Source organism: Manis javanica, chromosome 1, assembly GCF_040802235.1.
Source record: "Manis javanica isolate MJ-LG chromosome 1, MJ_LKY, whole genome shotgun sequence".
NCBI lineage: Eukaryota > Metazoa > Chordata > Mammalia > Pholidota > Manidae > Manis > Manis javanica.
The window spans coordinates 52,522,119-52,666,297 of NC_133156.1; the positions used below are offsets into that span (position 1 = coordinate 52,522,119).

General features: G+C 46.3%; 2 protein-coding genes and 1 non-coding gene across 3 annotated transcripts; 1 reads left to right on the forward strand and 2 right to left on the reverse strand.

The window, feature by feature from the left end:
• Window positions 1–7,647: 7,647 nt before the first annotated feature.
• SH3PXD2B (SH3 and PX domains 2B) lies at window positions 7,648–105,604 on the reverse strand. The gene is made up of 13 exons (XM_036995105.2): window positions 105,362–105,604; window positions 75,649–75,729; window positions 62,618–62,693; window positions 56,478–56,554; window positions 48,220–48,311; window positions 40,639–40,664; window positions 33,452–33,586; window positions 29,755–29,859; window positions 25,459–25,576; window positions 23,021–23,247; window positions 21,764–21,813; window positions 20,776–20,901; window positions 7,648–14,146 (listed from the first exon to the last, which is right to left on the reverse strand). The coding sequence occupies exons 1-13, from the start codon at window positions 105,434–105,436 to the stop codon at window positions 12,635–12,637; spliced, it is 2,700 nt and encodes an 899-aa protein (XP_036851000.1). The 5' UTR covers window positions 105,437–105,604; the 3' UTR covers window positions 7,648–12,634.
• On the reverse strand, window positions 75,407–75,514 carry LOC118967819 (U6 spliceosomal RNA). The gene has a single exon (XR_005055049.2). It is a non-coding gene; the product is annotated as a U6 spliceosomal RNA (small nuclear RNA).
• On the forward strand, window positions 100,733–101,136 carry LOC118967791 (large ribosomal subunit protein eL43-like). The gene has a single exon (XM_036995116.2). It carries the CDS (start codon window positions 100,748–100,750, stop codon window positions 101,066–101,068), a length of 321 nt encoding a protein of 106 aa, XP_036851011.1. The 5' UTR covers window positions 100,733–100,747; the 3' UTR covers window positions 101,069–101,136.
• Window positions 105,605–144,179: the final 38,575 nt, after the last annotated feature.

Here is a 144,179-nt window from a genome sequence, read left to right on the forward strand (position 1 = left end):
AATATATAAAAATATCCAATTACTATGTTGTATACCTGAAACTAATATAATGTATGTTGATTAAATCTCAATTTAAAAAACTGTGGTCCATAAATTAACAATAAACATACAGTGAAGGTGTAGCCACCATGGAAAACAGTATGTCAATTCCTCAAAAAATTAAACATAGAATTACAATCCAGCAATTCCACTTCTGGGATATATACACAAAAGAACTGAAAGCAGGGACTTGAATAAATATTTGTACACTCATGTACAAAGCAGAATTATTCACAACAGCTGAAAGATGTAAGCAATCCATGTATCCATGGGTGGATGAATAAATAAACAAAATATGGTATAAATATGCAGTGGAATATTATTTAGCCTCTAAAAGGAAGGAAATTCTGACACATGCTACAAAATGCATGAACCTTGAGGACGTTATGTTGAGTGAAACAAGCCAGCCACAAAAACACAAATACTTATGATTGCAAGAATATGAGATACCTGGAAGAATCAAACTCAGAGACAAAGTAGAGTGCTGGTTACCAGGGGCTGGGGAGAGGGGGCAATGAGGAGTTATTTAATGAGAACCGAGTTTCAGTAAGGAAAGAAAAAAACTCCTGGAGCTGGATGGTGGTGATGGTCGCACAACATTGTGAGTGTACTCAATGTCCCTGAGCTGTACACTTAAAAGTGGTTGAAATGGTATATTTTGTTTTGTGTATTTTCCCATAGTTAAGAAAAAAAGCACAGTGGAGCTAGTTTAGCAAATCCATGTCACAGCAGTAAGGATGTGGTCTGGTTCTCAGATTTCCTCCAAGGACACACCCAGTAGCTGCTGTGTACTTCCTAGGGTGCACAAGTGCTGTATCAGACGTTCTGATCCTTCTAAGAAGGACTTCCACAGGGCTCTCCAAGTGATGCTTCCAAGTTATATACCTCAGATGTATGCGTTATGGAGCACAAACGCAATGTAATACAGTGAAATTCTGAATAATGATTAAATTCCAGGGTCTACTGCAGCGTTTTCCAAACTATGTTCTGTGGGATGTTCTTAAATGTAAATGACAAAGAGAATTCTGTTATCAGATATTTGGGAAACACAGGATCAAACCAGAGTAAATTATTTCTGTACTGCAGGATTCTAAAGTCTTTAATGTGCTAGTGTGTGACAGATCTCCAAAGAGGGAGGCTTGAAGGATACTTATACAAGTGTTTGCCAAATGGATTTGACCACACAAAGCTTTCTCATGATCATGTGAGGGACTCATGTTCCATAGAGGCACTTAGGAAAACTTCCATTTAGAGAAAAGTAATGAAATAGAAGATGAGTGTACACTAGGCCGGGGGTTGGCAAATTACAACCCTTAGGCCTAATCCATCCGCTGCCTTTTTTTTTCCCAAAGAGCTAAGAATGCTTTTTACATGTTCGAATGGTTACATTTTAAATAGTTGCATAAGTCCTTGCATAACATTCTGGTTTTGCCTCTTGGCTCCCAAAGCCCCAGATATTTACTATCTGGCTCTTCAAGTAAAAGCTTGCCAACTCCTGTACTAGGCACTGAAGACTGTTAATTCTTTTTATTCTTCATAACCATTATGATTTGCTATCAGAAGTACCTACTGTGTGCTTGGCATACATTATTTTCATTAACTTTCACAACTGTGAGAAAGGCATTACTGTCCCCATTTTACAGATGAGGACACTAAGTATCAGAGGTACTGTATCAAAGTGTATGTATCAGATCCAGAACTCATACGTAGGTCTGTTTAACCTCAAAGCCCATAACTGTTCCTTTGTCACTGGTTTACAAAGTGGGGTCCATACATCCCAGGTGGTGGATAAGATTAGTTATTGGAGTATAATTATATTAGAAAAACTCCAGTTTTCCACCTGTGTCTTTCTTTCCTGTGTGTCTCCTTTACTACTCAACAGAATATTTCACTTCCGACACTTCTGAAAAGTGTGTTTTTTTCCCCCACACCAAGCTATTCTCTGCAACACCAACTGGATGTCCTATAATTCAATTCAATTCTAACACTATCTACCTAGAGACAGTATCAGATCCCATGGGTTAAGGTCTCAGTCCCACAAGACTGCCCCCCCACTTTAGAGGCCGATCACAAATAGTAGGTCCCCAACTACAACTTCTGTCTGATCTGGTTACAAATTGAAGGTTCTCATGACCCCTCTTCAGGTTAATTTGCTATAGTGCCTCATAGAACTCAGGGAAACAGTTACATACGTTCATCATTTATTAAAGGATTTGGTAAAGGATACAAATGAATGGCCAGCCAGATGAAGAGATACATAGGCTAAGGGTCTACACTGGGAAGGTCCAAAGTATAGGAGCTTCTGACCCCATGGAGTTGGGGTGTTATCATCTTCCTTGTACATGGCTGAGTTCACCAACCAGGAAGGTCCCTGAGCCCCATCCTACTGGGATTTTCATGGAGGCTTCATCACGTAGGCATGATAATTTTCAGCTCTTCTCCCATCTTAAGAGAATGAGGGGGTGGGGCTGAAAAGCCCAAGTTTCTAATCATGGCTTGGTCCCAGGGACCAGGCCCCAACCAGGATCCCTCCAAGAACTCAGGGCTGCTTCATTAGGAAAACAGACTCTCCTATGATGTGGAAAAAACAAGGGGTTCAGAAGTCTTGTGTCAGGAACTGGAGTCAAAAACCAAACATTAGAACAAAAGATTCTCTTAAGAAATTGCCAGGAACTGGGGACAGAGGCAGATATGTATTTTCTATGATCTCACAGTAGTGAAAAATTACATCTTTTAATTGTATGTTTTTAGCATATCCTTCAGACACTTTTAATTTTGTATATATACTGCATTATTATAATATGCAATACATTGCAATACATTAGCTAAAATTAGCCTAATCAGTAGCCAACGGCAGTTTTTAAGGAGCCTGATAAATAGCTTCCCCTCTCTCCTCATTGGAGTTCAGAACTGACAGAGACAGAGGGATCTGGGAATTGGAGAATAAATGTCAGCTTTCTTCCTGACAGGGTGGGGGGAAAATCTGGCTTAGGCGAGGTGTGTGGCAGTCATGGGTTCCCTAAGCCTGAATCCCACAATTAGATGTGCTCACTGACTCAGTCACAGGCATTCCTGAAAAGCACAGGATTCCTTTTGTGGAAGCTTCTTTTACCACCAAGCCTCTCACTGTCAGCGGCTAAGCTGAAGGTGTACTCCCTGAGGACATCTGACCTCAAACAGGAGAGAGGAAGGGGCTAGCTGTGCACGACTGGCTCCTGCTCCCCAAGACACCAATCACCTAGATAGTTCCTTCCCTCTTCCCCCTCAGGCAGAGAGAAGGTCAAGTGGTACTCTGTTGGAGCTCCTTTCATGTGGAAGGGAACCCCAAGCATGGGGTGCAAGCATGTTCTACCTAAAATATTATACATGACTCTTTTTAGTAATACATGTATTCTTATATATTTATATACTGCATTTATGCCAAAAATTTTTATTGATGGTACATAATTAAAGGTGTTTGAAGACCACTTTTCTATACTATTCTGCACAAGTGTATGGCCAAGTTCCACGCAGTTGAAAGGGAACCAGAGAACACAGTTTATTGTAGGATCTGGACCTCCTGGATCTTAAGAGGAGGTGAACTTGGGCTTTAACTTGAATTTGAATGCTCTCAACACTGCCAATAATTTACAGATCTCTAAAGGAACACTTGCTTATAAGGTAGAAAACAAACAGAAATTGCATTCCTGGCAGGTCAGAGATCGCACTTCTGAATAGTTTCCTGCAGTTGTAATCTCACTATGGGGAAATCCATTCAGACTGTTTCAAGTTAGACCAGTAGAAATAGGAAACCTTAAAGTTTGCGAGCAGCTTTCTGTTCAAGAAAGTATTTTGTTCTCAGGATGCTGTGAATGCTAGCACTGAAGATTGAGTTGCAGTGAGGGGTGGAGTTATAGTTGGAATTAGGGTGAGGATCAGCTAAGGGTTGCTCTTTAGGTAGAATTCAAAGTAGACTTGAAATGTGAAAGTTAATGTTTTCCAGAATTATGTGAAACACTTCTGCTAGACACTCTGTGAATGGGTTCATGGTCAAGTACATTTGAGGAACACAGTATAAATAAATCCTTTCTTAGACATTTACGCTGAATATTATTATATAAGAGACTTCAAGAAGTCCTGCAATAAAGAAACTGATTTTGTTCAATCCAGCATTTCTCAAATTAATATGTCCACAGAACACAGAGTATCTATTTGCATTTGTTCAGGAAAACAGTGTGAAAAACACCGAATGGAAGGGTTATAGATTTGGGAGCTGTGATAGTCTGTCAAGGTAAGAGCTCTAGAGTTAGATATACAAGTTCACCCTCTTACCAGCTATGACCATGGTTAAACTTAATCTCTCAGACTATTAATTTCCATACATAAAATGGGTATAATAATTCCTACCTAGAAGAATTGTAGTTAATGTTGAGATAATATCTATAAGGTACCTAACCAATAGCGGATACTCAACAGAAGTTGGACCTTTTCCCCTAATTACAGAGTTAGATCTTCTTTGAAGAGTATTTTTAAAAATTTATTGAAGTATAATTGACATATAATATCCTATTAGTTTCAGGCATACATCATAGTGATATTTCTATACATTATGGACTGTATCCCCATGGTAAGTCTAGTTACCATCTGTTACCATACAAAGGTATTACAATATTATTGATTATATTCCCCATGCTGTGCATTACATCCCCATGATTTGTTTGTTAACTGGAAGTTTGTACCTCTTAATCCCCTTCATCTATTTCTCCCCCTGAACCCCTCCCTGCTGTAGCAACCAAGTTTGTTTCTTATGAATCTGTTTGTTTTGTTTTGTTTTTAGATCCCACATAGAATTGAAATAAGGCATTATTTGTCTTTCTCTGACTTACGTCACTTATCACAATACTCTTTAGGTTCATCCATGTTGTCACAAATGGCAAGACTTCATTCTTCTTTATGGCTGAGTAATACTTCATTGTATATTTAGATTACATCATCTTTGTCCATTCATATATCAATGGAATTCAACAGATGGACTATTGGGAGACTTCAATATGGTAGGCTTCCATACCTTGGCTATCATAAATAACTGTAAAGCAATGAACATGAGGATGCATATGTCTCTTTAGATTGGTATTTTCTTTGGATAAATACCCAGAAGTGGAATTGCTGGATCATATGGTATTTATATTTTTAATTTTTTGAGGACCCTTCATACTGTTTTCCATAGTGGCTGCACCATTTTACGTTCCTACCGACAGTGTACAAGGGTTCCCTTTTCTCTACATTTTCACAACCACTTACTTCTTGTTTTTTCGTAGTAGCTAATCTGACAGATGTAAGGTGATATCGTGGTTTTGTTTTGCATTTCCCTGATGATTAGTGATGTTGAGCACCTTTTCATGTACCTATTGGCCATCTTCATGTCTTCTTTGGAAAAATGTCTGTTCAAGTCCTCTGCCCACTTTTAAATCAGGTTTTTTAAAATATTAAATTATACAAGTTCTTTATACATTTTTAATATTAAACCTTTATTGGATGTATGATTTGCAAACATCTTCTGCCAAAATCTTTTCATTTTGTTGATGGCTTCCTTTGCTGTGCAAAAGCTTTTTACTTGGATGTAATCCTATTTGCTTATTTTAGCTTTTCCCACCCTTGGCTGTGTAGACTGGTTCAAAAAAGTATTGCTATGACTGATGCTGACAACCTTACTGTTTTCTTCTAGTTTTATGGTTTCAGGTCTTACATTCAAGGCTTTAATTTTGAATTAATTTTTGTATACATGTAAGAGTGGTCCAGTTTTCCCAAGACTATTCATTGAAGAGACTTTCTTTTCCCCATTGCAGTCTTGCCTGTTTTGTCATAGATTGACCATATATGCCCCCTTTTTTTGCACTCTCTATTCTACTCCATTGATCTATGTCTGTTTTCATGCCAGTACCATACTGTTTTGATAATTATTGCTTTGTAGTATAGTTTGAAATAATGAGTGTGATATCTCGTTTTTTTCTTCTTAAGGTTGCTTTGGCTATTCAGGTGGAAGTATTTCTTGAATAAGATCTTGAATTCAGGAAATAATTACATCAGGATGAGTTTAGGATAAAGGAGACAGCTTTAGGACCAGACATGCCACACCCTAGTTATGTGAGACCTTGGTCTGATGCCTTCACCTTTCTGAAATGTATACAGTACCTTCATATGTAAAATGCAGATATCCAACTCATGCAGCACTTTGAAGATGAAGTATATGTAGAATGCCCCACAGGCCTGGAACCCAGTCAATGCTCAGAAAAATAATGGTGACATTAATAGTAATATGAGGCACCATTTCTGAAAACCTAGACTATGTCAGCCGGGATGGCTCAGTTTGGCCGTTTCTTCAAAGTGGAATATGCAGACCATTGTCTCACAATGTTCATTTAAAGGGTGCAGATTGCTGTTGATTCTTCCAGGGGATGCAGCCCCGATATGTGTACTTTGACTAGCTCCTGGCTAAATCTTATGGCCAATTAAACTTGAGACCCATTCATTAGGAGGCACGGGTTGCAAGGTGATGATGAATCACACCTGGACCAGATGGACACTGAACTAGAGAAGGGATGGGCATTCAACACCCTGGACTTGGAGCAGCGGCCTCATGATGTGAGTCTTGGGTGCACACATTCCCCACAACCCCTTAGAAGTGGAGGAGTGTTTGCAGTTGTGTACTGGATCATGTTTGGCACTGCATTCTGAAACAGTGTTAAGGGAATGGTGAGTGTGCCGATTCCAAGTGAGACCTGAAGGCAGGCAATGGGGTAAATGCCCTGAGAGAGTAGGTCAGGTTTGGATCCTGACCACAGTTCCCTTCTCCCTTCCCTTCCCATTCCATCCTGTCCCAGAGACTCGTGCCCCTGCACACCTGCCCCAGGAAGCCCATGTCATTACCAGGCGTGTTCTTATGACTATGCACTGTTGGTTTGGAAGATCTGGAGAAAACACTGCCAAGGGGAGCCTGTAACACAATTACTCCTTATACAGGGAGGGAGTAATATAGGAATGACCAAGGTCTGCCAGGTCATGCATTCTCTGAAATATTTCCTCCAAGGGAGGAACCTCTTTGAAGTTCTGTTCAGGGACTCTGCTGGTTGTGTTCTTCTTTCTCTAGGAAGGTGAGATGGTGGGATCATTTGTCTAAAGATTCACTTGGGATCAAAGCTGTTCCACATCAGGGGTTGCTTTTGCCTCGTCTCTGTCTTTGGGAAAGTAATAAAACAGCAGATGATGCCCTCCACCACCTGGAGCAGATGGCTTGGGCAGCCATGGCTGCACTCCTAACCTCCACCACACTCCTGCCCATTGGTTGGCAACACCAGCGAGAAGTCTGACTCCCTGGACATGAACTCTGCCATCTCTAGGCACAAAGCTGAGAATATGTGGGAGATACCCAGTGACTACAAGGAAGTTTCCCTTAGTTTCTGGGCAATGTAGTTCAAAGAATCAAGGTGACTGGGCCCAGAGAGAGTAGTCATCCCTATTTCTGGGCAATACCCAAAAGCAGCTCACATAGGCTTCTGATCTTGTCTAAGATGTCAGGGCACAAACTATGCATCCTTTCTTTAGCCAAATAAAATCCATAGACGCTGCATATTCACAATGAAGCTTGAAACCAGTCAAGCATTTTTTTTTATTAAAAAAAAGTCTAATGGTAAAGTGTATAATCTATACATGCTACAGCTAATTGTTCATCCCTCTCCCCCTCACATATATAGCCTCGTGTAACTTTTTGTTAAAAGGAAACAAAAACACCACCAGAATTTGTCAGTTTGCCTAGAGGGTATGAGGGGTGCTGAGATATCCAGGATCTCCAGCGTCATCCTATGAGCAGACATGAGGTGATGGGGCAACGTGGTCAGCCCCACTATTCCTGAAGGGATGCAAGAAATGGCCTAGTTACTTGGTGGTGCCCTGAAATAGGAAACGTGGGTGGTAACTAAGGTGACCGTAATTTATCAACACCCCTGAAAGAGTGAAAGGGGTGCTATCAACACTTATGTGGGCACAAAGGCGAAGACAGGCATAGGCTGGGATAAGATATGGACACACCATAGTTGTGATAGAGTGGCTTATTGCTGTAACAGGCCTGGTGAGGGCATCCCCTTTTGAACATTTACAGAAGACCTGAAAGTGAAGGCTACAGGCTGTGGCACTGGGTTTGGCCTCTGCAAGCACAACAGAAGTTGAGTCTCTTGTCCTGATTGGAGCTAAGAAGGCCGACTTTGGAGTAGAGGACAGGAACATGAAGGAAGATGTAGTGTGGAAGCATGATGAAAGGCTCCGTAACTCGGCAGGGTAGCACCAGAAACCAGACAATACCCCACGGAGCTGGACAGTCAAGTCTGTGGGTAGGACAATACGCCACGGAGTTGGACAGTCAAGTCTGTGGGTAGGGTCCTCAGTAGGTAGTCAATGAGCAGGCAGACTGCAGAGCCTCCTGGTATCAACTCTGCAACTGTCTGGGACTGTCACAGGCAGTGGTCTGTCTAGATGTCAGAGCCAAGTTAGGAGCAATTCCTTCATTTGAGGAAGGGAGTCCTGCACTCTCAGGCCTCCATGTGAGCCACTTTCCCATTCATTCAGGCCACAAAGCTTGACATCAGGTCACCTTTGGTCTGTGGGATGGTATGGCTGTTTGTGGCAAAAGCCCAGAAGGGCGGGCCTGGCCAGGCAGGGTAGAGGGCGGGTAGGGACAAGACTGCCACACCAGGCTCAGGCTGTTCTGTGCCTCCCATCACAATCCAAAGAGGAGGGCAAGACCTCCCAGGGAGCAGCCTGACCTACCACCTAGAGACTCAGGCACAATGCAAGGGAGTGAGCAAAGCCACGAAAGTTCTTGCTGTTGAGTTGCCAGATATTTGAGGGCAGGAGCAATTTCCTCTTTATTCCACTTAGTGCTGGTACTTGGTACAGGTTGAATAAATATGAGACTGTCCATTCCTCGGCCTAAGGTGCTTCCATAATTTGGGGAGGTTTGGTACCTGCCCTTTAATGTGGCAACTTTGTTTACCTATGTTCCACCTGGTACAGAGATACCCAGTGGGCTCAGAAATGTTTTTATGGCCAAAAACTTTCCCTAAGAAATTGATTACATGGGAGGTTCTGTGGTGGAGGCTTAAAATGACTACTGGAAGCCTGCCATGGGCTTCAGTAATTCCTCAGTAGGGTTTGGCATCAAAAGAGGTTTGAGCTGGAGCCCAGCTCTCCCCAAGTCCATCTGGGACAATGACACAAATCCACAAAATGGCAAAGAGATTTTGAGTGAAAAATCTGAGCAAAGGCTATTTCATCAAGCGGTGATCCTAAAACTCAGACTTTCCAAAGATCTGGTGGTGCCACAAGCTGTAGACCTGCCCTAGGATGTAAAATAAAATGGTCATTCCAAGGAAACTAGCAGGGGTGAGGAAAGGAAAAAACCCACTGCTGCCTGCCTTTGGGGCTGGCACTGAGTCTGTGACTTACTGACATGTGTGCTCATGGGCTAAGGGGAGTAGTGGCCTAAATTAAGAGGGAGGGTCACTTGCTCCTTGGAAGCACCACACACATTTCTCTGGTGATGACAGAGGAAAAAGTCTTGGGCACCAGGGAGGAAAAAATACCCTGGATTCAAGTCTCAGCCTGGTTACTATTTGGATGAAGCTGGGCATGTAACTTCATCCTCTAACCTCAATTTTCTCAAGACCGATCAGATCTGGTGCTGTGTACCTCACAGGGTTGTCACAAGGAGTAAGTAAAACAAGGGAGTAAGCACCGGTGACCTGCCCGGAGCTTGGAAGGGGAGTTAAAACTATGGCCTGGATACTTTCCATGGCCGTACCTCCAGGAGAATTCTGCATATGCTCCATGGATTGCTCACAGGATAGGGGCCATGGTCCTGGATGGACCTAAGTCCCCAGGCAAGGACAGCTAGGGAGAGCCGCTAGCCGTCAAGACCTCCCACTTCCAGTTGCCTGGAGAGGTGCCCAGCACTGTGGGAAAAGGAGCTGAAGAGGAGTCCTCAGGCTAGGGAGGTGTCCTGAGAAAGACCCGTGAACAGAGAGGAATGTGGCTTTAGTACCTTCAGTTCACATTGAAATAAGAGTACAGAGACAAACTCTTTCATCGGCAGGAAAGCTTTCTGTCCAGAGAAAGGTGGAGCCAGTCCATCAGCACCCGGCTGACCCCGGTGAGGGTGGGGAACAAGGCCAAAGACAAACTTCTTCAGTTGAATCAGTAAAGAAAAATAAAAGCTCTTAGAACCAGCCACGGAGTTGCTCGCACCCTGGTCTACTCAGCACCTAGCACATGGTAGGCACTCACAAAATCCTTGAAAAGGTCAATGAAAGCAGAAAGCAAATCAGAAAAAAAAACTAATAGTTTTATCCTTTGAAATGTAGTTGAATCCTGCATAACAGTTTCACAAAAGCTGTTTAAGCCAAAGTGGATCAAAAACTCAGGAAAACATGCTCCGGGTTCCCCTCCCTAGGGAGGGAATCTTGAATAGGTGGGTGGCTCTCTCCCAGCCTGCCTTCTTCCCCTGCCACCTCTGCCCCCGGGTTCTGGGCACAGGGCCAAGGGCAAGCAGGTGCCGCAAGAAGCACCTCAGGGCCCTGCCCCAAGATGCTCACAGACCCGAGAACCTGTATTTAAAGGTGCTGCTGTGGATCAGAGGAAAGCTCCTTCTTAGAAGCATCCAGAGTTCATGAGGCAGTGGGGGGAAGGGAAAGCAGAAGAGGGCTGTTTGCACATAAATCTTTGGCACCACAGGTGGACAGTGAGCATCCCCAGGAAAGCCGGCCTTGTGGTTCCAAAGCACTGCAGCAGATGAACACCCAGAATCAGAGACCTCGGGCAGGGCAGGGCTACTTCCTCTTCTCCTGCAGGGTAGGGGCTCTGCCCTCTCACTCCTTGGTTGCTGACAGCAGTCTGGTCCATGGGCAAGAACTCTGGACTGGGCCTGGGTCCCGATTCTAGTTCTGTCACGTAGCTGTGCCTCTATGTGCCTCAGTGAACCACACGTCAGATGGCTGGATGGGGCTGCCCTGATTCCACTCAGAGAGAGAAGAGAGGGACAGGGCATGGGAAAAAAAGGAAACTGCTCTGTGAATGCCAGAGAGAAGCAGGAAGCAGCAGCAGAGAGGACAGCAGGAGTCTGCCTGGCCCTTGAGTCCCTGTCTCCTCATGTGGCTACTGCCCACTATGCTCGCTTTGGTGGAGATCCAGTTGCTGGTCCTGGAGCCACCAGGGCTCCTTGAGGCAGGCACGTGAGACCACCTCAGCTCCCTTAGCACCACAGCTCTATTCTGCACAGGGGGCACCAGCATAAGAGCAGGAAACTGCTCTGTGGCAGCCACCAGGGCCCTGAGCATGCCTGCCATGGGGGAGCAGCAGGCGAGGGCCCAGGCAGCTTTCAGCATGTGCTACAGTGGCTTGGAAGGTGGTGGGTGTGGGAGCAGCCACCAACATCCCCTCACCAACCGCAAGGAAGCCACTTGGCCACCTGCTCCGAGCCCCCAGCTGGCTTCTCCCTTTCCCCTGCCTGGTTTGCCTCTTACAGGGACAAGGCACAGGCACCGTGGTCAGGCCAGCATACATTCAAATCCTCTTCTTCCTCTTCCTAGCCAGGGTGCCCCTGGGCACAGAGGCCAAGTTTCCTCACCTATAAAATGGGTATATTACAACAGAGGGTTGTTGTAAGGGTTAAAAATGTGAATGTAAAGTGCCAAGTACAGTGCTTGGCACCTATGAGCTACTCAGTAAAGGGGCACTTTACTTGTGAACAGCCCATTTACTCAAACATACCGAGATTCTTGCTCTAGGTAGACAAAAGCGACATGGTCCAAGGTCGGGGAGGGGTTGTTGTTGGTGGTAGATTCTTATTCAAAAGGCCCAGGGATGGACCAGAGCCTAGAGAAGGATGGTGAAGCATGCTGGGGGCTGGAACCACCCCTTCAGGACCAGTCAGGGTCCCAAGACAGAGGATGGGAGGCAGGATGGCTGAGTAGATCTCCAGGCCCACCCCTGGGGCTGCTGCATCTGGTTGAACCTGAGGGGACCACAGGCCTGAGCCCTTGAAGAGGACATTTCCCTGGTATTGGCAATGGAGCCAACTTCCATAGGGTGAAGCTCTTTCTGGTACCAGGCATTTTGGAAACTGAGTGAATAAGTCACTGGGGTTTTAGAGACACGGAAAACTTGGAACAAGCCATTGAGGATTGGGGCAGGGTGCCAGGGAGGGCCGCCCCTTACTATGTCTCATCCTAGTAATGAGAGACTCTTTCTACAGCTTCTCCAGATGATGGTTCCGGTCTTGGAGGCCTTGGAGAGTCATGGTCCCTCTGCTGGGTGGGAAGAGAAGTTGAGTGGCAATGCCACTGGCCTTAAGGCAGGGATGCTGACACGGAAAGAAGGGGGGTAGCCTCTGGGCCTCCAGGGGGTGCTGTGATGGGAAGATGGCTCTCTCTGTGGAGGGGGTTAGAAACCACAGTCCTCCAGTCTTCCTTCCTTTGAAGTTGTGTAGAGGATGATAAATTAATAGGCATATTAAATATGGGTAAAGCCAGCAGGGATGCGTGAGACCTCCAGGCAGGGAGAGAGGAGACTACGGCTTCTTTCTGAGATAATTGGAAGGAATCCACCCTTCCCAGGAGGGGGCCCCACTCAGGACCTGGCAGAACCACCAGCCACTGCTGTTTTTTTCCCTGACCTCGAACACTGTACCCTCCTGGAAGCTGCTGGTGTCTTTGTCTCCTTCAAAGTCGGCCACAGCCACATACAAAGAGTCCTTCGGGCCATTGGCATTGGGGAAGGGGGCTGCGGCCGCTTTCTCCCTGTTTTCTACCATCTTGCCCACCATCCGTGGCCCACCTTTGCCTTGCATGTCATCTTGGCCTCCTGAGGAGCTGGAGAGAAAAGGTCTGGCTTTTGGAGGAACCAGCAGGGCCCGGCCTGGGGCAGGAGCTGCCTTACTTTCACAGGCCTCCTGCTGTGGCCCTCTGACTTCCGGGAGGGGCCTGGAGGAGGTCTTCTTGGGTGGGGGTGGTCTCCGGGGCAGGACTACGGGTCTCTGCTGGGGAGCCTCTTGGACAGGGATGGGAGCATTCTTAGGCACAGGATCTGCGGTCTTGGCTGGCTTTGGAGGGGCTCTGCAGGATGTCTCCTTTGGATTGAGCCCATCCTGTTTGCCCGTTTTGTCCTGGGCGCGGCCAGGCCCCTCACCTGGGGGGAAGCTGCGGCTGAAGACCATGTCCTGGCTCTCTCCATCCAACGAGGCTTTTTCTTGGGACTTAGCAGGCCTGAGCTTGCTCCTGAGGTTGCAGATGTCCACTTGGTCTTCGCCTTGAGGTGGCTCTGTCCTGGGAGAAGGGGCTGGTTTTGGCCTGACCTGAGGTTTGGACTTCAAGAAGGGATTCTGGGGAATAGCTTCAGGCTTCTCCTCTGGGGGGTCGGGTTTGGACTTGGAGATGGGTCGGAGGTTGGGCTTCTTTACTTCCTTGGCCAGTACCTTGTGGCCACACTCCAGCCCCATTTCATTTTTCAGCTGGAACAACTTGCTTTTGTCAGGTTTGGGCTCTGGTCTCCTGTTGTCCCGGGCCGGGGGTGTGTGTTTGGCTGGGATCATCGGCAAAATCATGCCAGGAGGCTTCGGCGAGGAGCCCCGGAGCTGCTCCATCCTCTGGCGCTCCCTCTCCTGCAGCTCTCCTTCCGACTTGATGATGGATTCTTTCCGGGGAGGGAGGCTGGGCTTCTCCTCCAGTTGGGGGTCCGAGATCTCCTCATAGCCTGTGCATGAGGACATGTCTAAGGACGCCTTCCTCAGGCCCTCCTTACCACCCTTCCAGTCTTTGGACCACGGCATCCCAGAGTCCATGGCACCATGTGGTGCATCGGGCAGGGGTCGGGAGGGGCCAATGGCTTCACTGCCTGTGTTGTTCTCCATTGCTGCCACATCCCCCAGCCGGAGCTGGGTCACCTCGTTGGGCAAGGGAGCCAGAAAGTTTGGTCTTGAGGCATTGCTGGTCTTCTTATACTTGTCAATGAAGGTTGCTGGCGCCCATCCTTCCTTATCTTCAATCTGAATGTACCACCAGCCACTCAGGTTCTTCTCGATCACCTGGAAGGGAAGACAAAGGAAAGCACTCAGCAGGTCTGCTCTCAGGGCCAGCAGACCAGAATAGTCTGGGAGAACGCACCTGCACCTGGAGCTCTAAAAGCAGGGTCCTGCACCCAGCAGGTTCCCAGACAATGTCAATACTGGGCTATCTATGGGGACTTCCCTGTGTATCAGGGACATCTTATGTGAGGGTAGGTTCTTGCCTAATTTTGGATTCCCCCAAAAGCCGGCCCTGATACATGGACTTGGGTACAGGTGGTTGATTTGAGAGGAGATTTCAGGAAGTACAAGTGAGGAAACAGGGAAAGAGAAAACCAGTTATGAGCAGGTTATTGCTCTGAGTTACTGGGGATTAATCTGCCAGGGATCCTCTGAGACCATGCAGAATCAGACTCATCCCAACTGGGTGGAGACACTTAACCTCCAACTCCTAGTCCCTCCCCTACAAGACATGAACTCCCCTGCCTTTCTCGGTGGTGCCCTCAGGCAGGTGTAGGAGGTGGGAAACTTCCAGCTGCAGGGACCTGTGTGCAGCTGCAGGCCAACTCAGGTGGGCTGGGATGCATGGCAGGAACACCAGCAGTGTCTACCAGAAGTCTCGAGTTCAAGGCACAACCCATATATAACCAAAAACTAGCCTTCATCACTGCTCCTTTGGTTGAGCACCAGATGAAGCAGTTGGCTGGAGTTTCCAGGTTATGCTGTATGAAAAATGTGTATCCTTAAACACTAATGATTGAGGGGAAATCACTGCTGATGGAGATAAAACAAACTTTCATCTCATCTCCTTCTGCTGGGATACACACCTACTGGATGGAACAATAGGTGGAATCACCCATATTAGTGAAGACCTTATGTTTTCTGTGTCTCTTTTGTTCAGTATTGTGTGGTTGAATTCACAAACATTGAAGGAGCACCAACTGCATGTATTGGGCTGAACTGTGTCCCCTGCAAATTCATATACTGAAGCCCTAACCCAACCCCACAGACCTCACAATGTGACTGCATTTGGAGATAGGGCCTTTTAAGAGATAATTTAGTTAAAATGGGGTCATTAGGGTAGGCCCTAATCTAATATGACTGGTGTCCTCATAGGGAGATTAGGACCCAGAGAACATACAGAAAGAAGGATGACCATGTGTGAACACAGTGACAAGGCAGCTGTCTGCAAGCCAAGGAAAGAGGCTTCAGGAGAAACCAAACCTGAGGCAGTCTGATCTTGGACTTCTGGCCTCCAAAACTGTAAGAAAACTAACTTCTGTTGTTTAAATCCAGTCTCTGGTATTTTATGAGGGCAACTGTAGCAAACTAATACACTGTAATTTCCTGGTAGGCTCTGCATAGGGGCAGGATCTGATTAATGCTTACAAGCACCCTGTGAGATGGGGATTATCACACCATTTGACACATGCAGAAATGAACCTCTGGTGAAGCTGAGGAACCCACAGAGCATCACATAGAAAGTCAGTGATGGAGGTGGGAGTCAAGTCAGGTTGGTGGGCTTCAGAGCTGAGGCTTTACCACTACCAGACCCTGCCTGGAAAGGGGACCCTGCTTGGAAAGGTATGAATGTACTAGGGGCAAAGAAGGTCATGGGCATGGTTCTGCTATTGCACTCTGCTACCTAGCTCAGAGAGGAATGGAGGCTACAGACCCAGTGGCAGGGCTCTGGGGTCTGCAGTCCCAGTTTCTACTTCTGGCCTTTTACTGCCTGAATGGCCCTGCAAGCCACATGTCTGAGATTCCCACCACAAAATGGGAGTGATGGTAAGAACAATAATACCCACTTGCAGGATTTCTAAGATGACCACATAAGCTAATGCATACAACACTTGTTAAATGCTGAAAGATAAACGTTACTTATTATTAAATTATAGTAATAAAATAGATAAGAATAAAATAATAGAAAAAAGGAATGAAACAGAACTGTTTCTTTTGAGAAGATAAACAAAATAGACAAACCCCTAGCCAGACTTACCAAGAAAAAAAGTGGACACAAATACACCAAATCAGAAATGAAAAAAGAGTAGTTACAACCAATACCACAGAAATACACAGAATTATTAGAGAATTCTAGGAAAAAATACACACCAATAAATTGGACAACCTAGAAGAAATGGACAAATTCCTAGAAAAATACAATCTTCCAAGATCGATCCAGGAAGAAGCAGAAAATCTGAACAGATCAATTACCAGTAACAAAATTGAATTGGTAATAAAAAAACTCACAATAAAAAAAAGTCTTGGACCAGATAGCTTCACAGCTGAATTCTACCAAACATTTAAGGAAGAGCTAATACCTATCTTCCTTAAAGTATTCCAAAAAGTTGAAAAGGAGGGAATACTTCCAAACTCATTCTATGGGGCCAGCATCACTCTAATACCAAAACCAGACAAGGATACTACCAAGAGGAAAATTATCGACCAATATCCCTGATGAACATATGCAAAAATCCTCAACAAAATATTAGCAAATCAAATTAAAAAATACATCAAAAGGATCATCCATCATGACCAAGTGGGACTTACTCCAGGGACACAAGGATGGTACAATATTTGTAAATCAATCATTGTGATACACCATATTAACAAAAAGGGTGAAAACCATATGATAATTTCAACACATGCTGAAAAAGCATTTGACAAAATTCAACATCCATTCATGATAAAAACTCTCAACAAAATAGGTATAGAGGGAATGTACCTCAACATAATAAAGGCCATATACAACATGGCAAAAAGCTGAAAGCTTTTTTTCCTCTAAGATCAGGAACAAGACAAGGATGCTTACTCTTACTATTTTTATTCAACATAGTACTGGAAGTCCCAGCCATAGCAATCAGACAAGATAAAGAGATAAAAGGCACCCAAATTGGTAAGGAAGAAGTTAAACTGTCACTATTTACAGATGACATATTATACATAGAAAACCCTAAAGACTCCACCAGAAAACTATTAGAACTAATAATGGATTCAGCAAAGTTGCAGGATACAAAATTAATACACAGAAATATGTTGCATTCCTATATACTAAAAACGAACTAGCAGAAAGGGAAATCCAGAAAAAATTCCATTTACAATTGTATCAAAAAGAATAAAATACCTGGGAATAAACCTAACCAAGGACATGAAAGACCTATACTCTGCAAACTATAAGACACTTATGCGAGAAGTTAAATAAGACACTAATAAATTGAAATCTATCCTATGCTCATGGATATGGAGAATTAATATTGTCCAAATGGCCATCCTACCCAAAGCAATTTACAGATTCAGTGCAAACCCTATCAAAACACCAATGGCATTAAAGGTCCTGAATAGTCAAAGCAATCCTGAGAAAGAACAACAAAGCTAGGGTTATGCTCCAGGGCTTCCAGCTATACCAAAAAGCTGCAGTAATCAAAACAGGATGGTTTTGATTTAAGAACAGACCCATAAATCAGTGGAACGAATAAAGAGCCCAGATAAAAACTCACACATATATGGTAAATTAATATATGATAAAGGAGCCATGAATACACAATGGGGAAAAGATAGTCTCTTAAATATCTGGTGTTGGGAAACTGTACACCATGTGCAAGAGAAGGAAACTGGATCACTGTCTAACCCCATACACAAAAGTAAATTCGAAATGCATCAAAGACCTGAATGTAAGACATAAAACCACTAAACTCTTAGAAGAAAACATAGGCAAAAGTCTCTCGAACCTAAGTATGAGCAATATTTTCCTGCACACCTCTCCTCAGGTAAGGAAAGTGAAATAAAAAATCAACAAGTGGGATTACATCAAACTAAAAAACTTCTGTACAGCAAAGGGTACCTTCAGCAAAACAAAAAGGCACCCTACAGTATGGGAGAACATATTTGTAATTGAATTATCTGCTAACTTGTTAATATCCAAAATTAAATTAAGAAGTCATATGACTCAACACTAAAAAACAAATAACCCAATTAAAAAACGGATAGAGGACCTGAATAGACATTTTTCCAAAAAAGACATTCAGATGACCAATAGGCACATGAAAAGATGCTCCACATCACTAATCATCAGGTAAATGCAAATTAAAACCATAATGAGATATCACCTCACACCAGCTAGAATGCCCACAATCCAAAGTCAAGAAATAACAAGTGTTGGCAAGGATATGGAGAAAGGGGAACCCTCCTATGCTGTTGGTGGGAATGTAAATTGGTATAGCCACTGTGGAAAGCAATATGAAGGTGCCTCAAAAAACTAAAAATAGAAATACTGTATGACCCAGTAATCCTGCTTATAGGAATTTACCTGAAGAAAACAAAATCCTTGATTCAAAAAGATATATGTGCCTATATGTTTACTGCTGCATTATTTACAATAGCTAAGATATGGAAGCAGCCAAAACGTCCATCAGTAGATAAATAAAGAAGAGGTGGTACATATACACAATGGAATATTATTCTGCCATAAAAAAGAAAAAAATCCTTCCATTTGCAACAACATGGATGGACCCAGAGGGTATCATGTTAAGTGAAATAAGCCAGGTGGAGAAAGACAAATACCATACTATTTCCCTTATTTGCAGAATCTGAAAACAAAACAAAATAAATAAAATGGCAGTAGATTCATAGATACTGAGAAGTGGCTGGTACTTACCATGGGGAAGGGGCTGGGGTGGGTGCGTAGGGAGGGTGACGGGGGATAAAGGGGCACAAACATTGTCAGTCATAATATGTTGGTCACAGGGACAGTAGTACCGCATGGAGAATATAGCCAATGATTCTGTAACATCTTCCTATGCTGACAGACAGTAACTGCAATGGAGGGTGTAAGGATTCAATACAATGGGTAACTGTCGAACCACTGTGTTGTATCCTTGAAACTAATATAAGATTGTATATTAGCTATACTTCAAGAAAAAAAAGGAAGAATGGTTTTCAACTTGTAACTAAGTGACTAGATCTTAATTGTTCCCAACACTAGAAGAAATCATTAAAAAAAAAAAAGTATTTTACAGCCTTAGGGGGATTTCTTCTTTCCCCTTAGTTTCTCCATGTGGCTTGGGACATGCATGTTATAAAAATTAAGTCTGAGAGACTTCAGTTTAGGCTCTTTAAACACCCCTACAGACAGTCATCCTTTGATGGGCTGAAGGACACTTGGCTGGACAAGTTTCTGTAGAGGTTTGGGCAGAACCAACAGTGGTGAGGCCTAGGACACACCTTCAGGAAGCCACCTTCTGCCAACTTCACTGGGCAGCTGCCCTGGGTGCGAGAGGAAGAGGGAGAGAGGCAGCAGTGTCAGAGTTGGAGGGAAAACAGTGGGTACTTTGTAGGCCCTCAGAGAGTGATTACAGACCCTCCGGACGTGCCACACTTAAGCACTGACTCAATAATCACTCATCCACTCCTTATCTCTTTCAATCACCCAGAGGTTCATTCATAAAGGAATGGTTTATTAAGTATCTATTGTGGACCAGCCCCAATGCCAGGGTTATAGTCAAGAATGAAGAAAACATTCCTTGGCCTTCTGAGTTTTATGTAGGAGGCTAGTGGGGAGACAGATTTTTATTGATTCAACATTATTTATTGTAAACCTACCATGTGCCAGGTACTGTGCTCGCTGTGGGGATACAGAAGAGAAAAACATACAGTCTTTGTCCTCCTGAGGTTCTCAGATGTCAGGCAGATAAATAACAATGGGCCATCAACACCCTTGGTTCAAATCTGGAAACAGACTTGGGCTCACATCCTGGCTCTGCCAGCTTTTAGCTATATGACTTTGGACAGCACCTTTTTTCTGAGTCAGAGCCTTCTCCTGTGAAAAATGGGGAGTGTAATAGTCCTGCCTCATAAGAGCAAATGATTAAGTGAAATACTGCATGTAAATGCTTAGTACAGTGCCTGGCACATAACTGCCTTTCCCATTTCTTATAGGCTTTCCTGGAAACATGGGAAACACCTTCAAGCTTTAACCCCATGAAGAATGAGAAGAGAAATGAAAGGAAAGGGATTTATGCTGGCCTTTAGGCAGGACACAGAGCAGACAAGCAAAGGGGTGAGAAGAAACAGAGAGGGGAGAAGGGAAGAAGGAGGTGATAAAAACAGATTACAAGCCAGTCACAAAGGCTCACATATGGTATGATTCCTCTTATGTGCAATGTCCAAAACAGGCAAATCTAGAGAGACAGAAAGTAGATTAGTGGTTGCCTAGAGCTGGGGGTGCGGGCACTGCAAGGGACTGAGGGGAAATGGGGAGTGACAGCTAATGTGTGCAGGGTTCCTTTCTTGGGTGATGAAAATGCCCTCACATTGACTGTGGTAATGGTTGCACCACCCTGCAGATATACCAGAAATCATTGAACTTTATACTTAAACCCATGAATTGCATGGTATGTGAATTACTTCTCAATAAAGCTGTTACAAAAAAATACAATAAGAGGACAGTGACTGTAATGGGGTTTGTGGGGGGGACTTGGTGAAGGGGGGAGCCTAGTAAACATAATGTTCTTCACGTAATTGTAGATTAATGATACCAAAAAAAAAATACAATAAAGAAAGAATACAGAAGCAGGAGGTGAGAGGAGAGAAGCAGGAGGTGGTGCCTAGGATCAAGCATCACAAGCAGGCAAAGGGACACCAGGTCCACTCACCTCGACCTTCAGACCTGCCTGGAAGCTGATGCCATCAGGGATGGTTGTCTGGAATTCGGCAATGGTGTAATACTCTTCCTCCACTTGAGGTGGAATGGGAGGCTTGGGCAGGTTGAGACCTCGAGGCTGGTACAATTAAACAAAGTGCTAAGTCCACTGTAAGTTCATTACTGTGGTACTGAGAGGGGAGGCGCTAGGGGACTGGGCACACGATCACCCATGAGAGGGAACAGTGGACTTATTTGGATTCTTAGGGACAGAACAAAGAGGACTGCCCAGATTGTCACCTGCTAGATGGGTCTGTTACTTGCCCTTCAGCTTCAAAGTAATGAGAAGAAACATGGGACTTTTGTCTATGATCATGAAAATTTGAAGCAAGACGATATTCTCTGAATTTAAGAGGCAGCGGTTTGTGGAAAGAACACAAGTTTGTAGGTAAGACCCACCTGCATTGCAAGCACTTATTATGTGTGTGACTTGGGGGAAATTACCTCCTCTTCTGGAGCCTGTTTCCTCTCCAGTAGACTAGGGAGAGTAGGACAGGGAGGCACCCAGCACACTGCATGGCACCCAACAGGTGCTCGATAAATGGCAGAGGAAGGAAGGCTCCTTTTTCAAAGTATTGGTTAGAAAAGGACATAAAGAATTAAAAATGGAGGATGAAAGTAAAATATCAGAATGGCACAAGCGGCATTTGTGCCTCATCCCAGTTTTGGTTTCCAATGACCTTATCTGAGAAGAGTGGTCTAAGGTAAAGCGAAGTGGGCTCAGAAGAAGGGAGCACATCCCAAGGCCTAACTGTCCCAAAGCCATGAGCAAACTATTTCACCTCCTTAGGCTTCAGTCTTTGCACCTGTTCATGGGACTAGCACTCATTCACAAGGCTGCTGTGTGGACAGGGAAGACGTCATCTTTGGAAAGGGCAAGGTGGGTGTGAGGGGCCAGTCTCAGGTCAGGGGCTGACTCCCAGTAGCAAGGGTCCACTTACTATGGTCATGTCCCGGCGAGGAGGGGGTCTCTGTCTCATCTTGGGTGATCCTACAAAGAGATGAGATTTTAGTTCACACACACGTGGAATTTCAGAGATAAGACTCCTCAGGTGGACCAGGAAAGATCTATTCTCCCCTGCAGAAGATTAGGTGTGATGGTCCAAACAGGTATTCGTGAGCTGCTCCTGCCTTTCTGGCAAGAAGAGCCAGGCTGGGAAGGGGCTGCTCAGACCTGGCTCAGGACTACCGACATGTGTCCTGGAGCAATGGAAAGCTCTCCTCGAAGGGCTCCAGCATAACACAGGGTTATTTGACTCTTTGAGCCACAAGACCCTCATCTGTGGAAGGGGGATAATACCTGCCTTCCAAGGACAGTGGTGGAGATACAAGTAAATAAGCCTCTTGGCATGTGGCAGAGGCACCCAGTACACGATGATGCTCCTGGCTTTGTGTTTTAGAGCAAACCCAAATTAACAAGTACAGAACCAAGCAAACTGGGGCTGATGACTTCAGGGGTTTTACTGTGGAGTTGGGCTGCCCTTGCTCTGGGTCTCAGGGTCAGGAAGAGGATGACTTTGCAGTGGCCCAAGGCTCCTGGTTAAAGGCAGAACATCAAGGAAGTCACCCCTTGTGTTGTCAGAGCTGGTTCAGCACAGGTCCTCACAGAGGTGTAGTTCAGCAGTTGGGGTGTGGAGGAGACTGCTCATTATCTTAAATACCCTTTCCCCTGTCTTCTACTGCAATAAATAGCAACAGAGTTTTTAGCCAGATGCTCAGCTGCCTACATAGACTACATTTCCCAGATGCCCTTGCAGTTAGGTATTGCCATGTGACTAAGATCTGGACAATGGGACGTGAGAGAGAGGAGACTGTGTAGCATCCAAGTTGAGTCCTCTAGTTCTCCCTGCCTCCTTCATTGGCTAGACATCCTAGTGGGAAGCCATCCTGGACCAGGTGGATGAGGACAACACCAGATAGAGGCAGCCTAACATGACTGCATGGAGTTGCCATGGCAGCTCTGGACATACACCTGGACTTCTTTCACCGGGTATGTATGTGTTTGGCAGGGGAGGGGTCTTTGCCTGAGCAGCTGAACTTATATCCTAACAAACACAAGGGGTTTCAGATTTTCATTTGCTCGTCTGAATGTTAACAGCTGTTGTGAGGATGAGGGACAATATGTGAGGAGCTCTGAGCACAGACCCTGATGCACAGTAGGTGCTCAGCTGCCCGGAGCTGGGGTGGGCATCACTCACGCTGCTTGATGTCGCTGTCGGGTGCTGGGCGGCCTTCAAACCGGCGGTCCCTCTGGTTGTTGAGCAGCTCCTTCTCCCTGCCCACCGAGTTCTGCTGCCGGGAAACTCCATCCAGGTCAAGGATGCCCGCATGGGCGGATGAGCCAGGGCCCAGCTTTGGGGGTAAGGGATCCCCACTGCTCTTCTTTAGGTAGGAGGCTGGGGCCCAGCCCTCTTTGCCCTGGTACCTGGGGAAGAGGAAGGATGCTCACCAGGCTGCTTGGTCAGGCCCCTGGGAAGAAGCCGGGCTCCTATTGTGCATCACACTTCGGCTCCAGATGGTGGGAACCACGGCCCAAAGGCTGGCACACCACTCCCTGCCTCCTGGTGGAGACTGATCCCTTGTCTCATCCCACCACCCCACGTGGCTCATGGTCTCTCAAATGCGCATTAGCTCCCCCAGCCCCCACCACAGCCTCTGTTCCTGGAAACCCTCTGCCTGGAAAGTTACTTTCCGTTCTCCTTTTTGATCCTCTTTCCCAGAACTGTTTAATACCATTTCCTCTCTCAAACCTTTCCTGACCCACACAGAAAACAAAGCCCTCCCTCCGTGGCACCCCCACTGTCTCCCCACACACAACACAGGCCCTAATCCCACTTCCAACCACAACGACACTTGGCTGTGGTGGTTCTGTTTCCCCAGTTTGGACTCACCCTCCTGGGGGCAGAGACCAGGGTTATTCAACTTTGTGTGTCAAGGGCCTTGGTGCCCATGAAGTGGATGAAAAAAGAAAAGGGCAAGTGGACAAACTGTCGAAGGGCCACCTGACAGCTTATGAGAGTCAAATGTACTCATCTCTTCCAAACTCCACAATTAGTGACATCCCATTGGTAGTTTGAAATTGGCCATGGTGGGAGTATTTACACTGAAACTGGCAAACATCACAACTCAAGAGCATTTTGTTCTTGGGGAGCTGGTTGTTAAACATTTACCAGCATCCTACTGGTCTAGACTGCAACCAGCTGTCCATACCTTTGGGGAAGTTGAATAGAACCTAACTGGATATGATAAGTGGCAGGGCCAAATCTCTTGACAAGAATCACTTTAAGAATGAAACAGCATTGTTTCAATGAAATAAAAAAAGTCTTTTATAACTGGTAATAAATTTATAGGGAGATAGAAATCTGCAGAATTTGATATCTTTTATTCTTAAAATTCCCCCTAGGCGGGGATAAATCTTATCCTAACTAGAAAATGTGAGGCTCCATACAATCCATGTATGAGGCAGTTCATCATTTGGGCGCACAAAGCCATAATCAGAGAGACAACATATGCAGTGGTAAGTGAAGGACCTCTGGGGTGAGAATGGTATGGGTTCAAATCCTGGCTCTGTCACTTTCTAGCTTCAGTCAAACCTTCAGATGACTGCAGCCCTCCCTGACATCCTGCTGCAACCTCATGAGGAACCCGAAGTCCATTTAAGGAATCCCCAAATTGCAGTGCTACTAAGTTTTGGGATGATTTGTTATGCAGCAAAATAACAAGTATAGTCAAGGTATGTTGGATATCATTGTCACTACTGCTGTTTAAAACTTCAGCTTTGAAGTCCCCTCCCTCAGAAAGCTTTCCTGACCCCTGGGCCGAGGAGCCCCACTTCTGTGCTCCAAAGTCCCCCATGCATCACCACCCTGCCCTGTAACTGTTTATGAACCTGGCTTCAGGGCCTGTTGGTGTGAGCTATAGCCTTTCTCCAGAGGAGATTCTTACTGTGTGTTTGTTGAATGAATGAATGAAGTGCCACACACTCAGCCCCATGTGAGTAGCCCCAGTTCTCTACCTCACATCACAGTGCAGACCTCAGGCTTCCTCTCTTGTTCTAATTTCTTAGTCACAAGCCTGCCTCCTAGGGTAACCAAGAAGGGAGTTCCCAGGGCTTCCATTACTAAAACTGGAGAAGCCAGAGGCAGACCTGGATGAACTGGCTGCTCACCTCCTTATGCGGTTCTGATTTCATCACATAGGTGAAAGAGCTATCTTTGAAAGCTGGTCTCCTGCTTTTACTACTTGGGCTCTGAGAGACGAGGGCAAATTACCAGCTCCAGGATGACTTATGGTCCATGTGGCATTATGCATCATATCGGTTTCAGGGTAGGACTGGAGTGGGAAATCACTCACACAGGGCCACTCTGCATCTGGCTGCTCGTTATGAGAAACATCTGGAGGTAGAGACTAGTCTTGCTCAATGGAGTTATGGCTGTCTGCGGTTTGGAAAGGGTTTTGCTTATTATTTATTTTTAGAGAAGGATATGGGTAGGGATGGAGGCCTAACAGCCCAGAGAAGTGCCTTTTTATGGCTCACTGAAACCATAGCCCAACTACCTGCAGTCACTGTGCAATCACAAACCTCTGTGCAGCCGGAGACCACATGACCTGAAACCCACCCAGCGGCACTGGGTACCTGATCTTCCACCAGCCTTCCAGGTTCTTCTGGATGACCTCTACCACGGCCCCTCTCTCCAGGTTCATTTCATCTTGATCATGAGCTGTATATGGGTAAATGACTGTGTACTTTTCCTCTGCGTGGAAAAAAGGAGGCTGGAATAAGTCAAAGACACTGAAAGTCTTGGGATGCTAATGGCCAAGGATGTGATTCATGAGATGCCCTTGCCCACTTGAGGGAAAGATTTCCTCCAGAGTTTTCTGCCCTCCCCGGCTCTCCTCTCTTAGCCCTGGATGACCCTGCACAAGCAGCAATAAGACAAAGGACAAAGGTCAGGTCCCAGCCCCTCTGAAATCCCTCAGCATCATACATTCACCATCACCATCCTCAAATCTCAACTTCAAGGTTACCGTCCTTGATTTTGCTTTATGCAATGTTCTGAGCTATGGCATCAAGCTTATTTTTTCTCCATACCAGGAATTAGCCTCTAACACACCATATAATTTACTTATTTATTGTGTTTCATATCTTTTTGGTCTGTTAGAGTATGAATGTCACAGAGACAGGGATTTGTGTCTCTCTAGTTCTTTCTGTGTCTCCAGCACTGTGCATGGTGCTAGGAATATTAAGTGACTGTTTAGTAAATTAGTCAACTTTTAGTAAATGAGGACACCCCAAAGGTCTGGCAGGAGTCAACCTGCTCACAGGGTTAAATCATCTATGGCTCCTCTGCAGTTCTTGCACATAGAATGGTCAGAGATGAGCTGGATTTGAAAGCAGACAGTTTCAGGCCAAAATCACTGCTGAGGAGACAGCTAGCAATGTTCATTACCTAGCTGGTAACTGATCCTCATTTTTCATTAATTATTGTCAAGCCCCTGGATCCAACCATGCCTGAATTTTTTTGCATTTATTTTTTATATTTTATCTGTTTATTTTGAGATATAACTGACATATAACATTGTATTAGTTTTAGGTTTATAAAAATGACTTGATATATATATACATACATATACATGAATTACATATATATATTAATAATGAATATATATGTTTATATGTATACATTTATGTATTTATCAATGATTGGGTAATTCAGTTTTCATTAATGTGACTGGGGTGCCTTCTGCCCCACTCTTTGTGGTTCCCAGCTCCCACCCCACAAAGTTATGGGGCTATCCTTCTGGTCCCACCCTCTTCCCAGAGAGCTGCCTGCAGCTGTGTGCCTCCCAAAGAGCCCCCAGAGGCCCAGCCTCTACTGGTAGCATTGCTCACTGTCACACTCTGGCAGGGCCCCCCAGAGAACAAGGGATAGCTCCCAGGCCCAAAGCTGTCAGCAATGACTGCTGAGACAGAGAATGGGTGAGTGTCCCGGCAGAGCCTGGGGAGGAGAGGAGAGGGCTTTCCTGTTTAGATTATATTCCAGCCCCCAGGGAGTGACCAAGCCAGCTGTGGGCTGGTGTGCACGCCTAGTGTGTTGGAGCTGACTTTTTTCTCTTTGGGTAAACACCGCAGGCCTGCCCAGCTGGTGCAGAGGGAGGCAGAAAACACACATTTATGTATTTATTGATCTAGCCCACTGACCTGCTCAGTGGGGGCTGAGCTGCTTCAAGAGCACACTTCCTGTGTACAGCAGAGCCAGTTGGGTGAGGTGTGGGTGCTGTCAGGGGTTCAGGGGATAGATAATTCAGCCCCATGGATGCACAGCAGTTGTTTGGCTGAGTGGGAAGGGGTGCTGCCTGGGTCCTAGACTAAGTGTAATCAGTCCTACAGGCCCTGGACTCCTGGGGCCCACACCCTTCAGCTGAATCACACAGGGAGATTCTCCAGCACCCAGCAGCTCCCTAGGCTGCATGGGGACACTCAGTGATCCCTAATGAAGCTTAAGATGTGAGACCTTGTAGACTGCTTGGTGGGTCCTTGCTCACACTGCCTGTTTAGCATCCAGCTGCCCTTTCTCTGGGGGCACTACCAGCCTCCATCTACATGGTTTGGGCACGGCTGACCTCAGCAGTGCCTGGAGGGAGAGGGGAGTGTGCAGTACCCTGGCCTGGCCACAGTGCTGAGCCCCTGGCTGACATGACTGGGTCAGGACTGGCATATGGCCCTAGGGAGTTAGATGGAACTAATCCTGGTATGTGTGTTGAAGGAGAAGCACTTCCTTCGGTGGGTGTCCCTGAAGAGTGCAGGAACTGCTGTCATCACAAGAGAATGGTGCCAGCAAGACAGAAACAAAGCAGAGGTCGGGAGAGCGAGTCCCAGGTCCTGACTATAGTTTCAAACCCCTAGATCCAGCCATGCTTGAAGTTAGCCCTACTCTGAACTTCTCAGTTATATGAGCCAATACACTTTCCTTTTTGCTTAAGCCAGTTTGCTGTGGGTGTTTTCCCTTGCAACTTGTCTGATGAAAGGAACAGGTCATGGGCTCAGCATTATAGAGGCCCTCAGGCATCATTTTTTAACCTGGAAAACTTTAGAGCCCCTGGCCAAGTAATACCCCAGGCTCCCTCCTCCCAAACCTGCATGCCAACACATAGACAGTACAGACAAGGTTACTGTTTCTCACATGCACAGGCATGGGAAGTCCCAGGGCAGGAAGGCACATGCAGATGCTCCAAACACTGAATTGGGGAAGAAAGCTCCGAGGTAGGCACCTTGACGCCAGCTGATGGCATACAAGTCCCCCAGAGTCCGGCGGCGGCCCACGGGCCGGGGCAAAGACCAGTACCTCCATGAGACTGGATGGGGCAGCATGTAGAGGTGAAGGGCAGAAGGCAGAGGTGAGAAGGAAGCAATTCCAGTGTCTGGAGGCAAAATGGGTACCAAGTGCATATTCCCATTTAGGAGCAATTATTTCTGAGTCTATGCCAAGCCCCAGGTGTCTTAGAAAGACCAAGTTCCTGCGTATTAACCTTGAACTTGAGTGAAACGGCATCCAGTAGACACAATTCTATCGCTATCACAATTATAAAGATGCCTTAGACAAGCCCTTGTGGCAGGAGGAAGAAAAATGTACAAACCCTTAGGAAAATGTGGTCTCTCTCCCATCTAGCTGTGTGACATGGGGCAAGTGTTTCTATCTTTCTGGGCCTGTTTTATCATCCATAAAATGGGGATAATAATCAGTCCCTCACAGAGGCATGCCCACAGTGGTCATCATTAACTGTCTAAGGGAGCTATAGGTTCCACACAGAATTCTACAACCCCTGAGTTGATCGTTTAGTATGCCTATGTTAGCCCAGCCCCCAGGGCCTGCTGGACCCCACAACACAGAGAAAACCAACAGGTGTTCTCCTGTGAGGGCTGCCGGCTGCAATAAAACTAAGTGCAAAACCACAGTCACTTTTTCTGCTAACCTTTAAGCATAGAAATATCCCCTTTCTTCTCACCGTCTTTTCTGATAAATATATACTTAAAGTGGCTTTGTGCTTTCTCAAACTTGTCAATTGAAAGCCCCAAATATTCAACCCTAGGTAAGGTAAGGCTATAAAATTAACCATTCCTAGGTATTTGTTGTGTTAGGTTCTTTGCCAAGTGCTTTTCATGTGGGATCTCATTTCATTTTTTAAAAATCCCACAATGTAGACATCATCATTTCCATTTTCCAGAGGAGGAAGCTGAGGCACAGAACAGCTATGCCATTGCGCCCAGACCGCTCACCCGTGAGCAGTACAGGTGAGACTCAAATTCAAGTGTGTCTGACTCTAAAACCCTTCTGTTTATTAGCAGAGATGAACTCATACTCTAGTTTTAGGAATGCTTCTCAGAAAGGGAGTTGCTTGGGCCTTAGTATTTCTGGCATCACAGGAACCACCCTCTAGGACACCTGTAGGGAAAATTCTCCAGGAAACAAGCATGTGTGGCTAAGTGGAGAGGATCAGCCCTACACCTGACACCCAGTCAGGGCCACTACACCAACAGAGAAAGCAGAGATCTTTACAGATGGCTTCGGATGTCTTACAAGTGAGCCGGATGAAGCCCCAGCATCTTGGCCATCAGAAAATTTAAGGGAGGGACAGTGAGGTGTTAACAGCAAACAGGCAGGGGTCCTCCTGGGGTCCCCTGTTGGTGTTAGGGCCCCAGCTCTGGCCAGGTTTGCCTGGGCTGGCTCCCAAGGGCCCCCTACGAAGTGATGGGATTGTTGTCAGTCCCAACCCCAGGCCTGGCTTCTGTCCCCGGGCCAGAGAGTCTGAGCCAGTGAGCCTCGGAGACTCACAGCAGAGACTGAGGGAAGGGCCTGTGGGAGGAGGACCCCATACAGGCGACAGCAGCACAGGTCTCCCCAGCAAGCCTGAGGCTCAAGCTCCTTCCTACCTTCTTCAGGCTGTAGAGAAAACTCATCCTGTACACCATCCTGCCCTTCGAGGCAGGTCGCAGGGACCCAGCCTTGCTCTTCAGCAGTGCTGACGAACCACCAACCTGGGAAAGTGAGCAGTGCAGACTGATGTTAGCTGGGTCAGGAGTGAGGCCTGGGGGTCAGAATACAGTGATATATTCAGCCACTAGATGAGGCAATGCTCAGAGTATGGCTGCAAAGTCACCATTTTATTGGTGGAACACAACTACCTATGTGAGCTGATGGCTAACTGCTGAAGACGGGCCAACAAGAAACCCGGGACAGATTTCATCCTGAATGATGAGAGCAAAGTACGGAGCTTCCTTCACTGAGGTATGCAGGGCACTAATCATTTGACTTGCACTGTCTGATATAATCTTCATGTAGTCACCCCCATTGTACAATGAGGAAACTGAGGCTCCAAGAGATGAACAGACTTGTCCAAGTTCACACAGCCTATGGCACAGCTTCAATGTGCACTCAGGGCTGTCTGATGCTGAAGCCACTGCCCTAATAACTTGGCTGAGACACTGACTTTGCATTGGTTCATGCCAGGGTAAAGCTGGCTGCGGATGTAACTGCTCGAGAGGCCTCTCACACTCAGACTCAGATTCAGGCCTTGCCCCTGGAGAGCAAGGTCCCGCGTGGGGCCTGGGGCAGGCAGAATAATGACTCACCAAAGATGTCCATGCCCTAATCCTTGTAACCTGTGAATATGTTAGGTTACATGGGCAAAGAGGCACTACAACTGTAGACAGGATTAAGGATGCAAATCAGCTGAGCTTCAAATGGCACTTGTCCTGGATTACCTGGGCAGGCCCGGGGCAATCCAAGGGAGGCAGAAGAAGAGAGGTGGCTATGAGAGACAGGCACAGACAGGCACAACAGTGCTGACTTTAAGGACAGAGGAAGGCGCCAAGAGCCAAGGGAGGCAGGCGGCTTCTTCAAACTGGAAAAGGCAAAGGAGCAGATCCTCTCCAGAACCTGCAGAAGGCTACACAGTCCTGCCAATGCTTTGATTTGAGCCCAGTGGGACTTATTTTGGATTTCTGACCCACAGGACTGTGCAATATAAAATTGTGTTGTGTCAAGCCACTAGGTTTTTAACACAATAGGAAATTAACACAGGGCACACTACTCTGCACAATATAAATGGAAAAACAGGATCTGCTCCCCAAGATCACTCACCTCCAAGCCCTGGAGACCCCAAGGAGAAGAGAAGGACTGAGCAAGCATCCTGGGCTTAGAGGGAGGCCTTTGCTTTTGAGCTCCCTGAAGTGGAAGCCACCTTCTACTTTAATCAACGGGATATTCCTTTCAAAATACATGTTTTGGTGGCTGGGAACTGTGTGTGTGTCTGTGTTGTGTGTGTGTGTGTGTGTGTGTGTGTGTGTGTGTGTGGTTGATAAGCCTATGGAAAACCAGAAATTAGAAAATACGTTGTATGCCTTCCTAAGACTTCATACTTGTAGGTATTTGTGTGGAGGATAAGGGAACTGTCCCAACAGCAATGACTTACCAGACCATCTCAGCACTTCACATCTACTACTGATGGGCTGGATCCTCACAACAGCCTTATGGACTGGGTACTCTTACCCTCTTACCACTCCACTTTACAGATTAGGAAGCCGAGGCTAAAAGAGGGGCAGTGACTTGACCAAGGTCACAAAGAAAGTGGCAGGGCCAGGATTCAGGCCCAGGGCTGTCCAGCTTCACAGACTCAGCTCTCAGCCATCTGCACTAATGCCTTGTGCATTGCTAGAGGGAGAGTAAATAGGTATGGGCACGGTTTGGAAGCAGATAATTTGCCAGTCTCACAAAATTTAAAATATATGTACCTTATGGTCTAGTTATCCCACTTTTCAGTATCCAACCTAAAGAAACACTTACTGATGTGCACCCAAATATCCTAGAGAAAAATATGGCTTATTCGGGTCAAAGAGTACGCAGGTGTTAAAAGAAGAGCTAAGTGTTGAGTGAAAAAAGCATGTTGTAGATCAAACTGTATAAAATGATACCACTGGGGTAAAAAAACTACAAAACTACACACAGAATATGTGTATGCATGTGTGTATCTGTGACTATATATGTACACATATATATGCACATACACACATGTACACTCCATGTACCTACTCATACACATATGCACACACATATACACATGGACATAGATGTGTATGTGTACATAATTATCAAGGATTCATACCAAACTGACAAAAGGGCTATCAGGAGTTTGGAAAGGGAACTAGGGTTGAAGCTAGTGGGAAAAAAAGATTTCATTCATGTTTTAAGAAGAACATAATCATATATTACTTGGGTAAGTAAAATATAATTATAAAAAAATGTTGCCAGTTTGTGGGCCTCTTGAAGATTTGACCACCTTCCCCCTTTTTTCCTGCTGCCCTCTGGACATACCATGCCTGTCTATAACTCCCCATCCTGTGTACATAATTCCTATTCTTCTCTTGGCAATGCATTCTTCCAGACCCCACTCTAGTGGGTGGCCCAGGGGAGCAGGCACTCCCTTCTTTAGACCCCATGGAATGGCCTAGCCATGCCCATAATCTGCATATGCTCATTCTCAGGAATTAAAGCCACATGGCCTTGGGGCCAGCCAGAATTGTTTTGGAAGTCCAGCTCAGCAACCGGTTGTGAGATCTAGGGTGAGTGACTGACTGAGTCACTTGGGGTCTTGGTTTCTTCAGCTGTGAAGCAGGGGTACCAACGGCTGCATTGAGCAATTAAGGAGTTTTGGTTGGCTAATGCTGACCTTATGACTAATGGTAACATGATTCATGCTGGTGGAAGCATAGCCTTTCCCCTATTTTTGGACCCTAACTAGCCATTGGGGTAGCATAGAGATTGGCCTGCTAATGATATTATAAGCGAGTGTCATATTTTAGCCACAACAAAGTGAGAGGGCTCAGGTCACCTAATCCTGGAGAGGATCTACTCATCCCGTGCTTCCTGTTCTTTGCCTTCAATGGTGCCAATGGCTGCACTGTGGCTAAGGAAGGCAAAAGGGAGGGAAACCCACATTTTTGAGCACCTATTGTGTGCCAGGCACAGGGTTAGATGCATTTTGTGTAGCATCTCACTTAATCCTTACAACAGCTCCTCGGAGCAGCTTTCTGTACCTTGCAGATGAGGGAACTGAAGGCCAGAGATGAAGCAATCTGGACTGCTGTGAAATGCAGAGTTTCGACAGAAACCCAGGCTGGGTGTCTCGATCAAACCACATCCTGTCCAGACTTGGCCAGTCTATGTGACCAGTGTTCCCTGTGATGGCAGGAGGACTAGGGGACAGGTGGTGTGTCCATCCCACCAGAGCCCACAGCTGATGGAGCGTCATGAAGACTCTTAAGAGTAATGAGAGACAAATCAACAAAGCAACTCTACAGTGGAATGCTGGACTCTGCCTCCAAGAGCTTTTAAACCAGAAGGAATGCTCACAAAACATGAACCTCAGTGACCCAACAGGATTCTTGTGAGATGCGGCCAAGAGGGACGTCTGACCACTGTGATCCAATAGGGGTAGCTCTTTAAGAGGCAGTCAGCCAGATCTAGGAACTGATCAGCCCATATTGGCTATTGTGGTTTCTGTTTCCAGGGTCTCCTGTCCTAGGGTTTGTGACAGTGTACGGCAGGGAGGAGGTGGTCTAGGTCCCCTACCTGACTCGTTCTTCTCAATGATGTCCACCACTTGCCCCACGCTGAGGCTGATCTCCGAACTCTCCTGCTTTTGGTAGTCTGCCACCACCACATACTGGTCCAGGACCATGGGGTCCACCGAGGTCAGGTCACCTCCTGTGGATACAAAATCCTATTAGATATCACATCTGGTCACCACCCACATGTGAAGGAGCAGCAGCCAGGGGAGTAGGGACATTCCAAATTGAGAAAGAAACTGTTAGAAGACTTGACTCAAATCTGTCCTTCCTTCATTTGTTCACTCAACTACAAAATTTACCAAATGACTGTTCTATGTAGGCACTGTGCTAGGAACTGGGGATTCAGAGTTGGTTAAGATATGGTACCTTCCCTGAAGAAGCTGATAGCCCAATGAAGTTTATTCATTCATTCACATCACATCCATCATCTACCTACCTAACCAAACATCCATTCATCAACCATTCATCCATCCAGCAATCCATCCATCCAAAATCACTGATCTATTAATTCATCAAGTCACCATTGATACTGGAGACACTCTATTAGGTGCTAGGGGTACTAAAGTGAAAGTAACAGATATGACTCCCAGCCTCAAGTAACTTAATCTAGCTGGGGAGACAGACACATAAAATGAGTATATATAATCACTAAGTATACAGGCTAATATGAGTATTAGTTTTTGACAGATGTGTTGCTGGAAAAAACCAGGATGCCAGGCAAAGAATGAATGAGAAAGGGGATCCTGTATTAAGTGGGTGGTCAGCAAGACTTCCCTAGGAGTGACATAAAGCAGAGACCTGAGATGAGGAGTCATGAGAATGGAGAAAGCACAGTGCAGGCAGACTCTGAGATGGGAAAACACCTAGAGCTTCCTAGGCCTGGAAGGAAGCCAGGGTGGCTGAAACGCAGTGGGTGAGGAGAGAGCAATCCTGCAAGAGGTTGCACAGGTAGACAGGGGACACAGCAGGTAGGGCCTTGCTGGGCCAGCAGAAGAAGTTTGGATGTTTCTTAACCCTGAAGTAGAATGCCATTGAAGGGCTTTAAGAAGGGAATGACAAGTGAAGATTAATGTCTTTAAAGGATAGTTCTGGCTGATACATGAAGAATGGATTAGAGGCTGGCAAGAAAGCAGGAGACCAGATGGAGGTCATGGAGTCATGAGACAAGAGATGACAGTGGCTTTGGACCGGGCATGGCAGAGGGAAGAGAAGAGAGCACACAGACGCTTCAGGATCGGCTGGTTCCACAGGATGCAGTGGGGATGGTGCCCTGCAGTTGTGCGGCCCTGGTTAAGTACTAAGACATACAGGCATACCTCATTTTATTGTGCTTTGCTTTATAGATATTGCAATTTTTACCAATGGAAGGTTTGCAAACCCTGTGTTGAGCAAGTCTATCAGTACCATTTTTCCACCAGCATTTCTCATTTTGTGTCTCTGTGTCACATTTTGGTAATTCTTGCAATATTTCAAATTTCTCATTATTAATTATACTTGTTATGGTGATCTGGAATCAGGGATTATGACCTGCTGAAAGCTCAGATGGTCATCATTTTTTAGCAATAATGGATTTTTAAAGATATGCACATTGCCTTTTTCAACACAAATGCTGTTACACATTTAATAGACTAGAGTATAGCATAAACATAACTTTAATATGCACTGGGAAATCAAAAAATTCATTTGGCTCACTTTATTGTGGTATTTGTTTTATTACAGTGGTTTGGAACCAAACCCACAATATCCTCAAGGTATTTCTGTATCTGATAAATAAATGAAAAGGTATCACAGAATGTGGGTGATACAAAGGGACATCTGAGTCCAGAGACCCCAAGAGAAGGTGACAGAATTTTTGTAACAGCAGGCTGAATGTGGTGGGAGGGCAGCCTGAAATTTGTGGCCACAGGGCCCTGATTTTCTGGAGGTCTTGATTCAAAACATTCCCTTCTGTTTCCATAACGGAAATCTCCAGGAAACCCCCACATCTCCACACACACCCAGAAGTGGAGTAGTGTCAGAGAGCCAGCTCAAACTGAGTCGATCTTGTATATATCTTCCCAACCCTGCAGGGTGGTCTCTTGTTGGTAGCTTGAAATTGGCCATGGTGGGAGTATTTACACCATGGATATTGGCTAATGCTACAAAGCAGGGCTTTACATCAGAGAGCTGGTTGTGAAGTATTTACCAGCACATCATTGTACTCCAGTTTCTGGCATTCAGAACAGCACAAGGGCACTTTGTTAGAACACGTGCTCTGAATTTCTGATGTGGGAAACCAAAAAACATGGTATTGTATTTGGGTGAAGGGTCACTGCTACTTGGCTCTGTGGTATTTCTGGCCATTCACTCTTCCCAGGTGAGGGCAATGGAGGGCCCCAGGGCAGTCTTGCCACTTGTACCCTGGGTGAAGAAAGCATGAGAACAGAGAAGGAGAGGGTACGAAAGAGACAGAAGAGGGAGGATGAAGGTTCAGAAGGTTGGGAGGGAAGTTGCCCCACATGAATGCCTATTAGCGGCTACAGAAACTGAGTCAATACAACGACCATGGAAGGTAGGTACTGCCATCCCCATTTTCCAGACAAGAAAAAAGAGGTTCAGAGATATCAAGTGACTTTTCTTGGATCCCACAGCTGGTTGGTGACAAAGCCTGACTTGAACCAGGTCCACCTTGCTCAAAGGCTCTCCAGGGTGGTGGGGCTTGGCAGTGGGTGAGTGAGGGAAGAAAAGATGATAGGGAAGGAAGGGGGTCTGAGGCCTGCTTGCTTTCTTTTCCCAAAATGCCCCATGACCACCCCAGGGGCACAGTCTTATTCTTTTGTGTGTCTCAGAGCTATCTCCATTACTGCCAGCCCTCTCTTCCTCCATCACCCCCCCTAACACCAAGCACCAAGCCACAAGGCTGACTTCCTCCAAGTCTCAAGTGTGGGGTCCAAGTCCAAGGCAGTTCCTGTGAATGAGTGATGCACACTGGCTGGCAGGAGGCTCTTGGCTACTTGTCCTGGTCCCTGCAAGCTGGGGACACTTTCCCCAGTGAATGCAAAAGGTAGAAACCAGACTCTAGTTTTTGCCCTAGGATACAGCCTGCCTTAGGGCTCAGAGAACCCCAGGAATGCAGCTACCTTCTGGTTTGGACCTCAGCTGGGGTGTACACAGGTAACTGTACTTCCCTGCATCTCAACTGGACAGAGAGGACTGGAGAGAGGAGAAAAGCACAGGCTCCACAGCCAGGCCGGAACCCAGGTCACTCCTGCTGCCCAGGTTAATGTTCAAAGAGATAGGCCCAGATCTTCCAGGCAGGTGGTCAGCAGGCACTTGTGTCAGGGAGTGGCTGTGGGGACTTCCACAGAGTCACAGGTCTGCTGCAGACAGACCTTCTTTCTGGCACTCCATCACCCCACTTCACCCACAACCTCACTGAGCCACATCCTCTGCACTAGTGACTGAGAGGCTTCTCTGGGACCAGGGGAGGCAGGAAGACACCTGTAACTGGTCTCTATCTGCCCCTACAGTCTATCCTTCCTTCTGCAGCCAGAATGCTAAAAAGTGCTAATATAATCATGCTGTTCACTGCTAGGCATCTACTACAACTTCCAGTGCCCTCAGATTCTCCACAATCTGGACTCTGCTTGCTTTTACAGCCTTGTCTTATTCCTTGACCTTCACTCAGCTTTAGATGATTTCCTACCTCAAGGAAAAATTCAAATGCTTTTCTTCACAGTACCTGTAACACTTTGTTTTGTTTGCACATCTGTCTTTTCCACCAGACTGAGACTACTTCCCACATCTCATTTACCTTTGCTTTTTCTTGGAACCTGAAGCACTGCTAGGCACACAATAGATGCTTAATAAACATGGAATGAATAACTGTGTCTTAGCACAGAAGCTCAATGGACGTTTGTCGAGTGAATGAACAAGGATGAATGGAGACTTCTAGAAATGTTTTCTGTGTTGTGTGGCTCCAGGCCTCTAGGGAGCACACAGTGCTGACAGTTACCAATAGGCACCTATCCATCTTATGGCCAACTACTCTTTCTTGTCTACAAATGGAGACAGAGGTTTTGGTTAAGTCAGGGTCCAGTTAAGTCAGGTTACTCTGTTCAAAATGTTAATTGTTGCACCCAGTTTAACAACTGATAGTGGCACAGCTGTACCACATATAATTTTCAGGACTCTGATTAATAGGCTGATTCATTAATTTCTGCACCAACTCTCCTAGCCAGGTTGCCAGTGGGATTTGGGTAATGATGAGCAGTGACAGAATCAGGCCTTCATGAACTCACTAAGAAAGAGACACAAAGCCAGGAAATGAGGAGGGCAGGAAGCAAGGTTTAGGACTCTGGGCTGGCATGAGCAGATCAGGTACTGGCACCTCCTCCACGACTTGCTCAGAAGTTGGGTCTGAATCTTACAGCTCTTTCTTCTTCTATGACCGTCGCTTTTAGACTGTAGTTCCCTGCCATTAAATGATTCAGAAGAGGGTGCATGGGATGTTTTCAGTACCAGTTCTTTCAGAGCAGGCTGCCTTCATTTTACCCAAAACACTCAACTAATCAAAACCTGGTTTGTTTTATTTATTCTACCAGGATTCTCAAACGAGGCTTCAGACCATTTAGGCGTTGGGCAGAGACACCTACTGGTGGACTGTGATATTGCAGCCAAGCTCTATAATGCATAGTAATTGCGGTACCTATTAGTTGATGCAGGTAGCCAAGTTCTGGGGGCTGCAAATGTGAAATCAAAGTATTCCTAGGTAAGGAATGTCATTTTGTGGTCTAGAGGGAAGTAAGAGTGAAGGAAAAAGTCAACAGAAAGGAGGAGATTCAACATTGGAAGGGTGACTTTAACCTTAAGTGCTATGAAATTATCTCAAGAGGTATAGTGCCTTATTTACCACAAAATTTTCTAGTTGTCAACCATATGAGGACACAGCAAGAAGGCAAGCGGCCTGCAAGCCAGGAAGAGCGCTTTCACCAGAACCCAGACATACTGGCACCCTGACCCCGGACTTCCAGACTCCAGAATTGTGAGAAAATAAGTTTCTATTGTTTAAGCCACTCTGTCTACATTATTTTGTTATGGCAGCCCAAGCAGATTAATACAATGAGTAATGGTAAAGTGAGATTTTCTTTCCAGAAATTCTCTGTACTGCCAGTCTTGCTGAAAGAGCCAGTAAATGAGAGGATACTTCAATAAGTAAAGGTAGAGAGATCAGGAAGAAAGATGCTCCTTAAATATTCAGATGACCCTTTATATTTTGATGGGAGAATTTTTTTCCACAGGGTGAGCAGAATTTGATGCCACAGTAGCCAAAGTCTGCAGAAGCCAGCCAGCCAGCCATGACCAGGAAATTCTGGAGATAGATAAGCTTTGGCTAGTCAACCTTAATTCCCTTTCATATTCAACCAAGAGGGTTGGTTCTAACAGAAAGGAAGTGTTCAAAGGTCAGATAAGAAATAAGCCTTATCCCAGCATGGGCTCTTGGCCTAAAGAAGAAAGATGCTATTTCCCATCCAGTTGAACTATAAATAAATCCATCCCCCACCATTGCAGGTGAATGATGTAATAGTCGGCACCACAAATTAGAGCTTCTTCTCTTTTCCAGACCATTCCCCTCAACAAGCCTGTTCTGACCAGACACTTCTGCTTTCACAAGCCAGGGCTTCTCTTTCCTCTCTCCCTTCCACTCATTCCCTCCAGGAAAGTCTCTGCACACTCTGTGATCAGCCCAAGAGTGGCTGCTCCTCTTCTCCTCTCTGCTCTTTTCTAAGGAACCTATCATTATCTTCAGGGCTCAAGGACTATTTGCAGCATTAGCAGGATGCCATGGCTCTGGCCAGTACCTATTAAACCAGAAAGTAGAGCTGTAAATAGACAGGCTGGGAAAAGGCCAGAGTTCCTTCCAGATGCCATACGTACTGGCAAAGGGATCCAGTTTCTCCCCACTCTTCCTTGCAAGAATGGGCTTGGGGCCTGACTGGAGGCCATATATCCAGAGGGCAGCAAAGGGACCAAAGCTGTTGAATGTGGACTGGCTACTGATGATGGACAGGGGACTGTGTGCTCTGAATTAACAGTAGCAGTATAAAAACAGCAGCAAACACTTCACTTTCAATATGCTGGGCACTGTTCTGAGTGCTTTATGCCTATTATTACAAATCCTATGATAATCCTATAAGGTAGATTACTATTATTATCCCCATTTTACAGCTGAAGAAACTGAAGCCCATGAGAAAAGGTGTTCTTTTTCAATTCTGGGATCTTTGCTTAGACCGCCTCTCCCACATCCGTATCAACTGCTCTCACACTTCCTGGAGTCCTAGTTAAATACAAGAACTTAGAATTCTGGAAGCTCTGCAGACCACAGTGGCTCCAGGTGTGGTAAGGGCTAGGGACATGGCACATCTGCGGGATGATCTTAGGTCGCAGTCAGAAAGAGCTGGGCTGCTGTGAATCTAAATTCTCACAGGCCTGTGAGAACTCAATCATTCCTCTGTGCATTGCCAGATCCCCACCTTTTCTTCTTCCATGATTGCTCTTGATACAAGAGTTGTGCTGTCTAGGGAATGGAAAGAGTATTAGGAAGGAAGAGAACTGACTTTGGAGACTGGAAGTGAGGACGGGAGCTGCGAGAAATAGCAGTTGTGAATGCCCAGAACAGTGGCTTAACTGAAGCAAGTACGGAGGCTGGACCTGGTGCTGAGAATGGCGAATGGATCGGGCCCAGATCTACAGCACACTAGCGCGCTCCTGTGTGCTGTCCCCTCAGCCCCAGATGCCCTTTGCTGTGTGGAAAGCTCCTACCTGTGCCTCATAACCCAGGGTCTCTCCTTTGTGACTCCTCCCAACACCTGAGAAGAATGCTCTCATCTCTGAGTGACCACATTCCTTTGTCCAGAGCAGAACAAAGGTATTTAACCCCTACAGCAGGATTAGGAGATGTCTGTCTCTCTTGCTCCTCTGAGGCATTCTTAAAGAAAGGTACTGGGTCTCATTCACTTTGTAATTTTTTGATATAGGATGTAACAACCTCCAATCCTTTTTTTGGGAAACATCAATCACACATCCATCCATCTACCCATCCACCTGGCTGCATCCCCAGTGTAGTATCCAGGGCCTGGTACATCATAGGTGCTCAGCAGGGACATGTGGAACATTGAATGAATAGGAGAAAACGAAAAATATTCTTACCAGATTTCTTTTTCCCAACATGCTCCCTGTACAGGAAAAAAATGGGGATGGGGAAGAGTAATGAGTCAGCACTATTATATATTGACTGGAGTTATTCTATTAGGAAACTGAGCTTCTTCATCCCATAACATCTCTAGCGAATGAATTAAACACAAGCCAGACCCAGGGGTTGAGACTCTTTAAAAAAGAAAGAGTTCCTCTTAATTTTCTTCCTTTGCCTGATGAATTCTCTGGTGCTCTGGGGACCAGCATTTCTATTTGTAGAGTAGGAGGCTCTGGGGTACAGGTGAAGCGGGGGAGGAGGCCTGCAGTCTGAAAATAAGGGTTTGGCCCCCACACTGGGCAGAGCCTGTTGCCCACCTTATCAGGTGCTGTAGAAGCCCTGCCCCACTTCTTAGGGGTCCCCTGAGCCCTATACATGGAGCAATAAGCTCTTGTAAGAAGTAAGCGGAACACACTAAAACTGGGTAGAAGTCTGGAGAGCAGAGAACACAGCATGTCTCCCGCATGGTGACACAGAGAACACTGCTACAGGCTAGATTTCATCCAGAATAATGAGTAATGACTCCCTTCCATTTGTCAACCATGTCAGATATACATACAACTGCATTACAAATACAATATTAAAAATCAGAGTTGACAAAGTACTTTAAAGTAAATTAACCCATTAGTAAAAGCGTTTCCAATGTTATAAGGAGAAAAGGGAAGGACACAATGGTTGTTATGGCAACAGTCACATTAGCTACTAATCACTAAATGCTACTACACCGTGCCAGGACCCTGCCACGTACTTTTATTTCACTCATTTAATACTCAAAACAACCTTAGGAAATAGGTACTCTTTTCATGCCATTTTACAGATGAGGAAAATGAGGCAGAGGTGTTAAGCCATGTGCCCAAGGTCACAGAGCTAGCAAGTAGCTAGGGTTGGAACCCAGGTCCATCTAATTTTTAAAAATTGAAATACAAGTCACATACCATGAAATTCATCCTCTAAAGTACAGAATTCACTGGTTTTTAGTATATTCAAAAGATTGTGCAACCATCACCACTGTTTAATTCCAGGAAATTTTCATTACTCTAAAAAAGAAACCTGGTAGGTATTAGCAGTCACCCTCCATTCTCACTCCTCCCAGCTCGCAGCAAACACTAAGTTGCTTGCCGTCTCTAAGGTTTGGTCTATTCTGGACATTTTATATGAATGGCAGCATGCAACAGGTGGCTTTTTGTGACTGGTTTTTTTGATGCAAAATGTTGTCAAGGGTCATGCGTGTCATAGCAGTATGTCGTTCCTTTTTATGGCTGAATAATATCCCATTGGGCGGAAAAACCACACTTCGTCCTGTCCATCAGCTGAGGGGCATTTGGGTTGTCTCCACTCTGGCTACTATGAATAATGCTTCTATCAACATTTGTACACAAGTTTTGTGTGGACATATATTTTTATTTCTCTTGGTTATATGCATAGGGATGGAACTGCTGGGTCACGTGGGAACTCCAGGACTAGCTTTTTGAGGAACTGCCAGGCTGTACCACTTTACATTCCACCAGCAGTGAATACAGGTTCCAATTTCTCTGTATGCTCATGACACTTGTTGCTATCTGTCTTTTTAATTCCAGCCACTCTATTGGGTGTAAAACGGTATTGCCCTGTGGTTTTGGCTTGCATTTCCTGTGGCTAATGATGTTGAGCATCTTTTCATATGCTCTTTGGCCATTTGTGTTTCTTCTTGGAGAAATGTCCATTCAGTGTTTGATTTTAAATTTGAGTTTTCAACCACTGTATAATAATGCTTTCAGGAACCTGGGAGGAGTGTGAGGGAGCTAAGCCAACCCCTGGAGCCTGGGGCTGCTCCTGTATGTCTGGAGGAGTAGCAGGGCCTGGCCCCAGTGCTGGGCTGGTCAATGATGTCCTCTGGCCAGGCGCTACCTCGGTGGGGTTAAACTTCATTGCCCCTCTGCAAAGGAGGGTAGGGCAACAGGGGAACATTCTAGCTCACAGGTACTGGCACTCACTGCGTACAAGGTGCCAGTCAGAGTGCTGTTCCTGGCCTGACCCATGAAATCCTTTCAACAATGTTAGTCCATTTCACAGATGGAGACACTGAGGCCCAGAGAGGTGAGGCACCTGGAGCCCAGGAAGCCTGGCTGGGGCCCACTCTCCTGACCGCACCCTGGACTGTCCTGTGGGTGATGTTCCCTCATAGCTGCAGGCTCCAAGACACACCGATAACAGTCCCCCAAGGCTGCCTTTGGGTAAGGCCCCATCTCCCAGAGCTGCCCTCCAGGCCTGCAACCTGAGCCGCAGTCTGGGCTACTCGGAGTCCCAGGCTGCTACTCTCGCACACACCCCTGCCACTGTCCCACTGTCCCTGCCTGAGCAGGGCTCTCGGGTTCAAGCAGCAGCAGCATGTGAGGGCTCAAGCAGGCATATTACCTTCTCTCTGTATGCGACATGCTTGGGGTGGTCCCAAGCTGTCCTATGCATGGAGCAAAAACTTTCCTCTAACAGCACCAGTTGAAGCCCATATTCTCTCACTAAAAGCTGCTGGGGAAGACCCCCAATTTTCACCTCAAGCCTTAACTTGGGTATGAGCTTCAGGATCCTGACCAAGGCTCTGACCCCACTGAGCAGTCACCCCACTGCCATTCACCACTCTCTACAAACCACCAAGGCCTCAGTGCCTGCTGTTTGCCTAGAGCCACCCCTTGGGCCCTTGGCAAACTTCCCACCTTCTTTCCCCTTCAAAGCCTGGCTTAGAGGCAGGGAGGCATCACTAGGTAAGCACCAGCCATGCGCCAGACGATATCCTTTATGGGCAGGATGGTGCTTAATTCTCACAACCAAAATGTGAGCAAAGTTAGCCAGGCCCACTTCACTGATGAGGAAATATGCTCAGAGAAGTCAAACCCTTGTCCAACGTCACACAGCAGACAAGGGACAGAGAGACTGAAACCTCTCCCTCCTTCCAGAAAGCCACTTGGAACTAGATACACATGCTTTAACAGGATGCTGGTTAGCTTCCCTCAGCTGTTGCTTTGTGCCTTCTTTGGTAAAATCTAGGCTGTGTTTTGTATTTTTAATGGATGTTCTATGTGTGTGTGTGTGGAGGGGGGCATGCATACACACATACACACATGTATCCACATGTTTATCCAGCCTTTCCCATGAGCGTAGAGGTCTCCTGAGGAAAGGAGCTTTTTCTCTTGTATTCTTCCTGAAGGAAGGCAAATGCTCATTAAACACCATAGGTGTGGTCTTTTCTGTTTTTTTTAAATGAACAGAGCAATAAGATTTCTTCCAGCTGGTCAAAAGGCTCCAAATTTTAAAAATTGTAGATTCTCACAGCCATATATCAGAATGGATTCTAACTGACTAAATGAGCAAATTTTTAAAGGAAAGAATCCGTTAACCATAAATTAACTAAAAAAAAGTTAAGGCAAATATCTTGTGTCTGAATAGTGACTGCCCTTCTTAGCCAGAAAGCAATGGAAAAAGTCACAACTGAAAGTCACCAGATTTGACTTCACAAAAACATAAAACTAATGTACATAATAAAATCCAGAAACAAATAGAAATGCATAATAAAAGGGATGAATGTTTACCACAAACATGGCAAAGGATAATCTTAATATCTGAAATCAATAATAGAAACAATAAAACTGAAAGGACTAAGGGATTTTTCCCTTCCAACTGTGATTATTCTAGAGTCAAGAGCCTCTGGCTCTAACTTTAATGCTAAGTCAGCTTGACTGTTTTCTAGCTCACAGAATGCCCACCAGCCCTCAAGCTACCTGAGGACAGGAACTTGGCATGTTTTTCTTAGGCTTTCAGTGTGGGTGACGGTTGTGGAAATGTTTGGGGAATGAGCTGACTGTCTTTGCTGGTCTTTGCTGAGACACTCAGGAGAAACACTATCTGGAAAGCCTGCAAGGAAAGACTCTGGTCTTCCCATATGAGACAAGCATCTCCGTGCGGTACCCACCCCTTCCAGGGACTTACAACTGATCCAGTAGATCAGTTAACCTCTCCATTACCATCTCCTAAAAGATGGCAAAATCCAAGCATCCTGACCTGATGGCCAAGGAGCTGTGAAAACTGGCTGTGTACTTATCATCCACCAGGCATTGTGCTAAATGCTTTCCACATTATAGATCCAAACCTCACCCCACCCCTGCAGAGTAGGTATTACTATTGCACTTATGAGGTGAGGAAATGGACTCTCCTTAAAAGTATCAGAATAAAACTACCTCTGGGAACCTGAGGAAGAGGTCTATTCTTTGAATGATCAACTGTAATACTTGGGGTGCGGGCTCACCACAATTTCAGCCCCAAACTCAGAAAACTCACCGTTGACCATGTCCTAATTTTCCCATCCATCCATTATTTCATTTCAGCTTCCCACTAAGCCCAGAATACGGACAGAGCAGGTGACGTGATCTCATTCCACAGATAAAACAGCTGAAGCAGAAAGGGAGGCCCAGGTGGAATAGCTGGCTGCCTAGTCAGCAGCTGTAAGCCTCCTGTGGGCATGGACTGTGTCTGTCGTGTCCATCCCTAAGTCCATGCCTGGCACTCAGCAGGTCCTCAATGCCTGTGTGCCGAACGGATGACAATGCTGGCATTCCTGTCTGGTTGCAGCACTGGGTCTAGAACTCACAGTCCTGTGCTGCTTCTATAAGCTCAAGCCAGCCAGCCAGCGGAGAAGTCCTGCCGTGGCCGCTGGAGAGCACGACAATGCCACCACACAGTCTCCCTGACATCCTGGCTCCTTGAGGGACATCCGGCTCCAGATCCCTGAATGTCCCTCCTTCCTGCATGAAGATGCCCAGATTCTTCTCGAGCACTGTGGGCGGCCCCTGGCTTGGCTCTCCCAACTGTATTGATAAGCTGACCTGATGCTTGCTCAGAGGCTGGGGACGCCTTCAGCCACTCTCAACTCACAGGAGGCCAAAGACATCCTAGCATTAACACTGAGAAGGAGCACACAGGCCACAACTCTTAACCTCAGGTCCATGAATGGGATTTGGCACAACTGAGAACCTCCTGAAACTGAGGGCATCTTTCTTAGGAAAAGGAAGAAAGCTTTTATTGGATTCTCTGAGTGGTCCACGGTCCCCCCAAAGGTAAGCCCTCTGGGACCATCTAGACGTCACCTGTCATCCAAGGAACCAACAACAAGGTCAGTTCCCTCCCTCAGGGGCTGGGGTTCCTCCTCCCCTTTGCCCGCGGGCATGACATCAGGTTTGCAGGGCACTTGCCAAGTGCTTCTCTCTACATCTTCTCAATGGATCCCAAGCAATGCTGTTGGGGAGGCATCAGCAGGCCCATTCACAGAAGGAGACTGAGGCATGGGACAAGAAGCAACCTGCCCGACCTGCCCCAGCTTGAAAGTGGTCCAGCCATTTTCCCCGTTGGTGATCTACCGACGGGACATCTCAATCAACTCTTGGAATAAAAACAGCGATGGCTGGGTGCTCAGAGAGGAAAAGTACCACAAGCCACCATTTTTTGAGCACTTGGCAAGTTCTTGGAATTTTTACTTACAGCAGCCATTCAGTTCTCAGCGTGAAGTCTAAGGTGTACTACTATTCCCATTTCACAAGGGAGGAAATCAAGGCCCAGAGGCAAAATGAGGGAGGCTCAAGGCCACAGTCCACAAGTGGTGGAGGCATGATTTGACCCTAGCGTACCCAGGTCTAAACCCAATGCTCTTTCTCTTAAGCCTGGTTGTCCCTTGTGTGGGAGGTACACACACACACACACACAGGTTGCACAGAGCATAGGTTAAAACTCAGGCTGACCTGAGGAAAATTCACCTCCACTTTTTCCAAACTGTGTGGTTGGGGCAAGTCTTTTCATTATTCTGAGCCTCAGCTTCCTCATCTGTAAAATGAGAATGACAGTTTCTACCTGGCAGTTTTGTGAGAGAATGAAGTAGATACTGAACACTACAAGCTGCATTTTCTTTGATTCACTTTGCCTAGAAATTAGCATTGAAGCCAGAGGCTACAAACCAGAAATGGCACTTTAACCACCTGAAAGCCCAGGAGGACTGTAGACAAAAGTACCTCAAGAATATTTCACTATGTCTTGTTATGTCAACATAAGTTGGGGAATGTTTACCAGACGCAAATGCAAAGACACCAAGAACAGAAGCAGTAGCCAGGGTGGGCTGAAGGTCCAGTGTCATCAAATTTGTACTTACTTTGTATTTTTTTATTTTTTTAATCTATGAAACTGCCCTGTCTAGTGTTGGCAAGATATCCTGTTGTAATGTTCTGATTTAAAAGGTTTACTGTTGTTCCTTAATTCCAAAGCCACACTTCTGTGTGTTGACTCTGAGAAGCTGTATTTACTTATTCTGTGCTTTTCATGGGAAATGGTACTTAATGGAATATGTTTATTGCAAGAAATTAAGTTTATGCAACTGTGTGGTTGTTAAACCATTAGTCCTGAGTGATCAGGAATTGTGACCTCTGAACTTGATTCTGAATGTTGCTACATGTGTATATATGAACTTCACTTGCTAAAACTTTATTTTAAAAAATAAGTTTTGTAACTTAACACATTCATTTCCAAAGAGCAACATGAGTTTCCTAGCTCATCATGTACAAAATGCTTAGGACACTGTAACTGTTTTAACTAATGTAAGCCTGGATTATTGCTGCTATTTGGGCAATAGGTTAAGCTCAGAGCTCAGAGGAGTAGTTCACAATTTTCTGGTAACAGAGCCTGGCTGCACTTTTCAGCCCTTCCTGACAGGTGCTGGCTCCTGCTGCTGTGACCCCAGGATGGCCCCAGCACCATGGGCTGGTCTTCCTCTTCCCCCACTGTGATTTCTAAATTAGACAGAGCCCTTCTTTCTGCAGACAAAAATGGTGCTTTTCCCAGAAAAGGGCTTTTAAAAAATCCCTGTGTGTATGTCGGTGTTTCATGCTGGCAGGGCTGCTGGGGCCATCATCTCTTGGTGTATAAAGGCTGGCAGGCAGGTGGTGGTGAGATTCTGTGCGGTGCACACTGGGTGGCTGGGCCACTAGACACGGACTGCCAGGCATCTGGGAGCACTGCCTGTGACTGCAGGGAGCAGTGAGATGGAGGCAGGGGCTGTGGTGGCGACTCTGCTCAGCTTTGGAGCCCAGCTGAGCAGGATCACATCCTGGCCCTGTCAATCACAGTGCTGAGACCTTGAGTGGTCTCAGTCACTCACTCATTCCTACCTCTAGAGTCCACCTTTGTGGATGAGGCACTGAGATCAATCTACTGCATAGCTCCTGCCTGGGTGGCTCCAGCCCTCCGGAGTTCCAATACTCTCTTGATAAACTCTGTGGGTAAGTGCATGGGGTTAGGGGCTCCCAGGAGAGACACTCAGCCAGTTTCCTCCCCCTGTATGACTGGACTGCCCGCCTCAGTGACTGTGAAGGCTGCTGCGAGGCCTGGCAAAGGCTCAATCAATGGACTCCAGTTTAATTTTTACTTTGATTTACTCTCCTTTACTCCAGTTCCTCTTGGGGCTGGCTGGCCCGGCAGGAAGGAGGGCTGGGAAGGCATGCTCTGGTGAAGTCCACAAACCAACTTACTCTTTAGGGGGATTCAGGTCCTCAGGTCTTGTCTCAAAGAACTGCAGCACCTCATCACACTGAGAGATATAGGGGGGCAGCTGGATCAGGGCCTGTAGGAGAGACACAGGTGAGTCCAAAGGAAGGAAGGGTGTTAAGAATGCCATAAGCCAGGGGTTCTCAAATGTGGGCCTGCACCAGAATCACCTGGGGTGTTGTTAAAATACAGATTGCTGGGCCCCTGTCTTCTGATTCAGTAGGTTTGGGGTGGGGCCTGAGAATCTGCATGTCAAACAAGTTCCCTGGGGCTGCTGCTGCTGGTTTGGGGACCCCCACACGTGTGCATGTGAGCACACACACACACACACACACACACACACACAATGTGTTCATATAGATATCTATATATTACAGGCATATTTGGGCAAATAATATGTATATATTTAAACAAAATGCATGAACTTCATGTCACATCATTATTCATCTATGACATCATCTATACTGGGTATTGGGGGTCTACTGTATAGATGCATCATGCTTTATTCAAGTGGCTGCCTACCAGTGAATAGATAGGTTGTGTCCAACATGCCTGCCCATATGTCTTAACTCATGGATATCAAGTGGTAAAGTGAAGGGATGTTTTGTGATTTGCATAGAGGTGAGAAGTCCCCAGGTTAAGAAGGGCTGAAACATCTGGTACCTCTCACAGCTCAAGTCCACATTAATTTGCCACCCCAGCTCATCAGGTAAAGGGGCCTCTACTGTCTCTGCCAACAGGCTGAACTGGAGCAGGTGCAGGTCACAAAGTGGGACTAGGCATTTTATCCGCCAATAGATACGCATTCAACAATTGAATGGACCTTTCCTTTGTGCCCAGAGCTGCACTAGTTTCTGTGCCAAACAAGAGGAGTATAGTGTATATACTGATCATGAAAGGATGTGAAACTAAGACATGGCTCCATAATGACTAAATAGCTCCATTTAACAAATACGCCCCTCCCAGTGCAGGTCCTAAGGACACAGATCTGAGTGCCACGGGGTTGTTTCATGCACGTGCTTTATTAAAAGCCTCTGGGCAGGGAGAGTGCCTGTGCACAAGTGTGGACCATTTCCCCTCACCAGCGTGTCCCAACTGGGCTGGGCTCTGCTCTCTCCGTGGGCCTCAGTTCTCTGGTGCCTCTCATGTCCCTCCCTACCACTCTTGAGTATGAGCCTGGAGTGGAAAAGACATGCCTTCTATTTCATACAACAAGCCTGGAAAAGCTCACCTCCCTGTCACCCTCCGCAAAGTGATGCTCCCACCCTGTTACTGGGCTGTGGCGGACGGATGCAGGGCCTGATGGGCGTCTCCGTGTGCACCCTCCACCAGGCTTTGGGGGTGTTTTGACTGTACATGATTTATTTTTCTGATTTTTAAAGTTTTAATTCTGGTAAACCTTAACCATTTTTAACTGTCCAGTTGAGTGGCAGTGAGCACACTCACCCTGCTGTGCAACCATCGCTGCAGAACTCTTCATCTTCCAGAACTAAAACCCTGTACCCCTTAAACAACAACTCCCCATTCTCCCAGCACCTGGGCACCCCCATTCTACTTTTTGTCTGTATGAGTTTGACTACAACAGGCACCAAGAAGTCTTTGCCTTTTTGTGGCTGGCTGCTTTTACTCGGTAGAATGTCCTCAAGGTTCATCTGTGGTGTAGCATGTGCAGGAATTTCCTTCCTTTTCAAGGCTGAATAATATGCCACTGTATTTTATGTAGTACCTTTTGTTTATTCATTCACCAGATGGTCACTGGTCACTTGGGTTGCTGACCTTACATGGCCTTTGAGTCAGGCTCTGACTTTAAGCCACACCCCCCAGGCCAGGTGTGACCTGCCACAGACCTAAAGTGGAAGAACACATGAAGCGCGGTGGGCAGGTTTTAGCAGGGTGCCTTCCCCAGCCACTGTCCATTCTCTATCCCTTTGGGGTAAAAGATGCTGACCGAAGGGCTGGGTATTTGTGGCTCACTGATTTTTTATTAGCCTTGAAGTTGCTTCTGCTCTGCAGCTAATCCCCAGCATCTGACCTTTTCCAGGATGGAGGCAGAGGGCCCAGGAGGGGGAGAGCAGGCACTTCCCTCCCCCACTGCTGGTTTCTGACCCCTGTCCCTTCCTGGTTTGGAGCAGCGGGTATTCATTCTGCCCAGGACAAGTTGCTGTTTTGGGGCCCTCTGTGGGTTTCTCTTTCCTCTGAAATCCTGCAGCTCTTGCAGTTGGAACCACATAATGAAGGAGCTGATTATATGCTAGACCGAGGTGTGTCCTGGCTGCTTCACGGGCAGAAATCTTGTGGCTCCCCCAGATTGCAACAACATTCACTTATGCTGGCTCAGCACTTGATGGCTCTTGAAATGTGTTTGTCTGTGTCACTTCATGTAATCCTGGGAGGGAAGGCCTATTTCAGAGATGGGGAAATTGAGGCTTTGGTGAAGGGACTGGGACTTGAGAGCCCAGAATTGGCCAACTCCAGCTTCCCTAATCCAAATCCACAGAGGGCATGGGTATGTGACTGTTCCTCCTCCACTTCTCCTACATGCCCAGACAGTGCTGGGGAGCCCCTGAAACCTGGCTGAAAGTATTCACTGGATAAATGTCAAGAGTAAGAGGACTGGACGTGGCTGCACAGCCATTTGGGGACAGCTAGGTGGACCCTGAGATGGCCATGGTCTCTGCCTAGAGGGGGCCTCCCGGGGTGCTCCCTGCTGAAATGACAGGGGACCCTGAATAGAACAGTGAGGGAAGGGACAATGAGCCCCACAGGAACCTCCTGACATTGCCAAGTTCTGTTTCGGTTTTGAGCAATTCCTAGGAAGTAAAAGCCAAACCGAACCTCCAAACCATAAAATAAAGCCAAGTCACTAATAAAAGGCGGCACTGAACGCTTTGATGTTTGCCCCTTTCATTCTGGAAGGACAGGCTAACAGTAAAAACATAACATGGTGCAGAGAAATAATTCTACTTCTGAAATAATCCAGAATTGTCTTGTGTTTGGTCAATAATGACAAAGTACCACAGTTCCAGGAAAACTTAGTTCTCAGATGTAATCCAGGCTCTGTGAACAGATGTGGCTGGTCAATGCAGGGGCAGGGGGAGAGGAGAGCAGAACCAGACCCGCACGCTGAAGGTAACAATAAAAACTCAGACCCAGCTCCTGACTCTGGCTCTGGACATCTCCCATCACCTCTCTGAGCCTCAGTTTGCTCATCTTGTAAAACGGAAACACCTAACACCCATCTTGGAGGGTTGTGTTTCAGAGTCAGGAGGAAGTGGCTGAAAGGTTTCCATCATATACTAGCTGCTTGATAAGCCTGTTAGCCTTCTGGTTCCCTGTACTGTACCAGGTACAACAGTGTGGTGGTTTCTAGAGGTGACTTCAGAGTCAGCAAGATGATGATGTTAAGTAATGATTAGATACCTCTTACAAATGGAATCAAACAGTATTTTACCTTTCTGTGACCGGCTTATTTCACTTAGCACAGTGTCCATAAGGTGCATTTATGCTGTCACATATTGCAGAATTTCCTTCTTTTTAAAGGCTGAATAGTGTTCCGTTGCATCTATCTGCCACATTTAGGTTGCTCATCTTGGCTATTGTAAATAGTGCTGGAGGGAACATGGGAGTGCTAATATCTTTTCCAGATCCTGATTTCAATTCTTTTGGATAAATACCCAGAAGTGGAATTGATGGATAATATGGTATTTCTATTTTTAATTTTCTGAGGAACCTCCATACTGTTTTTTACAGCAGCTGCATTTTGCATTCCTAACAACAAAGTGTGCAAGGGCTCCACGTTCTCCATATCCTCACCAACACTTGTCTTGTTTTTTGTTTTGTTTTTGATAATGGCCATCCTGACAGGTATGAGGTGATATCACATTATGGTTTTGATTTTCAGTTCCCTAATGATTAGTGACATTGAACAATTTTTCATATACCTGTTGGCCATTGTATATCTTTTTTCCAGAAATGTCTATTTAAGTCCTTAGCCCATTTTCATATTGGGTTATTAGCTTTTTTGCTATTGAGACGTCTGAGTTCCTTACATATTTTCGAGATTAAGCCCTTATCACATATATGATTTGCAAATATTTCCTCCCTTTTTGTAGGTTTTTTACTCTGCTTTTTATTTACTTTTTTATTTTTATTTATTTTTGTAGGTATTTTACTCTCCTTTTTACTCTGCTGATTATTTCCTTTGCTGTGCAGAAGCTGTTTAGTTTGATGTAGTCCCACTTGTTTATTTTTGTTTTTGTTGCCTGTGCTTTTTGTGTCGTATCCATGAAATCATTGCCAAAAGCCATGAAATAAATCCACACATATGGTCAACTCATCTTCCACAAAGGAAAAACTAGATATCCACATGCAAAAGTATGAAATTGGGTCCTAATTTTTAAACCCCACACAAAAAGCAACTCAAAATGGATTAAAGACTTAAATATAAGACCTGAAACAATACAATTCCTGGAAGCAAATACTGCTTTAACTTACTTCCTGACAGCAAGACTAAACTCTGCAGAGCCTCGGGTAGGCAGGCAATAGCAGCTGCACAGATCTAAAAAACATTTTTTGTTGCTGTTGTTTTGTTGTTTTGACTTTTACTTTTATGGCATGTAATATCAGTTTTATATTACAGTTGTGTTATAAAATTTCCTCTAGAATATGTATTTTAAAAAGTTAAAAAAGTAAGTTAAGTTAAAGAAAAACACTAATAATAATACAGACAGTACTATGGTAAAATAATACAGGCAGTATATGGTAAAAATCTTGAAGGAGGTCTCACATTACTGGAGCTTGGTAAACACTGCTGTTATATTGCCTCTAGTTTACTGTAAAATACTGTGACACAGGCACACACACTCACAGGGGTGTGTGTGTGTGTATGTATGTTAGATTTAAACTACATCCTAATGATGATTAGTTAATATCTGAAGTACTGTCATTGGGAATGAACATTTCAGCATGCAAAAACACTCTCATCATAGGTCCTTAATTCAGGAAAGGCTACTTCAGGGCCTCGGGTATCTTCACCTCTGACCAACACCATAGCCCTTCCTCACTAGCTTAACTTTGTTGGAAGTGATTTTCTTTACTGGTGAAATGAGGGCTGTTCTAGAAATATGAACAGAACTTGGTGAACCCAGTATTGTACATCCTTCAGAATGGGACCTTGGCTCCAGGATTCTGAATCCTCTGTGCTCCATCTCTTCTTGAGAATTTTCCTATTGGACTGTGGTTAGGATTAGCTGGTCCTGCCACTAGGTTATCACTGCATCTGTCTCAAGGAAACTCTCATGCAAAGGGGTGCCAGACAGCCAACTGGTATTTCAGGGAGCTTTCAGAACAACTTGAGAACTGTTAGAGAGCTGCTTGATAACACATGCTTGTATGTGCAGCTCGATTTGGCTGAGTTTAGTTTTCTTGTGTCTTTCTGTGAAGAAAAGTTCTTAAATTTAATGTAGTCAAATAAACCAACCTTTTTATAGCTAGTACTTGTGCCTTTTTAGAAATCCCTCTATACATATCTATGAAGGTATTTTCCTATTTCTATCATATAAATCTGTTTATTGCTTCTTACATTTAGGTGTTTAATTTCCTTGGAAATGGTTACATGTGTGCTGTGAGGCAGGGATTAGTCATCTTTTTTGTTTTCTCCCATAAGGATACCCATTTTCGGAGGAATCCAACCTTTCCTCAATGATCTGCAAGGCTGCTACTGTCAGTGTCAAAGTGTCCAAACACACCCAGGTCTGTTTCTGGTTCTGTTTTGTTCCAGTGGTTTGTCTATCCTCATGCCAACACCTTACTATGTTAATTTCTATAGTTACAATAGGTCTGGTAGAGCAGAAGGTTTCCTTCTAGCTGGTAGCTAGGTTTGGGGATATCTACAGCCCTCATCTATCTTAGCTTATAAGAGACTACCAATTTCTATTAAAATACGGCTAATAGTGGTAAGTCAAATTGGCTTAAGTAAACTCACAGCAATGTCAGTAACAGATACCCAAATGTTATGAAAGGTCAATGCAGTCTGTAAAAGACTTTGTAGACCTTGTGATAAAAGGGATAGTTTCCTCTATTTCCAGGAGGGCAATTCCCTTTAAGCCAAGCCCAGGGAATTTGGCCAACCAAAATCCAAAAATATCTGCTCTGCTTCTTATGATGCATTAGTAGCAGGGGGCAGTAACTTCCATGTGTTAGTTGTATTTTAATAGAATTGGTCTTGTCTGTCTTGTTGATTATAGCCATTCAAATGACTGTGCTGGTATCTCATTTTGGTTTTACTTGCATTGCCCCAATAATTAATGATGCTGAATACCTTTATATGTGTTTATTAACCATCATATGTCTTGCTGGGGGAAATTTCTATTCCAATCTTTTATCTATTTTTAAACTGGGTTGTCTTTTTATTATTGAGTTGTAAGAGTTCTTTTAGTCTCAAAACAAGTCCCTTATCAGATATATAATTTACAAATATTTTTTCCTAATCTGTGGCCTATCTTCTCATTTTCTTCAAGGTATCTTTTGAAGTAACAGAAGTTTATAAGCTTAATCAAGTCCAACTTATCATTATTTCTCTTTTGGTGTCATACTTAAGAACTCTTCCTAAACCAAGGTCATGAAGATTCCCTCCTATATTTTCTTCTAGAAGTTTTACAGTTTAGCTTTTATGCTTAGGTCTAAGATCCATTTTGAGTTGATTTCTTTGTGTATGGTGGGAGGTAAGGGTCCAACTGAATGAATGAATGAATGATTTTGGCATGTGGATGTTCTCTTATTCCACAGTGTTTGTTAAAGAGATTACACTTTTCCTACTGAATTTCTTGGTACCTTTGTTGAAAATCAACTGACTATAAATTTCACACAAATTTATTTCTAGGTTCTCAATTCTGTTCCACTGACCTATATGTCTATCCTTATGCTAGCCCCACAATGTCTTGATTACTGTAGTTTTGCAGGAAGTTTTGAAAATGGGTAGTTCAAGCCCTCCAAATTTGTTCTTCTTCTAAATTATTTTGGCTATTTTGGGTCCCTCACATTTCCCGGTATATGATAGGATCAGCTTGCCAATTTCTACAAAAAAGCCCTCAGGGATTTTGACAGAAATTGTACTGAATCTGTAGATCAACTGAGGGAGAACTGCCATCTTAAGACTACTGAGCTTTCTAATCCATAAGTATGGAATTGTCCCTTCATCAGTTTAGAGCTTCTTTAATTTCTCACAGCAGTATTTTGTGGTTTCAGTGTACAAACTTGTACTTCTTTTACTGAATTTACTCCTAAGTATTTTATTCTTTTTGATGCTATTGTGAGTGGAATCACATTCTTAATTTCATTTTTGGGTTGTTCATGATTAGTGTATAGAAATACAACTGATTTTTGTGTATTGATCTTGCATCCTGTGATCTTCTCAGCTTGTTTCTTAACTTTAATAGTTTTTGCGGATCCCTCGTGATTTTGTACGACAGAATCATGTCACCTGTGAATCAAGGCAGTTTCATTTCTTCCCATCCAAACTGTATACCTTTTATTTCTTTTTCTTGCTTGCTCACATCAGCTAGACCCTCCAGTAAAATGTAGATCAGAAGTGGCAAGAGCAAATATACTTGCTTTTTCCTGATCTTAGGGGGAGAGAGCATTTGCTGATCCATTTTTAAGGCATTTCTTGTTAGTCCCACCGTTTTCCAATCAGAACTGCTAATGATTTTAAGTCAGAGTAAGAAACACTGAAGATTATAGAAGCTAAACAAAAGAAAAATATGCTACTTTCCCGAAAGCCTCAAATCAAACGGAATATAACCAAAGGCAGGTTCCTTGTGGTTTAGAATATTCAAGGGATTGGAAGCCAGCTGAACTGTCCAACAACTGAATAAAAACTTTTGGAACATTCAGACACAATGGAATACTGTGCAGTTATTAAGAGTAGGCTCACAAAGATTTTTTGATAGCATGGGAATTTTAAGGTATTAACAGAAAAGAGAAGGAACAACAGAAATAATGAGCATAAATGGTCTTAGCACCATAGAGAAATGTATGCAGAGAAAAAAGAAAGGAAACACGTAAAAATGTTAGTAATTGTTGCCTCTAAGTTGAGGGATCAATTTCTTCTAATTTCTTACATTTCTTTCAGCTGTACCAATTTTTCACAGTCAGCATGTAGCCAGAAAGGGACCTGAAGGGAGAAAAGCACTCATGGGGAAGATACAAGACACAGGGAAGTATTCATATTTTTCAAACTTACCTTACAGTATTCATCAATGGGTATCAGGCGCTTGACGGCCACGTCTCGGATATGGCTTCGTCTGAAGAGAATTTTGCCTGCAGAAGATGAGAGCACACTGTTGTGAGAGAGCAGGCACAAGCTCTCAGCATCCTGGCAGGCTGTGGATGTGGCTTCCTCCGGTAGGTCTGAGTGGTACCCAAATTCCTAGCTGCCATCAGTATGTCCTGCTGAACGTCCTCTGGGGTTGCATGACCCCAGGTTGGGGCTTTGAAAACTTAGTTCATAGCTCTCTCATGCAAGGGCGTGAGGGAATGGGACCCCGTGGACAAGTTTTGGTGAGATAAGGGAGGCTGGAACCAATCTATGGAAGGAATGGGCTCCTATCTGATGAAGAAGAGAGGTGAGATCTGATGATCTGAGGGCCCCTGTCCTGCACCAGGATTCCCAGACTGGGTGAGCAGAATAGCAGATAGTCCCATATGCCTTAACACTTCAGTTTCTGCTCCTCTTCCTCGTATGCCTCATCTAGTCTTCTATTCCCCAGATACTCCATTATTCTGTGCATCTCCCACCATGTAGAATACCTTTCCCATCCATCCTCATCCACCATCTCTGTTGGGAAATTCTTACCCACTTAAAATGGGTTAGGAGTTTTCTTGTTTCTTTCTGAGTATACACATCACATTGTCAGTTTACATGTCTTCTTCCATCCTACTAGTCATGGGACTCTGAGTAAATAGGGATTGACGGGGCCTTAGGCAATTTTGTGCACTTACCACGTGGAACCTAAGTTTCATGAATTAACGAAGATGGATTCCACCTCACAAGATAACAAATCCCTCCAATTCTTTCCCCAGTCAGTTGTTTGTAACAGAAGGGTTCCAAGCCTTCCTACTTCAACAAATACTAAGAGTCCATCTACTATGTGCTCGGTGACATCCTGGCACTCGAATGTGGTACAGAGCCTCCAGGTACAACATATGGGCAGAGGACGCAAGTCAACAGACAAAGACAAGTATATAAACGATGCCACCAAGGGTCTCTGGATATCCAAGACACTGAAATGTTATGGGTGAGGTCTGTTCAAAGCACATCAGTGGGTTCCCGAGTCTACTAGGAGTTCCTCCTGTGGGGAGATGGTGGCAAAGTGCATGCACTGAAGGGGAGGACAGCGCGGCCTTCCCATTCTGGACCTGTCACACAGGCAGAGGGAGGCAACATAAGAAATGAGACATCAAGGAGGGATGAGGTGGGGGATGGAGACAAGCCCCTTTGCTAAGCTTACACAGAGCCGCCAGGAGGTGTCTAGGGGAAGGTCAAAGAGGAAGACACAGGGGACCACGGCTCTCCAGGCAGCACAACAGAGACCTACAGTTTCTTTGCCTCTGGTCTGAAGAGGCAGGTCAAAGAGAGCAATCTCAGTCACAGGGCTGGCAGGGTGAGGAGAGAATAACCACGGCTCTAAGATGGCTTTCATGAGACTGCTGTCTCCACAGATCAGGCAGCTCATTAGTGGGTTCTTCCAGATGCTGTCATCAACTGTGCTTAGAGGCAGGGAACGTGTACTTGCCGGGTCTGCATCTACTGGGAGATTCATTTGCCTAAAAAAGCTAATGTCTTTAGTTCTTCCACGGGGAAGTGTGCAGTCACACTGGAAGTTTTTTTCCTACTGGAGAAAATCCAGTGTGCCAGCTGCAACAGCCAAGTGCCAGCACACCAAAGCATGTTCTTTGGCGTCAGACAGACCCAGCCCCGTGCCCTGTAAGTACATGATACGCCCCATGCCTCAGTTTCCACACCTGTAAAATGGGAGAGTGACCTGTGCTTCATAAACTTTTTCTTCCTGGCACATAGTAGGTTCTCGGTAAAGGCAGAAACAGGGTCCTGGGACATTCCTTTGGAATTTCTTGGTATTTCATATCTTGGAGTCATACTTAAATGACCAATCTGGATTTTCAAGTTGCACTGGGCTCTAAGTCTAAGTTTTTCTTCAAGGAAGGTAAGGAGAGCAGTGAGTTCTAACTCTTTACTGGATGAAAAGCAAAGCCAGCTCTGGAAAAACTTCCCAGGACAGGGAGAACTTGAGCCGACCCTCTCCCAAGCCCCTGAAAGCTTTTGTGATTATGTAATCCTTTTCCACCCACAAATATATGAAAGTGCTGTTCCCAGGGCCTCAGCCCCATTTGCTTGTTCAGGGCACCCACTTGTAGCTTGGAGAGGCCCTGTTGGGCCCCGGGCATCCTAGAGCACCCCTTCCCAGCCCACCTCTTAGCTTTTCCTTGAGACCAAGGCCAAGGGCAGGGGCTCACAGGAGAAATGTCTCCTAGAGGTCAGTTTTCTGCCAACTGCCGCGTCAGCAGAACAAAGCAAGTCTCATGTTAGCACAAAAGCAGGGGGAGGGGAGAGCAGCCCTGTGCAATTTTCCATCCCAGCAAGAGCTGAGGAAGCCAACTTGGCAGAGGACGTGGCTCAGAAAATAAGAATTACAGTTTGGCCTTTCACCACTGTGGAAAACAAAGCCTGCTCATTCCCACCAAAGGCTCTTCTCCTGAGCACCCTTTCCTCTCTGGGAAGGCTGGCTGCTGGGAAGGGCTGGATGTAGGCTTGCTTGCCCTCTTCCCCCAGCAACTCAGCAGAAACGCTTCACATCAGGCACAGACAAGGGTCTGCTGCCCGTTGGCATTTCACCTAGAGGCACTGGCCAAGGAGGTGTTAGCCGCAGGGGTCTACCCCACAGCCCAAGGCCTGAGCAGTAACTCCAGCTCTATTGCAGGTAGATGATTAATTAGCCCAGCAGAAATAGGTTTTAAGAAACTGAGCCGAGGGTCGAAGAAAGAATGTGTGCTCTTAATTACAGAGTATGAAACAGTTATCATCTGACCTGTTGTTTTTTTTTTAAAGCTGGTTGCCATTTCATTAGTACCTAGGAAGGGCCAAGTCCCATGCCTAGTGCATCATGGAGATTACTAATAAGAGGTAGGGGCTGCTGTTCATTTTACAGATGAGGAGACCGAGGCTGTGAGAGGTAAGTACATTTCCAAAGGCAACACATTGTTAGGAGACCATCCTGGGACCGGCCGAGGGCCTCGCTGACTACGCAGCCGGTGGCCTCCCTGGTAGATACCTTGGCTGCCATGGGGCCTCCTGGCGCCCTTGCCGGCAGGACCCCTGACATGTGCCCAGAGAGTCTGGTTCCACAGAGGCTGCATGGGGGGAGGAGTGATGCTTTTGTTGTGTCACATCCCCAAGAGACATGGGAGGCCCTGAGTTCTCCATCCTCTCTCAGCCCTGAAAGCCTGGCCCTGGGTGAATTCTTGCCAACAGTGGTGGCGCCGGGACACACAAGCACTGTGCCTGTTGTAAATATTCTGAGATGGGTCATAGTCTCTTTAGTAAGAGGCTTGTGCACTCTCCACTCTTCCTCTGATTTACAGAAGAGGAAATTGTGCCAAATTGGGACCCAGATGGTTTTGGTAGGGACTCTTCTCCCATTACAAGAAACAGGGTAAAGGGCAGGAGTCACTGGCTATGTGGGATTTCTCTTCACAGGCACTCATTCCTTATTTTTCCTGAAGGCTCAGCACTCTCCTAGGGGCTCTAAACTGCAGTGGGCCCACCCAGGAGGGCAGTAATTTGATTATCACAGCTGGGGGTGGAATGGGGATGGGAAAGCTACCAGCTTTCTCTGGATTTGGGCCTGGGATGCTACACATCTTGCAGGGTGGGAGACACACCCACCCAGGGAAAGACAGCCCTACCAGAAATGTTAGCAGGGTCCCTCCCTATAGGGCAACACCAACTGCCCACGCCAGGAGGGCAGGCGCCCAGCGCTGGCACACAGGGCTCACATAGAGACCACACCTGTCAAGCGAATGCGGGAATAAGATCGTCGTTCCAGGGAAGTCATGTTGTAAAACCCCTTCCCACTTTGCTACTTAATTTGCTTTTTTTTAATTCTAAATGACATGAAAATTTTCTGATTCCAGAAGCAATAAATGCTTATAGTAGGAACTTTGGGGAAACTAAAGAAGAAAACAAAAAGATTGTCTGTTCCACCTCTCAGAGGGAAGTACTTTGAACCCTGTGATGCATTTTCTTCTGGACCTTTCTTATCTAACAATATATCAGAAATTTTTATCAGAAATTTGAGTGACTCATTAGTCGAACTAAAACCATCACCAAACAAAGAAAGGAGATTCCTTGTTATCAAGGATTATGAGGAATTATATTATTAAGGAATATGTATTTCATCTCACCATGTGTTATTTTTTTTAATTGATGGAAATGAGCAAAAATAGGCTCACTGTTAGGCTGACCTTATCTACCTAATTTTTTAGTTGTGCCTTTTTGTCCTGGAATTTTTCAATTATTTAAAATGTTGGATTAACCATATGAGGTGCAAATCTCCATTACCAGCTTGCATTACGAATCTTTAAGTCAATAAATTGTTTCCTGTCATCCCTTGCAGTTCTATCTACTATGAAAACTCTTATGGACCTTTTCTATCCTCCTTGGAGTTGGGGAGGGGAGACCGGGGCTTGCGGGACTAGGGAGTCTCCTTCACCTCTGGGCTTGCCCCTCTTCTGAAGAATGAAAAAGATCCAAATAGCCCTTCCAGCTCTAAATATTTGTGATTTAGGGTGATTGTCACTTTGTTGATTATCTGTATATAAAAGTAATAGCAAGTGCTTGACTGCTGCTAGTTTTATGCCAGGCACTTACCAAATCCCTGTAACAACTCTGTCATTTAAGTACTATTATCCTCTCCACTTTGCAAATGAAGATATGAGACTTGGTGTGCTTAAGTAATTTACTCAAGATAACAGAGTGGATGAATGGCGGCACTAGGATTTGAACTTGGGCCACCTGACTTCAGAAATGAATTCTGGAGCAGCCATACTTGGGTCTGAATCCCAGCTATGCCATATGTGTAAGTGATTATTATTTATGAGCCTCAACTTTTTCATCTTTGAAATGGGCCTAGTACTCTCTACCCTGCAGGGCTGTTTTGAGGACTAAATGTGGAAATGAATGTAAAGCACTTAGCCCAGCGACTGGCTCACAAGAGACATCCAGTAAATGACAGCTATTATTACTTGAAGCCACAATACTGGTTTGGGTAACCAGATTTTTTTTTGCTGAAACCTTGATGCTATTCCTTTGGTAAGGAATTCTTTTGGGGGAAAGGGCCACTGAAAGTCTTGAGAGTAGGAACCGGTCGTTACTGTATTAACTCATGCACAGTGCCTGGCGTGGTGCCCAGCACTCAGAAGGTGCTTGGTAGCTGCAGTAGGTAGGAAAGCACAATTTATAAAATGGACCCCAGAGATGTCCCACCCTAATCCCCAGAGCCTGTGATGATGATGAGATCTCAGGCCTGGGATCATGCTACATTATACACCATAGTTCACTTTAAGAGAAGGAGATTATCCTGACTGACCAGGTGGGTACACATAATCACATGAGCCTTTAAAAGCAGACAGCTTTCTCCAACTGGTGGTGGAAGGGGAAGTAAGAGAGATTCAAAGCACAAGGAAGATTCAATGCCTCAATGCAGGCTTGAAGACAGATAAGGGATGCAGGCAGGCTCTGCAAGCTCAGGGGGTCCCCAGCTGACAGCCAGAGAGGAAAGGGCATCTCGGTTTGGTAGCCAATGACCTGAATGAAGCTGGAAGTAGATTCTTTCCCAGATCCTCCAGATAAGGGCGCCGCCTAGCCAAGAGTTTGACTTTGGCCGCATGAGACCCTAAACAGAGAACCCAGCTGAGCCCACTTGGACTTCTAACCAACAGAACTGTGAGATAATAAATGGGTGTTGAATTAAGCTGCTAAATGGGTGTAATTTGTTACATGGCAATAGAAATTAACACAGTAGCCATAATAATAGATGCCACTCAGTATAAAAACTTTATGAGCTCTAATTATTTCCATTTTAGAGATAGGAGAAACTCTGGATTTCCAAGGTGAAGTGTCTTGCCTAAGGTCATACAGCTATTAAATGGTGTAGCATCTAACCCCAAAGCCCTTCTTGGGCACTAATTCCACAGATGACTGAAACTCTGATCACTGGGACAGTGCCCCAGGAGGATGAGCTGAGAGATCCCAGAGCTGTACTGGGTCCCCCAGAGGCCCCCTCTGAGATCACGTGTCCCACCTACCTGGCAGAAAGGGAATGATCCGCTGTTTGGGGTCCTTCTGTCCTCCTTCCATGGGAAATTTGTCCAACATCTGCATCTAAATGGGAAGAATAGTAAAAATGAAAGCCTTTAATATGATAAATGCATCTCTGACATTTTGAAGGTATCACGTGAAATATATTATCTGATATATAAAAGCTGACTTTGTTCAGCTTTTCAGAAACCAAACTCATGGGAAAGGCAATGTCAGTTGGACCTAGGCTCTCCATGAAAACAATTCTCTATGTTCACAGCTGCCAGATTAATGAAGGCTCAGAGCTGGGAGAGACCATTTTCAGTTTTCCCAGATCTCTAGCCCCAGGACCTGAAATGTGAACAATATCCCCAGAGCCACCAGAATTCCATGGACAGCAGGTCATCTTGTTTCCTAAGAATTGCCACATTGTATAAGAACAAACAGCTGAAACTCAATGAATCTGGGGAGGTCTCTGTTTATGAGATCATCACACTCCCCTGCAAGCCACCAAGAATTCCCTAGGTTGGTTCAACAGACAGCTCTGTGCCTGGCTCTGTACAAGGTGCATGGGGAACAGCAATGAAAAGACTCATAGTCTAAGGAGGGCCTGGATAAGTAAACTGATTGTTACAGGGTGGTGCAGGAAGCATCTTGAGAGGCAGGTGTAGGCTGCTGTGGAGGTACAGGAAGAACAGAGGCAAAGTACCAAAACCGAAAACCTTTAATAGAGTGATAAACGCCTCTCTGCCATTTTAAAGAAGTAATGTGAAATATCTGATTTGATATACAAATCACATGAATCTGCTACTTGTGGTCTTGGGGAAGTGACATACCTTAGGCCTCATACTGAAGTTGACTGTAGTGATACCAATTTGCAGTATTTATGAATTAAAGCTGAGCTGTGGCAGTCATTAATGCCATCATCAGACTTCTGCTTCTCCTCCTGAGCACATGGTAGATCTGTACTTCCCCATCCCCTGAAGTGGGATGTGGTCAGTTCAATGTGAGCAGAAGAGACATGTGTCACTTCAAGGCAGAAGAGTTATGAATGATGTGATTCACCATTCTCCATTTCCATCTGCTATGTGACTGGCCATGCTCCAGAGAGTGACTTCTCTGCCAGCAAGTGTCCTGGAGTGAGGGCCCAGAGGCCCCTGCAACCTCTGATGGGCATGTGAGAAATAAACCCTTGCTGCCCAATGACACTGTCGTAACAGCACATCTTTACCCATGCTGATTAGCACATGGGCCCAGGATTCAAGCACAGGGAAAGGGACTCATGAGCCTCCTAAAACACTGGCTGAATATGAAAAGCCTGCCCATTATTTTACCTTAAGGCAAAAGTTACCCTGGCACTCAAGACCTGTCCCTCTGAGAGAATGAAAGAATCTTTGGCTGGCCTGGGAGAAATAAGCACAGCTATTGTATATGGGGAGAGAGGAGACCTGAAGTGTTAGGAGAAACACTATATATATATATATATATATACAGATACATACACCAAGCATGGACTAGAATTTTCAGACATGTTCTTTCAGAGGATCTCAGAATATTCCTTCAGGGTGGACATGATCATCAGGAAATAAGCCCAGAGAAATCTGCCATGGCCTGCAGTCAGTCAGCAAGTGTGGGACCAGAGACTGAAGCTCTGGCTGATGTGCTGGCTTCTCTGCCAGTACATCATCCCACCTCCAAGATGCTACAAAGATAATTAAAATGCATTGCTGCTCAGCACTTGGGTAGCAGGGTCATTTATCTGGGCTGAAGCTCCCCTGCTTCCTCAGTGCTGTTTATGTGATGCCCCCAGGGTAGGTGGTCAGCCTCAGCTTCGCTGGCACCCTGAAGGGCTGCCCACAGAGGCTGTGGTTTATTTGTGCTTTCCCATCAGCTCCCACTCTGGTCTGTGTGGTGATGCGGAAATGCTTGGCTCCCATCATTTGGCAACTGGTGAGGCCACAGCAGGCCTTGCTGGAAAAGGCAGGCTTCCTTCTTTGAATCCAGGAGTTTTTCAATGCTAGCACATAGTGGACACTCTAAAACTGACTTAAAGCAATGAATACAACTGAGTGAACACTCTGGGGGCAGCTTTAGATGTTTGCTAAGTACTCTGATTAATAATATTCATATTAACTAATAGTAAATAATAATTAGTAATCATTATTAACATTTGTTTGGCAGTTAACACTTAACAGGGTTTCTCATTAATGTGATTTTATCTGCTCTTTCTAATAACCCTGTGAAGTAAATCTATGATCCCCATGTCACAGATGGGGAAACTGGGGAGCAGAGAGGGACAGTGAACCACCTGAGGTCACACAGCTAAGTGGTGGGCCAGCAACACTTAGATCTTCATCTAAGTCTCATTCTCTTTCTCTAAGATCACTCTCTTAGGTAGCTTTGGAGTGTCATGCAAACATGACAAATCAGCCTGAGATGAGGTATGTTTAATATTCCATGCACAGATGAATAGCATGCTTTCTTTTAAAAGCAAGGTGATTAATCAGTCTCGGCTGCAGAGTCTTTTAGAGATTTATAGGTTTTGCCTAACACTATCTTCTTTCTTCTCAATTTTACTTGTTAAGACAATGCTGAATTACCATTAAAGCGAACTAAAAAAAGAAAAAAAGTTATGTAACAGTAATCCATCTACCCTACCATGCCTATTTCCACTCTCCTGGGTTCTTCTCGAGCCTTCTGAAAGCACATACCAGTCAGAGGCCCCACCAAGAGCTGTGCTTTTGTCTTCCCAGTGGTCTTCATTGCTCCGTCTTAGAAAGTGACCCTCTTGCCTTTGGTCTGGACTTGCTTTTACCCAGACAATGTGGCCCAAAGAGCTGAAGTGTCTCCCCAGTGTTATTTATTAATGTGAAGCCAGCAGACCTGAGTTTTATGCTGCGAAGTCTAACTACAAAAGATAACCAGATACTATCCTTGGAGACGAGAAACTCTGGGGTGAAATCCTTAAGTTTCCTCATGCCAGCTGTGTATCTGTGGCCAGACAGCTCACCTATGGAGCTGGATTCACCATCTGCAGAACAAGTAACATGGCAGGGTCACTGTGCAAATGCTTGCTGAATGTGAACTCCCTGGGGAAAGATGAGGTGCTCAGCAAGAATCCTCCCTCCTCGCACTCTGCCTGTAGTGAATATGTTATTCAGGCAGAATTTTTAGTGGTTTGTGAGGCTGTGTGTTTTTCAAAATTGTGTCAAACATACATAACATAAAATTTATCATTCTGACCATTTAAAATGTACAGTTAAGCGGCATTAAGTACCTCACATTGCTGTGCAACCATCAGCACCATCTCTGTCCAGAACCTCATCATCTTCCCAAACTGAAACTCTGCACCCATCAGACACTAACTCCCCATTCTCCTCCCCAGCCCCTGGCAACCTCCATTCTTGTGCCTCCCTTACAGTATCCTAGGAGCTGCATTCAAGTGGAAGCAAAGAGTATTCGTGTTTTGTGACTGGCTTATTTCACTTAGTATAACCTCTTCAAGGTTCATCCAGGCACGTCAGAATGTCCTTCCTTCTTAAGGTCGAATGATACCCCATCATCAGGCTGTGTTTTAAGGCCTGCAAAACTCCTCAGACTGTCCAAGTCCCCACAATGGCTGGAGCTGGGTTGTCCAGAAGGGCTTTCTGCAGTGGAGAAAATGTTCTGGATCTGCTGTCCCTTATGGGAACTACTAGCCCTAGGCGGCTACTGAATACTTGAAATGCGGCTCCTGAGAGTGAAGAATGGAACTTTCCATTTTATCTAATTTTAGTAATTTAAATTTTCATTTATATAGCTTCACATGGCTAGAGGCCACCATATGGGGCAGGGCAGGGCTGGCCCATAATGTTCATCCTCTTTCAGCCATACCCGGTTTTATTTTCTGTTCTTTATCATCCTATCAATGGTAACAGCCATATGTAAGACTGCTATTCACAAGGACAGGAAAGCAGAGGCCTGTGGGCTACTCTGCCTGTGGTCTTTCTACATCCAGATTCACAGGCCACAAGCTGCTTCTAACCAGAGGAGTGTCACACTTGGCACCTACAAGCTTTGAAGCAAACGCCGGCAGCATTCCAGACACTTTGTGGGGACCCCAGACCCAGGCCGTTGGCAGCAGCAGGCCAGAGCCATGTGAGGCAAATCCAACTGCAGACTGTCATCCTTGGAAACTAGAGAATCCATGACCGTTCCCCTAGATGAAACGAAGTGGTGCTCAGGGAGAGGAGGACTGGAATCCGAGGAGGAAAGTGAGTCAGTTCAGGGGTAGGGAGGGAGAGGAAGCCACATCACGAGTCTCCAGGGGGAACAAGAGAACACTCCCTCAGCAGTTTTCAAGACATCAGCTTGTGGCAGAGGGAAAGGAGACATGCTATCCAAGGAAAATACCATGGAAGCTGGCATACAAGTCCTCACGTGGTTCATGTCAGGGGCAGAATGGACTTGCAGGGGTTTCCTCCTCAGTATGACAAAGCCCCCTGTCCGGAAGAGCTGGAGCAGGCGGTGGAGAAGAGCTGGCGTGCATGTGCGGCTGTTGGCTGGTGGGAAGCCACATGGTCCTCCAAGCAGGACACAACAATGTACTTGAGCCTGCTCTACAATACGTGGATAGTTGCTTTCGGAATTCTGTCCCCTTAATGAGCTGGTCTGTCCAAATGTCAGCATGTCTTGTGTCCTGGTGGACATGCCACAAGGGGCCAGCCTCCCCTCCCATCTGTATTCTTCTTTCATCTTTGCTGTACCTCCCCAGTCTAGGTCTGCATTTTCTCAGCCCAGCTTCCTTACTATTCTGCCTGCTCTCGGGCTTGTCCCACCACCTCCTGACTGCTACATGGTAGGAGCTTGGCATGTATCTGTCCAAAGAAAGAATGAATCAATGAATGAAGAATGAATGAAAAAAAGGGGTTAACTGCTTTGGTCAGTCACTGTCTGGGAGAGGAGAAATTATGTTCCACAGAGTAGCAACAGGATCTGGATTTGGGATGACAGGCAACTAACTAACACAATCTTGTTTCTTCCTATTTTAGAAATAAAGAGTTGCTAACTGTATGGAGAAGGGCAAATACTGTATTTTCTCAACTACGCACTGTTGATAGTGCAATAGCTTCTCAGATGGAAGGGCAAAAAATTCCATTAAGCATGTGCAACACACAGGAGGCACACTACAATTGCAGAAGATAATGTCCGGGGGAAACAGTATGTCGGAGGACCCAGCAAAGGCAGAATTTGCATAAATACAGTTGGTGGAGTCCTAGCAGGTACTGGTTAGAATCTGGCCAGGAAGCCTTTGGTTCTGCCACCCCTTTATCTATACCGTATACCTGCCCCCAGCAAAGAGGAGAAAACCTTCCCTTCTGTTTGCCCTTTGGGGTAGAGTGTCTGGAATTCTGGGCAGATAGCCCCCAAAGCTCAGAAGTGCCCTTGAAGCTGCCAAACTCTAAGAAGGGGGACAGGCCAGTTCCATCCCAATTGAAATTGGAAACAAATGACTTTTGCTTGTATGACTTGGGACAGCCTCTCCCATCTCTGGATCTCAGTTCTCCTCCTGGGAGAAATGAGGGTGCAGGTCAGGATGTCCCCAGCTTGCCTTCAGCTCAGGGATGTGCTGTATCTAGGACATACAGCCCCTGAAAGGCCCAGTGCCCAGAAGCAGCTCTTTCTGGTTCCCTAGAGCACACAGTGTTCCTGCTTACAAGACTCATGTGGCCAGCAAGTCTTCTAGGAGCACCCTGCCAGCAGAGCACCCAGCTGGCTCTGGGCCCACCACCGCTGAATTCCACAGGACACCTGGCTAAAAGTTTGCTTCCTCATGTCTCTGCTCCTTTGTATACACAGTTTCCTTTTCGTGAATTGCTCGCCCCCATCCTGTCAGTGGGTCAAACCCTTACTCATGGTCAAGACCCTGCCCAGAGGTCACCTCTCCAGGTAGCAAGCCCTGCCTGAGCTTCCTGGCTGGGACAGAGATGCTCCTCTCTGGACACCTGAGGTCTGGCAAAGCAGTTGAACTGCCTTCCATGAGGAAAGCCCTGGAGCAGTGATGGCCATGACCCTCGGCCTAGAGAACACAAAGAACCAGTGGGAAACCTCAGAAGGCAAAGGTTACAGGGCACAGTGTAAAGTGGGCACCTCACACATCTGAGGCCTCTTTGTGAAGGGCTTCTGTTCCGCTCAGGGCAGTCCCCTGTAGGATAGACTGCCCGCACCTTACAGGGAGGCGCCAAACAGGCCTCCAAGGACAGCTATAGACAGAACTCTCTGAGGCAAATCTGTCTTTGAAGAGACAGATTTGAAGGCAATACTGGAGCTCAGGACGCGGGGGTGTGGGGTGCATGGCAGTTAGGAGCAGGCCTTCAGACTCAGCTATATCTGGGCTCATATCCCAGCCAGGCTGCTTTCTGAGCATGTGACTTTCTCTCTGAGCTTTAGTTTTTCCATCTGTGGCATGGACACAATACTGACTTCATGCTTATAAGTGCAGACTAAAGGAGATGGCATGTAAAACAGGCACCATGTGCTTGGTTAGTGAGCGCTGATACTGTTACCACGTTGCTCAACCAAACCACTCTTCCTCTAGACACCACCCTCAGCTCTACAGGCATTCCGCCATCCCCTCAGCCCTGCTCGGATGCCAGTGCCCTCTGCCAGACTCTGATGGACTCTCCAGTGTGGGCCCAGGCTAGAGCAGAAGGGGTGGTTCAAAGAGGCTGTGCAGCATGCCTAAGGCCACATAGCTGGTTAAGGTAGGGCTGGGACTGCACACCAGGACTTCCCATTCCAAGCCCAGGGCTCTATCGCCTGCAGCCTCAGGTGAATGAGACATGTGGCCAGATGCTAACTAGTAGTGGTGGGCATGACTACCAGGGTCCACAGGAGGTTTAGGAAATCACACTGGAAGGTGAATCATAAAGGGGACCTTCTCGCTGGTGACTGTGAGTCTCTTTCTCAACAAAGGATTCTGAGTCATGCTCCTACCCTCTACCCCAGGCAGCCTCTCTCTAGATTGGTTTCTCTGCCTGTATGTCCTGCCCTGGCCAGAAGGGACATGTACTGTTTTCTGTCACCTACAGGCTATTTCCCCTTGATTGGCAGAAGTTCTCTGATTTCATCTGGGGAACTTCTTACTGTCCGTTAGTCTCCATACAATGGTGTGACCCTGATTCTACTCCAGTCCTTGGGCTGGCCCTGATGGCCTGGCTACTGATCCAAGAACTAATGAGACTTTTGCTTTGACTATTTCAGAGTTCTCCTTTTCCCTGAAGTCACTGAGCTGACCTGTAGGATGTCACTTGGAGCCGCAGACACCACTGTATCACACACCACCCTGCCTGGGCACTAAGAAAGCCAAGAAATGGAGACAGGCAGGTCCTCACTGATAATGTGGCCCCTAGATCTAGCCACACCTGAAGTCATGTACTCTAAGATTTCTTGATTACTAATCAATGTTCTTCTATAATAATCCATTTTCACTGGGTTTCTGTCATCTATCTGTAACTAAAACAGTTCTGACTAAAATAAGATCTCATGGGCAGTAAGTGGCAGCATTTGGACCAAAGCCCAGGATCTTAACTACTCTATTAAGCTGGCATCATCTCCTTCTCTATTCTTTATGCCAATATCTAGCAGCAACCTACGTCCTTCAATAATCCCAACAGCTGACACTTGCTCGGACTAAATAGCCCCAAAACTGCTCTCATACACATCATCACCTTTAAAAAAAAGGTATACTTCACATACCATAAAACTCACCCTTTGAAAGTGTGGGATTCAGTGGGTTTGAGTATATTCATAAGGCTGTGCAACCACGACCATTATCTAACCATGACCCAAAAGATACCCAGTATTCATTAATAGTCTCCTCTCCCTGCTCTCCCCATTCCTGCCGACAACTAATCTGCTTTCTGCCTCTATGGATTTGCCTCTGCTGGACACACATCATTACTTTTAACTCCTTGTGAACTTTGGGAAATGGCCAGTAGGTAGAAGAGCACTAGATAGCAAAGTGGCTAAGAGTGTAGGATCTGGTATCACCTGCCCAGTTTTCAATATGAGTTCTGACATTCACTAGATGTGTGGCCTTGGGCCAACAACTTACCCTCTCTGAGCCTGGGTTTCTTCAATGGTATAATTTAATAAGCTTGATGATAGGGTTAAATGAGTCACTACATCTAGGTGCTTACAGTCTGTGCTCTGGAAATGCTAGCTGTTTTTACTGTTATCATCCTATGTTACTGATGAGGACAATCAGGCACAGAGGGGTTAAGGGGTGTGCCCTAGGCCACACAGCACAGGTGGCTGGGCCCCAAGTCTCCTGACTGAGTCTTCTGCTTTTTCCATTACACCACATTGGCCTAGATGTTCCTCCATGAAAGCTCAGCCCTCCCCATACTCTTTGTGCCAAGTTACTTCTGAAAAAATCAAGGCTGCCCGCCAGACAGGAGGAAGGGGAGGGTGGACTCATGACATCATCTAACTTCAGGGTGTCACAGCCTCATGTGCACTGGCCTCTCGCCTGGTCCTTGAGAACAGCTCCCTTTGGCTGGTGGGGTCCTGCCCTGACCTCTTCCAGCTTCCCCCTCTGGGATATGCGGGTGGGTGCAGGCTGTTTCAGGGATAGCAGGACCCTCTGGAATCCCTTCAGTTCCCCACTCCTGCTGCCCATCTGGGACTCTTTAAAGCTGGCTTAAGCCCTGAGCTTAGATGACTTTGTCATGGGAGGGGAGTCTGAGGCAGCTATTTATGTTACAGCAAACCCCCAATTATTACCAATTATGCTGACCAGGGAAAGAAAACCTAATTTTAAGTTCTGGTGGAAATAAGAAAGTTAAGTCAGAAGAGGAGAATGGAGGGAGTACAGGCTTTGGGCCAGGGAGACCTGTGATTAAGCCCTGGCTCAAGCATTACCCAATGATGTCACCTCAGACAAGTTCCATCTGAGTGGAGGGACAGCGGATGACAGCTAATGTGCTTACCTACCGAGCAAGGCACATCTTATTTAACTGTCACAATAAACACAGGAGGAAAATGCTTTCACTTGTAATATGCAGATGGGGAAACTGAGTCTCAAAAACACACAAAGCTGGCAGCAAGCTGTGACCTGAAGAGGCAAAGCTGAGGTTTGAATACAGGTCTGTCTGACCCACGAAGTCAAGGTCAAAAGTCCTAGACTGCTGGAATAGGGAGCTCCACAACACCGTTGAGTCCCTCATGCATGCTGGGCCCACATACTGCAAAATGGCCCCGTGATTCACTTTCCCGTATATGCTTCTGGGCTTCCGCCACTTCCCATTGAACCTACTCCTCTAGATGCTGCTGTACCAATGCCCCCCACCTCCCGGCTCCAGCTGACAGGCATGGGGTGGCCCCTGACCCTGGCCCTTGGGATGATCAGATTCTCTCTCTCCTGGGGATGGGATCAGCACGTGGAAACTCCAGAGCACCAACAGCAGGGAAGGATGCTTCAGACGGGCGCTGAAGGTGTGATTTGAGAGCTGTGGCCGACTGGCAAGTGGAGGAAGCTGGCCCAGAGAGGCTAGTGGGAAAAGAAAGCAGGCTTGGTGGGAGACAAGTCCTGTGGCCACAATGACAGATGGCTAGGGAGCCGCTGGGCCTCCGAGGGTCATTCAGTTGGCAGTTTGGGCCCCTGTGAGGCTGGCTGCATTTTCTGCTCTGGGTTCCATAGGGCACAGCTATCTTCTGCCCCTGCCTCTCTCCCTGCCTAGGCTAGCTGGGTGGGTCTTTGCTCTGTGGAGGTCAATAAATCCTAGGATAGTGATCATATCTGCCATTGTTCTTTGCTCCCCTTCTCCTTGGAGATGTCAGGTGGCCACTTGTACTGAGAGCAAAATACCAGAAGTCCTCTCTGAGGTAGGGCAGGGACCTGGGGCAATCATCGTAGTTAACTTTTCCTGCCTGTGATGAACAATGCTTAGATACAAACAGTATAGTAAGAACAGGAAGAATTCCATCTTAAAGCTAAGATTCCATTTTAAAAACCAGGAAGTTAGAAGGCAAGATTCCTAATATATACTTAGCAAACAGACAATAACTCAGCTCACTCTGGGGGCAGGGCAGGTGGTCTTGACTGATAGGTTCCCAGAGGGAAGCTGCTATCCTGGAGAGGAACTGACTAATTTTCTGTATTAATTTTGCAGAATTACCTGGAGGACTGATAATAGAAGAGACTTAATGTATTTCAACTCAGACAAGCACTTTCAGACCATCTTTACAAGTCTATAGCCCCTGGCCCTTTGAAAAACCATTAAAAGTGGGAACTCCCAGCCTTTTAGCATGCCTCCTCTCTGAGGACGCCTGCACTTTTTCTCTGAGTGTGTACCTTTAAATAAAGCTTTCTCACTGCTCTACTTACTGCGTTTGTTTTTTGCTATTTCATTCTATTTCCAAGTCTCCATTTTGCCCCTGCAAAATGGGGAAGGGCCGCTGAGAGCTCAGATTTGGGCCTGCAGGTGTCAGTCACCTGGAGGACCCTATACAGCAAGCTTCCTCTCCCTCCCTCTGCACCTCTGCACTTGCCTGCTCTCAGCTGCCTGCAAGGCTGCTGTCATTCATTTTTCCTCTTGCCTTAATAAATTCCTTCCTTACCTACACTCTTCCGACCTGCTCGAGAATTCTTTCTGGTTCAGAGTCAGGAACCCTCCCCCGTCCAGGTTGAGGTTTCACCAGCACAGGGAGAGACCTCTCAGATGCAGCTGCCCAGCAACAGCTCCACACAGACCCTCTATGTGTGAAAAGTCTACTGACTGACTTTTGCAACTTGTGCAAGTGTTTACACAACATTCCCTCTCTGAACTGAAGGCCACTCTGATGGATCTGCATAAATCCCCCGATGGTGTGGATCTCCATCAATCTTGGACAGGACTGTGCCTCCTGCTCATAGTGTTCAAAGGTGTTGGGCGTTACCCTTATCATCTTCCCTTCCTTTCCCCCAGGGTTCAGTCCTTTCCTGGCCCACATGTCTGCCCCTGCCAAGTGCATGTTAGATGGTATCTTAGTATCTTTAACATATACCTTCTTCATGTATTTACATCCAGTACGTTTGCTGCAGATCAAAAGAAAAATGTATTTGTATATGATATTGTTGGATAGTGAACACAAAAACATCACTAATGAGTTCACCGCGTTTTAAGTAATTAGGGAACTGGTGTTTCAATTGCTTTACGTTATGCAATGACTCTTGGCAGTCTGCTATGTAGGTGTTTGAAATTGTTTTAGTGATATTGGGGAAACCAGTGAGGAGCACAATTATTATCTCCTCACCCCTTTTAAAATAATGGAACATAGACTCCGAAAATTCCCTATTCGAGATTTTCAGGGATAGATCAACTCCGTACAGCCAAGGATGCCTGCGGTTGGTACCACCCGACCTTCAGAGGGAACATGTGCGACAAGGAGATGGGATGGTATGTGGAGGACGCTGTGTCTGCTGGGGGTTCTGGGAAGTGGTCCTTCACTCTTTCTTGCTGAGTATGAGCTCCAAGCATTTTCCAACCACATGGGATCTGAGAATAAAGCCAATACCATGGAAATAGGAATGCAGAATGAGAGGAAGGAGTGGGGCAAGGTGATATTGTGAAAACCCTGGGTTGAGCTGTGCCTCAAGTCTGCAAGTTTTCTTCTCTCTGGATCTTCAGTTACACCAGCCAAAAAAAAAAATCCCTCTTTACTTAAGCCTGTTGGAGTTTGGTTTCTTTCACTTATACCTGCAGTGTCCCAACTGATGAAAAGGAAAGGAGGACAGTCATCACAGGATGGGGCTTTGCACTGACCTGAGAGGTGACATGTACCCCTTACTATACATGGCAGAGAAGACCCATGGGTTCAGGAAGACAGGCAAGTTCCCATCTCCTCCTGAGGCCTACGTTTTCTAAAGAATTTTGTTATGTCACAACTTGAGGCACTGTGACTTCTCATACAGACACACTTGCTGTGAGCTGCCTGCCTTTGGTGAGGTCAAGTTGAAGCTACTAACCCATGGACTAGAGTTCTTTTACCCTAATGGAGACAGGCTTACATGGACCTGTCCACCATTTGCCTGGCTCCCTGTGAGGCTGGTGGTGCTCATGGTAACTGTGTATCCATTCATTTATTCATTCACCAAACACTGGCTGGACACATGGTGTCCTTGAGTAAAACATTACAGAGAGGATGAGGACGACATGGTTCCTGCCCATGAGAGTCAGTCTAGAGCAGGAGACAGATGACCAGAAAACTGTAATACAGAGTGAGGCAAGAAGGATGCATGGAGCTGTGGCAGTGCAGAATAGGTGGCCCTCCCTGGCCAGGCACCAAGTCAGACCAGGTTTCTCAGAAGATGAGAGACCTCAAGGGCAGCAGGAGCTAACCAAGCCAATGAGTGGGTTAGGAGGGCAGAGGACTGTGCTCCAAGTGAGGAGCAGCAAATGCAAAGGCCTCTGGGGAGAGGGTGAGCATGGTGCCTTCAAAGGGACACAGACATTTTAGGAACCGAGCATGAGGCCTTTCAGAGAGAGGAGGCCAAGATGAGGCAAGAGATGTGGGTCTGTCCACAGAGCTAAACTAGATCCCACAAGGTCTGAACACACTCAGCTGAGCTCACCAGCAAACACCATGACTGTTCAGGATACAAGGTCAAGATCTGTACTCTAAAGGCATACAGAAATACAGAATTTCCACACTGCCCTCCATTCCAGATCAGTCAGCAAGGAGCCTTTCTTTTATTTGGAAAATATTCAATACCAAAGCATAAAACAAAAAACCACATTACTTATATTCCCAGAGTGGTAGACATCTTTTTTTAAAAAAGCATGGAATGTTCCACAAATTTGCCTGTCATTCTTGCACATGGGGATGTGCTAAATTTCTCTGTATCATTCCAATTTTAGCATATGTGCTTCTGAAGTGAGCACATGACATCATTTTAAGTCTAGGAAATAAAAAAGAACACTGTGTCCACTATGGGTGAGGATCTGGGCTCTGAAGTCAAAATGGAAAATGGGTCCAATTCCTACCCAGAAGCTCACTGGAGACCCTAAGTCCTTACCTGGAGGTCAAAGAACTTGCTGTAGCGCCGGTAAATGGCCTCGGTGGAGCCGCTGGACCACGTGACCCGAATGATGTAGACCTGCAGGGAGGGACAGAGGAGGCAGGCGTTAACACCAAGGGGGCCTTTCCTTCTCTAGGACATGGGAAGCCAATCACAAGGTTCATGGCCAGAAAGAACCGGCTCTGAATCTCAGCTTTGCCACTCACCAGCTGTATGACTTTGGCTAGGTTACTTGCTCCCTCTGGGCCTCAGCTTCCTCTTCAATAAAATGGGTCTAATAGCCCCCACCTCTGGAAGTTGTGCAAAGGATTAACTGAACAAGTACAGGTAAGCGTTACTCCTCTGTTCATCTCAGGAGACACTGTTATTTCGAGCACTTAAGGATTCTTACTTCCTACTCAATTCAGAGAGCCACAGGGCTGGCTATTTTGCTAAAGTCATTTTTAAACCCTGACTTTTGTCAGAAATCACAGAGACCTGCCCGTCTTAAGCCCTCTTGCGAATATTTCTCACAGGCTGAGCTTTCATGCCGCTTCCACCAATTAGGGCCTGGGCCACATGTTCTCCCTCTGAGCACCAGTTTTTCCAGCTGTATATTGGGCTAACAGCACCTGCTTAGTGTGGCAGTGTCAGAAGCTGATGATACCGAGGCTTGGAACCCACTTTATAAACTATGGGGCTATGTTTCTAACCTATGTCTCAAGTCACAGGACACACAGAAAATCACACATTGATGACGAATTTGGCAAAACTGAGGTGGCAGCAGGAAGTGAGAGGTGCTTAGCTCTAGTGGCCCTGGATACCACTAGGACACTCAAGGGATAACACCCATTACCCATGCCTGCACAAATTATTCCTGCACAAAGTTGTTACAAGATAGTATTGACAACTAAAAAATCGAAATGTGAAAGCTCTTTGGAAATGGAGAAATGCTGTATTTAACACAAGGGGCTCGGTATTGTTAGAGGCCATGGGGGTACACAGGCAGGGCCCCATCCTCTGTGGGCTGAGGGTTAGGTGGAGAGAAAACATACATAAATGAAAACTAACACGTGAGCAGTGGACTTTGGTTATTTTTTGCCGATACTGATTTCCCTGTCTTCCCACCAGAGCACCTGGCCTTTTCTCCTGGGAACGTCCTTACCCACCTCAGCACAGTCCCTTAAGATACTGCAAGAGGTGACATTCATTAACCGTGGGGACTGGTTGAGAACTGTGCTGGGCCAATCACAGCTACCTAAGTCAGCCCTGGGACTTTTGTTCCAACCCTTGAGAAAGATGAGTTCTGTTTTCTTTGAAGTTGGCGGGCTGCTGGGGGCCATCTCGTCATCACTTGGGAGGAGCCTGCCTGAGGATGAAGCCAACTTCAGCAGATTCCTGAAGATACAGTCTGACCCTTAGGTCCAGCTCTACTTGAAGCTCAGTCTATTCCTAGTCTGTCCGGTTGCCTGAGCCAATAAACATGTGTCACACCCACCATCTTGAATTATTTTTGAAGCCAGTTTAAGTTAGGTTTCTGACACATGTAATCTAGTCTTGACTGATGCAGGAGGGAGGGCAGGAGAGGTATTTCTGAAGCTTGGATCACAATGGTGTACTTGAAGGACATGCAGATTTAGATAGGAGGGGAAGAAGGAGACCATGGGTGGTGGGGGGATGATGATGGAGCAAAGACTAGCTCAGGGGCAATGGGGGGCTGTGCCTGGCGGTGGTTTACAAAGGGGTTTCAGCTAGAGTCTCTTTTCAAATGAGTTCTTACCAGGAAACCTCCATTCAAAACAGAAAAAGGTGGAGCAGCTAATGGGGCGCTGAACAGCAGGGACTTACAGGACAAGGTTCTCCAAGTGAGAAGAGATGAAAAATGGAAAGATAAACCTTGACAAGATGGGAGGTGGTCTTGAATGCCAGGCTACGCTCACCAGGAATAACCTCTACAAACCCAACAGAGGTTTTATTTCAAACAAGTATGACGGAGAGGAAGGAACTTGGACGCTGGAGTCCAGAAGCTGAACACACACGATTTCCTAAGCCCCGGAGCCTCAGCTTCCTTCATCAAGCCCACCTCACACAGACGTGCAATGATCATGAGAGGCAAAGCTCTGAGCTCCTAGCTTGGCAGAGGGGAAAAGCTCAAGGACTCTGAGCACACAGCACTGATTCCCTAATGCCTGCCCCACCCCTGTTCATAGAAACAGGCTCTTTCAACACCAGGGAATCGGGCATCGGGCCCACTCCTCTCCTTTGTGCTCACTGGTCCTGGTATTTCATGGAGACAATGAACAAGTCAAAGCTCCCTTTCGGCGGCAGAGGCACCTCAGAAAGGTGATTTTCTGACAGAAGGAACTCTATGTCCAAAGCCACCTGGCATAGGCATTTGTATTATTAAAAAGGACTTGAACTTTGCTTTCGCGAACACTCCAGCAGTAAGATTATTCTGAATGGCTCCCAATCATTCATTCATGTACTCTACAACATTTATTAAGTGCTTCTTTTGTGCCAGGCTCTCTGCTAGGTGCTGGCATACGACGAGGAATGCGACAGACCCAGACTCTGCCCTCAGAGAGTGGGAAGATGGGCATAAACCAGCAGACAAGCAAACATGTACATAATGACAGGTTAGAGTAAGTGCTTAGGAAGGACCCCACAGCCACTGTGAGAGCTCATGATGGGGAAGGGGGGTAGTGGGGAGCTCTGGGAAGGAAAGGCCTATCTGAGGAAACACCCTTCATGAGACCTAAAGGACGGGGAGCTGGCCAGGAGGAGAGCTGAGGAAAGTGTGTTCCAGGCAGAAAGGAAGTGTGAACAGAGATGCGGAGACTGGAAATACGCTCAGCACGTCTGAGAAAGAGGAAGACCATTAATGGCAGGACAGAGCTGGGGGAAGAGGGCACGGAGGCAGCAGCTGCATTGCAAGGGACTTGCAGGCCACGCTGAGGAGTGGGGACTTTATTCTACTAGAGAGTTGTAAGGGGCAGAGGGTGGTGGGCGACATGACTTAATGTATGTTTAAAAAAATATCCATACATATCCCTCTGGCTCTTGTGAGGAAATGGTTTGAAGAGCGGGGACACCTGTACAGAGGCTTTTTCAACACTGAAAGGACACACAGAACTCAGCCAATCCAATGGCCTCACCTTCCAGATGGGTTAACTGAGGCCCAGAAGATGCCACACCAAAGGTCTCTGTCACTGGGGGATGTGTAAGCAATGTTTGGATGACTGTCAAGAACAATGCCGATGTGGATTTAAGAAAACAAGAAAAACAAAGTCATAAAAAATTTTATAAAGCATACACCCATAAGTGGAAAAGAAATTCTGCTTACACAATTCATTCCTGACCTCTTGTTTACAACTTTTAAAGTTCTGTATGTACAGTACAAGGACTCTGCAGCAGGCCTAACTGGTTTATTGGAATCAACCTCTGAACATAATTTGATGTCTGCATTTTAGGCACAGATAGAACTTTTTAATGAGAATTGTCCAATGCAAGGCCTTGGCCCTGCCCAGGGTTTGGGGGCTGCTGAAAGGGCATACATACTGGGTTCTAATGATGGCCCTGGGGCTGGGTGAAACTCACAGGGTGCCAACCTCTCTGGCTGCAGTGTCCTTCTCTCTAATATGAGGACAATAGTCACTCTTGAGGACTCACTGCAATACCTAATGTGCGTGGGGCCTTGCCCAATGCCTGGCATGTGAGGTGGGCCACGTTTCTCTGCCACAGCAGTTAATCTGAGATTCCTGTTTATCTGGTACACCCCTTCTTCTTTTGGTAAGAGCACCAGATTGCCTGTGGGGAGACTCCTCTTTCCCCTGGTCTTTGTGTCAGGGGGTAGGCACGTGTCTTAGGCCTTGCCAACCGGAGTACTGCCTGTGTCTGGCCATAGCAGTTCAGAGATGGCCATGTGGCCCAGCTGGTCAAATTCTGGGATTTCTGATGGCATGATTAGGAAAGAGACCCTTTTTGCCACTGCAATGGCTAGCTGGGAGAATTCCACACCATGAGTTACTACGTGGAAAGTACCTGTCCCACAGAAACAAGCAGAGCTAAGAGGGAGAGAGAGGAGCCGAGTCCTCTAACATCATTTGAACCCCTGGATCCATCACCCTGGATATTTCATGGACACAAGCCAAAAACCTTCCCTTTCTTGTTTAAGCCAGCTTGAGGTAGTTTCCGTTATTTGCAACCAAAGTAATTCTAATGAGATTGAACAAGGAGAAGGGACAAAGGTCATGCCTTGTAAAATCTATTTAACCTGTGGAAAAAGGCCCAGTTTATTCTTAACCAGGACAAGGGATAGACCTCTGGAGTGTAAATGAACCTACATGGGTAAAGAATGCTGAGATCTGGTTCAATCCACTTACCTAAATAACCCTATTTTTAAGACAAAACTTCAAAGGAATTATGAATCACCTGTACACATCCAATGTATGCCAATTCCTACCCAAAAGGCCCTATAAAACCCCAAACCCTAAACCCTTAAGGGCGCCTCCTCTCTGAGGTTGCCCACACTCCCATCCAAGTGTGTACTCTTATATCAAATATACTTTCTTGTTGCAAAAGCCGATTGCGCTGGCCTCTGACCTCTTTTCCATAATAAAGATAAAAACTCACCAACCTCCACCTCTAGTGGAAAGTGACTTTGTCACTGCTATTTCATTCAGCTTTCTAGTCTTAGCACAATCCTTTTCTCTCTCCCTGCTTTATTTCAGACCAGTAAGGAAGTGGAAGTTCTCAGAACATCCAGTGTTCCATGGCTCCCCTAGGTTCTGGGGTGGTAGGGATACAATTCCCGTGCCGTGCAGATTCAAGCAGACACTGGACTCCAGGTAACTCTGGCTGTAGGAGTTGGCACAGGATTTGTCCTATGCCGAGCAGGAGTTCAATGAGCTTCCCTTTTTTCCCTCTGTTCTTCCTTGCTCTCTACTGCCTGCATAGCAGCTGACATTTGTTTCTACTCTTGCTTTAATGAATTCCTTTCTTGCTGGCACTTGTTTGACCTCATCAAGCACTCTTTCCTGATCCAAGTCAAGAACCTTCCCCAGTCCAGGGTGAGGTTTCACCTCTCCAGAAGCAGCTACCCAACAATGCTAACACATTTGACCTTGGTTTTCAAATTACATCCCAAACCCAGTTAATACTCAGTGGCCTGGCATTAAGGAATTAAAAGCAGACTTCTTCATGGCAACACTATTTACAATTGCCAAATGGTGGAGACCCAAGTGTCCAATGAAGGATGAATGCATAAGCAAAATGTGGTATATACATACAATGGAGTATTATTCATCCTTAAAAAGGAAGGACATTCTGACACATGCTACAATGTGGATGAACCTTGAGGACATTATGCTAATGAAATAAGCCAGTCATAAAAGGACAGATACTGTGATTCCAGTTATATGAGGTATGTAGAGTAGTCAACCTCATAGAGACAGAAAGTAGAATGGAGGTTGCCAGGAACTGGGGGAAGGGGAAGGGGAATTAGGTTTAATGGGTATGGAGTTTCAATTTCAGCATATGAAACAAGTTCTGGAGCTGGATGATGGTGATGGTTATGCAACAATGTGAATGTACTGAATGCAACTGAACTGTACATTTAAAAATGGTTAAAATGGTAAAATTTATGTTGTATATATTTTATCACAATTTAAAAAATAAATAATTTTTTTAAAAAGCAGATTCCCTGAATAGATTTACATGGCCTATGTCATGGCCCCTGGAAATGACACTAAAACTTTCTCCACGGTATAGCCCTGAAAACATGTGCTGCATATCCAAGAAAGGACTTATTTCCAGAATGTATTTAAAAATTCTCAAAACTTGATAGCAGGGAAATAACCAACCTGATCACAAGATGGACAAAAGATTTGTCCAACAGACACTTATCAAAGAGGATGTATGGATGGCAAACAAGCACTTGAGGAGATGTTCAACATCATTTGCCATTAGATAAAGGCAAATTGAAACCATGAGGACATATCACCACACATCTAAAGTAAAAAATACTGACAAAAATAATTCCTGCAGAAAAAGGTAGGGCCACTGGAGCTCTCATGCATTGCTAGTGGGAAAGCAAGATGGCCCGGCCACTCTGAAAGATCCTGATGGATGTAAGCCACTGGGTGAGAGGTTGTGGGAGAATAGGACAGTCATGCGGTGTGAAAGTGTCACCCCATGGGCCACTTTCCCAGCAAAGGGTCTCCCGATGGAGAGGTCAGCTGGTCACAGCTCTGCCCTGGGGATCAAACCCAGCAGCCCCAATAGCGGAACAGACATTATAGCCCCTGAGGTACGGTAATAAAAAGTACACAAAATCTTCTGTCAAGTATTGTTAAAATATTTAATTTGAATCTCAAGCCTCTTGACTAAGTTCCAACTTTATAGGACATAAAGGAGGTAGAGGAACAACCTAAATGATACCATAAAGAAACAACTAGACAAATCCAGAATGTGGGATGTTCTACAAGTCTACGAACAGGGCATAGCTCAAATGCTACTTCTTCTAGAAAGCCCTCCCTGATGGCTCCCTCCCTACATGAGGTTGGGTCTCCCTGCTGCCTATGTCCTTGGCACCTGTTTCCCCATCACAAAATCAATGATCTTTTACTGCAAGTGCTAAGTGTCTGCTTTCCCACTTAGCTCCCAACACATTTCATGAGGGCAGGACCATGCCTGTCTTGTTCACTGAGTGCTGTGGGCCCAGCGGAAAAACCTATGTTTTATGAAAAACTGAGGAAGAAACTGAGATGCCTGGAGGTTAAGCCCCCACAGACAGGAGTGCCTCTCGGGGTTGCCCAAGGTCTGTGGGAAGGAAGCCTGGTGGTGCCTCCCAGGTCAGCTGGGACTCCGTCCTGCTGGGAATGAGGAAGCACAGAGTCCACACTGGCTTCTGAGGGCCACGGACAATTTTCTTCTGTTGATCCACAGGGGGCCTTAAACCGGAATTGACCATCATCTTCTTACACAACCTCAGGCCCAGGTTTCCCGCTGGGGCTCAGTGTCATCAGGGCCAGAAGTACTGGGTTTCCCCACTTCCTCTAAGCCAGACAAACTGGTGGGGAGGAGGGCTGTGGGGTGGAGCACACCACAGCTAGGGTGTTTGGGGTAGAGGTGGGCAGACGGCTGGGACAAACCCCCATGAACCTGCAGCCAGGCTAACACTTCCCATGTTCTCCCAGAGAGGGATGGAGACTTACAAGTAAAGTGACTTGCCTGAGGTCACGAGCTGTGAAGTGCACAGCGAGGACTCTGACCCAGGTTACCTCTGACCCTGAGGGTCTGGCTGCACCAGGGAACCCTGCCCCTGCCCTAGCAGTGGGTCCACAGAGGGACAGTGAGCCAGCAGGGAGATGCCTTCTTGTTTTCCTGTTTCTGAGAGCTGGGACACTGCAGGGTTCAGGGGTTAAGATGGCATGGATGCACTCTCTGCATCCATCTCACCAGTATAGCCTTGGGAAAGTGGCTTAACCTCTCTGACTCAGCTTCCTCCTATGTAAAAAAACAGGAATCATACTAGGAGCATCCTCAGAGTTGGGGTGACAGTTAAATGGGAACTTGCATGTACTTACCATGGTGACTGGCACAGGGTAAATGCTCCACAGAAAGAAGCTATTACTCTCATGATCCTCATAATGCGCTAGACACAGGGATAGAGCTGAGGGAGACCTTGTCTCTGTTCACTGTCTCTACAGATGAGCCCCTGACAGTCCACCTACCCACCACCCCTCATCCGCTGAGGGCCCTGCCTCTACCATTGTCTTCTCTGGGATCCATGGGGGTGCAGAGGGACTGCCCCTCTAAGGCCTAGGAACACAGGCCCAGATCCTCTGAACCTGGGGCACAGGTTTCCTAGGTGCCAGATGAGTCAGGGCCCTGCCACCTTCCACCTCACCCTCGGGCCTCAGCCGTGGCGGAGGGAGCTACGTGTCTGGCCCAAATGCTAGGTCACCACAGGCCTGTGCGCCTGCTTGGTGCCAGGGCTTCACCTGCCCTGGCCTATCCTCCTCTGTCTGGGGTTGAGGACCATCCCTGGGAGTTCCAAGCCAGTCTGCTCTTGCCAGGAGCTGCCACAGAGGACGAAGAACCCCATCTGCTCATGCAAGGCAGTAGGTGTCGTGTAGCCTGGGCCACAGGAACCCTGTCCCCTGAGGAACATCCTGTTCAAAGGCCCCGAGAAGGCATTTTTCTTCAACTCAAGTGTATTTTTAGAAGACGGGAAAGAACTGCCTGCTGGCAGACGCCCGGAGTCCATCTGTGGACCAACTTGAAAAGCACCAGCTCTGCTGGCTGTCCCACGGACACAGCTGACTGGCCTGGCCACTCAGGTTCTCTCAGGAATCTGGAGTCAGACCTGAGCATGTGAGCTCTCTCTGGGAGGACGGCTGCAGCTCGAGTCACCTTCACTTTGTGACAGACACTTGGTCTGCAGAGAGGGACAAAACGAGGGAGAGGTATGAGATGAGAGGTAGGGAGAGCCTTCCAGAGCCTCCTACCAGCACTCCGGTTCCCGCTTCCAAGGCCTGCCTGCCCACCCATGGCTTCTATGACTCACGACAGGGGCCTGGGCCTTCTAGTTAATTCCCCTTCTGGCATGAAGAAGGGTTTTGTGCAACTCAAAGAATTCTACAATATATAGGGAAAAGTTCAGGCACAATCTTAAGTAAAAAGATCAGGCTAAAACAATGTAAAATCAATTTTAAAAATTATACATACTGTATATAAACATATATGTATGAGCACATATATATCATATATATATATATGATATACATGTCATTTGTGGTAGTATGTCTATAGTTTTTGTGAACACTGGCTTAGCAAATACTGAACCACTGCTCCTTAAGGGACACAGAGGGTTTGTCCTGAAAACTTCTGGTCACATTTTCCCTGACCAATCAAGTACACATAGCCTTGTGGTGTGTTTCTTTGTAAAGACATCTTACTTAATATAGATACACATATACAAATTTTGACATATGTATGCATACATATATATACATAAATTTTCACGTGGATTTTCTTTTATAAGCAGGAAAAAAGATGTCACTCTCCTAGGAGGACAGAGAGAAGGGGTCTGTAGCACACTTTTTGTCTTGAACATCTCTCACTACCTGGGCTCTGTCTTGTGGCCATCCCTCTAGAACATCCCAGATCATGCAGCACCTACAGCTGATGGCATAGGTGAGAGTGTAGGCATGGAGGACATTGGGTGCCGGCAGATGAGGTCTTAGCCCTGACCTCACTCTGTGAGTCAGGGTAAGTCCTTTATCTTTTTGAGCCCCTGTGTTTTCTGGAAAATGGGGCTAAGGATGCTTGTTGTTCCTACCACCGTGGCTATTGCAAAGGTTGAAAGAGATTTTGTTTTCAAGCTCTGGAAAGAGAATCGTTAGAATCTCTGCTCATGACCAGGACTCGGGGTAGAATGTTTGATGAGTATTTCCTAACCCCTTCGTCTTCACCCCCCTTGGCAGGTCTAACCCAGCCTAACAGGGTAGGGGCTCCCAGTGCCTGGAAACACGCAGGAATTTAGGTCCCGTTCCCAGGTGACAATAGCCAAGGGGTCAATTCCTCCATAAAGATTTAAACCAGAACAAAGTTTAGAGGCCCTTGAAACACACCAGGAGCTCGGCTGGAAACAGGCCAAGTGCCTCTGACAGCCCTGGTTAACTGACATGCCCCATCTCTGCAGACCCACTGGTCCAGATCTCTTTCCACGGCTGCAGCTCTTAAAAAGGCCCCCGAGATCCCTTGATGCGCCGTCCGGGGGCAGGATGACATGAAGCAGGGGCTGCCCTGCCTCAGGCGTGCTGTGATCTCATATGCTTTCATCATGTCAACTCGAAAACATGAGAAGGTGTTTCTGCCCCATGAGTAAAATCTCTGAGGCACAGGAGAATGTCCTCCATTCTCATTTTGCTTTGCAAATCTATTTAGTGGAGTTTCTAGGGTTGGCAAAGAACCCAGAGGAAAGTCCCTGCTGGTATTAATTAGAAGGGGTGGGGCTGCCACACTAGCCACACAGCAAAGTGATTAGATTTTGGTCTGGTTGCAGTGCCCAGAAGTTTGATTCTGGGGGAGGGAATAAGGGTGGGGATGGGGAAGGGTCTGACCCAAGGGCTTTTCAAAGTGATGATCTTCCTCTGATCACTGTGCCTCAAGGTGTGCTTGGATATGTGGGCTGGTTGTAGGTGATGCACAGACTCAGCACTGAACTGCACGGAATCCCACAACGAGAAAGTCACTGACATTTCCTGCCCATCCTGACTGGCTCAGTATGTGGCAATAATGGCTTTTTAACACCCTCTCCAACACTTGGGTCTCTTTTCTTAAAGAAGCATGGAAGACCTCAGGGCAGGTACCACTAGCCAGAAAGAATTTAATACATTGACTGTCTCTCTCCTCTGCATTTAGTTTCCTTCTATTTCTAACAAGAGCTTCTAGCTTTCCATTTATGGTAGATAGCTAAAGTTCCCCTTAAAAAATAAGTAAAAAAGTGAGTCAATTTGAAAAAGAATACTGAATTAAGAATACATAGTATGATGGAGGGGTAAGGGGTGGTCTGTGGACATGTCAAACCTTGTGATAATGCCAGTTAGAGGACTGAGAAGGAGGGCAGTACTGTTTCAATGGAACTCCTTGCCCTTCTCGCCCTATCTGGGGTTCTGTTGTTTAGAGGTCCATGAGCCCACAACATTTCTCAAGGTGGAAGCCCTCTCCTGGCTCTTCAATCCTGGTGGGCTGGGAGAGGGGAGAAAAATATATAAAGAGAAGGCACCAGTGGGGCAGAGTGGGGTGGGGCTGTTTTCCTGGAGGGGCTGGGAGAAAGGAGCATCCAAAAGACAGAGTTCTGTGATCATCAGCAAAGTCTGTCACGGACACTGGAGCTGGTAGGATGTGTGCGTGTACTCAGCATCCCTGATCTCGATCAACCCATCCATTTTACAAATGGGGCTGAGCTGTGCAGCAACTTACTAAGGGTTACACTCTCCATCTATTAACTTTCCCAATTCTTGACGGTGTCCAAATTTTCTTGCAAGATCCTCATACCCCTCTGGGACCCCTGCACAATTTCTTGCCCAGAGAACTTTAAATCTGGAGAGTTCTTAGAAGTGATTAGGCCAGCGGTCAAACTGGCCTGCTAGAAGCCTCAGGATCCTGGTGAGGTGGGTGTGTCTCTGGGGTCTCCACACTGGTTTCCACTCGGCAGCACCACTTTTACCTCTTCTATATATGGAAGAAGGTGGAACCCAGCGGCCTGCAGGCCCAACTGCCAGACATTGTGGGTCCACATTGCTGTAAGGCAACTATCAGTGGAGACTTTTGATAGGGATGGGGCTCCTCTACTGCTCAAGTCCCCCTTTGCCTGCTTCAAGCAAATAGCAGGGGGTTCCAAGACTTCAAAATGTTTGAAAACCCTGCTCTAGGCCGTCCCTGATTCTATAGGTGGGGTTATGAGGTCAGACAGAGGAAGGACTTGCCAAGGCCATGCAGAGAGCAGGGAGGAGAGTTGGAACCAGACCCAGGGCTCCACTGGGAGGAGCTGAACAGGCGGGAGCTCCACTCCTGAATGCTGGTTCACTGCTGAAACAGCCCTTTTAAATGGAGGGAGGAAAAACTCTGTTCTTGTGCAGCACACTAAGAGGCTATGGCTTCTGCTCACACAGTTTCTACAGCAAGTCCTTGGCCCAGGATGACTGCAGCTGTTCTCTGTAGCCAAAGCAACCTTAAATACAAAAGCACATGCAGCCCTGAAATCGAGCAGCAGTGTTAGTTTCAAGATCCAGATGAACCATTTCTGGCAGTGAAGGCTCCTGGGAATACATCCAAGGGCACCAGGAGTTCTACAGACCCTGGTTTAAGACACCAACTTTAAATACTGGGTTGTCCCCCAACCCCTGCCAATTAAGCTCCCACCTAGTTGGGTTTCCAGGTTGGCAGATCCTGGGAAAAGCCTGGTGCTGACTGGCTGGGCTCCCGATCCGCCTCTCTGGCAATATGCTGCCCAACCTAACGTGGAGGAGTATAATCTGGGGCGGGCAGGAGGTAAGGAGGGACAGAAAGAGAGAAGGGTGGAGGAGAGCACAAGGAGAGGGTAGAGGCAGCTGGATGTGCTCTGCGGGCTTAACTAATGGGAAACATGATTCTGCTGCTCCCTGTGGAAACCACGAGTTCCCTTTGGTTCCGATCTGTCGGCTTTCCAGCCGTCTGCCCAACATCTGGCCTACGTAGGTCAGCACTTTCAACCTCTTTTTGGAATTGCAATACCCTGCAGTTTGTCTCATTTCCCAACACTCCAGAGCAAGACCACCGGAAGTGCTGAAGAGCATGCATTTATCCTTTTAGAGAAAGTACATTAAGTTTATTCCTGGAGAAATACCACCGAGTGTCACAATGAGACCTAGGAGGCAAACATGCGATGTCAGAGCGAGGCACGATCAAGATGAGTGGGGGACCCTTGATAAAATCAGTGTCCGGGAACGAGTGGCCCCGTGCTGGCCCTGTGCTAGGTGCTTTATGAGAACAGTGTGTAATCCCTAGGAAATGCCTGCCAGAAAGGTGGGGCTTAGAGGCTGGAGAGGAGGCAACCCAGGCCCAGTGCTGTGACATGCCATGGCTGAGGTCATGCAGCTGGGAAACAGGTGACATCAGATTCAATCCTGGCCCCTGAGGCCCCATCTCCTTTTCCTAGCTCCCCAAGGCCAAGCCTCTGTATCCTGGTCCCAGGCCAGACTTTTCTGTCCCCATGTCAGCATCAGCAATCACTAGGCTCAGGCACCATAGCAAGGGTCACACTGGGGGTGGCTGGCTGCCAAATTTGCTTTTTTTCAATCTTTTCAATTAAGTGAATACTTGGACTAGAGCCCAAATTCAAGTGCTTGCGGTGTTAGTGGCAGATTAGATGCTCCAATTGAGGGCTGTGTTCTGACCGCTTCTGCCCATAGGGCACGCAGCGAATGCTCAGGTGATGGGGAGCTGAGGGTCTCTGACAACACCTGCATGCAGAGCAGTGCCAGGCCAGGAGGTGGGAGAGACAGGTGCTCTCGAATGTGAAAATTGAATTGTGTCTCTCCTGGGCTTCACTTTAGTTCATTCATATATTTGTTCATTCATTCATTCAGCAAATACAGACAGAGTGCCTACTGTGTACCAGGGTCCCTGCTAAAGGCTGGGGGATATGGCTGTGAACGAGGAAGACAAGCCCCTGTCCTCTTGGGGCTGTCAGCTTTGTCAGGGAGGACAACAGAGGCACATCCTGGGACCTGGGGGGCCTTTTCCTGTTTCAACCTGGCCAGGCTCTTGCCTCTTGGCTCCTGTACATGCCACTGCCTCTGGCAGGAACAGCTCTCCCTCCACCTGCTTAGCAATTCCTTATTTCTCAGGTGTCAGCTTAGAGGTAGCCTCCTTTTGGGAGTCTAACTAGAGACCCCAAGTCTGGGTCTGGCCCCGTTTTCTGTGTCCCTACAGTCACTAGGGCTGCCTTCTCTCAGCACATGCTCCTCTGAGTGTGCTGTTCTGTTTGCATGACTGTCACCCTAACTCCCCTGGGAACCCTCAGGGGGCAGGGGCCATCCGTCTGGTTAAACACAGTCTTCCAATGCCTGGTGACACTGGGCTCTCAGGAAGTGTCTAGTGGAAGATGAGGAGGCAGATGGACAGAGAGGCAGGCAAAAAGCCAAGATAGGGCCACACAGCCATAAATCAAGGTGACCTCACTCAAGGCTTGCTGTGTACGGAGAGTGACAATGCTCTAGAAATGGCTGAATGAGCAGCTCAATTGCCCAGGGTAGCAGAAACAGAACGGGCTTTGTTACAAAGGAGAATGCAGGCATGGGGCCCAACCATGGAGAGAAGTCTGTGTCTCACCCCAAGGCTTCTGGGAAAAAGCAATGGAGAAAAGAGAACACCACAGAAGCTATTTCAGCTTCATGCAGAAGCGTCATCTCATCGCATTCGAGAGTCAAGCCAGCCCAAGGGAATTCTTGGTGGGTGACAGAATTGTTCTGTATCCTGCTGTGGTGGTAGTTACACGAAATTATGCATGCATAAAAACTCATAGAACAGCTTGCCCAAAAAGGCAATTTTCCTGCACACATGTAAATTAAAAATTAAAACTAACAATCACCCTTAACATCATTCAAAAAAAAAAAAGATGGGCGCTGGCTTTAGAGTAGCTGTCAGGCACTGGGCCCTATAGCTTGAAGCTATTGTGTGACTTTGCAAGTCACTTCATGGTTCTAAGACTTCATTTTCTTATCTGTAATGTGGAGAGAATGACAGTACCTACTTTATAGGGCTGGCTAAGGATTAAATGCCCTAATGTACAACAGGTGCTTGGCACACTGCCTGACCACAGGCAGCTGCCAGCACTGTCACTGATAACCCCACTACAGAGATGAGGCACCAGACTCTCTCTTTGAAGGTAAGCTATGTCACAAGAAAGTCAGCAATGTCGCAGTCTGAACCCGACCAACTGCGCCCTCCTTGGGTGCCCAAACACACAGTGCTGCCCACCCTTTCAGCCCGTCTTTCCCTCACTGCCAGAATCTTAACTCAGATGTTGAGAAGCGGGAACCACATCCAGAGCTGGCTGGGCTGGGCAGCTCCGTTCTTCTAGCCTGAGACACGGAATTGGTGGAAACACTCGCTGGTCCGGGTGTGCAGCTCCAGCCCGGGCCTCTGGCCGCCAGCTCACGTCCTCGCACACATCTGGCCCGAAGCGGCACGGGGAACTTTCCAATGGCAAGCAGAGGTGCTGGCAGCTGGAGCCCAGGCTCGGCTGAAACCAACCTGAAGGCTGGCTTTCTAGGAAAGACTCCGGGGCAGGCACGTAGGGCTTGTGGAGATCTCTAAGGCTGCCAGGACTCTTAGGAGTCCACGGAGATGCAGGAACCGGAGCCAAAGTGAAAACTGGGGCCTCCCCTGTGTTCACAGGGCTGCCCAGAGAGCACTCACTATGTACAAGGCATACAAGCAGTAGGAGTAAGCCGTCTCAGCAATGAAAAAGAATCAAAATGGGCCCCACTTACTAGGCTAATCAGGCACTACACTAAAGTACTTCATTTATGTTATATAATGGGATCTGGAGACTTACAAAGGGTAACTGGTTACCCAACACCACACGGTCACACATGTGTGACATGGTGGGAAGAGACCAGGATATATGGTCAGACGAATCTCAGTTCACACCTGAGGGCCTGGCACAGTGCCTGGCATACAGCAGTACTCAACAGAGAAGACATTAGCCTTCTCTTATAGGCCACAGGCTCCCTAAGAAGCATTTTTTAGCCACTGTGGGACACAGAGGGGATGTAGGCTAATTCTGCTGGTGGAGCATGGAGAGGATTTCCAGAGGAAAAAACTCTGGAGGGATGGAACTCAGAGGGAAAAGCTCTGGTCTTGGAGGGACGAATAGGAGTTCTCCAGCTGAAGACCAACACCTAATGATCACTTGCTAAATCCCCAGCACTCTGCTTTCAGGAGTGAAAAATGAAGCTTCACCCTATGGAGTGAAGCTCATTATCCATGCCATTTCACAACAGAGAACACTTGACATTCAGAGAGGTTACGTGACTGGCCTGAACCACACACATGGTTAAGGAGGATGCCAGAATTTAAACCCAGGTTTGTTTCACTCCAGAATGTCCATTCCTAACCAAGAAGAGACAAGAGTTGTATGGACCACAGACAACTATGTTCATTCCCCGCTGGCTCCCAAGAACAGCAGAGTTTGAATTCTGCTTCCACCACTTAGAAGCCAGGTGACTTCAAGCAACACCCATCTGTTGTGAGAAGTAAATGAGGCCACATGGGAAGCCAAGTACAGCACTATTGAGTAGTAGTTGCTCCACAGCGTGTAGATTACATAAGCTCATAAGCCAGTGCGTGGCCCCAACCACACGTGCCACCCCCCCACAGTGGTTCTCAGACCAGCACACTTGGGAGTGCTTATTAAAAAACCAGTTTGGCCCTAGCCAGTCCCCTCACACTTTCTGTGTTCAAACCTGGCCCTGTGACTCCCTAGCTGCGTGGGCTGGGTCCTATCTCAGCCTGGTTCCCCATCTGTAAATGGGCATGCTGATAATAGTATTATCAGTCTCTCAGAGCTGCTGTAAATGTAAACAGGATGATGTCTATAAGATGCCTGGTATCATGGTGGCTTTTAATCCTCTTCCATGTAAGCAGAATGGGTTCCTTAGGCCCAAATTAAACCCAGATCATTAGCTAGACCAAGAGAATCTGCCATTGTACAGGACAATTTAGTATGGTTTAACCTAAGAGCATCCCAGGGGTTAGAGAATCCCATCTACACATCCTGGACTAGGCTAAGAATCACAGTTACTTTTATCTTGTTTACTATGTGTCATGTGCTGGGATGACTCCTTCATTTATGATGACGAAGACACTGAGGTTAAACGAGAAGTTAAACGACTCACCCCAAATTGCACAACCAGGAAAGTGGCAAAGCCAGGATCTGCACCCAGGTCTGGCTGCCTTCAATGCCTGTGACCTAACCACTATGTCAAAGTGCTCAGTCTGGTGCCAGCAGGAGATCACCACAAGGAATCTGATTCTGTTTCAGCTGAAGGATGTCAGTGGCTGCTACCCTAGAATCACAGGATCTCGGGACAAAGGGGGCCCAGGCAGCTATGGTTTCATTCAAGGAACACAGGCAGCTCCTGTTCTGGATCAGATTCTGGATTATATGAGGGATTCAGGGCCTGGTGGGAAAGAAGGAGACAAGTCAACAGAAAACTAGACCCAAAGTACGGGTGTCACGAAGGGGTTGGTCCACTAGGAGCCTCGGTATCAAAGCTGAGTGTCCTGGCTGGGTGATGGGCACAAAAGCCAACTAAGATGGTCTGGGACACTCTTCAAACAACCTCGAGCCTCAGCTTCATGTCCCACTGGGCTTGGGGACATGAAAGGGGGGAAACGAACTAGATAATAATGTAGAGGGCCTGAGTTTCCAGACCCTGGGGACAGCCCCATATTAGGGATGTCAGAAGGGGAACAGAGAGTCCTACACTAGATCAAGTAGTGGGGGAGAGGGTGACAAAAGTGGGTTCCAAACTTTGCACAGCCGAGGAGCCCCTTTACCATGTGAAATCACATGTGGTTCCTGATGGCCAGTTTTTGTGGGTCCCCATGCCCTGCTGGGCTCCTCGTCTGGCAGACACTATTCCTCCCAGCTTCAGTTTGAGCCCCTATGTGGACTTGTCTGCCAGCTTCTCCTGCTTCATACCCAAGTCTGCGGGACAGGAGAAAAGAGGGCAAGGGAGCAGGGCCCCCTCCTTTGCCCTCCCTCCTGGAGGCTTTCCTGACTCTACCATCCCACACTGTCCTTGCTCTAGAGAAACCTGGATACCACCTAAAAATATAATACAATATAAAACAGAATGTGATTGCCCACAACAGCAGAATGGTCTGGATGTACTTCCCAGGAGGTTGTGGAGGAAAGGAAGGCCCAGGGAGGTGAAGAACCTCATTCAACTTGGTCTTAACTGTCTAAGGTGTCACCACAACAGACAATGCTTTGGGCATATTTCTTTCCAGGCCCCTTTCCTATACACTGAGGAATTTTTCAAAATCGAGATTGCCCTGTATATATTGCTTGTCTTTTTCACTTGTGTTACATGGTGAGCATTTCCCCATTTCACTAAAAATTCTCTAAACAAACCACTTTTAAAGGATCCTGAATAGCTCCCTGAAAAGCTATAGTCATTTATTAATCATGCCCCCAATGGTAAAAATTTAGCCTATTTTCGATATTGCTCTAATTATCAAGTATGTAAATCTCTGAGGAAAACGGCTTTAACTTTTAGAGGGCACATCCTGGGCTAGTCCATTTAAAATATGTTTCTCAACATGTGGTCACTGCAGACCACCTGTGTCATATCATTCAGGGTTGCTTATTAAAAATGCATGTCATTCAAGTAGTGACTCTGTGGCATCTTACTACACTGATGGGCAGTGACTTCAATGGGGTGTGGGGGGAACTTGATAATATGGGTGAATGTAGTAACCACAATACTTTTCATGTGAAACCTTCATTAGAGTATATATCAATGATACCTTAATAAAAAAAAATGCATGTCATTAATCAGGTAATGGTAATAGTGATGATGGTAAAGATAATACTAATAGGTAAGTACTTATTCAACACTTTTATGTGCCAGACACCGCTCTAAACACTTTATGTGAAATAATCTAGAATAGGTACTATTTTACCCTTATTTTACAGATGAAGAAATGGTGGCACAGAGAAGTCACCTATTCAAGGTCACAGCCAGTAACTGGCAGAGCAAGACCAAATCCATGCCATCCGGCTGCCAAGCCCAAACTCTGAAACTTCATCTCAGAAGTTTTTTATCTTTTTTTATGCCATGGGCCCCTTTGGCAATCTGATGGACCCCTTCTCAGAATGATTTAAAATTAACAAATCACACAGGATTCCAAATGAAACTAATTATATGGGATTATAATAAAATGTTTAAAGAAAAATGTAGTGAATATATATAGGCTTTTATAAATACAGTATCCAAATCTAGCAGTAGGTTGAATAACACTACAATTCTGAAGTATTAAATGATCTATTTACCCGTAGTGGATGATAAACAAGTGATCTATTGGGATCCATGCAACAGCTGTAAAGTGATATGAAAATATTGGTGAATTTCTACTGGTGCCGAGTCACAGGTATTACTAATATCACTGAGGGTCATTGCCTTCATTCCTAATGGAAGACAACACTAAATTACTGTTGGAGGTTAATGAAAATAAAGATGCACTTTTTCCCCTTCCGAGTTCAAGGACTCTCTGAATTCCATGCACATTAAGAATCCCTCTGCTAGTTGGCCGTCCCTGTCCCAGAGCATACCTTTCTGTTCAAGCAAGGAATGGGCCTCAGATCCCTGCCCTGTTTGCACAGCCCCACAACAGTCCCCATCACAGCTCGTATGCTGTGGTGATGTGTTCCAAAGAGATGGTGACCTCTTTGAGGACAAAGCCTGCCTGGCCATCTCAGCCTCTCTGGCTTGGGGCCAGGCCTGGCCCAGGGCAGACAATAAAGCCACATCTGTGCAATTGACTGGCAGCCAAGGGTGGCCCAAAGCCACAGGCTGCTTGCTGATTCACACCTTGGCTGGGGAGGAGGAAATGGTGACGCCGCTGTGTGGGTTTCTAGCTTTCTTTGCCAGTGCAGTGGACAGGAGGTCCATGCAATTCTGCTTAATTAAGCAGAATAGAAAATATTATCCTTATGTGCTGTAAGACAACATTGCCCTTCAAGTCTTGAGGGTGAGTTTATAATACCCTTTTTTAGTCAGCAAGAGGTAGTACAGCCAAGTGTGATCCTGGGCAAATTACTTCACCTTTTGAAGTCTCAGTGTCTGCATCTGTGAAACAGGCTAAAACAGTACCCAGGTAGCAGACATCTACTGTTTCCACCTTCCCTGGCTCCATGCCCCCTTCTTCCAGCAATAGTGCCCTGAATCCCCTACGACTATCCCTCTTGCGACTTGCAATTTCAATGGGACTATCAATCACCGTATAACCCTTGCCTGGCCAAAAGATGATGATGTGATCTGACTGGGCCAATCAGATTCTCTTCCTGGAACTGGACTCCTGAGTGGCGGAAAGGACTGAGGGATGGAGCAGTTGTCTGCCTTTGTTGATGCTTGGATGCCCCCTGGAAGCTCCTACTCCCAGAATGGCTCCAGCTGGCCAGGTCCTTTCTGTGACTGGGTGCTGAGCCTTCCCCTTGATTCTGCCAGAGCTATTTTTCCAACACATTCCCTATGGCTTAAAGTTAGCCACTTTCTTTTCTGTCACTAGCAACCCCAGAATCCTGATGAATACTACTTGTCTCTCAGAGTTGCTGATCAGATTTAGTGACATAAAGCTTGAGCATATAATAAGCATTCAGATAAATGACAGCTATTCTGCAATAATAATAATAGTAATAATAATGAAAAATTATTATTAAACCCTGAGAACAAAACAAGTCTGGAGTTATTTAACCCCTCCCTAATTTCAGAATTCCTACTGATTTTCATAGTTCTCTCGAATATTTCCCACCCTCCCTCCTTTGTCCTCTTTTAATGTCATCTGCATCGTCTACACACAGCCTTCCTTGTGAACAGGTGCTCTTCTCCCTCCAGCTTCCTGGGTTTGTCTGGGCTCTGCTCCCTACATTCTCCTGTGAAAGGCTTTCCTACCCATCCATCAAGCCAGGGGAATGCCCGAGTGCCAGCTGCTCCCAACCACCCCAGTGACTTCCATCTTGGACATGTTTGGTCCTGAGTTCTGGCCCCCGCCCAGGCGTACTGGGACCATGGCCTTCTTGGGTGGTGGGGTGGCGTCCATGCTTTCTATTATTTTGTGGTTCTTAGCCCAGTAAGGAGCCCCCACTATCTGTCAAGCATCACCTCCATCACTCAAATCTCTCCTGCTTTTATCAAACACACCACATGCCAGGTTTCTACTTCCTTGCCCTCCCGTTCTCTCTGCCTGAAATACCTTTAACCTTTCCCACTTGGCAACATCCCTCCTGTGCCTTGTGATCAGCCTTGGGTCACCTCTACTGTGCTACCTTCTCCAAATCCAGCTTCCCAAGAACCCAGTGGCACAGGCCTCTGCTCACTCCCCAAGTTTCAGATTAGCTCTGAAATATCCTGTCTGTCTCTCTCAGGACACTGACCTCCTTGAGGTCTGAATCCCTGTTTGCATATTTGTTTATCATCCTTCTGCTTACAAGTGCCTGGGCCCTGGAGGGACTTATATTTATTACGTGGTTCTCAAGCAACATTATCAATATTACAAAGTATGAAGGTTGTGTTATTTTTTTGAAAGTGGTAGTTCTGGCAACATTGCCAGATAAAGTACAGGATGTGCAGTATAATCTGAATTTCAAATAAATAATGAATAATTATTTAGCATAAGTATGTCCCAAATAATGCATATTTATCTGGAATTCAAATTTAACTGTATCTTGTATTTTCAGTTGGTAAATCTGGCAACCCTAAGCCCCAGGATGGCCTGAGGCAGGCCTGAAGAAGCTGGCGGCAGAGTTCTGCCACATGTTCATGGTAGATGCTCTAGTCCCATTTCCTGTCATAGCCTGAAAAAGGCCTTGGGCTTGGGCTCACTGCCTGCCTGCAGGTTTGCATCTGGGCCAGCAAGTATGGGGAGAGAACACCTTGCAGTTTGGAGAATGGGGCAGAGGAATGATGAGTTTGTGACAAAGTTTGGGCTGTGGTCTCCCAGCAGAGTCCCAAAAGAGTGAGTCTCACCAGCCCCTGCCCATTGGCTTACTGGGGGACACACCGAGCCTCCTGAGTCCATCACATCAGCCAGTTCCCATGCTATGCCAGGGGACCAGCTCCACCGGGGTCTGGCCTAACCCCACGGGCAAGGGCTCTGGTAAAGGGACCACAGGGCCCCAGTTTCTGGGCATTACCCGAGGCCAGGAGGCCCCAAGGGCAGCAGACCCAGCAGCACCCCTCCTCAGGTGTCCTGCACAAAGGCTCATTTCATTTCCTCACCAAAGGCACCCATTTCCTAGAGAAGGCTCAGGGCCATCAGTGAGTGAAAGACAGAACCAGGCTGGAACCCAATCTCTGAGCGCAGGAGTCAGGCTTGCAACCCTCCCACCACACGACCTTCTTAATAAGCCTCATCTTCTCTCCTTCAGCCAAGGGTGGGCTCACAAGCCACCACCTGCCTCCACCAGGACGCTCAGTCTGCGGCCCCCTTTCTTGCAGCTGCAGTGACCCGCAGCTGGCCTTCATCTCTGAGGGGAAGGAGAAAACTGAGTCATGCAAAACAAGACTGTTCCCCAACACACCTCTTTCTCCAAGGAAAAAGCAGGCACAATTTGCAATCAGGATATGAGTGTCCTGGATGACAAGTACAACGAGTGATTAGTTCCCCGAGTCCTCTTCGGCAGTGTGATAGCCGTGCCATGTGCTGCCTGCTGTGCACCTCGGGGTGGGTGACCACTGATGTGAGAAACGCCCGGAGGAGTCGGGTGCAGGGCACACCTCTCACCTGGATGACCTGTCTGGTGCCCCTGTGACCTCAGGGTGCTGACCAGAGAACTCAGGCCTGCAGTTCTTTCCAAACCTGCTCGGCAGCATGCGCCCCGCGAGGAGGACCTGGACCCATGGAGCGGGAGCATTTGAACTAGCAAAGCATCTGCTCGGGCCCTCCCCTGATGTATTCTAAACTCATCTCTTTCTGCTTCTTGGGCTCGCTTACTGGAAAGCCGCATCCAGAGACCTCCCTCTGCGGCAGGAGCAGGGAAGAGTGTCCGAGGCTGGCACCCACCTCGGGAGGACAGGCTCCCCAAGGGGTTGGAGCAACCCGTCACTTCAGGACGAGACAGTGTGGCAGGATGTGGGAACCTGGCTGGGGCCGCCACAGCCTGGCACTGCTTCTTTTTTTAAAATGAACATTCACTGGTTTTGTTTTTTTATAATTTTTACTAAAAACAGGAATATGTGCTCACTGCAGAATATTCAGAAAACAGAAAAAAGCACAGACAAGGGAAAAAAAAGTAACAGCTTATCAGCTATATTTCTGTGCTTAGAGACACATATTTTCATCCTTCATTTGTATTCAGGTGGGAATCAGCCTGAGCATGCTGTGTGCAACCAGCTTTTACTATTTACTATTCCCATGACAGAAGGTGGAATACATTTTTACCATCTTGATGATATTCTAGCATGTGGATATAGTACACATTTTATTTATCTTGTCTCCACTGATGGGCCTTTAAGTGGTTATCAACTTTTTACTATCATAAATGATACTATGTTTGCACACTTCTAGTATAGCTCATAGTCACTGAGGCCTTATTATATGTTAGGCCCACTTAATCCTCACATCAGCCCTATGAAATTGGAACTGTTATTATTTCCATTTTACAGGTGAGATGCAGAGAGGGTAATCTGTCTGAGGTCACACTGTGGCAGAGCAGGGATTTGAACCCAGGTTGTCCGGTGTACTTTCTCTGCTGATCGGAGACATGGAATGGCACAGATTCAAAATTTGAACTCAAGTGACATTTAAGTAATCTGAAGATATAACAGCCTCACACTGTCTGATCTTGAGTTAATGGCAGGGGCCCAAAGCATAAGACAAGCATGCTGGGACATGTATCTCCTGCTGAGGATGACGCCTCAGGTGAGGTGAAGGGCCCGGCCCCTTGCACCCACGGGTCAGAAGGATTAAGATGGCATAGTGTGGCTGATAATGTCCACCGTTTTTCAATCACAAGAAAACAACAGCCATTAAAAGACATCTCCCCAAGGAGACTTAATATCTACTTAATGCACTACCTCTGTGAGAGACAGGGCTCACAACAAGAACCCACCTGTTGAGTAGGTAGGAAGGCTCAGCCTCACTCACAGGCCCAGCTAAGCAGCAGCATGGCGTTCAGCCTGGGGCTGGCACCCCATAAAAGCCTCTTTAATGAAGGAGCATGGAAAACATGTAGTATGGCAGCAGTCAGTGGGAAAGAGGCAGAGATTGGGTTACAATTATTATTAAGATTATTTTTCATAGCTTCTACCATTAACTGAGTGCCTTTTATAAAGAAGTGCATCAGGTTCAGTACTGTGTAGTACAAGTTAATCTTCACAATTGCCCTATACTTGTAGGTGAGTACTATTACCACCCCCAATTTACAGATCCCTCCAACACCCGTAGCTCATTTGCAAGGTCACCCCGCTCAGGAGTGCTTGAAGAAGACTCAAAGGTCTTTTCTGCATGAAGGTGAGGGCAGGTCCTTTAAAAATGTGCTAGTAGCTGGTGTTTATCCCTTCAGCAATAGGGTTGGGATACAGATTGAGTGTATACATTTTCAAAAAAGCACATAATAGTCTTAGAAGGAAGACACTGCACTCATTTTACAGATGCAGAAACTAGCTGGAGGTTGAGTGCATCACCCAAGGCTACACAGAACTTGAACCCAGATATGTTTATCTCTAATGTCCAAGTTCTATCCACTCAAGTTTGCTGCCCTGCCCTGCTCTGCTTGTTTCTGCAAAAGGGAGTGCCAGGGATGGCTGCAGGGCGGCAACTGGGGGCTGGAAAACAGAACGTAGCTGATTCAGGCAGCAGATTCACGGTCCATTCCAGACCACCAAGGTCACCCGCCAGAGGCCTCCTATAGACTGCAATGAGAATGCTGGGAGCACCTACCTAATAAGGGCATGATCTACACTGCAAAACTCAGGGGCTCAGAAGAGTCTCACAAACAGAGGAGAGCAGTTTCCAGGCTCATGGCACAGGGTCTGCCAACCCATCACGGCAGGGGCACAATCAACTGAGAGCTTCTCTGAAGTGGGAATGACTAAGGGCTGGTGGCAATTTGTGCTTCAACACTACAGGCTGAGGGACCAGGGAGATGAGGGAAGGGCCAGGATGGAGAAACTGGGGTCCAGAAACAACTGACCCACCTGAGGTCACTTGGCTCAGAGGTAGGATCACAGAGCTGCTGCTTCTCCCAGACACACAGGCATCTGGTTCAGTCCCCACACTGCCAACTCCTTGCTGTGCGACCTCAGCCATGTGCCTCCACCTCTTTGAGCCTCCAGTCTCAGGAGAAAATGGGAACACTAACGCAACTATCTGAAGGATTAGGATCCTGAATGTAGAAATAAACCATACAACTTAACAGATGACAACCCAATGTACTGAAAAAGATACAGAGGATAAAACACACAACTCACAGAAGAGGAAACTCAAAGGCCAATAAAGGTGTGAAAAGATGCTCAATCGCACTAGAAAGCAGGGAGATGCAAACACACACACACACACAAACCACAAGATAATACTCTGCACCCACCAGGCTGGCAAAAACAAAAAAGTCTGACAATTTGGAGTGTTTGCAAGGCTACACAGCAACAGGGCCCACAGACACTGCTCCTGGGGATGTAAACATAAAGGTAAACATGCACAGACATCATGACTAGCAATCCCACCTTAGGTATATTGCAAGGAAGCAGCTACACGAAAATGAATATCCTAAAAGTCCCAACAGGAGCTCGAATAAATAGGGGCATAGTCACAAGTGGAATACAAAACAGCTGTTAAAATGAACTGGAGCTCTTTCAGCTTGCACCTAATTAGAGGCGACACGGGGAAACGCACCAAGAAGGTCGGAACCATCGGTAAATTCGGGACCTGTTATGGTGCCTCCCTCAGGAAAATGGTGAAGAAAATCGAAATAAGCCAACACGCCAAGTACACTTGCTCCTTTTGTGGCAAAACCAAAATGAAGAGACGAGCTGTGAGGATCTGGCACTGTGGTTCCTGCATGAAAACAGTAGCTGGCGGGACCTGGACCTACAACACCACTTCTGCTGTCACAGTAAAGTCGGCTATCAGAAGACTGAAGGAATTGAAAGACCAGTAGAAGCACCACCTTTTGAAGCATTGCTAGACAACAATAAATGGGTTAATTTATGTAATAAAAAAAAAAAAGGAACTGGACATGTTTCAACACAGATCTCAAAGGGGCAATATTTTTATAGCATTTTAAAATATTCACTACAAGATTTTGGGGAGTGTTAAAAAGATAAAAACATTAAAAGGTGTTTGGGGCTGGAGTGGGAGTGGGCTTGATTATGAACAGGTGCAAAGGGTCCTTTTGGGGGTGATGGACATGTTAAAAATGTTATAGATTGTGATGGGTGCACAGCTTTGGAAATTTATGAAAATAATCAGCAAACTGTATGCTTACAAAGGATGAATTTTATGGTATGTAAATTATACCTCAATAAAACTCTTAAAGACAACTCCTACCTAATAGATCTATAGTCTATTTTTTTTTTAAAGTGCTGGGAATACCAAATGCAGGATATTGGTTTTAGTCTTGTAGGGGGGAGTGTTGGGGAGGATCACAGGGGCTGTGTCTTTGATGCTTAGTTTCTTAATAAAAATGATCTAAAACAAGTATGGTGAAATGTAAAGACATGATAGAGCTGGATACGATACATATTTATTTTATTCTCTGTATCTGTTTATTTGAAATAGTGTATAAATATAATGAAAAGTACCTATTTTAAAGGTTGTTGTGATGACTAAAAACACAAGAGAGCTTAATCCAGGCCCTGGCCCAGAAGAACTGATCAAATTGCAGCTATTAACAATCATTGCTGCTGAAACTACTATTCCCACATTGCTCCTCTTAACATCTAACGATCTCAAGATGGAGCAAGCCAGCATCTTCTGGCCCCTGCTGTTGGAGACATTTTCCTAAACCCAGGGCTTCCATAAATCCTTCTCCAGTGCAGGAAATGGGACGATCCAAATAAAATCCACAAAACCTCCAGAAAGCACCTCCTCTTCTCCTCAGGTCAGATGATAACCTAGCCAGAGAGGGTATGCTCTGGTGTCAGACTTCAAAGCCCCCTTTCCATTCACTCAGAAAGTCCTGGGCTCTAGGGCAGGAAAGGTGCTGGTACAGGGAGACAGCAGCCCCCAAAGTCTTCATCTCCCTGCTCCTGACAGGGGGTGCTGGCTCCTTGGAGCCCCTCCAAATAATTAATATTGTTGAAATTATCGTCAAAAATAATCCCTCTGCTCATAGGTGAAGGAGGGAAGGGCCTTCCTCTCATTATGGAGAAGATGCCATTTCAGGGGGAACAGGTGGCCCAGCCCTGATGGGCAGCCTGGAGCTCCAGATGCATTCTCCAGTGACATGTACAGCACCTGTGACCTGTTCCCTTCAAAGAAATTGAGTGAGGAGCAGGTGGTGGCCAAGGGAATTGCAAATGGGGAGTGGGGTGAAGGGGAATTAAGGGTCCTGGTAACCAGAAATCTCTATAGCCCACTTACATATTCTAATGCAGTGGTTGGGTAGCCGGTGGCGGGGTGGGGTAGGCGGGTAGTGATGTGTGCAGTTTTGCACCCCAGGGGGACATCTGTGGAGAAATTTTTGGTTGTCACAACTGAGGAAGTGGGTGCTACTGGCATCTTGTGCATAGAAGGCAGAGTTGCTCCTAAATATCTACAAGGCACCGACAACAAAGAATGTTCTGGCCCCAAATGTCAACAGTGTTGAGGTTGAGAAAGTCTGCCCTAGAAAGAAGAAGCAGTGTTTACAACTTGCAGATTATAGAAGCTGGAGCTCAGAGAGGTATCTGCCCAAGGTCACACAGCAGGAAGCAGCAGAGCCCAGGACTGTTCAACTCCTTGCTCATGCTACCTCTCCAGAGTGGCTGGGCCAGACTCAAAAAGGAAGATGCTAAATGAGATGAAAGTCCAAGCCCATGTCAACAGCTGCTTCCATGCCCTTTCCTTCCAGAATATGGGTGGGACAGGAGTGGGGGCTATTGGCAGTTTCTGATGGGTTCAGACCCTCCATCGTTAGGCACTAAGTCTGCCTCGTTCCTGTGGACAACTCAGCCTTCAAGACTGAGTTCAACGCATCGCCCCTTTTTATCTGATGAACCCAAAAATTCTGGATAGAAGGGAGGGGAGCCCCCTTGAATCACAAGAATGACTAAACTCCATGTAGAAAAACAAGTTCTTGGTGAAATCCCTCCCCATGTGATTCTGGCAATAAGAGTGACATGGACACCACAGGGCAAGGAGGCAGGCATCTAACGGTTATGGAATGCCAACCCTGCCAGTCACATGGTCCCTTCCCCTAGGAAGTGGGCACCATTACCCTCAGCTTACAGATGAGGAAACTGAGGCTTAGAGAGACCACATAGCTAACAAACTGTGAAGTCAAGATGTGAACCCAAATCCAGTTTAACACTTAGAAACTCATCTCAAGGGGACCCTAAAACATTGAAAGCTTAGAAAGAGGCCCTCAAAGTTACAGAACCTTTAAAAACCTGGCAGGGAGGGATGTGACTAGAGAATGAAGAGCCTTAGGGTGATCACAAATAATGGCAGCCGTCCTGGCTTCCAAGAGGACTTTTTAAGGAAACTGTGAGGGTATGGGATCTGGGAAGTCGTGCAGCCTGCTGGAACACCGCACTTGGACTTGTAGTTCTGCTCTGCTTCTGACTGTGACCTCTGACACAGGTCTTCACCTTCTGAGCCTTAGTTTCCTCCTCTGTCAAATGGACTTAAGAACCTCTGCTGGATACAGGTCTGAAAGGAGAGGAGAGCAGACAGTGACGGGCGGTGATGCCCAGTTCCTAGTGGCTGTATCTTTTCTGATTTTGCCAGCTTATTGATCTGGTAGCAGGCAGCATGGAGGATTTCAGACCTCCTCCTATTGCCATGTTGGTGAAAGCTATCTTCATACCAAAGAGGCAACTCAGTTACACACTCAACAGGCTCAAACAAGAAACCAAGATTTGATAGCATTTGAAACAATTAATGAAAAAAAGGAAGAAAAAGACAATTTAGCTCTGCTCTGGAATCAAGGGAAACTTCACTCTATTTAAAGATGCCACAGGTCCAGGAAATAGCTTCCCACTGCCTGGCTAAGGGTTGAATAACTGGCTGTCCAGCCAATAACAATACAGACTCACAGAGCACACCCTTTCTCATAGAGTGCAGAGTGGAATCTGGCTATCTCCTTTCAGAATTTTATAGGCTATTCATGGAGAGCATGTAGATCTGCTTTGCAAGAATGAGCCTCTTAAGAAAATAGATCGAAAGATGACTTGTGGGGAGGCCAAGAAGTTCGATTTAGCCAGCCAACGCCCATTGCTATTCATTGTTCTACACTTCTTTGTTAGGATTTTTTCCCTCCCTCTTGCTCTTTTTTCCTTCCTGGTTAACTTCTCTGCAGCTAGGCGCTGCCACTTCCCCCTTCTGTCCACCAGACACCAGAAACCCCCTTCTGTCCAGCAGGGAGGCTTCCCCAAGGCCTCACCTGGACCCAGCATCCCACAGTCCCATTATCCCTCCACCCAAAACCTCCGAGGTGGTCCCAGGACCCCTTGAGCCCACAGATTCAGTTGTGGAATCTATTTTCCAGCTGGAGGGTCACTGTCTGCCCCAGCGCACCTTCCAGAGGCAGGGAAGGCCTAACTGGCTCCGGAAAGGAGCAGCAGCAGCCTCTTTCATCCTCAGCCTTCCCGTCTGCAAAATGACCCTACTGACTCATTTTCTCAGTCCTCAGCAGCTCTAAACAAGATGCCCATTTCACAGAGGGGCGTACCAAAGAAAACTTTCGTACATTTTAGAACAGAAGTTATTAGAAAGAGGGGGCAGGGACTGTGGTTTTTAACCTTTTCACAATACAGGCACTCAAAGGATCCATTCTCAAAGAGCTTCTGTATCGCCCAGGCTGCCTCGTTCAAACGGACGGAGCCAAACTTGTGGTCCGTAGAGCGGCTACCTGTGGCTGGGCACTGCGGGTCTGAGTGCCTCTGGACAGGGAGGGGCAGGGCGGGCGGCCTGCGAACAGGAGCTTCTCTCTCCCCCACATCGGTTGGGGCCAGACTTTTCCAGGGAGGGTCAGGACGGCAGTGGGGGGCGGAAAGAGATGGGAAGGTGAAGGGGAGCAGCAGAGAAGCGAGTCGGGACGGGGCGGGAGGACTGGGTGGGAGCGGAGACCAGGCTGGGGGGGCTGGGGGAGGGGCTGGGGGAGACCCGGGCAGCGCGGCCGCAGGGCCGAGGGGAGAGGCGCGGAGGGTGGGGAGAAAGAGCTGGAGGCAGAAGTTTTCAGAGCCGGGGGGCTCCCGGTCGCGCAGGCCGGGCACGGGTAGAGGGGGCGTGGGGGCCGCGCGGCACTCACATAATGCTTGTTGGGCACTCGCCGCTTCTGCACGTCCAGCACCTTCACCTCCACGATGCTGCGCCGCGGCGGCATGGCCGCTCCTCCGCGGGGTCGAGCGTGGGCGCGGGGTCTCGGGGTGCGGGGTGCGCGCGGCCGCGGGCTGGGAGCCGGGGGCCGAGCGCGATCCGGAGCCCAGGCTGAGCACGAGCCGCCGCCGCCGCCGCCGCCCTTCGCCCAGCGCGCCCCTCGGCCCGGCCCGGCGCTACCGCCCGCCCCCGGCCCGCCCCCCACGCCACCGGCCCGCCCCCCTTAAAGAGCCCGGCCCCACTCCCGCCCCCGGTGCGCGGACCCGGCGGGCCCACGTCCGGCGTCCGCCCGGCCTTTGTCCCAGCGCCGAGCCACCGTGGCCGGGGGAGGGGACGGGCGCGCGTCCGCCGTGCATTCGCTGCTTGACTGGTCGATTCATTGCCGCACGCACTCAATCAGGGAGACACGATGCAGCGCCAGATTTGAGGCCTGGACTCCCGGGTTCAAATTCTGGCTCTGTCGCTTATAGACGCTGTGACCTTGAGCGAGGTGCTTAACCTCTCCAGGCTCAGTTCCTTCATCCATAAAATGGGCCTAGTACTACTGCCTACCAACCAGGCTTGTCCTCACGGTTAAGTTCACGTGAAGCCATTGGCAATGTCTGGGCATTATAAATGTTGGCAATTGTAAACCCAGCCCTAAGCCCGGCATTCAGCGAGGAACAAGAAGCTAGCAGCTTCTTCTAGGCTTACAGTCAGAGATGAGGAGAGAGAGGGAGAGAAAAACCCAACAAATGTCAGTGCAATATAACCGCAGCTGCAGCAGCGAAACGGGGTAATAGGATGGTGAATACGCTTGAAAGGCTGAGGGGCGAATGGCTGCTTCTTAGCATGGTCATGGATTCCCAAATGTGAACTTGCCAGGCCCAGTGCCTCATGTTTTCAAAAGTGTTCTCTTTGAATCCTTAGGACAATTCTGGAGGGAAAAGGTGGTTGACCCATATTATGGAGGAGGCGACTGAGAGCAGCCAGTCCCACAGAACTGGTGGAGGAAGTCCATCACCATCTGGCCCTAGGCATCTTTCACATGTTGAAGCTAAGGGTGGCTGGGACTGCTCCACATTTCTTCATTTAGTGCCTCCTATCCCTGGGTTGGCCCTGAGTCATTTTCAGGAGATCTTGGCTGAATAAACAGCTCAATGAATGTACATACATATCAGTGCATGGCTAAGAGATTTAGCCCCTGGCCAAAGCTCTCACACCACTAAGCAGGGGCTCTTTCCAACAAAACACCAAGCTCCCCTCCAGGCCTGAAAGAGGCTCCTTCCTACCCTGGGTTAAAGATCAGCCTTTGAAAGAACCTGGGGTCATCCAGGGGAGGACGTTTTTTAGCAGCTGTGGCCAGGCCACCAGATAGTTTGGTGCTGATTCACTTTGGATCTGCCCCTGCATTTGCCCCTCCACCTTCCTTGCCAGGTTTTACCACCCTGCTCTGGCCCTGGAGGCTGGCCTGTGTGGATTTCCCTAATGGGCTCCCTGTCCTCTGGCTTCCTGTCGGGCTTGGCTAGTGGGAGGCCAGGGCAGGAGAATAGAGAGGTCTGAGCTCCCTTCCTACAGGGGTGTCCTTACCAAAGGCGGCCTATTCATACCTGTGAAGGGTTCCTAGAACCACTTTTCTGGCTAAGGGTGGTACCAGCCCTGGCATTGCAAAGCCCCAGTTACTGTAGCATTCCCTTCTGGCTCCCCACGCTCTGCCCACACCTTTGTAAGTGGACTCTTTAGTAAACCTTCATTGGTGACCTAGTGTGAGGATGACATCTGTTTTGTGCTAGGACCCTCACTGATATAATTCCTGTAAGGCCCATTCTTCTGAAGAACAACTGCAAGTCAAAGGACTTGGAAATGTCCAGTATGTTGAAGGCCTGGCTTTTCTGTGCCTTTTACCTCATCCTCTGCATGAGCCAAGCCTTCCTAATAAGGCAGAACCACAGAAGGCAGATGCTGGAGGAAATCTGTGAATCAGCCAGCTTCCCTGGTTTTCCCAGAAAGGCCATGAGACCTGCCCCCAGTCACACACTGAACGGCACAGCTGGGTCCTAAGCCCTCCTGAGCATGTTCACCTTTTCTGCTGTGGCAGGCCTGGCCTGGGAAGACAAACTTCCTTCCCCACCTGCCCATAGCAGAAGATGCAATACCTGCATCTATTCATACCTTTCCTTATCTTTTCTTCAAAAAAAAAATTGTGGTAAAATATACATAACATAAAATTTACCACCTTAACCATTTTTAAGTGCAACAGTCCAGTGTCAGTGAGTACATGCACACTGCGGTGATGATCTCCAGAACGCTTCCTCTTCCCAAACTGAAACTGTTTCCACTAACACTGACTCTACACTCCCACCCCCACCCCAGAAACCACTGCTTACCAAGTGTGCGACCTTGGATGAATCACCTGACCTCTCTGTATCCACATCTGCCCATCTGTTGGTTGGAATAAGACTAGCCACTGATCTCATGGGCTTGTTCTGAGGTCCAAATGAGATAACACATGTAAAGCGCATAAATTTTTATTATTTTGCTACTAACCAAAACGACATAGCTAAATACCTCTCTTTAAGCTGCATCCAGATTCCAAACCCAATTTTTTTTCTAATTATTTTTATTAAGATATTATTGATATACACTCTTATGAAGGTTTCACATGAAAAACAATGTGGTTTCTACATTTACTCATATTATCAAGTCCCCACCCATACCCCAATGCAGTCACTGTCCATCAGTGTAGTAAGATGCCACAGAATCACTATTTGCCTTCTCTGTGCTACACTGTTTTCCCCGTGACCCCCCACACCTCCAAACCTAATTTTAATCCTAACTCTGCTGTAAGTGAATCCACCCCTTTCTAGTCCTGACCTCTTTTTAGTCCCAGATAGCGTGTCTAGCTTCATCTCCTACCAGCTGCCTCCTTTACCTCCAATCCCTAAAACAGAAATGACTTGTCATCTTCAGAAGAAATCATATTCTATTTTTTCCTACCTATGTGCCTCAGCATAAGCTCTCCACTTCCCCACCTTGTCTGCCAGTGACCTCCTGTTCAGCCTTCAAAGCCTGGCTTGGATGTCACTTCCTCTAGGAAGCCCTGAGTCCCAGATATGTAATTGCTTCCTTCCCTGGCTACAGCTATGCCTTGATGCAGCCATTATTGCCTACTTACAGATCTGATGCCTTTGCCAGATTCCAAGCTCCCAAAGAGCTGGAATGGGTCTTATTTATTGCCCCAAATCCCCCAGCATCTGGCACAGACTAGCATAGAGCCAATTCTCTGCCACATGGCCCTCCCCGCCATCCCCACCCAGTCCCGACCCAGGAAATGCTTATGTGATGAATGAGCCCATCTTCACCTCCTCAACTCTAATCTAAGTCCTCACTGGCATTAATGGAACCTCTGGGGATGAGCTTGCTTTTGTCCCTACCCATTCCCTCAGAGACCTCTTCACACCAAGCTTCCCTGTGTCCACACTGCTTCTGGGAACACTGGCATTTTCCCTGACCGGGGTGTGGCTAGGACAGGGCAGAGAAGGTAAATGTGCTGCCTTAGATAACTTTACTCTTTAAAATTCCTGTTCTAAAAGTGCATTTTGCAAGCTTGAGAGCTGTAGACCATAGAAAATCAATGCTGGAGCCAACGGACCGCAGAATTCCATATGGCAGGTTTATTTGGAAGGAGGGCTGCACATTTGAGAGGCATTGAGCCCATCAACCTGAATTAGGTTCTGGTCTTTTTGTGATTTTTGGTCTCTGCCAGGCTGGCAGGTTGCACTTCTCCAAAATCCCAAGTCCCCAAGGAGAAAGCCAGGCCCAGGAAGCTGAGGTCTGCTCCTTTTCTGCTTCTCTCCACCAGCTGCCTCTGAGATGGAATAAGGCTTCTTTCCAGGACAAAGGGGGGACTTGGAAAGAGATTCTTTCCCTCCGAGACTGCTGTCTGATCGGCTGGCATGGCATGATGCTCATGATTAACACAGCCAAACCTGTGAATACTTAGTGGCCAGGCACGCATGGTCCTGTGAAATAGATCAAGGGCTGGAAGGAAGCAGGCCTTCAAGCAAAGTTCCAGGTGCCTGGGCTGCAGGCAGAGCCTTCATGGTGAGGAGGAGGTTGAGTAATGTTACATTTCAGGGACAGGAAGAAGACGACACTTTTCTTCATTCCTTCCATTTTCTCCCTTTTCCTGGTTGCCAAAACTAACTTTCTCCTAAAAGGGAGCTCCGTTCCTGATCCTTCCCTGCTCAGAAATTCTCACCGGCTCCCACTGCTTACAGATGTTCATGCTCTTTAGGCATTCAAGGCCTCCATGACTTCATCCCTTCAGAACTGCTCTCGTCTCTACTCACTTTGTGGTTATAAATTCTGCATGTCTCTCTCTTTTCTGTACTTAGTAAAAGGATGTGTGTAGTGTAATGTGAATTTAATTGAGCACCTACTATGTGTTATTATAATACCAGACATTCTATAGCCATTTCTCAAATTTCCCCCCAAAATTTGAAGTATGAGTGTTATTTTTCCCATTTTTAAGTGAGAAAACCAAAGTTTAGAGAAATTGCCTGGGGTCATAATAGCATAGGAAAGTGGCAAGGCTGGGATTTGAACTCAGATCTACTGGGGAGCCTGACTCATGTTCATAACTCCCTTAAGGGGAGAGCTGATGACTTCTTAATATTTGTATCTATTTCCTTCATTAAGTAATACTTCTCTGCTATAGACTGAATGTTTTTGCCTCCCAAAATTCATGTTGAAATCTAATCCCCAGTTGGACGGTGTTTGGAGGAGGGGTGTCAGGCAGGAGATTAGGTCATAAGGGTGGAGCCCTCGAGCAATGGGGAGAAGGCCAGAGTGCCCCAGAGAGCTCTCTCGCCCCTTCGCCATGTGAGGACACAGTGAAAAGATGGCCATCTATAAATTAGGAAGTGGGCTCTCACCAGACTCTAAATCAACACCTTGATCTTGGAATTCTAACCTCTAGAACTGTGAGAAATAAATTTCTGTTGTTTATAAGCCAGCCAACCTATAATATTCTGTTATAGCAGCCCAATGGACTAAGACACCCTCTAAAGCAATTCTCTATCCTCAGCCAGATGGGTTTTTAGAAGAGACAAGTTAGATAATATTTCTAAAGGCCAAGTCTCACTACAGTCCTCAAGGCCCCACAAAATCTGGTCCCTGCTGATGTCTTGATCTCATCTTGTTCCCTTCCCCTTGGCACACTCCCCTCCAGCCACTCTAGCCTTTTCTCCATTCCTAGAACCCTCGCCGCTTAGCACATATACTCCCCTCATCCTGGAATGCTTTTCCATTAATAGGCCCATTTCTGTCTTTCAGACTTCAGAGTAAATGTCATCTCTTCTGAGGCCTTCCCTAAAGTAGCCCCTCATTTCTCTCCCATGTGTGTTTCCTTCATAGCACTTACTACTGTTGTCAAACTTTTATTTATCTGTAAATTAGGATATTCCCTCAATGAGGGCAGTCCAGTCTGTCTCTTTAGTCATTATTGATCAATGCCAGTACAGGCCCACGGGCTTTTAGTAAATATATAGTTATTGAATAAATAAGTGGCTGTCTTCTCCACAAGAAGGTCAGGGCCTCTTCCCCACAGTGTCTGACTTTAGGTTACTGTTCGGCAAATGTTTGTTGAAGGAATGAATGATGAGCACATGGATGCATGAGCCAAGTGAAAGATCATGTTTATTATAAAAAGAGTTTGGGTTACATTTCAGGTCAGTGAGCACATACTCCAGAATCCTCTGAGGGGGCCAAGCCAGGTGACTCTCATCTTGTTCACAGAGCCTGGAGAAAATTGCAGAAAGACTGAGTGTGTTAAAAGGTAGAGGTCACCCACCATTGAGCAACTTCCTGAATCGGACTAGGTGCATTTCCTCATTCAGCCACAAGGTGGCATGCTGATATAGCCACCAAAGCACCACCTTCCTCCCAGGAGCAATAATTACTTTATTCATCCCCAGGGCTGCCCACACCCCATATTCCCAGGCAAATCTAACTGCTTAGTTACCCTTTATGTTACTTTTATTGACTATGAAGGTTATGGTTCAGCCCTGCCTACTTAGGTAAAGTGTATCAGAGCATGATCCCAAAGTGCGGGTAGCTCAGGGAATCGTTATGTATTCACTAGTATTTATCACTTGTACATGTTTACCATTTGTATGAACAAGTACTCATAGAGTGCCTAGTATGTGCCAGGCACTATAAAAGTGCTTGATATACATCAGTGAACTAAACACATAGGGATTCTTTCCTTTGTGGCACTTACATTTTTGCAGAGAAGGCAGATAATATGCAATAAACATAAAAATAAAAAAACTATATAGCATGTTAGAAGGTAAAAAGTGTTAGAAAGAAAATAATAGTAGCGCAAGATAATGGGAGTGGGGGAACAGAAGGCAATTTTAAATAGGGTAAACAGGTAGACTTCACAGAGAAGGTAACTTTGAGTAAAGACTTGAAGGTGAGGCAGTGAGCCATGCCAGTGTCAGGGAGAAAGAACCCTCCAGAAGGAGGGAGCAGCCAGTGCAAGGGTGGGAGTGTAGTTGACATGTCTGAAAACAGAAAGGAGGTCGGTATGGCTGGAACAGGACACGTGTTCAAAGAGGTAACAGGCGCTGGGTCCCACAGGGCCTTTTAGGGGCCATGGGAACTCAGCTTTGATCCTGAAGGAAATGGAGAGAGAGGGGCAGTGTGATCTAATGTATGTTTTACAGAAATCACTCTGTCTGCTAAGATGAGAATAGATTCTGGCTCTCCTGGGCACATGCTTGGATTGCAGTCTTCCACACCCTAAATTCAGAGTGGGTTATATGACTTGCTTGGTCATCAAAATGTGAATAGAACCAAATGTTTCACTTCCAAGCAGAAGGGCCAATGGGCAATTTCACCTCTACTCTGCGCCTGGCCATGCTCCAGATGGTGGCTATCAGCCTGAGCCCTGGGTAGTCTATGATAATGCTATGTCTGAATGTGACACTCCTTCCCATTCATACTTTGAAAACTACCTCCCAAGGTGATTATATGAGGAGGTGACTGGATCATGTGGTTAGAGCCCTCATGAATGGGATCAGAGCCCTTGTAAAAGAGACCTGAGAGAGCTCTCCTTCCCCTTCCACCATATAATGATATAATGAGATGTCTCCTGACCATCTTGACACCCTGATCTCAGACCTCCCAGCCTCTAGAACTTTGAAAAATAAATTTCTGTTGCTAATAAGCTACCCACTCTGCAGTATTTTGTTACAGCAGCCTGAATGGACTAAGATGGATGAACAGAGCCCCTTGCCAGTCCTGTGTTGAATGTGAGCAGGAAGCAAAACCTCTGCTGGTAAAGTGACTGGGCTTTTTGATATTATTTGTTATTGCAGCATAACCTAGCCTATCCCAACTGTTAGAAGCAAGGGGAGGAGAAGACTTACCAGGAGATTTTACTGTGGTCATCCAGATGAGAAATGATGGGTAGCCCAGACCAGGGTATTGGCAAGTGGAGATGCTGTGGATGGTAGATTCTGGGTATGGTGAATTTTACCTTGCTGGGTGATGTATATTTTTATATTCATATCAATGTTCTTGAGCTTTTCTTGGGATATGGTTAATAATTTGGTCCTTTCCAATTTTACCTTTATGTTTCTTTAGGCAACAACAAAGCTGCATTTAATCCAGAGTTAACCCACTACTGAGGTAAGGTTCTTTTTAGGTATCTAAATGATGCCCTGTGATCATTTAGAAATGAGTAGGAACCTCATTATGAGGTTTTTTACTCTCATTGTTGGAAACAGCTACTATTCCTGCCCCTGTTTGAGCTCTGTGCACATTTTCATCTAATTTTTAAAGGGGCTCTTTCCATGGCCTTGGATAGTTTACTCATATGCCTATGCTGGTAAGCACTCAACTAAATAGTTAAAAGGGGCTCTCTATAGATTTCTGAAAGTTATCTCTGAATCTTCTCCTCTCCAATACATTGTCCTATAAACTCTAGCTGCCTAGGCTTTCCCATACTTCCAGCTTTTTCTCTGCAACTCAGGGCAGGTTTCTCCTCCTTGAGCTGAGGATGGAGCATCATAGGTTTCCTCCCATTTGTTTCTTGTCCCTCATGAGTCATCGTCCTTTGTTGTCTGATGTCCAATATCTTGGCTGCCATTGTTTCATACATATTATCCCATTTTTTTAGTGGTTGCAGATAGGAGGATTAATCTGGTATCTGTTATTCCATCTTGGCTGGGAGCTCTGTATTGCATTTTGATACCAAAACAAAGGATTGACCATCATTCACCAAGCAATGTAACTGAAGGCAGGGCGGATGGGCTGCCTGGGAGTGGAGCCAGGATGCAGGATGGCTTTGGCTGTGCCAACAGCCCTTGCTGTGAAGTTAATCATGAGGGAAATGGATTCAGGAAGATAGAAGCTTTACTAACGGGTGTATTAACAACGGCACTGGGGACAGTCGGGAAGTGCTACACGGAGTGCGGGTCATTTGTTACTTTGAGCTGAACAGGTCAGGGAGCCAGAAAATAGAACTGGGCCTAGAACATCGAAGTTCTGAATGGAGAGCAAGTAGAAATAAAATGGGACATGGTGGGGGAATTAATATGTTACAGAGTAACAAAGGGAAAAGGAACAACGCAGTTGAAAAAGATTAGTAATTGAGTCATGTTTAATAGCCAGCTAGCACAGGCTGGAGTAAATGGAATGAAAGGTTGAAAGGTCATAAGTGAGGAGGAAAGCCATGTGCCGGGAACTCTTTGGTCTTTTACTCTGACAGAAGATGTAACAACAGAAGAACATATTTGTAAATGACCCTCATGAGTTAGTAGCCTAAATGTGAAGGGGAAGTAAAGTGATGAAGGCAAGGATGCCAGGCAAATGAGAATCATTTGTTAATTCAGGCTCAGGGAGGTCCCAGAGCTTGCTGGGGGAAAAGGGAAGATGGGATCATGCACAAAGATGATCAAGGTTTTGCAAAAATGCAGAATAGAGTGGAGAACTTTTTACCCTTCATGAAAGAACTGTGAGATTACATTTGACACAAATCATTGCAGGGCAAAGAGAAACAACAAGCACATTACATATTCCAGAGAACCACGGGAAAGTTCTGCTTGATGTGAAGATTGTAAGAGGTGCCAAATTAAATATCAAGTGCACAGTGGCTATTGTAGTGCCCATTTATTAGCCAGCATTAACTGTGTGCCCCCCCATGTGCCTGGCACTATGGATCATAATGACAGCTGGTACCTACTTAACACCTACTGAGCTCTGGTCTAATCTCTGAACAAACATTAATTTATTTAATCCTCATGACAACACTGGGAGGGGGAGTGCTATTGTTCTTCCCATTTTATGGATGAGGAGGAAACTGAGGCACAAAGGAATTAAATAATTGCACAAGGTCCGGCTAGGATAGTGGTGAGCTGAGTGAGGTACTCATCTCAGATGCAGTATTTAAAGGGGCGTCCACACAGGACAAATTATTGCAGATAGTTAGGGAAAAATATTTGTGATGTGCTTGTCATATTCATAAACATTTAATACATTGTATCTATTTTTACTAGTGTTTCCCTCAGGATTTATATAGCATTGTTCAAAAAAATAGTTACTTTGAACTTAGTATGTTAGGTAACATGGGAAATAGTTTGTAGATGGAAGATGAGTCAGAATAGCTTAACTTAGTATTTTTAAAGGTATGTTTAGCGTTCTTTTAAAATCACCAGGTGTATCTACAACTTTAAATAAAGCATCGAAAATGGAAAAATAAAGGGAGTACAAAAAAAACCCCCTCAGCAACATAAATACTATATTATGGCAATATAAAAAAAAAATTAATGCAGAAAATACAACAAGCAAATTTTAAGACAGAAGCAGATGGTCATGTAGATCCTAAGTGGCAGAGGCAGTATTTGAACCCAGGTAGCTGGCTATAGAATTCATGTTATGAACCACCACCTCATACTACATTTTATGCCCAGTGCCCAGCCCAGGGTCCTGCTCACAGTAGATCCACAATTAATATTTGTTGAAAGAATGTTGAATGAAGACATGGGCCTTGCTCTCCACGCTCTCCCAGGAGTGCTTACACTCACCCTGTCCTAGAATGGTGCTGAAAGGTGCTACAAGCTTGACATGTGGCACTGACACTACCCATGTCTTATAGTATTCCCTATTAGAATTAATAATTAGAATAAAGGTTATAGTCAAGGATGAGCCACAGGCAGTGGGAGCCCGGGGGTAGGAAGGATGGCTTTAGTCTTGCAATGCTGTGGCAGGCTTTATGAGGCAGTGGTATTGAGCTGGGCCTTCAGGAGCTGAAGGATTCCTTCAGGAAGGGAAGGGGGATGCTACCTAGCAATGTGGCTGAATCTCCACACATTGGTAAGTCAAGAAAGCTCGTCTGCAGAGTGATGTTTATAATTGATAGCATCTGTGTAAATAAACCTTCTCCAAGTGCGCATATAGCTACATACCTGCGGGGGAAGGTCTGGAGGAGAAGCCTCAAACTCTGGGGAGGGCGGCATGAGGCACAGGAGTGGGAGGGTGTCAGGAAAGCTTCGTGCAAGCTTTGGCTTCTCAAAACCAAGAAGAAAGGGGCATTGCCTGTGTAATTAAACATCAATTTTTCAAATAGACTGAGGAGGATCTCTAAGGAACTGACAAGGAGTAGTTTCCCAGACATATTTTTAAGTGAAAAAAAGGAAAGTGCAAAAAAAGTCCTTACAGTATGCCATCTTCCTTGTAAGGAAGAGAGAGAAATAAGAACACATGTATTTATATGTATCCATATGTATCCATATTTGTCTTTTTTGTTTTGTAAAAAAATGGAACATGGGAAGAATAAAGCAGAAACTGTGGAAATAATTACCTCCAGGAGTATGGCAGGAAAGACAGGAATGGAAGGGTCATTATCTTTTTATAGTTTTTGACTTTTGAGCCATGTAACTAGTTTACCTAATCAAAAAAAATTAAATAAAATAATGGGAAAAGCAACCCTCAAATTTGAATGCAAATAGAAACAAATGAGCTTGTCTGTCAGATTGGTAGCAACCATGCAGACGGAAGTAATTCCAGGGCTCTGCCTACCTACTCTTAGCTGGGTGTACTTCCAGGATGAAAAGAACCTCGGATAAGTCATGAGCTGTACTCGGTGAGGTTTTAGTGTTGTTGCTAGTGCTATGGGTGTGGTGAACTGTGTGAACTGTGAAATAGAGTTAATACACTGATGTTACTGCCAGCCAGAGCTCTCACTGCGAAGGAAGATGCAGACATGGAATGAGGGAAAGGGCAGAAGAGGTTTGAGGAAGAGTCAGGGAGGACACCCAACCCCCAGACCCTGCTGGCTCCTGTTGGGGGTGGGAGTCAGGACCGATGACCCCGTGGCTGCCTGAGAGCCTGCAGTGCGGAGAGGTCACAAGCGTGGCTTCTGGCTTCAGAGCCCACATTCACTGTGTGGCCCTGGGTGGGTTAACTTATCTTCTCTGTGCCCCATTTATAAATTGGGAATACGACTACTACATACTTCACAGGGCTATCTGAGGGTTAAATGAGCTAGTTTGGGGAAGGCCCTGGAACAGCACATACCCTTGAAACAGCATGTGCGGGGCACACAGTGAGTACTTGGTAGGTGCTGGAGGCTCTTATAAGGGAGTCACGCTGTCTAGCACACAGATGATGCTCAATAAGTGTTATTTTCATTCTTTTCCTCTCTCCTTCCCCATCTGGCAAATAGAGCCTGGGCTTTGGGACTCGTCCTGTGTTTGGCCCTAGTTGTGCTGCAGAATAACTGAGTGACTTTGCCAGCCTGGCAAACCTCTTGGTGCCTCAGTGTTCTCTTCTGTAAAAAAATGGGTCCTCACAGGGTTATTGTGAGGATTAAATGAGATGGCTTATAAAAATAGCCTAGCATACAGTAGGTGCTCATTAAAAGATAGATTTTATCGCTATTAACTCAGCTTGCGGCCTTCCTGGCTCTTTTATCTTGAGCCCTACATTCCTGACTCTGTCCAGATGGGGGCAGTCACTGCTCTCTTATTCCCCTGGAGCTCAGGGAGGGCCTCTTCCAGCCTCGGGCTGACTCGCCACCAGAGGGCTTTGTCACCTCTCTCAAATGCATCCTCAGGCGACAGTCCTGGATGAAAGACTAACCCATCAAATTCTAATTCGTTTCTCAATCTATTGCTTCCTCATCTGAAATGAGGGTTCAGACAGCCTATCACTCTAAGCTCCCTATGGCAGGAACTGCCACCCCCATTCTAGCACCCTGCCGGGGACCCAGTCTCCTAGAGAGAACATGCTCCAGGCACACAGGCGAGCCCCCACTGTACACCCATGTGAAAGGGGAGTCATCTATTAGCATTGCTGTGCTCCCAGATGCTACAGCTGCACAGTCAAAGAAGCACACTCAGCCCATTCATCTGTCTTCTCCCCTGTGAGTCCCCATGGAGGCAGAAGGTGCAGGGCGTGATTCAGCTTCAGCTTTAGTTGTTGGTTTTCACTCATTCATTTATTGCGGCTTCACACAGGGGGCTGGATTGGTCTTAATGTCACTCTGCAAAGCTCGCTTCTGCAGGAGGGAGGAGGGGGGTGGGTCACTCCTCAGTGAGTCCTACCTGTCCAGCGCGGTGCTAAGGGCCCTGCGAGGGTCAGGGGGAGAGAGGTCACACAGCTTTAGAAAGGGGCAAATTGGATTTGAACCCCGGCTGTTGGGCACCAAGGAACAATGCTGTGTTCCCCCATGCCCCCTTCTAGTCCCAAATCGGCAGCCTTTGTGGAGGGTTGGCACTGTGCCCGGACCTGTGTGTGGGGGGGGTGTCTCTGGGAAATACTAGGAGAGAGACCAGCCTTGCTGGCAAGATAGGGCACATTTACTGCTATTATTATTTATTAACACCCTCTGAAACCTTGACCTTCAGGGAGAGAGAACTGGGATGGAAGAAGAGGAGCAGAGTTTCCATGCCCATCAAATTGATGATGGGAAGAAAATAAGTTTTCCTTCAACTTATAGCTGGGTTTGAGCCTCTTAAAACTGTTCTTTTTTAGTTGTTTGACTAAATTTCTCTTTCTGTGGAACATTTGTACAGATTTTTGGTTTGTCTCATCATTTTTTCCCTAATGACTGGTATGACCAGAGTCTGGGTTTTGGAGTTATACTGACCTGACTTTGAATTCTGACTCTGACCCAACAAGCTGTGTGATCTTGGACAAGTAACTTAACTTCTCTGCATTTCATCTTCTTCATCTGTGAAACAGGGAAATTGCAGTATTGTTTTCACAAGGTTTTTTGGAGAACTTTTAAAATATACTTCATTATGAAACATTTCAGACACAATAAAAACCCTAGAGAGTAAGGTAATTTGGAATCCTATAGGCACATCTTGCAGCTACAACTGTCTTCAGCTTCTGGACACTCTTGTTTCATCTTTCCCCTGGTTTCATTTCATCTTGTTTTCATAAATTCTTTCACCACATCACTACCGTGCCACTGGATTATTTTGAAGCAAAGTCCCATCATCATGCCATTTTTTTCATAAATGGAAAAAGAGTGCAAGGTTTTTCTTGCTCTCTTTTTAGAAAAAAACTTTTGAGCAGTTTTATGAAGCCTATTCCCTCTAGCAGGGGTCTTTAGTAAAATTTCCTGGATGTGATGAGAGTGCCCACATCTTGACATGAGAGCTTTTCAAGAATAATTGTGATAAATGTGCCAAATGCTTTTACTTATTGATTACTGATGAGTTTTTGAAGGCAACCACATGCAGGACTGGACCCTGGGACTACTGTGTTGTGTATCAGTTATAATTACAAACCTAATGATCCCTTGTTGAGGAAGTGGTATGTACTGAAGTATGTTTTTACAACCCTGTGAGGTAAGAATGACTAACTTCATCTGTAGACAAGGAAAAACGAGCACAGAGAGGCTAAGGGTTTCCCAGGTCACACAACAGTAAGTGACAGAGGTAGAGCTTGAAACTAAAGTCTGTCAGACTCCAGAGCCCATGCCCTTTGCTCTGTCCTGTGCTGTTATCTTTGGAATTCTGATTGGTTTCTCTGTTTAGACCGTAGATTCTTCAAGGTAAGGGCCCCACCATAGACTTCTTTTTCCACAGTTCCCAGGTGTTTGGTGATTGACTGACTGATAGAAAGTCCAGAGTAATATCTGCAAATTGGTGAGCAAATGCAGAGGTTATCTCCATCATTGGTTTGTACGGACAGTAAGTGCTTCTTAAATGTTCCTGTGTAGTACTGTACTCAGACCCTGTGGGAAGTACAAGACACAGTCTCTGCCCTCAAAGTTTCTTATACAATCTGCCGGGGATCAACTCAGACAAAACAGCAACAAGATGGGAAAGCAGACTGGGTATCTTACTGCCCATGAGGGTTATTTCTGATCTGTCTGGGTGGCCTTATGCTCCACATGAAGGCAAAGATGTAGGGATGAGTGGGATGAATCATGCCCACTTTGGGCTATGAACAGTACTAGGCTCTGGGGAGACAGTAGGGACATGATAATGGGCCAGGCAGACAAATATAAACACAATATACAGAGAATGAAGAAATACATGATATTTTGCCAGAAGGAAATAGGCAGGCAGATGTCACAGAGAGTAACAGGGGATATGACAACCTACTTTGGTTGGGTGGTCAGGAAGACATCTCTGAGAAGGTGGTATCTGAGCTATGACCTGAAGGTTGAGCCACAGGCAGTCAAGGAGAAAGTCGCAGAAGGCTCATTCCAGGCAGAGGGGCTGACTGCATGTGCAAGGGTCCTGAGGTGGGAATGAGGATGACACATGGTGGAACACAAGAGGGCAATGTGACCAGAGCATTCTGGGCAAGGAAGAGAGCAGTGTATAGTGGGGTCAGAGACATGGATTCACTAGGGCCAGATCACACAGGGTCTGTGAGGCCAGGGGAAGAATCTAGAGTTCACTCTCAGCATGATGAGAAGCCACAGGACAATTTTAGAGCAGGGAGTGGCATGATGTGACCCAAATTTGTCACTTTCTATGGCCTTAGGCTCTACAGTCTGGGCAGTGGGGGCTCCTGCATCGTTCTAGGGGCCGTGGCACCACCTGGAGGCTCACCCTTTCCCAGGGAGCTGCGCTTCTGGTCTGGATGGTGCCGACAGGAGGCAGAGTGGTTCTCCTGCGTTTGCCTTGCCTCACTGCCTCCTCTGCACCCTGTACCCCACCTGTGGTGGGTCTTCTGGAAAGCAAAACCACATCTCTCCCTGTGGTCCCATCTCTCTCTGGACGAAGTCCAGCCACTTTAGCTTGACTGGCAGGGCCCCCATCACCCCACCCCTGCACACCCTCCAGCATCATCTCTTGCCTCTGCCATCTACTCTCATGCCTTGTTCTCCAGGGACCAGGGAGCCCTGTTGTTCAGATTTCTGGGGCTTTGTCCTGCTTTTACTGCTGTCTGGAAGGCTTTCATCCTCTGGTTGATTTGGTGAACTCCTAATTGTCCATCAAGGCCCAACTTAAAGGCACTTCCTCTCAAGAGTCTGTCTTGATTTCCCAGTGTTTGCCAAGGTGCCTATTTCTATTGTTGTACTTTTAGGGGAACATAACAGAATACTCAACTAAAAGAAGCTAAAGCAATAAGAAACTTACTGTTTCATTCAACAAGCAGTCTGGAGGTAAAACAGTTTCAGAGTTGTTAATTCAGGCAAAACCAGGTCTTTCCTCTTTGCTATCTCAGTTGTTGGTGACTCTCCTCAGGGCTTAAAAAGGCTGCCACAGCTCCAGGCAAATCTGCATATAACATCCAGAGAGGACATGAAAATTCTTTCCTGTCTGAGGGATGAATAGGTATCTTAAGAGCCCTTCACATTCTCTCGGCTGGGACTGGGTCACCTGCACATCCTAAACCAATTCCTGATAAGGAATGTGGGATTACCTGATTAACTCAAATCAATCAGATCCTCTCCTTGGAGCTAGGAAGAGATTATCTGATCAAAATTGGGGTTTTATTAGCAAGGGAGGAGGAGAGGTTATTAGTGTGATAGTTAACCTCCAAGAAGGCCCCAGGGATCGCACCTGCTGGCATTCACACCCTGTGTAATTCCCCTGTACATTGTACTGGTTGTGACGGATAGCATAGGGCAGAGGTGAGCTGTCACTTCTGAGATTACGTTATGGAAAACCGGTTTTTCTCTTGGCTGCTCTGTTGGTCACTCATGTGCCCTTTCTTTCTCTTGGATCACTTGCTCATGGCATAAGCAGCCCTGTGGAGAGGCCCAGGTGAGCAAAGCCCCCTGGCCAAGAGCCACATGAGTGTGCTTGGAAGCAGACTCTCTAGCCACTTCAGAGACTACAACCCCACAAGAGACCTTGAGCCAGAGCCACCCAGCAGAACTGCTCCAGGGTTTCTGACTCTTGAAAAGTGAGGTAATCAATGTTTGTTGTCTTAGGCTGCTAAGTTTTGGGGGTAATTGGTTACATGGCTGTAGATAACTAATACAGCTGGGACTGAATGGAGGCTTCCATGGTGCCCCCACCCAGGTGGTTCTCTGGTGCCCTGTGAAGCACAGTCAGAGCAACGTCTCCTCATCTGTGTGTATCTCTTTGCCTCACATGCTTGTGAATGCAGTGTGACATTTTTTACTTGTTTATGCTCAGAGATCTAGTGTGTGTGAATATGCATGTGTGTGTGTATGTGCGTGTGTGTGCAATTAAGTTCCCAATCATCTCCTTTAAGTCTCTTCACTGGGCTGTCTCTGGACACAAGAGTGTCTTATTTCCTCTGTATGTTGTAGGTCTGGCACGGGCCTTGGCACAGAGAGGCCTCAGAGAAACCTCAGAGGAGATCAAGGAAACTATCAGGATGCCGGGGCGGGTGAGAGCCCACTTGGCTGCCGTGGCAGTGACAGTGTGGAGACTCAGCCACCTGGGCCTCACTGACTAGCTGGCAGGCTTGGCAGTGATTTTGCTGTGAAGCAGCTTGGGGAGGTGGGAAGCAGTTTCTGTTCTCACCATCTTGGAAAGAGGGCGCCAGAGCTTCCCTTGCCTGCTCAGTGCACCCCCAGGTACAAAGTCCTCCCACTGCCGTGTCCCCAGCTGCACCTCACCGTAACTCCTCCAGGTCTGCCTTTTGTTTACTGAAGACCTACTATGTGACAGTCTTTGACTGGACATTTTCTGCCCAGTTCTGGTCTGTAGGCCTCACAAGGGCAGAGGCTGCGTCTGTCTTTTTTAATAGCATAACCTGGCATGTAGTAGGCATGTGATGTATATTTTGTGAAGGAATGTGTAAATAAAATGAGTGGGATATTTTGTGAATGAATGCATGAATAAAAGGAGTGAGTGAGTGACCCTTACTGACTCCTCACATAAAAGATAAATGACATGAGAAGAGTCAGACAAAGGAAGAGTAGGCGGGAGGGTGGATAGGATGGGAAGTATATTCCAGGCACAGGGAATTAGTATGTGCAAAGGTCCTAGGGTGAGAAAAAGCTTGTTAATACAGCCCATGTCTCATTCGTTCCATAAATGGTTCTTCCACTAAACCCCATGGTCGGTCCTCTGGGGTAATTCCTCTCATTATTACCACCCTCAGTATGAAAAGTTCTTCCCATCCCTTCCAAAGAGGGAGGTTGTTGGGGAGTGCATCGTGCTGTGCTTTGGAGAACAGGCTGCCTGGGCCTGGCTCCTCCACTAAGGAGCTGTGCTTACCTGGGATACTTGCCTCCATCTCTTCATCTGCCAAATGGGGAAAATATCAGAACCTACACTGTAGGGTTTTTGTGGCACTAAACAAGCTTATGGATGTGAAGTATAGAATACATTGGTGTTGTCCAATGGGGAACAGAGTTGTGCAGAGGGAAACCTAAACTGGGCACCTTAGGACAGCAGCCCTCTCTGGGGAAACCAGGATAAGGGCAGGGTTGACCGTTACCCTGCTGGTGAGGCCCGGTTTAGCCTCCCTCTTCTGCTTGAGTCCCTCACTCCTTTGCACGGATCAGAACGGACATGTAGTGCAAAGGATTTGTCCTTAACGTGAGGCTGCACCTTCGGAGAGTTGGAGACGGGGTGCAGGGCCCACTGCCTCCGTTTCCAGACAGATCCAGACAAAAACCAAGCGTGATTGCCTCAGAGGAGCTTGGGAGCGAGACAAGACTATTTTAAGGCAGCTGCAAGGCGCTCCGAGGGTGCCGTGCGTGTTCTCTCGCCACAGGCTGGCGGGTGTAGCTGGAGTGAGTCTGAGAAGCCCGGCAGGTGAGCTGGGGAAGGGCGCCCCCTGGGCTGACTCCCACACAGACCCGGGAAAGCCAAGGCTCAGGAGGAGACGAACACAGAGGCGGACCCCCAGCGAGGGCCCCACCCGGGGCAGAGAAAGTGTTTGAAGTCACAGGCTGGCACATGCACGTAGAGATCCTTGAGGCTCACGTCTGCATTTTACAGGCGAAGAAACTGAGGGGCAGAGATATGGGGGACGGAGGCACAGGTTTCTTTTCTTTATAAATCGATACAAGTTTTTTTGTTTTGTTTTAAATAATCTCCATATTAAATAGCTAAATAACGTCAGGCACCTCAGTGCTATGGCCGTTTGCAGCATTTAAAAAGAACAAAACAGATCTGTGTGAACCAACTTAGATCTCTAAGTCTTGTTAATAGAAAAAAAAGTTACAGAAGAATATGTACAACATGTTGCTACTTATTAAAAAATAAATCCACTCCAGGATGACATATTTTAATATGTCCATATATGTATATAAAGGTCTCAAGAAAGTTCTGGAAGGATGTTCATCAAGTAGAGTGGGATGTTCACTTTCCAGAGAAGACTGTGTGGGGAGTGCAGGGCCGAGGGGATCTCATTTTCATTGGGATTATTTGAAATTTTAAGAGAATCATTTCATGTATTACTTGTGTAATTAAAACAAAATATAAAATATTTTTTTAAATTGTCAAAGGCTTATTTGGCTCTGGATTGGATTCTAGGCATCAATAAAACCCTGACCTCTCCTCTCTGAAGCTTTTCTCCCCATCCATCATGTGTTGGATTTTGTAAAATACAGAAAAATGATGAAAATGCTAATTGAAAGACACCCACCCAACTCCCTTGCCCAAAGGCCGTGAGAAGATGAGAAGCTACTTTTTCTCATGATGTCTCAGACTTCCAGGAAATTCTTGAGCCCTGGGGGCAAGGCAGATTGGGGTGTGCCATCCCCAGCTAATTAGGGGTGGCCTTGAGATACTTAGCAGCCAGCTCCCTGGATGCTCTTCCCAAGAAAAATGCAGTTGTCATGATTGAATTATGTTCACGAATTTGATACTGTTTTCAAAATTGATGTCTAGGAGTACAAAACAAAAATATATTCTCCTCTTGAGACAAATTCTATAGATAAGGCGAAGTTCCTTTGAAAAACTCCCCACCCCCAGCAGTAACCACTGCTAGCAGTTTGCCATGGGTCTTTACAGAACTGCTGCTCTGCATTTCTGTCTAGTTACTTGTAATTAGGAGACTAATATCGCATTGTCGCTGCCTGTGCGTGCACGCATGTGCATGTGTGGTGGGCGGGGGGTGTTAAACATGCCTGAAGCTGTGTCACTGGACTATAAGCCCCACCAGAGGGCACGTTTTTGTCCTGTTCCTCTTTTTTCCACTGCCTGGTGCCCAGTGGGTATAAGGGCCCTTTCACTTCAAACTCCCAACCCTGCATTTGGGGGCAAGTCTCCTCTTGGGGCTTCACTTTCCCTACCTGACTAAGCATGCTCTGTCCCTGGCACATAGTGGGTTCTCCACCAGCCTCAGGTTATATTTACTTAAACCAAGGACCCTACTGTGTGTAAGATCATGGTGCTGAGCTCTAAAATAAACTTCAATTTGATAAATGTCTATTGATTGTCTGCTGTGTTCTGGTATCAGTTAGGATTCTTTGGTTGCAAGTGACAGAAAGAAAAGCTCCTGTACTGAACAGTTCAAGGGGAGCTCAAGCGAGGACTTCTAATTTCTCTCTGGCTATTTGGTGGGTTGGCTTCTTCAGTGAGGCCTCTGTTCTCAGGCAGACCTTCCCTCTATGGTCCCAAGATGGTTGCCAGCAGCACTGAGAGTTATATCTTCCTTCATTCACATCACATTGGGCAGGACAAGTGCCTATTCCAGCATTTCCAAAAAAACTTTGAGATTCATTCCAACTGGTTGGCTTAGATCTTAGGCCCTCCACTGAGCAGCTAAGTTCAGCTGGTCCATGGGCAATTTAAGTGGCCAGGCTGGTCACAGGTCAACTCTGGCATGAGGTCAGTCAACTTCCTTGACTGCCATGTGGACTGAGGGCTGGGAGGATGCTGGGTGGCAAAACCACAGTGCCCTTGAGGTGACAGGCACACAGAGCTTTCACAGTGGGCCAGCACGGCTGGAAGATGGAGTGAGCTTCGGTAGAATGTAGGTGGCGATCAAGGCACCTGTGTCCATACACACATGCGAGCTGGGCTACTTGTCCTGGAAGAAGAGGTGCAACACCACAGTGCTTTAAAAATCATCTTGTGAGGATCATAGCTTCTAGAACCTGGATTTCCCAACATAGACCAAATCTATTATTTCATGAATGAGAAAACAGGAGAGACATGACTTGCCTGGATCATACAAATGCTCTGTGGCACAGCTGATGGTAGAATTTAGGGTTTTTGACTCCCGAGGGAATGCTTGGTGAGGGGTATGGTTCATTGCACTAAAGGTCATATCCATAGGGATGGTGTGGGGAAGAAGAAATGCTCCTAAGTGGAGATTAGTAGGGTGTGTGTCATGAGGGATTACCCTGGGATGTCTTTTGATTGTTCTAATGGGCTGGAGGAAGAGGGTGCTGGGAACAGGCTACGTCTTCTAGTCTGGTGTGGTTATTTCTGGTTACTCCTCACGTGGACAACCTCAGAAGCTCTTCTTGGTGTTGTCTTTCTGGTGTCATAGAAAGAATGTGGACACAGAGCCAAACACACCTGCCATTGTTAGCTGTGTGACCTTGGGCATGTTACTTCACCTGTCTGTGGCCCCCTCAGCTGGAATTGCTTCTAGAATGATCCATACTAGCCTGGGTGCACCAATCCTGGGGCCTGGTCTGCCCACTGGCCACCTACACTCTGGGAGGCTCTTTTCCCCAGCCTTGCCTCTGGGGCTCTGAGGGGTGGTTTCTGGGCCATCTGCTGAGATAACTGCAGGATTAGGACTGGGTGGCTCATCCACAGAGAGGGAAGCCAAGTCAGAGGATCTCAATAAGACATAGACTTCTTTTCTCCCCAGGGATTATGAGAAGCACTGAAAAGGACCCACACATAATCAATTATTCATGGGGCCTCAAGGAACCTGTGCAAAAAGCCCAGCTGGGGAGCAGGGTGGGGTGATGGAGTAAGGAATGGGAGAGCGTGGGAGGAGCCAAGCTAAAGCATTCTAAGGTGACATGTGTCACCACTTCCTAGAGAATTTGCACTGGGAAAGGCAAGCAGTAGGAGGTCTACTGCACCAAGCCTCTCCACCACTGTTGTGTTGTGGCAGTCCCACTGTGCTGGGCATAAGGGATGGTTAGCCCATTATGTGATGAGAGAACTGAGGGGAAGAGAGAAGTGATTTGCCCAAGGTCATACTGCTATGAAGTGACCAACTGGGAATAAATGAGAGGAACTTGCTCATATGAAAAGGAGAATAAAATTTGTTCAAAAGAATAAAATTCCTAGGAATAAATTTAACCAGGGAGATGAAAGACCTGTACTCTGAAAACCATAAGACACTGATGGAATAAACTGAAGATGATACAAATAAATGGAAAGATATTCCATGCTCATGGACTGGAAGAATAAATGTTGTTAAAATGGCCACACTCTCCAAAGCAATCTACAGATTCAATGCAATCCCTTTTACCAAAAGCATTTTTCACAGAACTAGAGAAATAAACCTAAAATTTTTGTGGAACCACAAAAGACCTCCAAATAGTCAAAGCAATATTGAAAAAGAACAAAGCTGGAGGTATCACAATCTCTGATTTCAAACTATAGTACAAAGCTACAGTAATCAAAACAGTATGGTACTGGCACAAAAATAGACACACAGATTGGTGAAACAGAATAGAGAACCCAGAAATAAACCCATGCTTATATGGTCAACTAATCTATAACAAAAGAGGCAAGAATATGCAATGGAGAAAGGACAGAATCTTCAATAAGTGGTGTTGGGAAAACTAGATAGCTACATGTAAAAGATGAAACTGGACCACTGTCTTATTCTACACACACACACACACACACACGAACTTGAAATGGGTTAAACACCTAAATGTAAGACCTGAAATCATAAAACTACTAAAATACAATATAGGCAATAAACTCTTGAACATCATCAGCATTAGCAACTTTTTCTGAATATGTCTCCCTGGGCAAGGGAAACAAAAACAAAAATATGCAAGTGGGACTACATTAAACTAAAACATTTCTTCACAGCAAAGGAAATCATCAACAAAGCTAAAGGCAACCTAATGAATGGGAGAATATGTTTGCAAATCACATATCTCACAAGGGGTTGATAACAAAAATATATAAAGAATTCATACAACTCAACACCAAAAAACCCCAAATAGTCTAATAAAAAAGGGGACCCAGTAATACACCAATATGAACAAACCAGTAATTCCATTTGTGGGTTTTTACCCAAAGAAAACAAAATTACTAATTTGGAAAGACATATGCACCTCTATGTTTACTGCAGCATTATGTAGCCAAGATATGGAAACAACCAAAGTGTCCATCAATAGATGAATGGATAAATAAGATGTGGTACATATGAACAATGCAATATTACTCAGCTGTCAAAAGAGTGAAATCTTGGTATTTGTGACAAATGAATGGATGTAGAGGGTATTATGCTAAGTAAAATAAATCATACAGAGAAAGACAAATACCATGATTTCGCTTATATGTGGAATCTAAAAAATTAAAACAAATGAACAAACAAACAAGATACAAATAGACTCATAAATTCAGAGGAAAACTGGTGGTTGCATAAGGGAGGGAGAGGGGAGATGGGCAAAATAGGTGAAGGGGATAAAGAGTTACAAACTTCCAGTTATAAAATGAGTCATGGGGGTGAAATGTACAGCATAGGGAATATAGTCAATAATATCGTAATACCCGTGTATGGTGACAGTTGGTAACTACACTTAATCATGGTGAGCATTTAGTAATGTATGTAATTGTGGAATCACTATGTTGTATGCCTGAAATGAATATAATATGGTATAACTATACTTTAATAAAAAAAAATTGGCATCTGCTGTGCACCAGGCACTGTTCTGGATGCTGGGGCACAGCAATAAACAAAGCAAAGTCTCCTCCCCCAGGTGGCTCATATTTTATTTGTGAGGTGACATGCGATAAACAGGCAATAAAGAAATGTATGAAATAATCTTAGTAAGGAGAAGTGCTATGAAGAAAAATGAACAGGATGTGGGAATGTAGAAAGAGTCAGGATGGCATGTAGGGACAGGCTACCATTTTCAATGTAGTTACCAGGGAAGACCTCTCAGAGGACATGACATTTGAACTGAGATCTGAATGAAGCAATGGAATGAACCCTGTAAAATATCCAGAAAAGCATTCTAGGCAGGGAGAATAACAAGTGCAAAGGCCCTGAGACTGGAGGCTGGGTGTGTTCAAAGCACTGCAAGAAGGCCAGTGTGTAGGGAAGGAGGGATGGTAGGAGATGGGGTCAGAGGAGGAGTAGGGACCAGAATGTAGGGAACCTCAGAGGCCATGGGAAGGAAAGATCATTACAGAAGAACATAAGGTACTGTGCCCCTGAGTGGGTTTCCTGGCCCCTGTTCTTTGGAAGCACCACTAAGGAACTAGAAACACTCAGCCTGCAGAGGATAGACTTAGTTGTTCACAAGTCTGTCTTTACACTTCAGAAGGGCTGCTGCCACCATCCTCTGCCTCATCCCTACCATTTTAGTGCTGCTGCGTGGTGCCAGGCCTGGAAAACACGCACAGCCTGGGAGGAGGTATCATACGTTACAGATGAGAGATTGAGAAAAGGGATTTACTCTCAAGGTCACACAGCTGAAGTGGAGCCCATTTAAGGCCGGACATGGGAGATGATGCTCTTAACCCAGGGCATGTCTTGAAGATCCTGATATATCTGATGGGACCCCCTCTGGACCACAAGCCCCACCACCCTACCCTGCTGAGGCTGAGGTGCACTTACAGTCTGATGCTCACATCTCCAGCTTCCCTCCCTCAGCTTTCCTCCAGGGACCCTGGATACTCCATTAGCCATTAGCATTATCAGCCTCTGATATGGAGCCACAAGCCCTCCTGACCAGGGAGTTCCTGGTGAGAAATTCCATCCCAGCACCTTCTTGACCCATTACTAGATGAGCAGCTGTGAGAATGGAAAATGGGATTCTTAGTGAGAATGAGGTGGAGCCATTTAAAAGTAGGTGTCAAAAGTCTTAAGATGTTCACTTATCCTTTGGGCCACCCAGAAATTCCTTCTTGGAACTTGCCAGGGGAAATTATGAGATGTGTGCAAAGATAAATACACATGCAATGGGGACACTTGGTACAGCCAAACCAGCCATTTATAACCATGGCCCATTCCAACTGGATGGTGCCCAAGCCCAGACCATCTCAGTTGTTAGATATTTTGAAAGTCACCTATGCATATAAAGATGTTCATTGTTTCCCAATGCCAATGGGGAGAAACTGAAAACAATCTAAGTGTTCAATGGGAGGGGATTAGTTAAATAAATAAATGGTACATGCATTCACAGACTACTGCATAACAGTGGAAAATTATGCTCCTGAAGAATATAGAAGGCTATGGGAAAATAATTGCAGTCTATCATTAAATGAAAAAGGGTTATAAAACAGCATGTTCCCAGTTTAGAAGACACAATATAAATTTTTCTGATTCTGGCAACATGGCAAACTGAGCTGCCATTTCTCCTTCCTTACCACAACCAACAGAAACATCTATAAGTGCTGGATAAAATATGAGTGTTGAAAACACTTAGCCGAACTTCAAATAAACAAACTTCAAAAAATAAAGGGAAATTCCCGCTGGGACAGGAGACATGACCTTGACGCTCATGTGGTAGAACAGGTGGGGCTGAGATCCCTAAGTGAAGCATGGACCTGAGCCCTTCCTTTGTAGAAGTTGCTCATATCACTCCCCAAATACTTCCAGAGCATTTGAATGCCTGTGCTGGTTGTCCAGACGGAGAATGTTCAAGAGAGTGGCTCTTACATATTAAAGAAAGTGGTTGTTCCATCAGCCTAGGTCCCTGAATGAGGGCACGTACAAGAGAATTCTCAACTGATCCTTGATGGACATGAAGTATTATTAAGAAATAAACCTTTGTTGTGCTGTTTAGCCACTGAGAGTTTGGGCTTATTTACTATTACAATATAGTCATTCCTAACCTGACTGCCATAACCCTCCATGGAGGGGTGGCTAGGGAAACCTTTCCCAAAATAGGGTCTCAACTTCAGGTTTTGGGTAGAAACGAAAAGTATCTCTTGAGAATTTTAAACTTCAAGTCTGTGCCATGTGAATGAGTGGAGATTGAATTCACACTGTCCAACTACTACAGGAACCCAGAGCTAAGAAAACATTATAAAAATTGATTATGACTAGCAAAAACTCAGACGTACCAGAAAGAACGAATGTAAAACTGGTTTTCAAAGAATTTCTCCAACCCATGGCACATGAGATTCACAGAAATCACCGCACGGGAAAAGAAGAGGTTGCGAAAAAAAACTGCGAACAAACCAGGAAAATGATCAACTGAGGGGTAAAGTCAGCAAAGAGCACAAGTTAAGAGGATGTGTCTCAATACTATGGGATAGTAGGACAATCAGAAAGACACTAACAGGCATACTTTTTTTTACAAAAAAGTTTGGGAATGCAGCCTTAAATTATTTTATGTAATGGAATTAAGAGTATAAAGTTAAAGACATGGGAAATGCCTTTGGTCAACTTCTGGCCTGAAAATCTCAATCTGCCTACCCTTTGGATTCATACATTACCCAGGGATCTATAACTTCCTGACATTTCTATTTGAGGTTTTAGATTTGTACTACTCATAAGATAGCATTCTTTTCATTTCCATTTAAAAATGTTTCTTGATGGTAAGAACAAATCAAATAAATATACCTGAGTGTTTGTGTGTGTATGCAAGTGCCTAGCAAATATCTAGATAAACACATAACTACATATATGTATGTCAGTATATATGTTAATGTGTACATACACTGATAAAATAATTGTTCAATAATGTGATTTTTTAAATAACCATAAATGTGTAGCTCATTCACACTTTTAAGTGATTTAAGATGGTGGCTTTAAGAATAAAAGAGAATTCATGAGGGAAAAAACACGATTCCCTGAAAGTACCACCTTCTGCATAGAAAAAAGACTGGAGGGAAATCATTCTAATTCTTCTAATTCTAATTCTAATGTTAATTCCAATATTTTCTCTGAGTGGTGGGAAAACAGGCAATTTTAATTTTCTTTATGTTTTTCTGAACTGGTCAAGATTTCTATTATGACTAAAAATGATTTTGTTCAATTTGCATTAAAAACTAACTTTGTGTAACTATGCATTAATGCATATTTACAAGTAAAAGAATGTAGTACAATTAAAAAGGAGTTAAGGTAAAATATAGATAAGAAAACAAGTTGTATTACTTTTATACTTAGGAACAAAATCTTTAAAATCTAGTGTTGGAACATTACTTTTTCATTTTCCAGTGGATATATTATAATTTTGGGGAGAGGAGTGAAAGAGATGCTCCTTGGCTAAAGGAGTCTCAGGTTTCTAAGCCAGGGGCCTGGAGAGTGGGCAGTTAGTGACCCAAAGTGGGAGAATTGCCTATGAAGCCCCACCCCTCCTGCATGTTCCCACAGAAGCTGAAGGTTTGGGAATCAGGGGTCACTTCATGATTTTTTTGAGGGCTCCTTAGCTTATTTAGAAAAATATCAAGTAATACAAGTTTATTGTAGAAGATGTGGATATTTTGTAGAATGGGAAATTCTACATTTGGAAAAATGTAGAAGAATGTAGGAAATGTGTCAAGTGACAGAATGGCCGTGGGTCACCCCATCAGGGGCTTCCATGTTGCTCCTTTTCTCAGATGTGATCTGGGTGCCTTGCTCTGTGCCAGGCACAAGTGTGAGACGTGGTTCTGGCCTCAAGGATCTTCTGACCAGTTTGGGAGAATCAGGGTGTGCTCTGGAGAAGCTGTCACTTCTGGATGCAAGCAACAGAAACAGACTGTACAACTTGGGTACAAAGGAAGGTACTGGAAGAATATGGTCTAGCTCCCAGACTCCACAGAGGAGCTGCAGGCTTCCGAAAGGGCAGGGGCTCTGGGGATCCAGGCAGTGGGAATAAATGCCCACTCTCCCAGGAATGAATCAGCAAAAAATGGTCATCTGGGCTAGAGGCCAGGGTGAGAGTGGCCAGTCTGGGACAGGGGAGGGCGAGGCACCTTGATCAACAGCCCCACTCGACTGTATGCTGGGGGTGGGGGTGGGGGACCGACAGGGAGCAGTTTAACCCACAGGAAACCAGGCTGCTGGCACCAGGAGGAAGGTAGTAGAGGGGAGAAGAGCATACCACAGCTTGCCTGCCTGGGTCTGAATCCAGGTTCTGCGTCTCAGTAGCTGTGTGGTCTGGGAAAGGTCACCTCAGCCCCATGGATCCTTCTGTTTTCTTGTACCTTAGAACAGTAAAGATGGCACTGGGCCCAAGGGACTGCAGTGCGGGGAAAGGAGCCATGGTTACACGGTCTGGGTGGTGAGCTGAGCAGGAAGATGAGGGGGGGCATTGGACTCCCAGAGTCCGTGTGGAAGGGGAGCAACCAAGCAACCCCTAAACTTGGGTGGAGTTTCCAGCTAGGGGTCCGAATATCACAGTTGCCTCAAGATCTGGCCATTTCTTAGCTGCAGGAGCTCAGGCAAGTCATTCTGTTCTTGGGCCTCAGTTTCTGTATCTAAAATGTGATGATGATCTGTCCTGCCTGCCTCGCAAGGTGGCTGTGAGGAACTAAAGAATAACAAAGGCTCTGTAAGTGGTGCCTATGGGGGTGGGTGTCTTAGGGGAGGGAAGAAAGAGAAGGCGTGTGCTCCAGGGACACCAGCAGGAGCTCAGGTCGGAGAGGACAATGAACCAGCTCTGCCCACCAGGCTGCGGGAGCATCCTTTTCTTGAGCTCCTGCCCTGCACCAGGCTCTCTAAGAGGGGCTAGGGCCACAGGGACAACAGAAGGGACACAGTTTTTGGTCATATGAGCCTAGGAGAGAGACTGGAGCTCAAATGATCAGGGAGGTGCTCTGAGGGGCACCGGATTCTACCAGCATGGTAACAAGAACCTGAGTCAGTCTGAAGTCAGGCAAGGCTTCCATAGCTCTGGAATGGGTGCTGTCATCCCTGCTTTACAGCTGGGAAAGCTGAGTCTTGGAGGAGGTGGATCTCCACTGACAGCTAAGTGTGAAGAAGGTCAGCCAGTCAGTAGGTGGAGGAAGAGCACCCGTAACAGTGGGACAGCACTGCAAAAGCCCTTTGGCAGGAGGGAGTGGAGGCGTGCTTAGGAAACTAGTGCAGACTCAAAAAGCTAAGCTTTCCAGAGAGAGCACAGCTACCCTGAGGGGTCCATTCAGAAACAGGGACTGTGTTGCCTGCCAGACATCTATTCTTGGGGTGCCAAGACAAGCCAGTGAAGGGGAAGTTTCTGCCCTCCTGGGGCTCTGGCCCTCAGGGAGGTTGAGTGCCTTGCCCAAGGGCATTCAGCCCATAGGACAGCCCAGGGAGATTCACATTCAGGGGAATGTGACAGAGAATGCAACTTGAGAACAATTCCAATACTGTTGGAAGGTTGAGCAGCAGGGCAATAGGGAGCCATAGAGGTCTCAGAGCGCAGCACGTTCTTGGTACATGTGGCAGCAACTGAGCTTGTGTCAGAAGGCTCAGGGCAGTTGCTGGGGACAGCATGCCATGGCCTGCCACGCTATATGCCACGTTTAGTCAGTTTAGTAATGGTCAGCAGGAAACCTCATCCTCTTTCAAGGTAGTTAGGGGTGGTGGTCAGGGACTATGAGTGTAATTGGAGGTTGCTGCTGCGGCCACTTTGTCCATTGGGAGGAAGGCCAGTTTCTTCCTGTAATGTGTCTGTTCGTAGGGGAGTGAGTCTGGAAAGAGGAGATCTGGTTTCTGAGTACCTACTGTGTACCAACCTGGGATATCCCCAGTGAACTGGAACAGAGGTGATGAGATACCCTGAGGGTCTGCTGATATGGCCCTCAATAACCCAACCTGGAGTCAAGAAGCTAGGGGAGGTGCCAGGGAGGCAGACAGTGGACGTGGGTCTTTAACACTTGTAACAATTTAACACTCGTTGCAGGCACAGAGCCTCACATTGGCTTCAATGTATAAATACCTTCTATTTATGGCAAATGTGCCCAGTCTTTCTTTTTAAAGTAGTGGTAGAAAGTTGGTTTCAATAAATTTCTAATAAATATATTTGAATAATAAATCATGATCCATTTAAAGAAAAAATTATTAGTGAATAATGCAGGGGAGATGTAGGTGTCTAAAACCTGGTGCTGCAGCACAGGAATGGTAGAGGTCTGGGAAGCATCACCTCCTGTGATCCTTACCATAGCTCTGGAGTGGGGACTGTCACCCCCACTTCACAGCCGGGAAAGCTGAGTCCTGAGAATGTAATGTTTCCCCTGTCCCATAGCTGGCAAGGACCAAGCTGGTTCTGGAAACTAGGTATCCTCTGACTGCTACCTCCATTTAGCCCCCAGGTTCAGCATATAGGGCTGTAGGAAGCCTTCCCCACTTCTTGGGGCCACTCCTGGGCAGTTCAGAGCTCTCCTGATGACAGGGGCTCTAGTCCAGGCCTCAGCCCCACTGCTGTCCTGTGGCCTTGAGCAGACGTCTAACTTCCTTCAGATTACTTGTTCATTTGTGAAGTGGGGACAACGCTTGTACCTCAGAGGACTGTAGACGGAATTACTGAGATGATGCCTGTTACTGTTGCCAACTTAAAGTGAGACAACAGAATCCCAGAGCCATAAAGTTACCTGTCCAAGTTAGCACAGGTGGAAGGAGGAGGAGCTAGATGTGAATTTAGGTCAGTCAGGTTCCTGAACTGCTGGTCTTAATGATCCCATGGTGTCGCTCCCCTTCTGTCAAAAGCCACCTGCGCCCATGTCAGAAAAAGCTGAGAGGTTCTAAGGTGGATAAAAATGATATCTGAATGGCAAGTCCATGGAGAGGGGTCTTGGTTTTCTTCAGATAAGAGCCCATCTCTGCCAAGGTCCCCAGAAGCATGCAGGGTCAGGAGTCGGGGAGAGTGCTTTCCTGTGGGAAAACGGAGGGTGTTTCCACTTATAGCCTGATAATTGAGGTCCTGAGCACAGATGATGTCATTCATCCTCTGTGGCCTTTGGGGCTTAGGAAGCCTCTGGGGAAACTGGGATGGGGGTGGAAGGGCTGGAGGGCAGAGAATCTGGAAAGAATGACAGATAAAAACAGGAATCAGTTGTGGGTGGGTGTGGGCACAGGCTGTGGCTGAGGGAGCTTTAGAGCAGTTGCAGCCGGAGGCAGGGAAGGCACGTGGGAATCAGAGGCAGAGGCGGGAGGGTGACGGAATGAGCGAGTAAGGCCTGGGTGACTGGGTGGTTGTAGTGCAGTGCTGAGGAGGGGAGAGAGATTCCTGGAAGACAGCTGAGTCCAGGGCCGGTGTGTTCTGTGGCCTTGAACAGGGCTGATTTCAAATCCCAGCTGTCATTTATTTGCTGTGTGACTCTGCAAATATCTTGACCTTTCTGAACCTCCATGAAGCAGACATTGTCAGTTTCCCACTAGATAGCCATTTCCCAAGTCATCCTAGCTAGCAAAACCCTGCTCCTCCTCAGGGTGGCCATGTACTACCCAGGGGTCTCTGCATTCTCAGCCTCCCAGCTGATAGCCTCAGTCTCCCCATCTTGAAATGAAGATGATTATATTGTCTTTGCAGGGTTTAAGGAAGGATTTAAATGGATGCTACATGCAAAGTTCTTAGCCTGCCACAAGTTTAATGAACATCGCTGAGAGCATGGTTGACTTCTGCCCCGGATGGTGGACCTAGTTTCCTGTCGCCAGCGTTCCTATCTCTAACTGCCCCTGACCTCCACTCGGCTGTCTGCATGGCTTCAAACACAGCAAACCCAGCCTGCTCATTCCCCCCAGCTGTCCCAGCAGCCCTTCCGAGCCTCCCTGTGGCTTCATCACCCCCTCTATACTCCTCTGAGTCTCCCTTATTGCAGGGAAAAGGCCAACCCCTTGGCTTGACCCACCAGCACCCTCCCCTCCAGCCCCAGCCCTGGGGCCCCAGCCCACACTGTTGCCGCCTTTCTCTCGCCTGTGCCTTTATCCTGGCTAGTGCTCTGCCTGGAACGTCCCTCTGCCCTTTTGCCTGCTCTTCTTTCTTCACTTGGCTAATTTGGCTTTAACCGTTCAATGACTTTTGCCACCTTCTCCCAAAAGTATAAGGCTGTCCCTTGCTCAGCCCTGGGCTTCTACAGCCTTCTGTGTCCACTCTGTCAGAGGCATTTCCGAGTCTTGCCATTGTGTTTCTGTCTCCATAGCCTCTGGCCTATGAGCTCCCATGCCAGGGTGCACCATGGCTTCACGTCTATTCCCCGGGCTGGCTCAGTTGGGCCCACGCTAAATGGGCTCGTGCATCTTCCAACACAAGGTACCTGCAGTGGCCCAGCTAATGACACCAGCTAACACTTGTTCAGCATCTACTGCGTAAAGTTCTACATGAGGGGCCAGGCCTTTTTCTGACAGCTTTCTCTTGTGGGGGCACTGACCATTGGGATGGTTACTTTTATGTATCCAATTGGCTAGGCTGTGGTGCCCAGTCCTTGGGCAAACACTAACTAGATGTTGTTGTGAAGGTATTTTGTAGATGTGGCTAATACCTACAATCAGTTGACTTAAGTAAAGATTACTCTCCCTAACATGGGTGGGCCTCATCTAGTCAATTGTGGGCCTTAAATGCAAAAGCAAAGTAGGAATTCTGCCTTAAGACTGTAGTATAGATATCCTGCCTGAGTTTACAGGCTGTTAACCTGCCTTACAGATTTAGGACTTAGCAGCCCCCATAATCATATGAGTCAATTCCATAAAATAAAGTTCTTTGCCTCTCTCTCCATTTATTTATGAAAAAGATTATATATAATTCCCATTACATACAATAGGAGATAACCAATTGCATATATATTCTTTATGTTTATTTACATTTATATATATCATTGGTTCTTTCCTACCGGTTATGTTCTTCTGGAAAACCCTGATTAGTCAACTGTCATGCCCTTTTTACAGATGGGGAAGTTGACACTTGAAGAGGTTAAATCTTGTGGTCAAGATCATATACCTGCTCAGTGGCAGGGGCAGAACCAGGACACAGGCAGCCTAAGACCACATTCCTGATCACCCAGCTGGTGCTGGGATCTGGGGCCTTATCTTCCTTCAGACATTTCCAGGTTCCTGGAGCCAGCTTCCTGATCCAGGGGACTTGGTGAGTGAATGAACCCCTTTCTGTACAGCCAGGACAGTTTACAACTCTCTACATTATATTTTTCAGAGAGGTGTAGTGAAGCTTCTCTAGGTATGAGAAGAAAAGAGAACAGGGAGGACCTAGAAGCAAGCCTTTGCTTCCACTTCCTGGCTGTGCAACCTTGGGTAGTACCTTCCCCTCTCTGGGCTTTGGTTTTTACAACCTAAAATCCCCTTAACAGGGGACTGGTATATTATGATATCTCCAGACAAAGGGATGAAGTCAGGAGATTCTCTGTGTATTGACATAGAAGTATCTTCAAAATAAATTGTAGAGCCACAAGAACAAAGTGTAGTGTGACATATGTAGGTATATGTGTGTGTGTGTGTGTGTGTGTGTATATATATATATATATATATATATATGCTTTCTTTTGTACAAGAAAAGAGGGCTTAAGAATATGTTTTGTTTTTGTTTAAATAAACTCTGGAGAGATATACCGGTAAACTATTAGAAATGATTCCTTGAGGGAGGGGGTAGGTAGGCACAGGGATGGAATGAGGCTTCTCATTTACTTAAAAAATAAATAATAATGATTTTAAAAATGGAGATAATGAGATTATTTCCATTCAAAAGTTGTACTTAGTATTAAATTAGAAAATATACATAAAATTCCAACTATACAGTAGGTGCTCAAAAGTGGTAGCTGGCTGTCTTTTCTTGGCATTCCCCAAGAAAAAGGGAGATGCTCATAATAATAGCTCCACTTCCCACTGGAGCACTCACTATGTGCTTCCTGTTGAATGGAGTCTTTTGGGTTACAGAGGAAATATGCCCCAGAGGCCTTTGCTTTCCAGGTTATCCACCTGAGGAACCTAGGCCAACATCCCCGGATAGTGAAGTGCTCACCATTCATCCACTAGAGTGAAAGGGAAACTCTCATTCATTGCTGGTGGGAATGCAAATTGTACGGCCACTTTGAAAGATGGTTTCTTTCAAAGCTAAGCATAGCTTACCATATGATCCAGCATTCCTGCTCCTTGGAATTTACCCACATGAACTGAAAACTTATATCCACACAAAAATCTGAACATGGGTGTTTAAAGCAGCTAATTTATAATTGTCCAAACTCGCAAGTAACCAAGATGTCCTTTATCAGTAGGCAAATGGATAAATAGTGGTACATACAGACAATGGAATACTATTCAGCACTAAGAAGAAATGAGCTGTCAAGCCTTGAAAAGATATGGAGGACTCTTAAATGCGCTAAGTGAAAAGCCAATCTGAGATGGCTACATACTGTACAATTCCAACTCTATGACATCCTGGAATAGGCAAAACTATGGAGATAGTAATAAGATCAGTGGTTCCCAAGGGTGGGGCTAGGTAGAGAGATGTGACTAGAAAAAGCAAAGAGGATGTTTAGGGCAGTGGAAATACTCTATAGGATCTTAATAATGATGGATACGTATCCTTACACATTTGTTCAGACCCGTAAAATGTACACCAAGAGTGAACCCCAAGGCAAACTCTGGACTGTAGGTGATTATGATGTGGTAACGTAGGTTCATCCTTAGTAAAAATGTACCCTTCTTGTGAGTGGTGATGATAATGAGGGAGCCTATGCATGCACGGGAAATCTCTGTACCTCCCACTTAGTTTTGTTGCAAATGTAAAACTGTTCTAAAAAACATAATGTCTTTAAAAAAAGATTCAGTGGGAAAGAAGGTGTTCTTACATACATCTCTCTTGTAATCCTCATATGAGATCTAGGAAGAATGGTGATTGCTTCCATTTTATAGAAGAGGAAACTGAGGTTTAGAAAGTTGACTTAATTTGTATGAGAACACATAGCTAGAAATCAGCTGTTAAGCTGTGACCCATCTCTCCCCAGTTGCAAAGCTCCTTGTCTTCCCCTACATTATAATGACTGGACAGGGTCTAGAACAATCTGCTGGCTTGACTAAATGAAGCAGACAGCAGGTAATATGATGGGGTAGGTCAGAGAGAGTAGCAGTAATAGCATGAGAGTGACACCTAGGCCCATTTCAAAGACCCTTTAAATCGACAACAACCCTACTAGACAGGTAGAAGGCATAGTGTTATCTTCCCTCATCCTCTCACTTATTCATTCATTTCTCCAATTAGCCAGTCATTGACATTTTAGTGAGAACTAGTCCTTTCCAGGACTTATGTTGGAAGCTAGGGACATCAAAATGAATGGGTCATGTATTGGTACCCAAGGAACTCAGAGTCTAGCAAGAGAGAAAGACTCACCAACTAAAGGAGACAATTGAATGCTGAGTTTGAGGATGAACATAAAGTAGTAAGTGCCCAAAGAAAGTAGTATTGCAGGAGCAGAGGCCTTGAACGAAGTATAGGAGTTTGCCATGTGTGAACTGGGGCTCAAAGGGATAGCACATGGGAAAAGTCAAGGGGGAAGAAAGCACAGTGAGTTTGGAGAACAGCTAATGGCTCAGAGTGATTGAAGTGTGTGTTTGGGGTGGGGAGGGGGTGCAGGTAGAAAATTTTATTGTGATAATTATAGATTCAAATGCAGTTATAGGAAGTAATTCAGAGATCCGTGTACAATGTGCCCATTTTCTCCCAATGGCAACATTTGGCAAAATGATTCCTTTGCCACTTTTAATATGGAAGGTAGATATTATAATGGAGGCACCAATGTGTTGAAGGACAAGTGCCCAGAAAGCTCTGGTGACTGGATGCATCCTTTGCTATCATCTTTCCTCTTTCCATGGGCCAAGCCCATTTTATAGGCATGTCGTAGAACAAATTTGGGAAGGCTTGCAGCAAAAACCCACAAGTCATCTTTACAAACCCCTTTTTTTTACAGATCCCTTTTCTATGTCCTCAGAGGAGACCAGGACACTCCCTTGGGCATCACCCTTAACATGGCCAAACTCTACAAACAATAGGGATAGCTGAGATGATCAGGGGACCGACCAAGGTTCAAGTTTCCCTTAACATTATATGATGGTGGTGCCTGAAGTACCTGCCCTGCTGGGAACTACATTTCCCAGCAACCCTTGTTAGTCATGTGACCAGATTCTTGCTAATATGAACAGAAAGGATGCATGGGACTTTCAGGATGAGGTGCTAAGTAGTGGCTATGCCATCTTATTTTTCTTCTCCCAGTCTGCTGTTTGAATGACTCCATGACGACCTTGGGATCACAAGATAGCAGAAGAGCCACAGACGGAGGTGGCCTGTGTCTTGGAGCAACAACTGGAGGGAAGCCACCCACGAGAGCCAGGGACCACCACCACAAGAATTAGTCTTTGTATGAATGAGAAATAAACATATATAAATGTTTCCAATATATATAAGAAGTAGAGAGCATAGTATAATAACCCACTTTAGCTACCCATTATTTGGCTTAAAAAATTATCAACATTTTCCCAGTCTTCTTTCATTCACCATCTCCACCCTACTTTTTAAATTATTTGTTGGAGTTTTAAAGTATTTCCCAGATGTCATGCAGAAAGACAAAACAAAAATAAAAATTAAAAATCTAAATACCTGCTATTGTGCTAAGCCACTGAGATGAGGGGCCATTTGTCACAGTGGTTAACCAGCCCTGACTAATGCAGTGGACACTTGGTACCAAGCTGCCGAACTGCACACAACTGACCCGTTTTTCCAGGCTGTGCAGTGCACTGACTAATGTGTCTGGGCTGAAAGCAGCAAGCATGCCAGGACTTTAAGATTCCTGAGAAGTAGTTCTGTTTGTTCTTCTGGACCAGCTGCACTCAGCTGCACCCAGACGCACCCAACCTACCAACCCCTACCTCGTCCCTCCCCCTTCCAGGCCCTAAACTGCCCAAAGGAGAAGCAGACCCAAAGTGGGATCAGGATAGAGTCCCAGCTTGGGCTGGGCTGGGTGTGGTGGGGCGAGGCTGGAACAGAGAGAGTAAGCAGAAGGGATGGATGTTGGAAACCCAGAGCGTAACAGCAGGTCTGGGGTCAGGGAAGCAAAACCTTTCATGCCTTTCAGCTTGGCCTGTGTTCATGAACTTGAAGCACAGAGGCAGGATGAAGCTTTGTGGTCAGATTCTCAGGTGGGCTTGAGTCCATTCAAAGAGACATTGTTATTGAGTATAGGCAGGGCACCCCTATGCCTGGCACAGGGATGCACTGTCAGGCCAGATCTTGGCTTAGCCACTCCTTGGCCTCATGACCTTGGCAAGACTCCTTTACTCCTCTGACCTTCAACCCTTCATATTGTAAATGAGGATAGAAATATCAACCTCACCGGGCCCTGGGGACATTGGCCATGATGTACAGAGAGAGCCTGGCACCCAGTAGGCTCTTGACTCATAGCTATTGCTATTGATTTCTGTTAATAACAGCTATAAGCCCAGGGAGTGAGTGGGCACCCATCCAGGGAGCGGATCAGGGTGGGAGGATGTTGAGCCTCACCCTACTGGGAGTTGTTTTCAGAGAAGGAGAAATGGAGAATTTGGGAAGCCAAAGGGCTTTCTCTGGGAGCAGCCAGGTCTAATTTTATGTGTCAGAGGAGTGAGGGTGGGTGGAATCCTGCAATTCAGGGGCTCTTTCCTGGAAGGGGCTGGATCAGCAACAAAATGCTTCCTCCCTTAGAGACAGCTTCACAGCTGTCAGGAAAAAACAGCTGCATGGCTTCCCTTCAAAGAGGTAGGACCTCAGTCCTGAGGTGGAGCAGGGCAAGATGTAATAGAAAAACAGGAACTCCCAGGCAGGTTCTCTCAAGGGGTTGGACTGGATTCAAAAGCCAGTCCTGCTTCCTGGCTGTGTGACCTTGGGCAAGTCACTTCACCTCTCTAAGTCTTAATTGTGTCATGCTTTAAATGGGGATACTGATGCTCATCTCACAAGGCTATTGTGAGAAGAAAAGATCCTGTATCCAAAATGCTTTGCACAGTGCCTGGTACGCAGGACGCACTCAATAAGAAGTCATTGTAAATCACTTACCCCTAGGTTGAAAAGGAAGTTTCCTTTCTTCTCTCAAGCAGCTTCTAAACATAGAGGTACCCATTGCTTCTTCTCTTTCCCTACATCGACTCCCTGTGTGGGCTCGTCCACTTCTGCAGCAGTAGGCCCCATTTCCACACCACTGGCTCTGTGGCTGGCATTTGAAGCTATGGTGCCCTTGCTATTGTTAGTCACAGATTCTTGCTATTTCCCCTCCACCCTAGCCTTTCTCATCCTGGAAGGAGCCTCCATTCAGCTGACAGATCTTGGTTATTCTCTCTCTCTCAGCCCCCAAGTCCAGCCCATCAGCAAGTCCTGATGCCCCTATGTTCAGGATGTCTGAGGCTTCCACACCCCCAGCTCCACTGTGATCCATGCTGCCATCCTCTCTCTCCTCTGCCGCCCAGCCCCCCGTAAGCTCCCTGCTCCCACTGCCTCTCCTACAGCCAGCACTCCTTACCTTTTTCTTTGAATTATTTAGACATTAATCCTAGACTTACAGAAAAATTGTTAAAAGTGTCAGACTTTCCCTACACTCTTCACTACCTGCATTTACTTTATCATTCTTTGTCACTCACACACACACACACACACACACACACACACACACACACACACACACACACACACACACACACATTTTTCCCCAAACATCTGAGAGCAAGTTGCAGACACAATGTCCCTTGACCCCTAAATATTCCAGTGGGTATTGGGTATTACCTATAAATAAAGACACTCTCTCACATAACCATAATATGTTGATTAAAAACAGGGCTATTGATACAGTGCTATGAGCTAATCTACAGATCTTATTTACGTTTGTCTATTGTCCCCAAAGGAAAGTCTGGAGCCTGCACTGCATTCCGTTGCCATGTCCCTTTAGCCTCCTTTAAGTTGGAACTATTCCTTGGTCTGTTATCATCAGTCATGACCTTGACCTTTTGAGATGTGTAGTCCAGTTATTGTACAGCATGTCCCTCCATTTGGGCTTGTCAGATATTTCCTCTCACAGTGAGTTTTTACAAAGGAAAGGGATCTCCTCACTCATTGGTTTTCAGCTTTGCAAAGGCTGTTCACTGCATGCAGAGAAAGTGCGAACTCCTCACCAGGCCCCACGATGGGGCCTCTGCCCCTTGCCCACAGCCGTCCCTTCACTCCAGCACTCTGGCCTGACCTCAGACATATCTCCCATTCCAGCTGCGTCTCCCCACCCCACCACGTTACTCTCTGCCTCTTATCCTGCTCTACTTTTCTGCAT

Bases quoted from the DNA above. Each gene is read 5' to 3' on its own strand.
- LOC118967791 (XM_036995116.2), top strand. From the start codon at position 100,748: ATGAACTGGAGCTCTTTCAGCTTGCACCTAATTAGAGGCGACACGGGG.
- SH3PXD2B (XM_036995105.2), bottom strand. From the start codon at position 105,436: ATGCCGCCGCGGCGCAGCATCGTGGAGGTGAAGGTGCTGGACGTGCAG. The intron at 33,587-40,638 runs GTAAGAATATTT...TTGTATCCACAG, and splicing joins TGTTGGGAAAAAGAAATCTG to GAGGTGACCTGACCTCGGTG. The intron at 20,902-21,763 runs GTAAGTGGACCC...TAATTGTACCAG, and splicing joins CTCGCCGGGACATGACCATA to CCTCGAGGTCTCAACCTGCC.